Consider the following 144,179-nt stretch of genomic DNA (forward strand, 5'->3'; position numbering starts at 1 on the left):
GAAGAAAGTTATTTGTTTCTAGCCATTTTGAGACTGCAATCGAACCCAAAAATGCTTATGCTCCAGATACTCAACTAGTCTAAAGGCCAGTTTTATTGCTTCTTTAATCAGGACAACAGTTTTCAGCTGTGCTAACATAATTGAAAAATGATTTCTAATGATCAATTAGCCTTTTAAAATTATAAACTTGGATTATCTAACACAACGTGCCATTGGAACACAGGCGTGATAGTTGCTGATAATGGGCCTATGTAGATATTCCATTAAAAATCAGCCGTTTCCAGCTACAATAGTCATTTACAACATTAACAATGTCTACACGGTGTTTCTGATCAATTTTATGTGATTTCAATGGACAGAAAATATGCTTTTCTTATAAAAACAAGGACATTTGAACTGTAGTGTATGTAAGGATGATGCTTGCAGTTCTAATGTTGCAGGTATCAGGCCTGGTAGTCTTCATACTGACTTGATACTCTGATGTAATGTTTGTTTCCTCACCACCACTCATCATTCAAATAATAATTCACCAATTTTAAGAAAGATCTATATATTATTGTTACACATGCATATACCACAAATAGAAGTCCTAATTCTGTGGAGTCACGATTTCTGTATATGCTCTTCTGTATACATTTGGCACACATGACAACATTTATGTAGAATGTTCCTTACATGTTCGTTTTTTCCCCCCATTTCAGGTAAAGAAGAGGAAACGCGCAGAGCGATTTGGAAATAATTGATTCGACAATTTTTAAATTTTTTTTACATGTCATTGTATTTTTTAAACTTGTAACTCTTGTTTTACAGTGGTAAAATAACAACCTATGCTGTTTAGTAAGAACAAATATTTACAGTATGTAAAAGTTTGGACATTAAAGATCTTTTACAATTTCCCACAAGTGTCCTAATAACCCTTGAGTAAACTTGTCCTATAGCTGTTGGGAAATAAGGTAATGTAGAGTCTGGATAGACTTTCCTATCAGGGCTTAATCCTTAAGAGTTGTTTGACGCATAATAAACAAACCCCTATCAAAATCAATCTGTTTTAAACTGGAGATATCAGAATTTTTGTTTGGGCTGCGTCTCAATCCACCACATCTGCCTATGTCATCCTTCAGCATCTGCGGTAGAAAGTGGAAGATCGCAGCACTGTTTGTCAGTCCAAGGAGACATCCCAAAAATCTCGTCTTAGGAACTCCACCAGGGGAGGGATGGTGTATGTTCTCTGCTCTAGGGGAGAAGCGGCTGACGTGCCCTGGTAGGGATTTGGGTGTGACCCAGCCCCGTTGGATAATGGCTAAGAAACCTTAGCTAAACCTGGCAATAGTCCCCTGCGAACCAGGTGGTAGGGTACCACTGCTCCTGGTTTGTGACATTTCTCACTCAATGGACATGCTGTAACAAGTGTGGAGGCACTAAGGTACTGTTCAGTTGGGAATTTTTATATCAAATATCTTCAATAGTTTGCCAGTTTAGATTCCTGGCTGCACACTTATTAAGCTAACTTCATAACAAGAAATGCACAAATCATCTTGAATTAACTTAATTGTGCTACACACATTTCAGACACTTTGGGATGATTTAGACATAGCATTTCAAACATTCTATATTGACTTGGCATTGTTTTTTGGACAGAAATGCTGGTTGGCATTTGGTGGCGGGAGCCAGGTAAACAAAACCAAAGCATGGATTGGTCACTGCTTGTCCAAAGACTACTTACAGTATAAACAGTTCATAATTAGACTGTTTATAAATATGTAATATGTTTTTGGGACTTATTGGACTTCCAACAAAATGTTCTTACTACATTTCACTGTATAATTTAAAATTGAACTCTTACTTAATTGTTTTATTTTTTATTTCATCTTTATTTAACCAGGTAGGCCAGTTAAGAACAAGTTCTCATTTACAACTGCGACCTGGCCAAGATAAAGTAAAGCTGTGCAACAAAAACAACAACAGAGTTACACATAAATAAACGTACAGTCAATAACACAATAGAAAATAAAAATATCTATGTACAGTGTGTGCAAATGCAGACGAGTAGGGAGGTAAGCAATAAATAGGCCATAGAGGCGAAATAATTACAGTTTAGCATTAATACTGGAGTGATAGATGTGCAGATGATGTTCAAGTAGAGATATTGGGGTGCAAAAGAGCAAGAGAGTAAATAATAATATGGGGATGAGGTAGTTGGGTGTGCTATTTACAGATTGGCTGTGTACAGGCACAGTGATCGGTAAGCTGCTCTGACAGCTGATGCTTAAAGTTAGTGAGGGAGATGTAAGACTCCAGCTAAAGAGATTTTTGCAATTCGTTCCAGTCATTGGCAGCAGAGAACTGGAAGGAAAGGCGGCCAAAGGAAGTGTTGGCTTTGGGGATGACCAGTGCATTATACATGCTGGAGCGCTTGTTACGGGTGGATGTTGCTATGGTGACCAGTGAGCTGAGATAAGGCAGGGCTTTACCTAGCAAAGACTTCTAGATTACCTGGAGCCAGTGGGTTTGGCGACGGATATGTAGTGAGGGCCAGCCAACAAGAGCATACACGTCGCAATGGTGGGTAGGATATGGAGCTTTGGTGACAAAACAGATGGCACTGTGATAGACAACATCCAGTTTTCTGAGTAGAGTGTTGGGGGCTATTTTACTAGCATTTAAAAGCAGTTGGAGGCCACGGAAGCAGGACTGCTGTATGGCATTGAATGCTTGTTTCGATGTTTGTTAGCACAGTGTCCAAAGAACGGCCAGATGTATACAGAATGGTGTCGTCTGAGTAGAGGTGGATCAGAGAATCACCAGCAGCAAGAGCGACATCATTCATATATACAGAGAAAAGAGTTGGCCTTGATAATTTAACCCTGTGGCACCCCCATAGACTGCCAGAGGTCTGGACAACAGGCCCTCCGATTTGACACACTGAACTCTGTCTGAGAAGTAGTTAGTGAAGCAGGTGATGCAGTCATTTGAGAAGCCAAGGCTATTGAGTCTGCCGATTTAAGAATGCGGTGATTGACAGAGTCAAAAGCCTTGGCCAGGTCGATGAAGACGGCTGCACAGTACTGTCTTTTATCCATGGCGGTTATGATATTGTTTAGGACCTTGAGCGTGGCTGAGGTGCACCCATGACCAGCTTGGAAACTAGATTGCATAGTGGAGAAGGTACGGTGGGTTCGAATTGGTCGGTGATCTGTTTATTAACTTGGCTTTCGAAGATTTTAGAATGGCAGGGCAGGATGGATATAGGTCTATAACAGTTTGGGTCTAGAGTGTCTCCCCCTTTGAAGCGGAGGATAACCACGGCAGCTTTCCAATCTTTGGGGATCTCAGACGATACAAAAGAAAGGTTGAATAGGCTCGTAATAGGGGTTGCAACAATTTTGGCGGATAATTGTAGAAAGAGAGGGTCCAGATTGTCCAGCCCAGCTGATTTATAGGGATCCAGATTTTGCAGCTCTTTCAGAACATCAACTGTCTGGATTTGGGTTAAGGAGAAGTGTGTGGGGGGGGGGGGGGGGGGGGGGGGGGGGGTTGGGCAAGTTGCTGCAGGGGGTGCTGAGATGTTGGCCAGGGTAGGGGTAGCCAGGTGGAAGACATGGCCAGCCGTCGAAAAATGCTTATTGAAATGATCGATTATCGTAGATTTATCGGTGGTGACAATGTTTTCTATCCTCAGTGCAGGAGGAGGTGCTCTTATTCTCCATGGACTTTACAGAGTTCCAAAGCTTTTTAGAATTAGTGCTACAGGATGCAAATTTCTGTTAGGAAAGCTATGGCTAGCTTTTTCAAACTGACTATACAGTGGGGCAAAAAAGTATTTAGTCAGCCACCAATTGTGCAAGTTCTCCCACTTAAAAAGATGAGAGGCCTGTAATTTTCATCATAGGTACACTTCAACTATGACAGACAAAATGAGAAAACAATATCCAGAAAATCACATTGTAGGATTTTGAATGAATTTATTTGCAAATTATGGTGGAAAATAAGTATTTGGTCAATAACAAGTTTATCTCAATACTTTGTTATATACAGTGCCTTGCGAAAGTATTCGGCCCCCTTGAACTTTGCGACCTTTTGCCACATTTCAGGCTTCAAACATAAAGATATAAAACTGTATTTTTTTGTGAAGAATCAACAACAAGTGGGACACAATCATGAAGTGGAACGACATTTATTGGATATTTCAAACTTTTTTAACAAATCAAAATTGGGCGTGCAAAAATATTCAGCCCCCTTAAGTTAATACTTTGTAGCGCCACCTTTTGCTGCGATTACAACTGTAAGTCGCTTGGGGTATGTCTCTATCAGTTTTGCACATCGAGAGACTGAAATTTTTTCCCATTCCTCCTTGCAAAACAGCTCGAGGTCAGTGAGGTTGGATGGAGAGCATTTGTGAACAGCAGTTTTCAGTTCTTTCCACAGATTCTCGATTGGATTCAGGTCTGGACTTTGACTTGGCCATTCTAACACCTGGATATGTTTATTTTTGAACCATTCCATTGTAGATTTTGCTTTATGTTTTGGATCATTGTCTTGTTGGAAGACAAATCTCCGTCCCAGGCTCAGGTCTTTTGCAGACTCCATCAGGTTTTCTTCCAGAATGGTCCTGTATTTGGCTCCATCCATCTTCCCATCAATTTTAACCATCTTCCCTGTCCCTGCTGAAGAAAAGCAGGCCCAAACCATGATGCTGCCACCACCATGTTTGACAGTGGGGATGGTGTGTTCAGCTGTGTTGCTTTTACGCCAAACATAGCGTTTTGCATTGTTGCCAAAAAGTTCAATTTTGGATTCATCTGACCAGAGCACCTTCTTCCACATGTTTGGTGTGTCTCCCAGGTGGCTTGTGGCAAACTTTACACGACACTTTTTATGGATATCTTTAAGAAATGACTTTCTTCTTGCCACTCTTCCATAAAGGCCAGATTTGTGCAATATATGACTGATTGTTGTCCTATGGACAGAGTCTCCCACCTCAGCTGTAGATCTCTGCAGTTCATCCAGAGTGATCATGGGCCTCTTGGCTGCATCTCTGATCAGTCTTCTCCTTGTATGAGCTGAAAGTTTAGAGGGACGGCCAGGTCTTGGTAGATTTGCAGTGGTCTGATACTCCTTCCATTTCAATATTATCGCTTGCACAGTGCTCCTTGGGATGTTTAAAGCTTGGGAAATCTTTTTGTATCCAAATCCGGCTTTAAACTTCTTTACAACAGTATCTCGGACCTGCCTGGTGTGTTCCTTGTTCTTCATGATGCTCTCTGCGCTTTTAACGGACCTCTGAGACTATCACAGTGCAGGTGCATTTATACGGAGACTTGATTACACACAGGTGGATTGTATTTATCATCATTAGTCATTTAGGTCAACATTGGATCATTCAGAGATGCTCCCTGAACTTCTGGAGAGAGTTTGCTGCACTGAAAGTAAAGGGGCTGAATAATTTTGCACGCCCAATTCTTCAGTTTTTGATTTGTTAAAAAAGTTTGAAATATCCAATAAATGTCGTTCCACTTCATGATTGTGTCCCACTTGTTGTTGATTCTTCACAAAAACATACAGTTTTATATCTTTATGTTTGAAGCCTGAAATGTGGCAAAAGGTCGCAAAGTTCAAGGGGGCCGAATACTTTCGCAAGGCACTGTACCCTTTGTTGGCAATGACAGAGGTCAAACGTTTTCTGTAAGTCTTCACAAGGTTTTCACACACTGTTGCTGGTATTTTGGCCCATTCCTCCATGCAGATCTATTCTAGAGCAGTGATGTTTTGGGGCTGTTGCTGGGCAACACGGACTTTCAACTCCCTCCAAAGATTTTCTATGGGGTTGAGATCTGGAGACTGGCTAGGCCACTCCAGGACCTTGAAATGCTTCTTACGAAGCCACTCCTTTGTTGCCCGGGCGGTGTGTTTGGGATCATTGTCATGCTGAAAGACCCAGCCAAGTTTCATCTTCAATGCCCTTGCTGATGGAAGGAGGTTTTCACTCAAAATCGCACGATACATGGCCCCATTCATTCTTTCCTTTACACGGATCAGTCGTCCTGGTCCCTTTGCAGAAAAACAGCCCCAAAGCATGATGTTTCCACCCCCATGCTTCACAGTAGGTATGGTGTTCTTTGGATGCAACTCAGCATTCTTTGTCCTCCAAACACGACGAGTTGAGTTTTTACCAAAAAGTTATATTTTGGTTTCATCTGACCATATGACATTCTCCCAATCTTCTTCTGGATCATCCAAATGCTCTCTAGCAAACTTCAGACGGGCCTGGACATGTACTGGCTTAAGCAGGGGGACACGTCTGACACTGCAGGATTTGAGTCCCTGGTGGCGTAGTGTGTTACTGATGGTAGGCTTTGTTACTTTGGTCCCAGCTCTCTGCAGGTCATTCACTAGGTCCCCCCGTGTGGTTCTGGGATTTTTGCTCACCGTTCTTGTGATCATTTTGACCCCACAGGGTGAGATCTTGCGTGGAGCCCCAGATCGAGGGGGCTAATAATTGCTCCCACAGTTGATTTCTTCAAACCAAGCTGCTTACCTATTGCAGATTCAGTCTTCCCAGCCTGGTGCAGGTCTACAATTTTGTTTCTGGTGTCCTTTGACAGCTCTTTGGTCTTGGCCATAGTGGAGTTTGGAGTGTGACTGTTTGAGGTTGTGGACAGGTGTCTTTTATACTGATAACAAGTTCAAACAGGTGCCATTAATGCAGATAACGAGTGGAGGACAGAAGTGCCTCTTAAAGAAGAAGTTACAGGTCTGTGAGCGCCAGAAATATTGCTTGTTTGTAGGTGACCAAATACTTATTTTCCACCATAATTTGCAAATAAATTCATTAAAAATCCTACAATGTGATTTTCAGGATTTTTTTTCTCATTTTGTCTCATAGTTGAAGTGTACCTATGAGGAAAATTACAGGCCTCTCATCTTTTTAAGTGGTAGAACTTGCACAATTGGTGGCTGACTAAATACTTTTTTGCCCCACTGTATATATTGGTTCCGGACTTCCCTGAAAAGTTGCATATCGCGGTGGCTATTTGATGCTAATGCAGAATGCCACAGGATGTTTTTGTGCTGGTCAAGGGCAGTCAAGTCTGGGGTGACCCAGGGGCTATATCTGTTCTTAGTTCTACATTTTTTGAATGGGGCATGCTTATTTAAGATGGACAGGAAAGCACTTTTGAAAAGCAACCAGGCATCCTCTACTGACAGGATGAGGTCAATATCCTTCCATGATACCCGGGCCAGGTCGATTAGAAAGGCCTGCTCGCTGAAGTGTTTTAGGGAGCGTTTGATAGTGATGATGGGTGGTCGTTTGACCACGGACCCATTACGCACGCAGGCAATGAGGCAGTGATCGCTGAGATCCTGGTTGAAGACAGCAGAGGTGTATTTAGAGGGCAAGTTGGTCAGGATGACATCTAAGAGGGTGCCCATGGTTACGGATTTAGGGTTGTACCTGGTAGGTTCCTTGATAATTTGTGTGAGATTGAGGGCATCTAGCTTAGATTGTAGGACGGCCGGGGTGTTAAGCATGTCCCAGTTTAGGTCACCTAACAGTACGAAGATATATGGGGGTCGATCAATTCACATATGGTGTCCAGGGCACAGCTGGGAGTTGAAGGGGATCTATAACAAGCGGCAATGGTGAGAGACTTGTTTCTGGAAAGGTGGATTTTTAAAAGTAGAAGCTGAAATTGTTTTTGCACAGACCTGGATAGTATGACAGAACTCTGCAGGCTATCTCTGCAGTAGATTGCAACTCCGCCCCCTTTGGCAGTTCTATTTTGTCGGAAAATGTTATAGTTAGGGATGGAAATTTCAGGATTTTTGGTGGCCTTCCTAAGCCAGGATTTAGACACGGCTAGGACATCCGGGTTGGCGGAGGGTGCTAAAGTAGTGAATAAAACAAACTTAGGGAGGAGGCTTCTAATGTTAACTTGCACGAAACCAATGCTTTTAGGGTACAGAAGTCAACAAATGAGAGCGCCTGGGGAATGGGAATGATGCTGGGGGCTGCAGGGGTTAACCTCTATATCACCAGAGGAACAGAGGAGGAGTAGGATAAGACTACGCTAAAAGCTAAAAGAACTGATTCGCCAGTGCGTTCGGAACAGAGAGTAAAAGGAGCAGATTTCTGGGCGCGGAAGAATAGATTCAAGGCATAATGTACAGACAACGGAATGGTAGGATGTGAGTATAGTGGAGGAATCCTAGGCATTGAGTGATGATGAGAGGTTTTTTCTCTAGAGGCACCATTTAAGCCAGGTGAGGTCACCGCATGTGTGGGAGTTGGAACAAAAGGACTAGCTAAGCCATATTGAGCAGGGCTGGAGGCTCTACAGTGAAATAAGACAAAAATCACTAACCAAAACAGCAATAGACAAGGCATATTGACATTAGGGAGAGGCATGTGTAGCCGAGTGATCATAGGGTCTAGTGAGTAGCTAGGCGAGCTGGAGGCACGGCGATTCAGACAGCTAGCAGGCCGGGGCTAGCAGGCTAGCTGATGGGCCTCGGGGGGGACATCGCAACGGGAGAGCCTGTTGAAACCCCCTCGGATGGTTACGTTGGCAAACCAGTTGTGAAGGATCGTCGGGGCTCAGCAAATGGTCCAGCCCAGTTGGCAAAAGAGGTATTGAAGCCAAGGACTTGTCTGATGGATCTTTTCGGCTAGCCGGGAGATGGGCCTAGCTCGAAGCTAGCTGGTGTTTGCTTCGGGACAGAAACCCCCTCGGACGGTTACGTCGGCAGACTAGTCGTGATGGATCGGCGGGGCTCCATGTCGGTAGCAAAGGTTCCAGGCCAATTGGCAAAAGAGGTAATTGAAGCCCAGGAATTGTCTGATGGATCTCTTGGGCTAGCCGGGAGATGGGCCTAGCTCGAAGCTAGCTCCAGGCTTACTGGTGCTTGCTTCGGGACAGAGACGTTAGCCAGGAGTATCCACTCGGATAGCAGCTAGCTAGCTGCGATGATCCGGAGTAAAGGTTCAGAGCTTGCAGTAGGAACGCTCTGGGTTGATATCGCGCTGTGCAGACTGGGAGGAATTGACCAGGCTGAGGCTGGCAGATGTCCGAGTTAACGGTGATGACTGCTAGCAGTGGCTAACTGGCTAGTAGCTAGTTAGCTGGCTAGCCTCTGAAGGGGGTTCCAGTTCTAAAATATAAAAAATAGCAGATCCATACCACATTGGGGGAGGTGGGTTGCAGGAGAGTATGTTCAGGACGGGACAAGACAAACATAACAGACAACCGACTGCTACGCCATCTTGGATTGCTTAACTTCAGCTGAAAGTCTTCTAAACCATATGGTATAACAACAGCATTACCTACTATCACCACTACTACTTATTTTTCATGTTTAAACAATTTAACCAAAACACGTGATTATTGCCTGAGACAGTCATTTGGGAGGGAGGCAATTATCACTTGAAGTTGAAGCTTTCCTGAAATGGGTGAACAAGTGTGATTTTTCCTAAACCAACCTCCCTCTCTGAACACTGGTCCATTATTGAGCCGTACACTAAAGTGTTACTAATTACTGTGTCCAACAATCAGTCCTATTGAATGCTTCCCCCAATTTACCTTCCCTGGACCTTTGTTCACTTTATGGCTATTGCTGCAATCATACACTTCCCAAACCCTTTCTTGGGAGTTTTGTAACATTCATAAAAAATGTATTTTCCCCTCGTACATTTCAACAGGTATTTTATAGTTCAAATCAACAGATTATATAGTTAAAATCAACAGAATCAACAGAGGCTCTTGGTTCTCACCACCTTCCATAGACTTACACAGGAATTATGATGACTTCCGGAAGACATCCTCCAACCTATCAGAGCTCTTGCAGTATGAACTAACATTTTGTCCATATAATAAAAGGATCAGAGAATGAATCTAGTACTGAAAGCATAAGCTACTGCTAGTAGCTAGCACTGCAGTACATAAAGTGTGGTGAGTAGGCAATAGTTGAACAGTTTTGAGAAGCAGCAGAGCGAGAGCCAGCTATATTTAATTAATATTTTTTTTATTCATTTACCTTTCACCTCCTCAGCTAATGCAACTAATTTAGCCTACTCCACAACCTGACTCGAGCAGAGATTAATGCTGTTTATGTTAGCTAGCTGGCTAAGGCTATCCAACACGGCAACTCTTTCAAGTCAAAGTAAGCTTTCGGTTTTATACATTTATTGGCACCGGGCCCGCCGGTGTAACTGCTAAACTGCTTGCTGTACACTGTACTTCGTGATTGTACACATGGATTGGATTGTGGGTTTACTAGTTTGTTGACTATAACGTTAACATGATATGAAGGTTTGGCTTGTAGAGGTTTTTGCGACTGGTCACCGACCGCTGTTGTCTTGTGCACTGAAGTCTACAAGCGAAGGGAAAAGGTGAGAGGAGAACGTGTAGGTGCGAGAAGGAATTATACAACTAGCAAAGTGATTATGCTGTATGTGTCTGCTATGAAAGTGAACTGTGTGTGCGGGTGATCAGGGGTTTATTCATTCCACCAATTCTGTTGCAAAACATTTCTTAAATGGAAGCAAACAGAATGAAACTGGGAGAGATGTACCTGAATTTGTCCAATAGAAACTCCAATTTTAGTTGCAACTGTGGACTAATGATTAGACCCTAGATCGGCTAGATTCAGGCAAGAGTGTGCAAGGCGATATTGAATGTCTGTCTCACCTTGATTACTCCAATTTGTCTCTCGACCTGTGCACCTACATTTTTAACTTTAATTTGTAGGTTAGGTTGTAGCAACCTCGTGATGGTTATTATATAGAGCAAATTCGAGTACCATGTAGTAACCTAAACCTATTGATGTTACATTTAGCGAAGTGAATGGAATATGAATGACAGTCATCTAATATGCTGCAATAGAAATAAGGCCATGCTTATATAAAAAAATACTTCCTCCCTAATCTTGAATGGCATGAGCCGCAGCTGTAGTCCAATAGGCCAGAAATGAGTCTTGAATATGTAGCTACAGTGTGTGTGTGCATAGGTGGAAGTTTGTGATTATGGGTAGAGGAGTGTGTGAATGTTTGTTTGGTAAGGTTTCTGTTTGAGCATGTAAGGTTTATGTCATTGGTGGTGTCCGTGTTTTCTTCTCTGTGGTGGGTGGTCTGTGCATTTGCATCAGTAAAGAGCTCCGTCTTCAGTCTTATTTGTCCCTCATTGCTGCCCTAAATTAGGCTGATGAGAGGCCCTCCTATCAGGTGACATATTAATTGGGTCATACTGCATCCCATACGAAATCCAAACAATGGCCTCCCAACACTAAACCTTTCTCTTCGGGCTGGTTGCTCTCCTCCTCTCTCTCTTCCACCAATTAGACTCAGAATTAATCTGTTTCCTGTCCCCCCACCCCCATCCCAAGATTCAGGGCACCACCAGTCAGTCACTGACCTCCTAAGCTCATTTTATGTAAGCCAATACAGGCATGTGGATGAGTTAGGAGCTGGATAATGCTTTTTAATTAAGGTGTGGCAGTGGGCTAGGGTAGTGGTAGCCAGAGATAAGGAGAAATTACAACCAATCAGCTGTGAATTTCGTAAGCTAAATAAATGATTTATTGTACAAAATAAGACAAAATAACAATGGAACAGTTATTCATATGCAAAACCATTAAACTACAACATTGGGTTGAATTTGATCTACATAACGTGAACAAATGAAAGAGAAATAAAAGTGGGCAAAAACATTAGAAGCGGAGAACCTGTCCAAAACATTATAAAATGTTAACATTTGGGGATTTATTTACATAGATTTTTTCCTCTCATATTTAAATATATGAAAACACTTTCTCATACAGAGCCTTCAGAAACTATTCACACCCCTTGACTTTTTCCACATTTTGTTACAGCCTGAATTTAAAATGGATCAAATTGAGTGTCATTGGCCTACACGCAATACCCGTTTTTTTTTTTGTAGAAATTAATTACAAATGAAAAGCTGAAATGTCTTCAGTCAATAAGTATTCAACCCCTTTCATGGTATGCCTAAATAAGTTCAGGAGTAAAAAAGTCACAAGTTGCATGGGTTTTACATGATTGTTGAACGACCATCTAATTTCTGTACCCCACATACAATTATCTGTGAAGTACCTCAGTCGAACAGTAAATATCAAACACAGATTCAACCATGAAGACCAGGGAGGTTTTCCAATGCCTTGCAAAGAAGGACACCTATTGGTAGATGGCTAAAAATTTAAAAAGGCAGATATTGAATGTCCATTTCAGCATGGTGAAGTTATTAATTACACTGGGTGGTGTATCACTATACCCAGTCATTACAAAGATCCAGGCGTCCTTTCTAACTCAGTTGCCGGAGAGGAAGGAAACCGCTCAGGGATTTCACCATGATCAACAACTGTAGTTACTCCACAACACTAACCTAAAGGACAGAGTGAAAAGAAGGGAAGCCTGTACAGAATTTTTTTGAAACAATCCAAAACATGCATCCTGTTTGCAATAAGGCACTAAAGTAAAACTGCAGAAAATATGGCAAAGAAATTAACTTTGTCCTGAATAAAGTTGTGTTTGCTGAAAACAAAACACGACATTTTCAAGCATTGGCGGTGGCTGCATCATGTTATGGGTATGCTTGTAATCGGCAAAGACTAGGGAGTTTTTTTCCCCAATAGACACTGGGAGACAAATTCACCTTTCAGCAGGACAATAACTTTAAACACAAGGCCAAATATACACTGGAGTTGCTTACCAAGACAACATTGAATGTTCCTGAGTGGCTTAGTTAGTTGACTTAAATCAGCTTGAAAATCTATGGCAAGACTTGAAAATGGCTGTCAAGCAATAATCAACAAACTTGACAGAGCTTGAAGAATTTAAAAACAGAATGTGCAAATATTGTGCAATCCAGGTGTGCGAAGCGCTCACTCACAGCTGTAATTGCTGCCAAAGGTGATTCTAACATGTATTGACTCAGGGGTGTGAAATACTATGTAAATTAGATATTTCTGCTTTTCACTTTCAATAACTGCGCAAACATGTCTAAAAACCTGTTTTCACTTTGTCATTATGGTGTATTGTGTGTAGATAGGTGAGGAAAAATAGATATGATATATTTTGAATTCAGGTTCTAACAATGAAATGTGGTATAAGTCAAGCGGTGTGAATACTTTCTGAAGGCACTGTACATACCAGTATACATACACAAAGTCAAGATGCAACTTTATCCACTGCATTAACCAGAGTTAACCAATGGTCCTGGGCACAGATATTTATTATTCATTTGTCAGCACAAATTACCTTTAGTTATTTGCTTCAGTCACTCTTTTGAACTCCACTGTAAATTTCTCAATCTGGATCTGAGATCAAGGTGACCCTGTGGCTTTAGTCTATGTTTTGGGGTTTACTATTCTGGTTACATGTTTGTACATATTAACTCATAACAAAACCTAACTGTCAAATTTTTTAAGCAAGGTTTCACAATGCTAAAGTGAGGTAGACATACTTTGAAATTCATTGATTTGATCTGAATAAATATACACTTGACCAGTTGAATTGTTTCCAACCACTGCCCATACCACATTTTTTCTCCCTTTGAAATTGTTTAGCATATTCCTGCAGTTACAAAAGTTACAGCACACAACATGTCATCCTCTACTTTGGCTAACGATCCCTGGATACCTTTTCCCATTCTAATATGGGCACTCTCACTCAAAACACACAAAAGGCAAAACTTGTCTGTGTTATTAGACAGTCAACACAAAAAGTAGCTCAAATTCAAAAGGACAAAAGTCTGTCAAAGTTGATAACAAATTGATTGAAGTTGATGGAGGGGCATTTCCAGTTTAAAGCGTTCTAATGTTCATCAGTCCAGATACTTGTTACACACATGACTTATCACCCCGGGAGGGCGATGAGGCCTTTTGGCCGCTGGTCAGTCCAGGTTTCTGGGTGTAGGAAGAGCGTGAGAATATGGACAGGCCTCCGCTTCAGACAAAAAGGAAGTCAGGAAAGCGTGATGGTAACAAAAGAAGTGAGAGGCTGACTAGTTTATCCACACGGTGTATTGCCAGAAGCTTGGACAGTTCTTTTTTCAATTGTAAACGCTCGTGCTTGATTAGGTAAAATACAAACACAAACAACAACATGACTCCTCACGCTATGAACGTCCCATAGTGCAAAATTTATTGTTGGTAAGGTAGTGCCCAGAAAGGATTTTTTGTATCCCTTTTAATTATATACATATATTATTTATGTCAGAAGGCTCTTCCTTTTCCCAACAGCGTAGTGCTTTCGTTTACAACAAAGGGATATATTCACATCCAGGAAACAAGACAGACTTCAAGCTTCTTATCTACAGTCTTTCAAGCACGTCCAATATTTACTGCATATTACAGGTGGGGATGGGGGCTCTGGGATATTCAATCAAAATATGTTCTCTAAACTAGAAATGGCATTTCAGCTGTATTATCTGTATCAGTGTTTTCCTTATCCTTAGGATGCACAACCTAGCTCTTCTTCCCTTAGTAGCACAAAGGCCTATATCAATCAAGCAGTTTAGTTTCTTTCCAACACAAGGTTGTCTTCTTTGCTACAACCATCATAACATTCCCACCATAGCAACTTGGCAGAATACATTTGGTCCTCTACTCATTGGGTTTGTTTCTGTAAATTAATGTGAGAGGATAGTAGTGGGAATGGTAATTGCACAGTGTGCAGAGTGAAAATGACAAAAGTATATAAGTAGGCTATATTCATGTGGACCACATTTGTCAAGGTACTTGTGGGGTTCCCTTGTGGAATTTACTCCATACAAAATAATCTGACAATTACAGTAGTGTAAACTGGCACCCTTGCATGATTCCCATATTGTTGATTTTAAAATGCTCTTGGATTTAGTCTATTACATATAAAAGATGATCTATACAAAGATCTAACAAGCCAAAACCTGAATTTTTTTTGTGTGTTCTTAATCTAGACCACACAGTTTTAAGAGTTACTTTGACATGTCTTAGTTCATCTAAACTTTGTGCACAGGTTGATATTGGAGGTCATCTAAACTGTTATGTGAGCTTCTGCAGTAAAACATAGGGAGAAAGTGTATAACAAACCCTTTCCTGTTCACTTTAAGGTAGTGAAAACTATTTTCTTATGTTAATGTTTTACAAGATTACAGGTAAAATAAGATCAAAGTAACTGTGAAAGGGTTCTTGGATTCTCAAGAATGTCACACTGGGGTGGTAGTTACATCTACAGTCCAGTCCCTCTGTGCCAGAGTTTGCTTTTGGATCTCAACACTAAAACACTAAATCTCTAGAACATTACTATTTTCTTAAACAACATTTTGGATCATTTCATGAACTTTTAGTCTAAAAGTAGACAAGGGATTTTTTTTGTTGTAATGATGCTAAAAGTGAAAGTTGTGGGAAAATGATAATATACTGTAACTGCTTAGAAATGTCTCCCTCCATCAGCCTGGATCCACTATCCAGGACATCTCAATAAAGACACCATCTTTTCAAAGAAAAAACTAACAAAAACAGTTGTCTTATTTACCATCAATTTCTTAAGCTGCTCCACAGATATATATATATATATCTACCACTCAGCCTCACTCCTATCTTCATTTCATATTACCGTTTTACATGTTTGACTAAAATGAATAACTAAGAGAATGGAGGTCCAGTGGGATGTTTTGTGGCGGAGTGAGAGTCTGGGGAGAGGGGAGTGGGAGTCTGGGGAGAGAGAGTCTGGGGAGAGAGGGGAGTGAGAGTCTGGGGAGAGAGGGGAGTGAGAGGCTGGGGAGAGGGGAGTGAGAGTCTGGGGAGAGGGGAGTGAGAGTCTGGGGAGAGGGGAGTGAGAGTCTGGAGAGAGGGGAGTGAGAGTCTGGAGAGAGGGGAGTGAGAGTCTGGAGAGAGGGGAGAAAGGGCAGAGGAGTGAGAGTCTGGAGAGAGGGCAGAGGAGTGAGAGTCTGGAGAGAGGGCAGAGGAGTGAGAGTCTGGAGAGAGGGCAGAGGAGTGAGAGTCTGGAGAGAGGGCAGAGGAGTGAGAGTCTGGAGAGAGGGGAGAGGAGTGAGAGTCTGGAGAGAGGGGAGTGAGAGTCTGGGGAGAGGGGAGTGAGAGTCTGCTGCCAGAGGAGGTCTCAGTCAGGGTTCTGGGTGGAAATAATGCAGAGTTGGGTGTGCATGAGTATGCATGACTTCCGTTGGGCCTAAGAGCAGCCACACCTGTCTACCACCATACCAGGGATCTTGCCGTGGATGATCTGCTGCTTGTCATTGAAATAGAGCATGTTGATGGGTGACATCTTGGTGGGGGTGCAGCAGGGCCCTGCTGAGCCTCTGGGGTTGGCGTGTTGTACCAGGTGGGTGTGTGGGTACTTCTGCATGAACATGTATTCACACTGGCCCGAGCAGTAGTTGGCCTTATAGCGCTTAGGAGCAATGATCCAGTCCCAGCCGAAGGCCTCAAAGTCCACCGTCAGCGGGTAGCGGCAGCAGCGGGACTCGGTGGAGTGCTCGTCACAGTCCAGTCCCAGGTTACGTCGGGAACGTTTGGTCGTCTCGAGAACCTTAACCTCCAGGAACGGCTGCTGGAGTCAGGGGAGGGGGGAGAGGGGGGAACAGGAGTAGAATGGAGGTGATTAAAAGAGAAATCAAAACAGTGAGGCGAGTAACGCTTCTAAAAAAAATCTTGGGATACTGGGACCAATTAACATCACTGGGGAAAAAAGAAAAAAGATGCACTCTAAATACCCCTTACTAACTTTGGTTTCAAAGACAGAGTACTGAGAGGAAGATGTGAGTAGTATCGGTTGATGCAATGCTGACCTTTTAACATCAATGGAAATGCCACCATTCTATATGGTTAGCTTGAACTATGACCTCTGAGGTGATCCGCAAGTTACCATAACCTTGACCCTTATGCACTGCAAGAGCAGTGAATATTTTACTCCAGCATTGTAACGTGTACGCTGGGAGCCGGGAAGCAAGTTCAGGGAGTGACTTTAATAATAAATAAAACAAGGAACAAAACAAGAAACACGCGTACAGACATGAAACAGAACAGAAACAAAAAATCCTAGAGAAAGAACCAAAAGGGAGTGACATATGTAGGGAAGGTTTACCATCAATTTCTTAAGCTGCTCCACAGATACACCCCCTTCATAATCATCTATATACACACACATATATTTCTACCACTCAGCCTCACTCCTATCTTCATTTCATATTACCGTTTTACATGTTTGACTAAAATGAATAACTAAGAGAATGGAGGTCCAGTTTGATGTTTTGTGGTGGAGTGAGAGGGGAGTGGAGTGAGAGTCTGGGGAGAGGGGAATGAGACGGGAGGGCAGTGAGAGTCTGTAGAGAGGGGAGGGGAGTGAGAGTCTGGGGAGAGGGGAATGAGACGGGAGGGGAGTGAGAGTCTGTAGAGAGGGGAGGGGAGTGAGAGTCTGGGGAGAGGGGAGGGGAGTGAGAGTCTGGGGAGTGAGAGTCTGGGGAGAGGGGAGGGGAGTGAGAGTCTGGGGAGAGGGGAGAGGAGTGAGAGTCTGGGGAGAGGGGAGAGGAGTGAGAGTCTGGGAAGAGGGGAGGGGAGTGAGAGTCTGGGGAGAGGGGAGAGGAGTGAGAGTCTGGGGAGAGGGGAGAGGAGTGAGAGTCTGGGGAGAGGGGAGAGGAGTGAGAGTCTGGGGAGAGGGGAGAGGGGAGGGGAGTGAGTCTGGGGAGAGGGGAGGAGAATGAGAGTCTGGGGAGAGGGGAGTGAGAGGAGAGGGGAGAGGGGAGTGAGAGTCTGCTGCCAGAGGAGGTCTCAGTCAGGGTTCTGGGTGGAAATAATGCAGAGTTGGGTGTGCATGAGAATGCATGACTTCCGTTGGGCCTAAGAGCAGCCACACCTGTCTACCACCTGCCGTGGATGATCATCTTCCTCTATTCAGCCAGGTGATTGAGTCCAGGTGAGTCTGATGAGGCGCTGATGCACATAACGATGGTGACAGGTGCGTAATAATGAGCAGACTGATGACCTTGAACATCGGGAGGGGAAGTATGTGACAGTACCCCCTCCCTGACGCATGGCTCCAGCTGCAGGACGCCGACCAGAGAGATGATCCCGGGGACCTGGCGAGGTGACCTGGCGAGGCCGGCCGAGGCGCGGGGACCTGGCGAGCCAACAGAGTCTTGGGATGCCTGTCGTGCCAGCCAAGGCATGGGAGCCTGACCAGCTAGCTGAGGTGTCCTCAGTAAACACGGCAACAGACACTTGACAGGGAAACCGAGTCTTGTAAATCTGATGAACTAGCTGAGGCATGGAAGCCAGCTGAGGCATCCCTGGTTGCGGCACCCGGACCCAACGTCACCTACAGTCACAGAAAAAAAAAAACTCCCTGATGCTCCCCTTTGGTGAGGCGTTATTCTGTAATGTGTACGCTGGGAGCCGGGAAGCAAGTTCAGGGAGTGACTTTAATAATAAATAAAACAAGAAACACGAGTAGCGTACAGACATGAAACAACGGAACAGAAACAAAAACACCTTGGGAAAGAACCAAAGGGAGTGACATATATAAGGAAGGTAATCAGGCAGGTGATTGAGTCCAGGGGAGTCTGATGAGGCGCTGATGGTGACTCGCGGGCGTAATAATGAGCAGCCTGACGACCTCGAGAGTTGGAGAGGGAGTATACGTGACAAGCATGTTTATTTTACAAAATCCTCATCTCTCCACAGAAAACCCAGCTGGACTTGAGCACAGTTTTTTGTGACGCTTTCAACAGAAGAAATAAGCTTATAGGCCAGAAGGGTCAACCCACGTCAGCTTAGGGCTTTCTTTAGGGGGCAAAGGATCGGGGGGTTAACCTTGTCCTTAGATTTGTGTTTTGTTTTATTTTTGTACACAGGCCTCTGTATCTCTGATCTTTTCTTTCTTCTCCTGAAGGAAAACAGAGCTTGCTGCTGTGCAAGGATTCATTGGCCGACAGGCCAGAGTCAACCCCTGGACCGTGCTGTGCAGAACTGACCCAAGTGAAATGACCAGTGGGATACCATTTCGTAATGCTTAATGGGAACAATCATGTGGCCTATATAGTGCTGTCATACACTTGGCACTTCATATGCATTCATGACAGTGTTACGTTCCACAGCAAGGAAACCAAAAATTGTCGCTCAAACTGAAGGGGGAACTAACAAAGAGTCACTGACAACAACCAAAATGAAATAGGTGGGGTTTCTGAAATGTTTCTGAAAGTTGACTAGCAACAACAACTGGGATCTAAGACACCCACCATGAGTGTCTTTCAGAAACTTTTCTAAAACCCCACCTATTTCATTTTGGTTGTTGTCAGTGACTCTTTGTTAGTTCCCCCTTTGCCCAAGAAGATGCAAACTAAATAAAAACCCACACCAAACTTAAAGACAGGAAGCAAACCAAAAGGTGGAGCAAAACGGAACAGGGAAGATCAGATAAATAATCCTTTATCTAGAAATCAACTAGGGAGAGCCAACTAAAAGCGTTAACCCTCCGCATCTCTCAAGCCAACTGGAGCCCTGGGCCAGTTGGCCGAATAACAAGGTGATACCCACGCGCACCCCACGTGCTAATGTCCAACCTCGAAATATAAATGAAAAAACGAAAGCCTGTTATTTTTTGTTGAACAATTAAATACAAGACAAAACAGCCACTTATTTTATATATACATTTTATTTTTACAATCTTACTGCCTAAAACTCTAAAGTTGAGAAACATAGGTAAAATCACATACATTTCTATAACTCTCATCCCCTTGGAGCAAGCCCAACCAAAATGGCAAAGCGTGCAGTCAAAATAAATTATGAGCCAAGGCTATACACTGGCTGAATACAAAACGTAATGACTGCCCACCCTCGAAAGACTATCAGCAATGAAGTTGTCCTTACCACAGACATGTCTGATTTCAAGGGGAAACTCCTGCAATATCCATAGTAACTTTCCCCTCGTGATTTTTCTCAGTGGATTGGCCTCAGGAAAATGATTGGCAGCACACATGATGGTTAAGAGAAACTGGTTACCACTCTTGGCTTTGGGCGAAGGACCAACGTAGACCACCAGAACCCTGCGGAAAGGATTGTCAAAAGCAGGAATAGGGCCAATCGTCTTGCCCAGAAGTGGTGCGAGAACACCATTTCCTCATTAGAACACCATCTCTGTCAAAGTAACCCCCACAAAATTAATCAAACTCCTCCTCTGGATGTATCTCAGCAAAAAGAGAGGAGAGGGAAACTGCGTTTCTCTGTTCAGCAATCAGCTGCTTCCTAGACGTAAGTGTCAACTGTACAAACTCACTCACCTTTGGGGTTTTCAAAGGAGAGGTCAACTCAGGAGTTTTACCGAAATCAGGATCACACATAAATGTCTCAGAGAGATCAACCATGGTGGGATCGTTGACAACCTCCTCAATGCTAAACTTGCTCCCAGCAACTTTCTTAGACATAACGAGTGTAACGGCACACGCTGGGAACATGCTAGGGTACTTTCCTGATAACCCATTAGGTTCCTCTACTCTGTGTTCCTTACAAATGACAGGTTTTGGCACGACCTCAAAATGAATGAGACCCCTTCACCGGTAGGCTAGACCTCACTCCAACGGAACCAGAAATAAGATCAGACTTGAGTTCCACATTATACAAAGGACCTTCCATGCAACCAATCTCCGCGCCTTGTCCTAACACACTGTAACCAGTTGCTGAAGTATCAGACAAAGGCAAAACACCCTCCAAAATGAAGGAATGGGCTGTCACAGTATCTTCACTGGCTGCTTAACAGCATTGCCACTCGACAGAGACAGGAACACATCTGAAACAAAGGGTTTCACATCGGATCCAAAATCTTGTTAAGGAGATACACCAGTCCCAACCAGAGACTTAATGGGTTGGAGTGGGGCAGCCCTTCATTTTGGAGGGTGTTTTGTCTTTGTCTGATACTTCAGCAACTGGTTACAGTGTGTTAGGACAAATCGTGGAGATTGGTTGCATGGAAGGTCCTTTGTATAATGTGGAACTCAAATCTCATCTTATTTCTGGTTCCGTTGGAGTCAGCAAGTCACCGGGGTCTGACAACTTGGATGGAAAATTACTGAGAATAATATTGGACGATATTGCAACTCCTACTTGCCATATCTTCAATTTAAGCCTACTAGAATGTGTGCCCCCTCAGGCCAGGAAAGAAGCAAAAGTCATTCTGCTACCTAAGAATAGTAAAGCCCCTTGGCAGCAGCTAATGGAGATCCATAATAAATACAATTGTTTTTTTTTCTTTTCTCACTCATTTAGGACAATGTGTCCTTTCTCACGGAAATAATGACAAACTGGCGGATATACGAAAAACCAGTTTTCTGCCGATCATCGTGCACTGTAAAAAAGGATTGATACCTCGCTGTAGGTGATTCCTCTGGATTTTGCATAGGTATAACTACTGGGTGCTTTGTTTATCAAGGTAGTTTTATGTGCCAACACAACTCAACTGCAAGGACTGCAGCTTTCTCAAGAGATCCTTGTGCTCAAATGTAGGTAGCAACCCTTTCGTGAAGGCAATTCTTGAACTGCTCGAGAAGTATGAGTGTCTTTAAATCATCAAGGTTTTAACAGTATCAAAATCTGAACTTGGTCAAGAGAAAGTGGCGTACACTTTCTTTTCCAACAAGAACACGTTGGAGGAGCAGTGACTAAATGTCTCACGGACATTTTAGGGAAGTGGCAATCCGCTCAGAGTAAAATATACGTCCACCTCCTTTTCATTGAAAGGCGGTACAAGTCGGCTGTTCCGACCAAGATCAAACTACCGAGGGTGCAGGATGGCCTGCCTGGATTCTAAATGCTTCCAGATCTATCTCTTAGTCGAATGGCATGCTCACATTCCTGTTCCCTTTCCTTGTGCTGAAACTCATATTTCTGTTGCTCCAATCTCTTCACAGTCGCTTTCATTTTCCTTGCTCAATCTCTCAAGCCCCCATTTTGCTTTTAGTTCTACCTCTCACAGGTGCACATCTATGGGGTGTACTCTACCATCTTTAGGACATATTTCATCATCCCCCCTCTCCGGACAGATTTCCTCCTCCACCAAAGATTACAGCTTTTGAATCAGCATGTGCAACTTATGTCATAATGCTTTGCAATGACGAGCTGATTCGCCTTCGTACATTTATCTAGCATCTCCCATGTAGAGTTTTCCACAAACACTTCCAACTTAAAGTCCAAGGCTATTTTTTTATAATCTTGTGTGTTTATGCAACTTTCAAAATTATTCCACCAATCTTAACCCTTCAGGGTTACCTCTCAGTGACACTTAAATATCTGGACACAGCAGAGCTTCAGAGTAGGTGATTAGAGAGACTACCATACTCATGGGAAACAATATCCTGGACGAGCCCACATTTTGTTACTTTCCCCAGCAAGGAAATCAAAAATTGTCACTCAAACTGAAAGGGGAGCTAACAGAGTCACTAACAACCAAAACAAAACAGGTGGGGTTTTAGGAGGGGTTCAGAAAGACACTCATGGGGGTGTCCACTGAAGTTGACTAGCAACAACAACTGGGATCTAAGACACGCACCATGAGCGCCCACAAAGAAGAGGCAAACAAAATAAAAACCCACACCAAACTTAGTCAGGAAGCAAAACAAACACAGGGAAGATCAGACCCCACATAGCCTGGTTCCTCTCTAGGTTTCTTCCTAGGTTTTGGCCTTTCTAGGGAGTTTTTCCTAGCCACCGTGCTTCTACACCTGCATTGCTTGCTGTTTGGGGTTTTAGGCTGGGTTTCTGTACAGCACTTTGAGATATCAGCTGATGTACGAAGGGCTATATAAATAAATTTGATTTTGATCAGAAAAAAGGATTGTTTTTCTAGAAATCAAATAGGGAGCTCCAACTAATGGTGTTAACCCTCCACCTCTCTCAAGCCAACTGGAGCACTGGGCCTTACATATCACCTGGGACAGCACAAGTGAAACAGCTTCCGACTAACGATATGGACAAACCAGCACAGGTGTAACGCATACTGACTAACGAGGTGACACCAATCTGTGCGTCCCACGTGCTAATGTCCAACCTCTAAAAAATAAATGGATAAACCAAAGCCTGTAACAGACAGTTCATGTGTTTGTATTACTAGCATAAACTTTACATACTGTATGTAGTAATTTGGGTTTGAGATTGGCTATCAAATAAAATTGTATTGGTCGTGTAAGCATATTTTTAACATGGAATCGCAGGTGAGGCAAAATTAAAGAATGAGCAATGTCCAGAATATATACATTGAAAAAATATATAAACACAACATGTAAAGTGTTGGTCCCATGTTTCATGAGCTGAAATAAAAGTGTATTTCTCCATTTTTGTGCACAAATTTGTTTACATCCCTGAGCAGTTCTCCTTTGCCAAGATAATCCATGCCACAGGTGTGGCATCTCAAGAAGATGACTAAACCGCATGATCATTACACAGGTGCTGCAGTGTAGCTAGTGGTTAGAGCGTTGGACAAGTAACCGGAAGGTTGCAAGTTCAAATCCCCGAGCTGACAAGGTACAAATCTGTCGTTCTGCCCCTGAACAGGCAGTTAACCCACTGTTCCTAGGCCGTCATTGAAAATAAGAATTTGTTCTTAACTAACTTGCCTAGTTGAATAAATAAAAAGGTGCGGCTTGAGCTGTGGACACTAAAATGTGCAGTTTTGTCTCACAAAACAGATAAGTTTTGAAGGAGCATGCAATTGGCATGCTGAATGCAGGAATGTCCACCAGAGCTGTTGCCAGAGAATTTAATGTTAATTTCTCTACCATAAGCCGCCTCCAACGTCGTTTTAGAGAATTTGGCAGTACGTCCAACCAGCGTCACAACTGCAGACCATGTGTATGGCGTCATGTGGGCGAGCGGGTTGCTGATGTCAACGTTGTGAACAGAGGTGGGGTTATGGTATGAGCAGGCATAAGCTACGGACAACCAACTCAATTGCATTTTGTCGATGGCAATTTGAACACACAAAAGTACTGTGACGAGATCCTGAGGCCCATTGTGAGCCCCATTTCAAGGTTTCTGTGACCTGTATTCCCAGTCATGTGAAATCCATAGATTAGTGGCTAATGAAATTATTTAAATTGACTGATTTCATATGAACTATAACTCAGTAAAATCAATGAAATTGTTGCGTTTATATTTTTGTTCTGTGCATTCGGAAAGTATTCAGACCCCTTGACTTTTTCCACTTTGTTACGTTACAGCCTTATTCTAAAATAGATTCAATAAATAAAAATCCTGAGCAACCTACACACAATACCCCATAATGACAAAGTGAAAACAGGTTTAGAAATGTTAATTTATTACAAATAAAAAAAATGTAATACCTTAGTTACATAAGTATTCAGACCCTTTGCAGTAAGACTCGAAATTGATCTCAGGTGCATCCTGTTTCCATTGATCCTCCTTGAGATGTTTATACAACTTGGAGTCCACCTGTGGTAAATTCAATTGATTGGGACATGATTTAGAAAGGCACTTTTCTAAACTCAGCAAAAAAAGAAACGTCCTCTCACTGTCAACTGTGTTTATTTTATCAAACTTAACATGTGTAAATATTTGTATGAACATAAGATTCAACAACTGAGACAAACTGAACAAGTTCCACAGACATGTGGCTAACAGAAATTTAATAATGTGTCCCTGAACAAAGGGGGGGTGGGGGTCAAAATCAAAAGTCAGTGTCTGGTGTGGCCACCATCTGCATTAAGTACTGCAGTGCATCTCCTCCTCATGGACTGCACCAGATTTGCCAGTTCTTGCTGTGAGAGGTTACCCCACTCTTCCACCAAGGCACCTGCAAGTTCCCAGACATTTCTAGGGGGAATGGCCCTAGCCCTCACCTTCCGATCCAATAGGTCCCAGACGTGCTCAATGGGATTGAGATCCGGGCTCTTCGCTGGCAGAGCACTGACATTCCGGTCCTGCAGGAAATCACGCACAGAACGAGCAGTATGGCTGGTGGCATTGTCATGCTGGAGGGCATTGTCAGGATGAGCCTGCAGGAAGGGTACCACATGAGGGTGGAGGATGTCTTCCCTGTAATGCACAGCTTTGAGATTGCCTGCAATGACAACAAGCTCAGTCCAATGATGCTGTGACACACCGCCCCAGACCATGACGGACCCTGAACCTCCAAATCGATCCCGCTCCAGAGTACAGGCCTCAGTGTAACGAGCAGTCCTTCGACAATAAACGCAAATCCAACCATCACCCCTGGTGAGACAAAACCACGACTTGTCAGTGAAGAGCACTTTTTGCCAGTCCTGTCTGGTCCAGCGACGGTGGGTTTGTGCCCATAGGCGACGTTGTTGCTGGTGATGTCTGGTGAGGACCTGCCTAACAACAGGCCTAGAAGCCCTCAGTCCAGCCTCTCTCAGCCTATAGAGGACAGTCTGAGCACTGATGGAGGGATTGTGCGTTGCTCGTGTAACTCGGGCAGTTGTTGCCATCCTGTACCTGTCCCGCATGTGTGATGTTTGGATGTACCAATCCTGTTCAGGTGTTGTTACACGTGGTCTGCCACTGCGAGGATGATCAGTGTCCGTCCTGTCTCCCTGTAGCACTGTCTTAGGCGTACGGACAGTACGGACATTGCAATTTATTGCCCTGGCCACATCTGCAGTCCTCATGCCTCCTTGCAGCATGCCTAAGGCACGTTCACGAAGATGAGCAGGGACTTTGGTGTTTTTCAGAGTCAGTGGAAAGGCCTCTTTCGTGTCCTAAGTTGTCATAACTGTGACCTTAATTGCCTACCGTCTGTAAGCTGTTAGTGTCTTAATGACCGTTCCACAGGTGCATGTTCATTAATTGTTAATGGTTCATTGAACAAGCATGGGAAACACTCCATGAATATCCTTGAGTGGCCAAGTCAGAGACCGGACTTGAACCTGATCGAACATCTCTGGAGAGACCTGAAAATACCTGACAGCGCTTGAGAGGATCTGCAGAGAAGAATGGGAGAAACTCCCCACATACAGGTGTGCCAAGATTGTAGTGTTGTACCCAAGAAGACTATGCTGTATTTGCTGCCAAAGGTGCTTCAAAAAGGTACTGAGTAAAGGGTCTGAATACTTATGTAAATGTATTTCAGTTTTTTATTTGTAATAAATTAGCACACATTTCTAAACCTATTTTTGCTTTGTCATTATGGGGTATAATTTAATACATTTTAGAATAAGGCTGTAATGTAACAACTGCAAGCCAGGCCTAATCGCCCACCATCAGGGCCCGACCTCACTAATGCTCCTGTGGCTCAATGGAAGCAAGTCCCCACAGCAATGTTCTAACATCTAGTGGAAAGCCTTCCCAGAAGAGTGAAACCTGTTATAGCAGCAAACTGTACAGACAGTTTATGAATAGTAAAGCTGACTTCAGATGCATAATGCACATCAGATAATGAAAAATGTTTTGCATTGATAAAAGGATTGGGTATTATAGAGAGTAATCGTAATGGTTTTTGTAGGCACTATGCCATGGTTCGTTGAACAAAGCCTATGGGGAAATTCATGTCATTTTTGTAGGGTTATTTGATAAACGCCGAAAATAAGGTCCGTGGTAAACATGGGCTTTTTTATATGTTTTGTTCTATGAGAATCTTCAACAGCTAATGTCACTTTTTGTGAATTTTGAAGCTTTTATGTAATAAAATAAACATGCACATAAAGGCTTCATAATGCATAAAAGGTCATGTTAACTGAGTGATATCTCATAGAACAAAATGTCTAAGATTTCATAAGCCTGTTATTCGCAGACCTTTTCGGCAATAATTCCAAAACCCTATTCTTTCCCCATTAATTTTGCCAATATGAATGGCTGAACGAACCAGAGAAATAGTTTTTTTAGGACTACAAGGTGGCGAGTTCTTTAAAGACAGTTTGCAGGCTGGATTTTGCATCATTCAAGTAAACTGTTACTTTAAATTGTCATGTAAAATAACTTGTTTGCTGGCATTGGCTTGTGTTGCCCTTAACGATGCTAATGCTAAGCTATATTTGAGTAGACAATACCAAGTCTTGGATACTTTTTTATCCAAGAAAAGAGGTGAATTTGTTGTTTGTTTTAATGGTCAGAAACAACCATTGGATGGGTCAATCTAATTTTAACAAACCAAATCACTCCATCAACACACTGTGTTGTTGATGAAACGTGTTTTGCTAGCCTGAGTTATAAAACTCTAAACCGCCATTCATTTTTCACATCGTCAATGTAAAAACAAATTATATTAATTGTCTAGGCTTACCTTGGCCTGACGTTTTTAATAGCAGTGTGGTTCTCTCTCGGATAAGTTGAGAATTCCCTGTCAAGACGAGAGACATGTAGGCCCGGGTGGCTTAACTAGCCTATCTAGCCTGGAGCCTCAAATGGAGGACACTAACAAACATTTTAAAAGCTGCAGGATCTGTGTTTATTTTGCTTTATTCTGAGACAATGTGGACTGCCATGACTTACAATGTAGCAACTGTTTGCTTGCAGAGAACTACAGGGGTAAAGTTGCTACTCTCAGCAAACAAATAGCGAACCTACACAAGCTACAGGAGAATCCACACCTGCCTACCTTTCTTTTCCACCCCAGTAGCCCCTTCCCTGGAGAATGGAGCTAGTAGGATGTTCCTTGATGACTTGGTGTATGTTCCTGTTCTCGATCCTACCAATCAGCCATGGAAATATGTCACCTGCCGTGGAAGTCGAAAACAGCGTCCTCTGGCAACGGGGGCCTCCTTGGAGATGTTAAGCCCGGAGCGGACACAGACCAGAAATAGCTTCGCCGTCCTGGATCCAGAGGTTCCAGCACCTTCTTCCCTGGGTGCTTCCGATCCGAGATCGTATCCAGAGGTACCTGCGCCTTCGTCCTCTGTTCTGTTCCCCTCTCCGGTGGCTTCTACCTCGGGTTCAGATCCTCAGAGCTTTCACCCTCATCAGACCGTGAGGCTGTCCAAGACTCTGGCCAATTCACCATCCATGGTGGATACTACAGCTGGCTCGGGTCCATCTGGCCCCACCGCCCTTCGGTCCTCGAGGCGTTTTTGATACCACTTGAGGTGAAACAACGGCTGGACCTCCTCAGCCATTGCACCAGCTGTCATCATTGGCAGTTCTATGGTAAGAAACATCATGGTTCCTGGGGCAAAAATCCTGTGCTATCCTAGAGCACAAGTACAGGATATTACAAGGCTGCTTTCGACCGTTCTATGACAGATGCCGGGAGCTGATGCTGTCGTAGTCTATGTGGGGTCAAACAATATTAGGAGGACTAGCTCGGAACTGCTGAAAATTGATTTTAAAGAACTGATTCTAGCAGTGAAAGATTTTTTAAAAGCGGCCAATTATTTCAGGTCCGGTACCATCATTGGACCGTGGGTGTGAAATATTTACTGGCTACTGGCATTACACACCTGGCTAAAAGATTACGCTAGCTCTGTTGGAATCACTTTCATAGATCACTTTGACAGTTTCTGGAAACAGAAGATGCTCTACAGGAATGACGGAGTCCATCCAAATCACCTGTCCATACATTTCAAGGCTGCGTTGAGACAAATGACCCAAGCCCAGCTCAGATGATCCCTACCGTTGTCGCTAAGTTGTTGTAGTGCTGCTGGTAATGTACATTGTCCCAGGGGTGTTGGCAGACACAATGTAAGTAACTTCATTTATGTCCCTCTAACTGCCCTGAATATCTCTGTTGATCCTACAGCTATTGTATGTGCCTATAAACCAGAGTTTTACTAATACCACGGACGCGGTGTGCCCTACTAGGAAGTCCACTGTGTGCAGCTCACCCTGCACTATCAGCTCAAATATAAATAACATTGTTATGTCTACTTCTGATAAGCTTCCCAGTACAGCAATAAAAACAAGCATCCCAGAAAAATTCTAAAAATAGGCTACATCTGTTAACGTGGGCTATGAAACAAGTTCCATGAAATCAATAACTTGCTCGTAAAAGATGACATTAATATTATATTTCTGAAACTCACTTGGATAATACCTTTGATACAGTGGTAGCAATACATGGCTTTAACATCTACAGACAAGACAGAAATGCCAATGGGTGAAGTGTTGCGGTCTATATTCAGAACCACATTCCTGTATAGATTAGAGAGAATCTCATGTTAAATACTGTTGAAGTAATATGTATATACAGGTTCATCTGCCTCACCTAAAGCCCATTCTTGCTATAGACCACCAAGTGCTAACAGTTAGTATCTGGATAATGTGTGTGAAATGCTTGATATGTGATTTCAACAGAAGTACATTTTCTGGGTGATTTTAAATATTTACTGGATTTCATCACGCTGCCCACTCAAGAAAAAGCTTCAAAATGTAACCAGTGCCTGCAACCTGGTTCAGGTTATCAGTCAACCTACAAGCGTAGTTACAAACTGCACAGGAATGAAATCATCAACATGTAATCAACATCTTTACTAATGCTGCTGAAATTTGCTTTAAATCAGTATCCAAAGCCATCGGCTGTAGCAATCACAATATAGTAGCCATATCAAAGTTCCAAAGGCTGAGCCTAATATTGTCAGATCCTGATCTGTTTCACCAGTCTTTGTGATTGTCTCCACCCCCCTCCAGGTGTCACCCATCTTCCCCATTATCCCCTGTGTATTTATACCTGTGTTTTCTGTCTGTCTGTGCCAATTTGTCTTATTTGTTCAAGTCAACCAGCAGTTTGTGTTTCAGCGCCTGCTTTTTTCCCCAGTCTCTTTTCTTGCCCTCCCGGTTTTGGACCCGAGCCTGCCTGCCTGACCACTCTGCCTGCCTGCCGACAGGTACCTCTGCCCCCCTCTGGATTACCGATCTCTGCCTTACCCTGAGCCTGCCTGCTGTCCCACCTCTGGTTTTCTGACCCCTGCCTGCCTTGACCTGTCTATTGCATGCCCCTGTTTGGAACATTAAACTATTGTTGATCTGGGTCTTCCCTTCATACCTGATAAATATAGTGTATAAGAGAGAATTCAATACATTTTGTAGTGATTCCTATGTTGATGTAAAGAATATTTTCTGCTCTGTGATGTCATGAGGTGCAACCAGATGCTGCACTTGACACTTATGAAATTGCTTATTCCAGTTACTAATAAGCATGCACCCATTTAAGAAAATTACTGCAAACTGTTAAATCCCCTTGGATTTATGAGGAATTGAGAAATTGTATGGTTGAAAGGGAAGAGGCAAAAGGAATGGCAAACAAGTCTGGCTGCACAACCGATTGGGAAAACACTGCAAATTGAGAAATCGTGTGACTAAACTGACTAAAAAAAGCACCTTCAATTACATTTTGGGCAAACTCAGCTGCATCATTCATTGAATTAGATTGCTCATCCATCACACAACCCACAGATATTGCCAACTACTTTTAAAAAAATTAATTGGCAAGATTAGCAAACTTCCACTCCTGAGTGGGGCAGCACATCAGTGCTGCGGTGTCACTACAGCCTCTGGTTCCAGGAGACCCATGAAGTGGTGCACAATATTGGCCCAGCATTGTCCAGGTTAGGGGAGGGTTTGGCGGGCCGGGATTTCCATGTCTCATCGTACTCTAGCAACTCCTTGTGGCGGGCCAGGCACCTGCAAGCTAAACTCTGTCGTCAGTTGGATAGTGTATCCTCCGTCACATTGGTGCGGCTGGCTTCCGTGTCAGCTTAGGTCAAAAGTAGCGTGGCATCGCAGGGTCGTGTTTCGGAGGACGCATGGCTCTCGACCTTCGCCTCTCCCAAGTCCGTAGGGGAGTTGCAGCGATGAGAGACTAACTATCAATTGGATACCACGAAATTGAGAAAAGGTGTAAAAGTAATAAACAAATATTTGCAAACTTAGGCATGACATGCCAGCAACAAACACACACACTATACATCCAAGTATAACTGACCATATTATGAAAGACAAGCATCGTAATTTTGAATTCTGTGTGGAAGAGGTGAAGAAATTGTCTATCAACAATGACAAGCCACCGGGGTCTGACAACTTGGATGGAATATTACTGCGGATAATAGCGGACGATATTGCAACTCATTCTTGTCATATCTTCAATTTAAGCCTACTAGAAAGTGTGCCCTCAGGCTTGGAGGGAAGCAAAAGTAATTATGCTACCTAAGAATAGTAAGCCCCTATACTGGCTTAAATAGCCATCCAATCAACCAGTTACCAACCCGTAGTAAACTTTTGGGAAGGACATTCAACAAGCACAACACTTACACTGATTGGCTGAAACAAATTGATGAAAAGATTTAGACTTCAGTGCGGCTTTTGACATCAGTCTGCTGCTGAAAAAACGTATGTTATGGCTTTACACCCATCCACTATATTGTGGATAAAGAGTTACCTGTCTAACAGAACACAGGGGGTGTTATTTAATGGAAGCCTCTCCAACATAATCCAGGTAGAATCAGGAATTCCCCAGGGCAGCTGTTTAGGCCCCTTTTTTCAATCTCTAATGACATGCCACTCGCTTTGAGGAATTTTAAGTATTTGGGACAAAATATTTCCCTAAACCTCAACTAAATCTTGTAATGAATGATGTGGAAATTTAGCAAGTTGAGGTGACTAAACTGCTTGGAGTAACCCTGGATTGTAAACTGTCATGGTCAAAACATGTTAATACAACAGTAGCTAAAATGTCTGTTCACCACAGAGGGATGGTGAATTGGCTTACACTTGGCACAGAACAGGGTAGCACGGCTGGCCCTTAAATGTAAACAGGGAGCTAACATTAAGACATGCATGTCAATCTCTCATGGATCAAAGTGGAGAGATTGATTTCATCTCTACTTGTTTTGTAAGAAGTGTTGACAAGCTGAATGCACTGAGCTTTCTGTTTAAACTAACAGCACACAGCTCAGACACCTATGCGTACCCCACAAGACATGCCAGACATGTCTCTTCACAATCCCCAAGTCCAGAACAGACATACAGAGCCATGACTACATGGAACTCTATTGGCTTACAGGTAAAGGTAAAAACAGATAAAAATGGAACAGTGGGCACTGTGAAGAGACACACACTACATACATAAGCTAGCACACACGTACATTGAAATATTGTATTATACACTTTTTTTTTTGTTTTGAATTTTACCCCTTTTTCTCCCCAATTTCGTAGTATCCAATTGTAGCTACCATCTTGTCTCATCGCTACAACTCCCGTACGGGCTCGGGAGAGACGAAGGTTGAAAGTCATGCGTCCTCCGATACACAACCAACCAAGCCGCTGCTTCTTTAACACAGCGCACATCCAACCCGGAAGCCAGCCGCACCAATGCGCCGGAGGAAACACCGTGCACCTGGCCACCTTGGTTAGCGTACACTGCGCCCAGCCCGCCACAGGAGTCGCTGGTGCGCGATGAGACAAGGACACCCCTACCGACCAAGCCCTCCCTAACCCAGGCGACGCTAGGCCAATTGTGCATCGCCCCACGGACCTCCCGGTCGCGGCCGGTTACGACAGAGCCTGGGCGCGAACCCAGAGACTCTGATGGCACTTCCCTTAACCACTGCGCCACCCGGGAGGCCCGGTATTATACACTTTATGTAGTGGTGTAATAATGTTATATGATGTACTGTTATCTTTTGTTTTATGTGTGATGTAAGTGCCTTAACCTGTTAGAGCTCTAGGGGCGCTATTTCATTTTTGGATAAAAAACGTTCCCGTTTTAAGCGCAATATTTTGTCACGAAAAGATGCTCGACTATGCATATTCTTGACAGTTTTGGAAAGAAAACACTCTGAAGTTTCAGAATCTGCAAAGATTTTGTCTGTAAGTGCCCCAGAACTCATTCTACAGGCGAAACCAAGATGATGCATCACCCAGGAATTAGCAGAATTTCTGAAGCTCTGTTTTCCATTCTCTCCTTATATGGCTGTGATTGCGCAACGAATGAGCCTACACTTTCTGTCGTTCGCCCAAGGTCTTAGCAGCATTGTGACGTATTTGTAGGCATATCATTAGAAGATTGACCATAAGAGACTACATTTTCCAAGTGTCCGCCTGGTGTCCTGTGTCGAATTCGGTGCGCAATTGCCAGCTGCTTCTACTTTACCATTTGATTCAGGGGAGAAAGCATGTGTCCAAGAACGATGTATCAATGAAGAGATATGTGAAAAACACCTTGATGATTGATTCTAAACAACGTTTGCCATGTTTTCAGTCGATATTATGGAGTTAATTTGGAAAAAAGTTTGCGTTTTGAGGACTGAATTTATGGATTTTTTTTGGTAGCCAAATGTGATGTATAAAACGGAGCTATTTCTAATACACAAGGAATCTTTTTGGAAAAACTGAGCATCTGCTATCTAACTGAGAGTATCCTCATTGAAAACATCAGAAGTTCTTCAAAGGTAAATGATTTTATTTGAAGGCTTTTATGTTTTTGTTAATGTTGCGTGCTGGATGCTAACGCTAATGCTAACGCTAAATGCTAACGCGAAATGCTAACTCTAGCTAGCTACTTTTACACAAATTATTGTTTTCCTATGGTTGAGAAGCATATTTTGAAAATCTGAGATGACAGTGTTGTTTACAAAAGGCTAAGCTTGAGAGATGGCATATTTATTTCATTTCATTTGCGATTTTCATAAATAGTTAACGTTGTGTTATGCTAATGAGCTTGCTGATAGATTTACACAATCCTGGATACAGGGGTTTTTTCATAGCTAAACGTGACGCAGAAAACGGAGCGATTTGTCCTAAACAAATAATCTTTCAGGAAAAACTGAACATTTGCTATCTGAGAGTCTCCTCATTGAAAACATCTGAAGTTCTTCAAAGGTAAATGATTTTTTTGAATGCTTTTCTGTTTTTTTGTGTAAATGTTGCCAGCTGAATGCTAATGCTAAATGCTACGTTAGCCATCAATACTGTTACACAAATGCTTGTTTTGCAATGGTTGAGAAGCATATTTTGAAAATCTGAGATGACAGTGTTGTTAACAAAAGGCTAAGCTTGAGAGCTAGCATATTTATTTCATTTCATTTGCGATTTTCATGAATAGTTAACGTTGCGTTATGGTAATGAGCTTGAGTCTGTATTCACGAACCCGGATCCGGGATGGGGAGATCAGAAAGGTTAATGTTTTTGGACCCCAGCAAGAGTATCAGCTAATGGGGATCCCTAATAAACACAAACGTCAATAACTACAGTTGAAGTCGGAAGTTTACATACACTTAGGTTGGAATCATTAAAACTCGTTTTTCAACCACTCCACAAATTTCTTGTTAACAAACCATAGTTTTGGCAAATCGGTTAGGACATCAAGTAATATTTCCAACAATTGTTTATAGGCAGATTATTTCACTGTATCACAATTCCAGTGGGTCAGGAGTTTACATACACTAAATTGACTGTGCCTTTAAACAGCTTGGAAAATTTCAGAAAATGGTGTCATGGCTTTAGAAGCTTCTGATAGGCTAATTGGAGGTGTACCTGTGGATGTATTTGAAGGCCTACCTTCAAACTCAGTGCCTCTTTGCTTGACATCATGGGAAAATCAAAAGAAATCAGCCAAGACTTCAGAAAAAAATTTTTGTAGACCTCCACAAGTCTGGTTTATCCATAGGAGCAATTTCCAAACGCCTGAAGGTACCACGTTCATCTGTACAAACAATAGTACGGGAGTATAAACACCATGGGACCACGCGGCCGTCATACCACTCAGGAAGGAGACGCGTTCTGTCTCCTAGAGATAAACATACTTTGGTGTGAAAAGTGCAAATCAATCCCTGAACAGTAAAGGACCCTGTGAAGATGCTGGAGGAAACGGGTACAAATGTATCTATATCCACAGTAAAACGAGTCCTATAATTGACATACCGCTCCGTGAGGAAGAAGCCACTGCTCCAAAACCACCATAAAAAAGCCAGACTACGGTTTGCAATTGCACATGGGGACAAAGATTGTACTTTTTGGAGAAATGTCCTCTGGTCTGATGAAACACAAATAGAACTGTTTGACCATAATCACCATCGTTATGTTTGGCGGAAAAAGAGGGAGGCTTGCAAGCCGGATAACACTTTCCCAATCGTGAAGCACGGGGGTGGCAGCATCATGTTGTGGGGGGGCTTTGCTGCAGGAGGGACTGGTGCACTTTACAAAATAGATGGCATCATGAGGCAGGAAAATTATGTGGATATATTGAAGCAACATCTCAAGACATCAGTCAGAAAATTAAAGCTTGGTCGCAAATGGGTCTTCCAAATGGACAATGACCCCAAGCCTACTTCCAAAGTTGTGGCAATATGGCTTAAGGACAACAAGGTCAAGGTATTGGAGTGGCCATCACAAAGCCCTGACATCAATCCCATAGAAAATTTGTGGGCAGAACTGAAAAAGCGTGTGCGAGCAAGGAGGCCTACAAACCTGACTCAGTTGCACCAGCTCTGTTAGGAAGAATGGGCCAAAATTCACTCAACTTATTGTGGGAATCTTGTGGAAGGCTACCCAAAACAATTGACCAAAGTTAAACAATTCATAGGCAATGCTACCAAATACTAATTGAGTGCATGTAAACTTCTGACCCACTGGGAATGTGATGAAATAAATTATTCTCTACTATTATTCTGACATTTCACATTCTAAAAATAAAGTGGTGATCCTAACTGACCTAAGACAGGGAATCTTTACTATGATGAAATGTCAGGAATTGTGAAAAACTGAGTTTAAATGTATTTGGCTAAGGTGTATGTAAACTTCAACTGTATCTCAAGTGGTCTTTCCTCAATTCCTTGCATCCTATCTCCCTGCATAATTCTCAACCGTATTGGAGGAGAAGGTCCAAGGTCCCTCCCTTTGGACCTACTTCTCCAATGCATTTTGAATAGGAGGTGTGGAGAGAGGATGCCAGGAATCGAGGACAGATTAGTTGACAAAGTGTCAGTGTGTAAGGCTGCGACAGGTCTGAGGGTCCTTACCAGCCCTTCCTCCCCTGGTCTCAGCGAGGTCACTGCCAGGTCGTTGCCGCTCTCGTCGAAGGCATTGATGTCAATTCCCCAGTTGGTGTGCGGCTGCTTGAACCAGTTCTGCAGCACGTGCTTGAAGTCGATACTCTGCCAGTGGCCCACACGTGAATTGAGCTCGATCTTCAATGAGCGGATGCGGATGTGGCGGCTGCCCTGCTCCGTGACAGGCTTCAGCCTGAGGATCTGCAGGTAGACGGTGGAAGTCTGCTGCAGCGGCCGAAGGTACACCCACAGCTGAGCCTTCAGCACCTTGGTGAACATGAGTTTGGGACTGAACTTAAAGAAGCAGCAGCTGGGCTTGCCGTCCACCTGCACCAAGGGCTCCGCTGTGGGATAGAGAAAGACAGGCAGGGTTTCTACATTAATAAAGGTTTAAAACCTCTACAGGATCAGTGTCCCCCCACGGGACGGATGTGCTAACGTAGGCTAATATGATTAGCATGAGGTTGTAAGCAACAAGAACATTTCCCAGGACATAGACATATCTGATATGGACAGAAAGCTTAAATTCTTGTTAATCTAACTACAAAATGCATTGTCCAATTTACAGGAGCTATTACAGTGAAATAATACCATGCTATTGTTTGAGGAGAGTGCACAGTTATGAACTTGAAAATGTATCAATAAACCAATTAGGCACATTTGGGCAGACTTGATACAACATTTTAAATGAAATGGTTCATTGGATCAGTTTAAAACTTTGCACATACACTGCTGCCATCTAGTGGCCAAAACCAAAATTATGCCTAACCTGGAATAATACATTGTGACCGTTCTCTTGCATTTTTTTCAAATTGTATCTGCCTCCAGAAAAAAGCTTCTCCCAAGTGGGTGTGACACCTACTCCTGTTGCCTGCTGCACTGCTGCTTGGATTCCACCTGGCGATCTGATCACCGCCTGCCTTGGCTTGTCTGGTACAGATGCCACACTCCCCCCCCCCCCCCCCCCTTCCCGCCTACTGATCAGAATTTTAGGTAGGCTAATTAACTTTAAGCTTATTATGTGAGCTTACTCAGAAATGCTTGAATTAACTAGTATAGGCCTACTATTTATTTTAATCGCATACTTTTATAGCCTACTGGACTCAGAGAGCTACTCTCTCAAGTTATCTTGTTGGGGCGAGTGACTCTTTGAACTTACAATGGCTAGCCCCAAGTCGTTATATTTTTTCTTGTTTTATGCTATTTGCCTCATGACTCTTGCGTGCCTTGTTGACTATGAACGTGCTGGTTTACGCAACCGTGGGACAGACTGTTTGGTCCCATCCTCGGGACTATTGACTCTATTGGTTACACGGACTCTTGCCCTCCCATCCCATTCTAGCCACCTCCTGCCGGCTTTGTATTCATGTTACCTGATGAAATTGCTGTACAATATTATCTTGTTTCCATCTAATGCACATTCAAATGTCATTAAAAAACACTGCAGTGCTCTCCTTGTCCTCTGCCGTGGCCTGATTGCATTACTGCTGATGATATCTTCAAATGTACATATACACTCTGGCCCCAATTATGACTTGTCCTCTGATATCTGTTTCACAGATTTCTGCTCTCGTAAAAGCCTGGGTTTTCTGCACGTTAACACAAGAAGCTTATTACCTAAAATGTATCAATTGAAAGTGTGGGTCCACAGCTCCAATCCAGATGTGTTGGTCATTAATGAGACGTGGTTAAGAAGAGTGTTTTGAACACTGATGTTAACCTTTCTGGTTATAACCTTTTTCGGCAAGCGCGATCATCCAAAAGTGGTGGAGTGGCAAACTTTACCAAGGAACACTTTCAGTGCTCGGTGGTCTCTGCCAAGTCTGTCCCCAAACAATTTGATTTGCTGGTTTTAAGCACTAAACTTTCAAATAGCTTTTTGTTGGCTGGGTGTTATCATCCACCATCATCACTGGCCTGTACCCTAAATTCTCTCCTGGCCCCTTACACGAAGTCTGAATTTGTCCCGCTAGGTGACCTAAACTGGGACATGCTTAAACCCCCTGACCAAGTCCTAAAGCAATGGGACTCCCTAAAATTCTCAGATTATTACCAATCCCACAAGGTACGACTCCAAACACCCAGAAAAGGATACTCTCCTTGACGTTATCCTCACAAATAATCCTGATAGGTATCTGTCTGGTGTTTTCTGTAATGACCTTAGTGATCACTGTTTTACAGCCTGTATTCGTAATGGCTGCTCAGTGAAATGACTTGTCTTGATTTGTCATAGGCGCTTGTTAAAAAACTTTAATGAGCAAGCCTTACTTCATGACCTGGTTTAGAATTGGTATAGAAGCTTGATCCCCTCTGTCGAAGACGCTTGGACCTTCTTTTTTGCTATTTTCAGTGGTATTGTTAACAAACACGCCCCCATAAAGAAAATTTAAATTAAAAACAGGTTCAGCCCCTGGTTCGACTGTGATTTGGCAGTTACTCCACCTCAAGAATTCTATTTGGCGAAAGGCTCAGCACACGCATACTCAGGCTGACTGGCTCTCGTTCAGGCAAATGAGAAATAAGTGCACTCAGGCTATCCGGAAGGCCAAAGTTAGTTACTTAAAGACATGGAGAATAAACCATCTTCCTCACAGCTGCCCATGTCCCTTAATGTTGATGATGTGGTTGTTACTAACAAGGAGCACATGGCTGAGCTCTTTAATCACCACATCTTTAAGTCAGGATTCCTATTTGACTCAGCCATGCCTCATTGCCCATCCAACATTTCCTCATCTCCCACCCCTTCTAATGCGACTGACTACCTCTTTTTCCCCTGCCCCGCTACAAAGCTTCTCTCTGCAGGCATTCACTTAGTCGGAGGTGCTAAAGGAGCTCCTTAAACCTAACCCCCCCAAAAACATCTGGGTCAGATGGTTTAGATCCTTTCTTCTTTAAGTTTGCTGCCCCTATCATCCCCAAGCCTGTCTCTCCTCTCTGGGGAGGTTCCCACTGCTTGGAAGGCAGCCTCAGTGTGTCATTTGTCAATAATCAACTGACTGGCTTTCTTGATGTCTATACTATTCTCTCTGGTATGCAATCTGGTTTTCGCTCCTCAGGTTATGGATGTGTCACTGAAACCTTAAAGCTCCTAAATTATGTCACCATTGCTTTTGATTCTAAGCAGTGTTGTGCTCTATTTTTATTGATTTGGCCAAAGCTTTTTATATGGAAGACCATTCCATTCTTGTGGGCTGGCTAAGGAGTATTGGTGTCTCTGAGGGGTGCAATGTATAAAGTAAGAACATCTGCTGTCTCAGCCACTGCCTGTCATCAAGGGAGTACCCCAAGGCTCAATCCTAGGACCCACTCTTCTCAATTTACATCAACAACATAGCTCAGACAGTAGGAAGCTCTCTCATCCATTTATATGCAGATGATACAGTCTTATACTCACCTGGCCCCTCACCGGATTTTGTGTTAAACGCTCTACAACAAAGGTATGGGTTCTCTCGAGCGGCTAGATGCTCTTTACCATTTGGCCATTCGATTTGCCACCAATGCTCCTTATAGGACACATCACTGCACTCTATACCGTCGCAAGACCCACTGGTTGATGCTTATTTATAAAAGCCTCTTAGTTAGGCCTCACTCCCCCTATCTGAGATACTTACTACAGCCCTCATCCTCCACATACAACACACATTCTGTTAAAGGTTAAAGGTCCCCATAGTACACACATCCCTGGGTCACTCCTCTTTTCAGTTTGCTGCAGCTAGCAACTGGAACTAGCTGCAAAAAAACACTCGAACTGGACAGTTCTCTCTTCATTCAAAGACTCAATCATGTTCACTTACTGACAGTTGTGGCTGCTTCGCTTGATGTCTCTACCTTTGTCTTTGTGCTGTTGTCTGTGCCCAATAATGTTTGCACCATGTTTTGTGCTGCTACCATGTTGTGCTGTTAGCATGGCAGCAACACATGACATGTTGTTGTCTTAGGTCTCTCTTTATGTAGTGTTGTGGTGTCTCTCTTGTCGTGATGTGTTTTATGTCCTATTCGTTTTTTTATTTTTAATCCCAGGCCCAGTAGGAGGCTTTTTACCTTTTGGTAGGCCATCATTGCCAATAAGAATTTGTTCTTAACTGACTTGCCTAGTTAAATAAGGGTTAAACCTTTTTTTGTGTATGTTGTCAATATCTTTCATACTTTAAGATGAGAAAAAACAACTTCAAAGAAACATTTGAGAGACTACAAAATGTAGTAAATGTTACAGCTAACTAAGAGGACTGGTCAAACGAAGCCTCTAAATCTAATGAGTGGATTTGCCAGACGTCATAATGAAGATATCAGATATCATTGTGGAGCACGGGAGATATTATCGCATTGCTTTATACCTATCCAATCCTTTCAGTTCTACACGGTGCCTAGGGAGAAGTGGCTAGGGTCGATTTAACAATTTGCAACTGACTTATATCACCTAATGATATAAGCTCTCCACTCTCCAAATCCAAGAGGTGCCATTGGTTTACATCAGTAAATGTCTGATGCAGCATGGAGATCCCGCCTAATGTGGGGTTCACAGGTCAAAACCGATCTCTGCACAGCTGCCACCAAAATCACAGGCAGGAGGAGTGAGGGGGAGTTAGAAGAGGCAGGAAAACAGCTGACTCTCATCGAAGCAGCACTAACCATAAAATGGTTACTAGATCCCCTGAGCAAACTCATGATGGAGCCATCAGTTTGAAATAATTCGCCGTTTTGGAGCCACTACCAGTCTAGATTAACTAACATTTGTGGAGATTTTAATGGGCTCTGTAGAACTGAGCTGTATGATAAAGTAATTTCAGGACATTACATACTCTCTGTAACACCCAAATGACAAGTTATGGTTACTGTTGCAGTCTCAGAAGCAAAAAAAAAAAAACATTTGAAAGAAAAGAGAGAAGCTTTTAAACCATTGGATATCCATTGACTATTCATATCTTAGTACTTGGCCTTCATTCAGAGTATTTCACTGATGTAGGCTACCACTTATGTGACTGGCTGTGGCTGTGTACAACATATGTCATTCGCATTCTGACTCATTTGCATAGACTGCCCATCAAGAATAATGACATGCACCCAATGCCTATTTCAATGTAAAGCATTCTGTCTATCATGAATTAGGTGAAAATGTATGCTGTCAAGATTTATTAGCAGATAGTCTTGTTATTAACAACACCGGGGCGGTAGCCTAGTGGTTAGAGCGTTGGACTAGTAACCGAAAGGTTGCAACTTCATATCCCCGAGCTGACACGGTACACATTTTTTCCTATTTTCAATGGTGGCCTAGGAACAGTGGGTTAACTGCCTTCTTCAGGGTCAGAACAGATTTGTACCTTGTCAGCTCGGGATAATCGATCTTGCAACCTTTCGGTTATTAGTCCAGCGCTCTAACCACTAGGGTACCTGCCGTCCATAAATGGAAGCACGTTGTTTTTAAAGGAGGCATGCATATTTTAAAAAATGCATTTATTCTGTTGACATATTTATTTCAATGCATTGAAGGGCCCCTTCCTAAATCCAGTACTTACATTTAAATGGAGCCAAATATTATCAATGAGGTACTATACATTCAACATTGACAGCAACTTTCCACTGAATTCACCAGTTGGTAGACTGCTAGTAGTTTGGTTTTGAAGCAGACAGCCGAGAGTGTTAATGATCTAGACTGAGCTGAATGGAGGCTTGTGTTCCCGCTCATTGTTCTCTGCTGAGAAGTGTGTTGCTGCCTCATTTTAAACAGAAAGCGCAGGGACCTGTCAATCATTGTTAAATCGGAGGTTGCTCAGGCAACCTGCAAAGGCTTCCTGGGTCAAAAGGTCATTTTGGCACCTCGGCCTAGTTAAGAAATGGGATCAGGGGTCAAAACCGTCAGCCTTTTACATCCCGGGGTGCTGGGGAGGGGCAGTCCTAATAGCCAAATTGAGTTTGAAGGTCAAGGTCGACCCTATGGCGATGGTAATATATGTTTTTCTCCACAACAGTCCTTTCACCTATTCACACCCATTTGATATTTCAAAGATATACAACTCAGCTTACTCAGCCGCAATTTGTTTTTGTTGTGTTTGGGGCAGGGTTTTAGCAGCCAATGGTGATTTGTTTACCAAAGTGTTGTAATTGATTTAGCCGGCATGCATAGAGGGATATGAATTCAATGAGGTAAAGATAAAACCATATCCATTAGAAGAGTCCAGAGGAACATTGAATGAGTGCCAAGGTCCTTCAGCCTGTATTATGAGGGCCAGTCATTAGTGAGTGTAAATTAAACAGTGTCTCACGCTGGACAAACAATATGTCAATGTTCCTTTTGGTAGGTTGCTGGGGTCACAGCAATTAACGTGTTGTTGTGTTTGCTCATCAGCACCAAACCGGGAATGAATGATTCTGCAGTTTTCCCCGGGTTTACTTGAGATTACTATTTGTTGTTGTTTTTCTGCTGCATAGTGAATGATGAAACTATGACAATGCCTTTCCGCACTTTCTTTTATCCACATGAACAACTAACCAACAGCTGAATTGAAAGACTCACTTGAAGCAACCAGTTTGAGATGCTTTGGCAAATCACTTTCTCTAATGTGTTGCCTGCAATAAGACCTACAGTTTCCTACGTAATCTGAGATGCAGGTTTCTGCTGGTCATGCTAAATTGAGTGCCATATAACAGGAAGTTATTAAACACACATGCACAACATATGAGCTACATCATGCTAAACAATGAGAGCATCGATGGGTAATATCAATTTGTGCCTTCATAGAGAGTGAATGGGAATAAAATGGAGGGGAACTCAGTGAAACGTGCATACCTGCAGCCTAATTATGCCATATATCTTGGCAGAACTTTCCACCCATATTAAATGAGGGAGGCTTGTAAAGATCACTCAAAACCAAGGGGATTTTAAGCCATGACCTGAAATAGCTCAATCCCCGCTGCCAGGAAATATTACTGATGAAAAGAGTTTAGTATTTTCCTGCCCGTGGGGTGTAGTAACATTTATGTGTCTTCATTTCCTGTAACCATTTCTTTATAACAGAAGACCCCTCCCCAATCCCCCAGTACCTTTACCCCTTTATCCAAACCTGGGGGCACAAGCGCAGGTTTTGCATACAGCACCACCTACTGGTGCAATGACAACCCCTCTCTCATCAGAGTCCCTCCTACCTACCTCATCTCAGAAACACAATTAAATTGCTGACTGAGATATCAACCTTCACCTACTTCTGGTTACAAAGACAACCAAGAAGGATGCATACATGTGAGTGTGAGCAGTGTTTTTCCTATTGGACATGTGCCTGTTTTGTTCTTCTCTCCCGTTTCCACTACTGCAGTGTGGAGTACTGCTCTGCTTCATTACTGTCGCAGCTTATTTCCCTACGGTGTGATGGGAGCATATGTAGCACATGAGTTTTAACTGCCAAGGCACAGCAGGTCTGCAGGTGGGACTACTGAACATCTGGCCCACTCCCTGGGTACATGTTTTCCAATGCCAGCTCGAGGCGCCCTATGTGTTCATGTAAGGGAACACTTATAAAGTGTAAGGGTTTATTCACCATTGTCATCTGTTCATTCAAATACCTCTGAGGCCATTTCAAAGCATGCCATGTTTTAATGGTTGGCAGTAATACTACCAGGTGGTGCTGCGTGAATATGGCAAGGGAAGAATGAACGTGATGACCACACACAGTATATATGTTTTACACAGTGAAGAGTGTAGGCTATATTATTCACACCATATGCTGTGTTGCAAAACACAACAACACATCAGAACATTTCACCATATGAGCTGACCTCAGAGAGAGTGTCCCCGAACCAGACACAAAACAACTAGGCTGACATTAGATTGAAAGATGGCAAACAGACAATCCCATTGCTTTGTTATGCACAGTTCACAATGGAGCCTTCTGCTTGGTCTGATAGGAGGCACATTGAGAATGTAAATTAAGTTGATGGAATATTTGATGGAGACACCACATCCAACCTCTCCAGTCCTATTTGTATGAAGGCACTCTGGGCTGTGTGAGAGTGTGTCCATGTCCACACGTGCAGTAAAAAAGGAACAGCATGCCAATCAGGTTCAATAGATAGACTGCCAAAAAAATTGTGAAAAAATAAAGAAAAACGGTCATCCATTGTGAATGTCCGAAACGATAGAGCATAATGGCATAAACCAAGATGGGGATTGCATTTGCATATATATATCTGTATTTTCTTTTCTTAATGGGAAATGCAAATGTGCCATTTTGTGGAGAGTGTGCGTTTGGGAGCCCTGGCGTTAGATAAATGTGACTCTAGGGTATCCCTGCGCACCTCAGCAAATTAATCATTGTGACACGTTCACGACCCTTCTAATAAGACAGAGGCCACAGTGCACCCCCTCAACCATCCCAGCCTCACTCCCTCTTTGTCTCTCAGCCTGTCCCAAAGGGGGAGGAGAGTGGTGGTGGGGGGGGGGGGGTGAAGTTGGACCCCTCATTCAGACCCCCTCCCCTGGGACAACGGCAGGCACAAGACTCCTATTAGGACTGAGCACAGGAGCCCCCCAGGAGCAACAAAAGACACCTCCTAATACTCCCTGTTCCAACCCAGTGAGGGCACACACACACACACACACACAGGGGCCCCAAACAGACTCTCTCCTCAAGAAAGCGATAGGAGTCTTACAATAATAATATAACCCTTACACAGAAAATAACTGAACCATAGAAATGCATGTAGAACTGCAGGAGGGAGAAAGAGAGAGAGAAAGCAGTGAGCTGAAATAAGCCGGACAGCTGGACAGCAGGAAACAACCAGGGTTGTGTGTGCGTGCGTGCGCATGTGTGTTCTGATATATTCTGACTGAGAAGGGATATTATGATCAATTCTGCAAAGCAAATGATTACAAAGAAAAATAGCTTGGGTTTTTACTGCCAAATCCTTTAACACCATTTCAGCTACATTATGTCTCCTGACAGAAGCGTGGTGTCCTGAATGACATCTTTTTAATCTCTCCTACATTATACCCTGCATTATGTCCTCATGGCATCCTCTATGGTGTTAGTAAGATTAGCTGTTGAATGTAACCCATAAACTCCTGCATGGGAGATTCTCACCTAAGTGAATCACACCAGTAGTGTCACTAATTAAATTAACGCTTTGAGCCCACAGGCAATCTGCGTCATATACAGACAGCATCATACTTAGAATTAGAAAGTATTCTAAACCAAAATCCATAATTCATTCAATTTTGTTCATTTAGCAGACGCTCTTATCCAGAGTGACTTACAGGAGCAATTAGGGTTAAGTGCCTTGCTCAAGGGCACGTCGACAGATTTTTCACCTAGTCAGCTCTGGGAGTTGAACCAGCAACCTTTTGATAACTGACCCAATGCTCTTAAACTAGACTACCTGCCACCCTACTGCATGAGATGATATATCAGTTAAAGTCCCTTAGTGAATGCATGAGGTGAGCTAAGTCAGTGTACAACACAAACAACACAGAGAAGGACTGATGACATAGACAAAGCTTTGCTTTAGTGTGTGTCCTTTGACCCCTTTGCTCTCTCCCCATATCCCTCTATCAATCCCTCTCCCCGTCCCTCTCTCCTGCACCCAAATGGGCTGAGGGGGTGCAGAGGCCAGAGGGACCCACAAAGGGCAAGATGTTTTGATGCACTCCCTCCTTGCCCCGTCTTTGGGTGATGATGTGAGTTTGGCCTCTCTGTTTGCCTCCCTGAAGCACACTCAAAGCCCAAAGCCTCGGCCAAGGATTTTCACTGTGGACAAAGTCAGTGTGACCAGGCCTTGTCAGCCAGAGTGACATTCCCCCCTCCTTTGAATCCCTTTTCTGTCCATACTATTCACTCGACAATGTCCGTACAATGTGGGAGTATCCGTTATCCCATTTCAAATCTGTCACAGCTCTTTTTTTTCCTCTACCAGCACTGTACATTAATAGAATCAAACTTGGCTCCAGGCCTAAAGAACATTTTGACGTTTGGACAATGTGCTGCTTAAATATAATGAACTTCCTGAGTTGATCTCGGCTCTTGGCATACTGAAACTGATGTGCAGGCAGCCATAGGCGATGGATGAATACAGTAACTCTCAGGCCACTTAGAAGGGCTCTAATTAACATTTAATTTAAATATTCATCAGCTGTGGCGCCGGCGATCCACTAAATGCGCACCGTCCAAACCTCTTTCAGGCACATCGGAATCGTGGTGGGATCCGACGTTGTGTCCACGCTGTATTTCCTCTGATCAGAGACTCCTTCATTTAGGATTAATGGGCTCCTCCATAAACGTCTCCGCAGCACAGCCCGACTCGCTAGTCAGTCATTTCCCCTCAATGCTCTCCATTTTATATTTTCTCTCCTCCTCTCCTTTCTTCCCTCGTGTCCCTCCTGTACACCGTGCTTAATTACTGGTGGGAAGTAATTATTTCCTTTATTAGTGAGACATAACATCTGTTTCAGGTCTTTTTAAGTGTACCTATAAAAGCCCCTTCGTGATTTTGTCCCTTAAGAATAGGACTAGGCTGCTTGTTGCTCCCTGTGGACCCCCTCCCCATCACTCCTCCATCACTGCATACCCACGCACTATGGGGCACATACAGCGCAGCAAGCTGGATGCTAGCTCCCTGAATCCCTTTTAACAGGCACTCAGCAGCATTCCAGCTCACTACACACACACGGCAGGAGGAATTTATGCATTTATTGGTCCATAATTGTGACAATGATCCAGGATCTCATAAAAATGTCCCTTTTTATACTGCTATGCACATCCAACCCTTAATGTATAGTTGATATTGGTGCAATGTACTGTAACATGTTATCTGCTGAGGTAAGGAAGGTGTATTATACATGTGATTCCTGAATGTATAGTGTGTGCGTGTGTGTGTGTGTGCACGGGACCCACATTTTAAGATAAGTCTCCCAGAGAAAGGGTGGGCACTAGTTGGTGTGGTGGGGACATGGGAGCGTGGGAATACAGAATGAAAGGTGGAGGGAGTGAGATTCCTGAAAGTGCTGGTGAAATTTCGCCCCTCGTATTAAGACTTTGGCCCTTTGTAATTTTATTAGCCATATAATTGACAGCGTGTTGTGCTATTTCAACAGGCCTAGAAATTTTTATTTTCTTCTTAAACAAACCAGTAATGACCAGGCATCCCAACAAGTCATCACCAAAGTTTCTTTCCCTTCTGTGGCTCCGTCAGTGGCATGTCTTTCCCTTCTGTGGCTCCCTCAGTGGTATGTCTTTCCCTTCTGTGGCTCCGTCAGTGGTATGTCCATCCCTTCTGTGGCTCCCTCAGTGGTATGTCTTTCCCTTCTGTGGCTCCCTCAGTGGTATGTCCATCCCTTCTGTGGCTCCCTCAGTGGTATGTCTTTCCCTTCTGTGGCTCCCTCAGTGGTATGTCTTTCCCTTCTGTGGCTCCCTCAGTGGTATGTCTTTCCCTTCTGTGGCTCCCTCAGTGGTATGTCTTTCCCTTCTGTGGCTCCCTCAGTGGTATGTCTTTCCCTTCTGTGGCTCCCTCAGTGGTATGTCTTTCCCTTCTGTGGCTCCCTCAGTGGTATGTCTTTCCCTTCTGTGGCTCCCTCAGTGGTATGTCTTTCCCTTCTGTGGCTCCCTCAGTGGTATGTCTTTCCCTTCTGTGGCTCCGTCAGTGGACGGGAACAGGTGTCACCATCAAATATAGCCTTCCATGGAATGGATAAAAACCTCACATACTCATCGACTTCCCGCAATCACTGGCCAGTAGGCTGAAGGCAGTCCAGCTTCTGCTGGCCTGTTCTTTTAGCGCTCTGCCTCTTAATGTTTATGGTTCCTGTACCTTCAGGAAATGACCCTTTTATAGGGTCAACACTATAAAAGACTTGGGTTTTTGGTGGGAGTGGTTGGTGTGTGTGTGTGTGCATGGGGGTGGGGGGTAAATGCTGTGTAAGCTACTACCAGGTTCCTTTGCTGCCAAAGAAAGAGGCCCGGTGAGGTTAATTGGCTTCTCGTCCAATATATCACATAGCTGTGAACTCTGATCCTTTTTGTCAAAAGGGAGACAGTTGTCCAGTGTGTGTGTGTGTGTGTGTGGGGGCATACGTTTACCTGCATGTGCCCACACGTGTGTAGACCAGATTACCTATTTTCTTATGTTGTTTCTCCATTGTTAATACTCACTGAATAGAAGTATAAAACACAACAATTTCAAAGATTTTACTGAGTTACAGTTCATATTAATTTATTTTATTGAACCTTTATTTAACTAGGCAAGTCAGTTAAGAACAAATTCTTATTTACAATAACAGCCTACCCCGGCCAAACCAGGACGATGCTGGGCCAAATGTGCGCCGCCCTATGGGACTCCCAATCACAGCCTGATGTGATGCAGCCTGGATTTGAACCAGGGACTGCAGTGACACCTACTGCACTGAGATGCAGTGTTTTAGATCGCTGCGCTACTCAGGAGCCCATATAAAGAAATCAGTCAATTTAAATAAATTCATTAGACCCTAATCTATGGATTTCACATGACTGGGAATACAGATATACATCTGCTGGTCACAGATACCTTTAAAAAAAGGTAGGGGCATGGATCAGAAAACCAACCAGTATCTGGTGTGACCACCATTTGCCTCATGCAGCGTGGCACGTCTCCTTCACATAGAGTTGATCAGGTCGTTTATTGTGACCTGTGGAATGTTGTCCCACTCCTCCTCAATGGCTGTGTGAAGTTGCTGGAAGTTCATAGGAACTGGAACATGCTATCCTACATGTTGATCCAGAGTATCCCAAACATGCTCAATGATCATGCTGAAACATGAGAAGGTGGATGAATAGCACAACAATGGGCCTCAGGAGCTTGTCACGGTATCTCTGCGCATTCAAATTGCCACCCATAAAATGCAATTGTGTTCGTTGTCCATAGCTTATGCCTGCACATATCCCACCATCACCATGGGGCACTCTGTTCACATCAGTAAACTCGCACATACGATGCCATACAAGCTGTACAGTTGAAACCAGGATTACATCGTGAAGAGCACACTTCTCCAGCGTGCCAGTGGCCATCGAAGGTGAGCATTTGCCCACTGAAGTCGGTTATGACACTGAACTGGTCAAGACCCAGGCGAGGACAACGAGCACCCAGATGACCTTCCCTGAGATTGTTTATGCAGAAATTCTTCGGTTGTGCAAACCAACAGTTTCAGCAGCTGTCGGGTGGCTGGTCTCAGATGATCCTGCAGGTGAAGAAGCCGAATGTGGCGGTCCTGGGCTGGCGTGGTTACACGTGGTCTGCGGTTGTGAGGCTGGTTGGACGCACTTCCAAATTCTCTAAAATGACATTGGAAGTGGCTTATGATAGAACAATTAGCATGAAATTCTCTGGCAACAGCTCTGGTGGACATTCCTGCAGTCAGCATGCCAATTGCACGCTCCCTCAACTTGGGACATCTGTGGCATTGTGTTGTGTGACAAAACTGCACATTTTAGAGTGGCCTTTTATTGTCCACAGCACAAGGTGCACCTCTGTAATGATCATGTGGTTTAATCAGCTTCTTGATACGCCACACCTGTCAGGTGGATGTATCATCTTGGCAAAGGAGAAATGCTCACTAACAGGGATGTAAACAAATTTGTGCAATCTTCTGTTTCAGCTCATGAAACCAACACTTTACATGTTGCGTTTATATTTTTGTTCAGTGTACAAAAATAGAAAGAACTTAACATTACTAATACGGCAACTGAAAATGCAAGTGTCAAATGAGAGAGAGCGAGAGAAGTTCTGCACTCTGCTGGATCCCCTGTCAAAAAGCTCTGATGAAACTTGTGTCATGGCACTGAGGATGACTGATAAAGCAATAACTCCATTCAAATGTTTGATGCACAGATGCTAATGAAAAGAATGAAGAGGATTGTTCATCATATCCACACATATACTCTCTACACGTGCACACACACACGCTCTTTCCATAACAGACTGACCAGGTGAAAGCTATGATCCCTTATTGATGTCACCTGTTAAATCAACTTCAGTCAGTGTAGATGGATGGGAGGAGACAAGTTAAATAAGGATTTTTAAGCCATGAGACATGGGTTGTGCAGACCGAGTGTACAAAACATTAGGAACACCTTCCTAATATTGAGTTGGACCTCCTTTTGCCCTCAGAAGTGCCTCAATTCGTCGGGGCCTGGACTCTACAAGATGTCGAAAGCAATCCACAGGGATGCTGCCCCATGTTGACTTCAATGCTTCCCACAATTGGCTGAATGTCCTTTGGGTAGTGAACCATTCTTGATACACACAGGAAAGTGTTGAGCATGAAAAACCCAGAAGCATTGCAGTTCATGACACCTGACACCTGCGCCTGGCACCTACTACCATACCCCGTTCAAAGTGACGGTTTAAAACTCAAACGGTTTGCTCTGTGGTTGTGAACCCTGCTTAAGACTAGCGCTAGAATTGCAACTTAAACAGATGTTGGACTTAAGTATTCAAATTGCAATAAGATGGGCCAATTACTAAAACAATTCAGAGACGGGGAATGACAAATTATCAACAAACATTTTCCAAATGTACACAGTTTTAGAGAGACAGAGAGATCTGGTCTCAATGTCATGGACAGGCAACAAATGAGGGCCTATTGGGGTCAAACCTTTCCCCTCCTTGGCCCAGGCAGACCATGCACCAACACACACACACATAGCCTGTTTTTACAGGACTCAGCTAAAGTACAAAATCAGACAGCTTTCTGTGTATCAAACAAACATATACAAACAGTTTCAAATCCTTTGCACTGTGATTTGCAATTTTGTAATATAAATGAACCACATAGGACCAATGCAGCTTCTATGTGTGCAGCTTCGCTCCACGTACATGGGTAGTGCACTGCATCGATATTCTTTCCAACACACGGTATGCGGAGGGAATGCTACAGTACGTTACAGTGCCGCACTGGGATATAAATAGCTTTTCCATTAAATTTCATAGTGTAATTAGCGACCAGAAAGCATGGACCCTCTCAACCCCCACTGCGGCACCCACGTACCTTGAGCGAATACTAAGAAGCAACTCTGGCACCGGTCCAGTTCAGCATGTACTGTGTGAACCTACACGGCCCATCAAAGGCAGTGTGCACGCCCATGTGAGGGTGATTGGGTTCGAGGTGCGCAGGGAATAGCGTTTGAAGTCCTCCCTGGCTTTATCTGAGACGGAAAAGGGGCTTTTCATCTTGTGGGATTGCTGAAGCGCCACAGGCAAGAGAGATGCAGTCCTTCTCCTCTCAATGTGAACACCAGAGGAGAGTGATGATGGAGGGAGTTCAGAGGGAGAGGTAAAGAGATGAGGAATAAAGAGAGAAGAGAGCGAAGTGAGAAATGAGAAAGGATAAAATGCAGAGTGGGAGGAAGAGGAAAAACCGAGGAGAAAAAAAGAGGGGGAAAGATGCTAATGTAGCCCCATGGCATCCTGCTAACTGTGCAGAGCAGAGCAGCACAGTGCATGTTTCTTGCACCAGTGTCAGTGAGTGCACTCCCATTCATTCAAAACAAAGCAGCAGCTCCCACGCCTGACATTTTAATAGAGATATCTTATGGACCTATCAATAACCATGGCCCACAACTGTCTAAAAAACAAGCCATTGAGAAACTGAAACATGGGGTTTACATCCATCCCGCTCAAAGCCCATTCCCCAGCAAAACAAAAGCCTCTGCTAAATGCCCAGTCCCATCATATCATATCTCTCCTCTAACGGACAGGAGCAGCTGTGTCATGTCCGGCCCGAGGAAGAGTGCAGAGACAGGTTCAAAACGTCCATATACAAAAAGAGAACAACCCTGGATAGAAAATACTGGAAGGGAGGCACCACAGCTATCTAACCCTCAAACACAAGATACAATGTTACGCAGGTTCGGTGATGAGAAGAGGGGGAAAAAACCTTGGCAGTTTGTCTCACTAACAACAAACAGCTGCCGTGCTTCTACACCTGCATTGCTTGCTGTTTGGGGTTTTAGGCTGGGTTTCTGTACAGCACTTTGCGATATCAGCTGATGTACGAAGGGCTATATAAATAAATTTGATTTGATTTGATTTGATACATGCAGAATGATGGGGAAAACAACTATGTTGTCAACTGGTTGAGACAGCTGGACATACTAATCCTGGAGGAGAGCCTACATTGACCATTCTACATCACATTATTGACCTCAAAAACCTGAGCCATGACAATCACATAAAATAATCACATAAGTCATATCATTATATTGATAAATGCTTCTATCCTACAACTTTGATGCTCTGCATGAGGATCAGTCTATGTAAATGGTAATGCATAGGATTTGATAAAGGCTTAAAATGTGATACCGCTCTACAATTGTGCATGTTTCCTCCACATCTTCATTTTCTAACATAAACTATAGACACTACTTGTTAAAAAAACAAATATTGCCCTTGATCATAGGAATCATTTTCCACAATGGTGAACTGCCTGAAAGCATGCAACAGCAGTCAAGATCTCATGCCTGGCAAGAACATCTATGCATCCCTCAGAGGACCAAACCAAAGGCTGAACTTGCTTAGAGGGTTGTCAATAGCAACTGACACTGAGATATTCATTACCATGGGCCACAGTTGTTTTGGTAGCAGATATTCAAGAATAGGTCATTCATCACAAAGTAGGCATATGTGCATAACGAGGATCATTCATGAACGATCAGCTACCATCACAAGGAGTTTTGATGAGTAAAATTGGCGATTAATTGGAGGGGACAGTCTTAACCCTAACGGATAAGGGCGATTCAAAGTAATTTATTGACGTTTAAACCACTGCTTATTTGGAGAACGAAAATCTGACAATAATAGGCCACAGAATAATCATCTCACATGCGTTTGGCACCAAGCAGCAGTTAAACTGGTGAAGTTCATTACGAAAAGAACGGGCACGACGTGGGCTGTATGACAATTGACGGAGAGGTTAGTTAAGGCAACACAAACATATCTTTGGCTGCGTCGACACAGGCAGCCTAATTCTGATATTTTTCCACTAATTGGTATTTTGACCAATCACATCAGATAGTTCAGAGCTGATCTGATTGGTAAAAAGGCCAATTAGTGAAAAAAAATAGCAGAATTTAGCTGCCTGTGTAAACGCATCCTTTGTTCCCCCTTGGAAAAAAACGGATTATTTGCACGGCTTTTCGTCCGCCTTGTGCGGAATACATTACGTGTGTAAATGTTGTTGAACCCTAGCAATTCGCAGCGAAAAGGTCACACACTCCCCTCGACCCCAACTGTTTCTCTGGCTTTGTGTTCTCACAGGGAAAAACGAGCTGTGCCTATAAACCTCGCATTTAAAAAGACAAGTGCGGTCTAGGGGGATTGCTGCATGCGGGACACAATGGCAGCTTTTTGGACACACTTTTTCTCACTGCGATGAACAGCAGGGAATCCGATGGAGCCCTCATATAAAGGACCGATAGAGAACAGCTGCTGTGGCTCTATAATTTTAGGGAATGTTGTTAGGGTTTGTTCAGTAGGCTAGAGGCCTACCTTCCTGTCCACATTGAACGTGATATTTAATACTTATTTAATAGGGGCATATTAGGCCTTAACGGTCCCTCTGCTATGTAAACCATATAGGCCTATTAGGATTGCCTATACTTTGGCCATACAAATGCAGGATATGTAAATGGTTCATGTGCATAGGCTCGGTGCAATGCATCTGCCTACCAAATGTTACATTATCATTATTGATTTATGCACTCCAAACGCTTAATAAGTCAAATCACAAAACATGACAAATTTCAAATAGAAGTCACCGAATTGTCAGAAAACATAAACGACGATTTTAAAATAGTTATTTATACGAACATGATACAGAGTTACTTAAAAGTATACCACAAGAAGTATGGCCCTGAAATAATACGAAAAGTAAGAACATATGCTATCATTTCGGGTAGGCTATACTTCCGCGGTCTATGTTCATAGGCACAACGTAGGCTAAAGCCGCGTACGAGCTGTCAGTGCAGGCTATCACAGCTGTAGCCTAGAAGTCCATCCTCCAACAAATCACCCTCTTCATGCACATAAGACTAGAGAGAATGAGCAAGAGAGTTGCATTCATGCATCATATTAATAACAATAATAATAATGGCTTGACTTACTCAAAGTGAATTACTCTGGTTCTGTCATATAGTGATGAGGCCCTTTATTGACTTGAGTGATTTATCAAATTCACACTTAATCCATTGGGATATTTTGACAGCCGTAACAAACAGCTGACACCGCATCATTTGTCCTATTTAAACGGTTCTGTGGGTGGATTGTCATATTTTACTTGAGTAAAAAGATGGTCATAAAATCATCAGCAGTATGTTCAGAAGTCCAAAGTGCCGATATTATCAGGATATCCTCTGTCCACGCATGTCAATAACCATAACAATCACCACACATTTGACAGCGACTTGCTTCTCACTCTCAGTATTGGTTTACAAACTAATTAATCATTTTCAGCAGCTATGGGGCAAAGTTGCATTACTCACGCTCCGAGGCCATAGTGATGACGGACTCTGTAGTGGCGTGATATTCGTCCTCCTCCATAAACTCATCCTGGGAGGACGCGTCTCCCTGGAAGTCGTGATGGTCCAGAAGCTGCTGGAGCGGGGGCGCCTTTGGGAGCAGCTGGTTCACCACCTCCCGACTAATGTTAGGAGCCTGCTTGAGCCGCAGCTTGCTCAGGATCTGAGATTTGATGGTTTCCAGCCTCAGGACTTTACTTTGCTCTCTCCAAACGCATGCTGAACATTCGTGAGCGCCTGCCTCCTCATCAAGGAGCGACAGCCCGGCGTCCGTGGGCATCTCGCTCGTTGGTGGTAGAAAAAGGTTAGGTTCGTCACTCCCAGACAGTCCCAGACAAACATAAACCATCAAACACAGAAAAAAGTTATACCTCGGCATGATGATGACTGGTGAGGCTATAGAACTTTCTGCTCGCGCTATCCCCTCCCCTGAAATGTTGCTTGTCTTAACCTGTGTTTCCTTACCTTGCAAAGGTACCAATGATATGCAACTACTCAAATAGTCGCCTCTTAAAACGGTTGTATTGTAAGACAGCAGTAAACGTAGGAAGGTGCGTCCGTCCTAGTGGGTTTTCTCAGTATTTTACTTTAGCCTATCTATCGATTTTAAGCATAACCCGTTTTTATGCTATGGTTGTTGTTTTGGTTGCCATATCTGATAACAATTAAGTCCATATGTGCGAATGAGAAGATGTGTCATTGAAAAGTGTGCAAGCACGTCCTAAAATAGCTCTTTATATATCTCTGCTCCTCCGTGTCGTAATCTATCTCCATTGGCTAAGATTGCAACAAAAGGCTTTTAGGTCTGTCACCAAGTCAAGAGAGAGAGGGAGCAAGAGGGAGGGCACAAGGGAGAATGCAGAATGGACTGGAGTGTAGTTTGTCCAGTTTGCATTTTATTACTATATTCAGACAAGGTTTCGAACCTGCAAGAGGCCATTTCAAGTCATTACATATCATTAGTGATATGGAGCTTACATTTATTTTTTATTTTGATGGTGTTGTTGATAAGCAGTGAATGGACATTTCCACAAGGAATTATCCTCCCCTTTCTCTTCTCTCACTTCTAATATGCCCCTATTTTATATTATGCGTAAAAGGAGTCAGATGTATGCATAAAAGGATCAATGGAATCTGTCCTGCACCCATAGAATTGTGAAACCTTCAAAATTGACTGATGAGTGACAGGTGACATTGGCAGGGGTGGACATTTCGGGCAAATGCCAGATGGGCTGGTCCATGTTTAACCCAGTGTTCCTGTGTAACTAGGGTATTTTGCACAAAATTATCATTATCTGGCAAAAAATGGGGTCCTCAAGAAAAAAAAATGTTCCGGTGTGGGGGCCTTGAGGGGAAAAAATGGGCTAGTGTGGGGGCCTGGGCCAGTGTGGGCTGGTGTGTTAGAAATGCCAGGGCTAATTTCTGGTCCCAGTCCGCCCCTGGGCATTGGAATTTAAGAAGCATTCATTTGACAATAGTGACACTCATTTTGTGTTAGAATCCCTGGACTTTTAACACAATGATTTTCACATCCAGATGTACAATTGTAGCAGCAACAACATGCAAGGCAATGCATAATTTATAATTTAGACTGTCAAACATACAGGCACTTATGATAAAACAGTGGAATATTTCAACAAAAGAAAACAATGGAGCAAATGCATCCCATAACATTTTCAATTGCACCTAAAAAGTTGACATTATGGGAGTAATGACATCAAGGGAGCAATATTCCATTAGTGCTTTTGTTATTGAGATAACTGGAAATATCTGTGGTTTTAACAAAATGGTAAAGTAATGTGGGTCTGGCTATTAGTGATCTATCACAGACTTTTGTTGTAGCCTAAAAATTATGATTTGCTGTCAAGCCTTACCATATCCAATAAGACAATCTATGATTACTTGAACCATTATGTGCATGGTCAGTACAATAGGAACAACTGTTAGATTTAAATACAGGATCTCAATTTGAGTGAAAAATGCCTGTTGTCAATGTTTTGGTCTTTCTAAAGAATATTCCAAACTAGCAATGGCGCTAATCAACCAAACCACATCAATCAATAAGTCAATCAATCTATATACTTTATGCATCATTGTTTTTAAATGAATCCCTTTCATTATTTCTAAAGTCCTAATTTTGTCAATAAACATTAAAGTTATATTGTTACTCAATCCTGGAATACACAACTGATAGTTATCACTTTAGTGAGGGCTCTATGTGAAGCCACACAATTGAACGCAGGCTAACTTCAATTCACTTGTAAATTAAGTGCATTACCTCTGCCTGCCATAAAGAACCCCCAGCTATTACATGCTAAATTCTCTGAATCAATGTAATGACTCTTAATTAAGTTTGTAATTATCTCTGGCTAATTCCTAATGGTAAGTATTGCAACCACTTATGGTAATGACTTGTTCATCAGTTGAGTCGTCAAGCATGTAGTGTAGTGCAGAACTAGCTTACTACTGTCACCTACTGGTTGAATATACAGCTGCAGTTGAAGGTTCAGTTGAACAAGGTATATTCACAACTTAGTAAGATTCCATATGCAAACGTATCCTTGGTAGAGCATATTCACCATAAGTCTTCTGTAGAATTTTGGATTTCTGACACTTTAAAGAATTCTACACAATAGGTAGAATTCTACATGTAATGGGGCCTAGTGGCACTTGTTTTAATGAATCCTAAATTAACCAACAAGTAATTGATAGATTACTACAGTAATTTTACCATGTACATTCTTATTAAATACATGGCCATTTCAATATCATGAATATGAATATGAATAATATCATAAAGTGCTATCCAATTATTTTCCTCAAAACGGTCTCTGGTATTTATTGGTTTGCATGTGAAAGTAGTAAAGGAGTCTGTAGGCCACTGTATTTCAGACTTCCACAACAATTGTCACAGGTGAACTACACTGAGTGTACAAAATATAAAGAATGCCTGCTCTTTCCATGACATAGACTGGCACCTACTACCATACCTTGTTCAAAGGCACTTAAAATATTTTGTCTTGCCCATTCACCCTCTGAATGGCACACATACACAATCCATGTATTGAGGCTTGAATCCACTTCAATCAGTGTAGATGAAAGGGAGGAGATAGGTTAATGAAGGATTTTTAAGCATAGAGACATGAATTGTGTATGTGCGTCATTCAGAGGGTGAATGGGCAAGACAAAATATTTGAAGTGCCTTTGAACATGGTAGTAGGTGCCAGGTGCACCAGCTTGTGTCAAGAACTTCAATGCTGCTGGGTTTGCTCAACAGTTTCCTGTGTGTATCAAGAATGGTCCACCACCCAGACAACTTGACACAACTGTGGGAAGCATTGGAGTCAACATGGGCCAGCATGGGCCAATGTTACATAAACACATTTACTTAAAGAACAGTGCAGAGTTAAAGTTTGGTACAAGCATTTCCATCAAAAAGGATCCATGAGCACCAACATGTGAAGTTCATAGGAGTATATAAAATTTGGTGTCAAATGAAAGTGAACAGTCTATATTTTTGGGAAATGAAGACATAGATACATTTTTCAACCATTTTCCATCTTAAAAAGTAAGCGTAACTAAAGGCTTTGATTTGTGGATAAACAGATTGAAAAGGGGTCTTAGATAACATCTACCATAAAAACTCTTAAAAAGGTATCAGAAATGCATCAAAACACAATAATGTTGACGTAAAGACCCCTACCAACTAATCTCAACACTAATATTTAGTTTTGGAGAAATTGTTTACCTTCTGTAAGTTTAAGAAATATTGCTTTAGTTTGTGATTTTACTGATATCAAATTGATTTATGAATTATTAAGTGATTAAAGCTCGTAATTATGTTACCAAATTGGTAACGGAATTACCAAAATATCTGTAAGGGAATTACTGCAAGTGAATTGGCTACAAAGGGAAATCATAATAGTCACAGACTACAGTTGGGTCACCTGCTATGGCAATCCAGAGAATGCCAGACTAATCTAAGTTTAATGACACAATTTCCCCATGAAGGACCTCCGCACCACCTTCCTGTTCAAGTGAGCACAAAAATATATTGCATGCTTCTGCATAAATGATGTAATATGCCAGGGAGACATGTATACTGTAGCTAAGAAAGTAATACTAAGTGTATGCTGTGTATTAAGCTGTTAGTAGTCTATGTGCCAACCCTAATCATTTGGTCCTGTTTCCCCTCCAAATTTTGCCTACTGTTTTGCTGCCAGACAAGGCTCCGCTGATAGCCAGGTGTAGCAGTGGTAAGGTGTTGGGATTGCTGTTGGGACAGCATTATGTAGGCCCTAACAGTGTGTGGGCACCGTTTGTCACCGTTATAGTGCAATTAATGTATTGTTTAGTGTTGTGTAGTGGCTTTGCTGGCATGCATCTAAAATGTTTTTTTTTTTTTTTGCCTCATCAAGATTTACATGCTTAAGTCGCCACTGATCGATGCACGTTTAGATGCAGTATTCGGCTGTTTTGGCGCCTTCTTCTTCTTCTTCTTTGGTATGATGGAGGTCCGCAAACAAATGTTATAGGTGCATGCCGCCACATACTGTATTGTGAAAAAATTGCCCAACAACTAACACTACACCCATTAAAACCTCATCACTATTCCACTACTTTGGCCCTGTCTGATCCTGCACCAGGCCAGCAGCCTGGGAGGACGGGACACTATCGTTCAAAACACCTTCTCTGCAGCTGTCACCACAACATCTATCCTCTGTGATTTACATTCCATTCCTGCGGTACAGTTGAGATCCATGGCCATAAATGCCAAAAAACAAACCGTATTCCTGTTATTCCAATCACTCTCTATTGACCACGGCCTACTCACAGGGATCTTCTTAGAATCCCTCACCCTGGACCCATCTTCCTCTACTACTCTATTCACTGCTCTGATTCTGGCAACCTCAATCTGCCTTACTCTCACTGGACACCTCTGATCCTCAGCATCATGGGTACCCCTTCAGTTTACACACCACTTTTTCTACCGATACTACACATTCATTTTTCTCATGTCCTCCTGCACACTTCTCACATCTACAAATCTCCCTCCTACACACTGCTGCCACATGACCATAAACTTGACACCTAAAACACTGTAATATGTTCGGTTAAAAAGCTTTCATGGGATAACTGACACATCTTAACTTGACTTTATCTGGTAAAAACTCTGCATCAAAACTCGACCGTATCTTCTCTGTTTCACCACGCTCTCCACCGGGTCTGCACCTCACCAAACGGCGGGCGTCGCAGACACCGGGAATCTTCAACTTCAGTTGACCCTCCTCAACACTTAACGGCACTCCAGTTATCACTCCTTTCAACAGGGCCCTGCTCCAGAGAGGAAGGCAAGTCACAGTTCTTGTCCCCAGTCACATGGTGCGGAGTGGACACTCCCTCTGGATGACAGAAACACAAAAAAACAACACGATTCCACCTCGAGTCACTTTCACCTACCCAACATTTCCCAACCTCTTCTCCACCCAACCTGACACCACATATGGATCAGCCAGAAGGCAAGCATCCATTCTCTCCAAAAAATCTCACTCCCACTGGGCAAAGAACATCTTTGTCACCATCAGGACAAGGCTCAAACTCTGCGTTCTTCACCACACCTGCCACCGCAGTGAATTCATCCTCACTCTCGTCATGTTCAATTTCCTTATGCAGCATATTTACTCTTAACATGTTCCACCTCCGTCTTGGCACTCCCCCACCATTGTAAAACCTTGGGCTCCCGAGTGGTGCAGCGGTCTAAGGCAGTGCTAGAGGTGTCACTACAGACCCTGGTTCAATTCCAGGCTGTATCACAACCGGCTGTGGGAGTGCCATAGGGCGGTGCACAATTGTCCCAGTGTTGTTAGGGTCTGGTCATTGTAAATAAGAATTTGTTCTTAACTGACTTGCCTAGTTAAATAAAACATTTGGAAGCTATAGAAATTAATTTACTAATGTCTACATTTGTTTTTGCCATGTTTATTATATTACAGACACCTTAATGCATACTTATAAATTATATTATGTGAGCTAAACATTAAACAAATATGAAACATTTTCCTTCAAGTATAATTTTACTGTCTCCACTACAACAACAAAAATACTTGCATACATGTAATTTTGTCATTGAAACATTCAAATGAAATACTGTAGAATTCCATTCATTTCTATGGAAGACTGCTTTTCCGAAGAGTGCCAATACAGCCGACCATTGGTTTCATAGCCTCAATGTCCCAAACATGCCGTGGGGAATAGCAATCCAAGGTTTATGTACGTCATTGGGAGGCAACCCAGAGAAGAAAAAAAACATTCCGCTCACATTACAGTTAGTCCTCCGCCCACAACCTGGGCGTCAGTTCATTCTGTCGCGATCCCTTCATCCGCACAAAACAAAACATTACTCGTTGACTACAGTACTCATGTCATCTAGTTCTAATAAAATTATTTATATTTTTTGTGTATCGTAGGTTACTATAAAAATGCATTCCGGGACTTTGGAAAGAATGGGGTCGCCGATAAAAAGGACGCTTTCTCGGGGAGTGAGTGAGGACGAGTCACTTCGCAACATTATCAAAGAGGTGGGCGTCGAGCAATCACGTCGTTAATGTATATTGCGACATTTACAAGAGTCATGCAGTCTATTATCTGTAGGCTATTATCTACTTTTATAGAGTCTAATTTGACATTACTAGGCTACAGTCGAGAAGATTCATCCTCGAGCGTTACAGTAAGCCACTACATATGTTTTATATTTTTAATATGTTTACTTTGTTTTTACTGTTGTGTAGCCTACTCATTTTCATTTAGACTCACCCCAATGTTACTGTAGCATGCGGTTTTACATTGTTTCAAGTTCACTGACGGAAAACGTTAACATTGTTACAATGACTTCCTTTCGAGCAGTGTTACATTGTAGCCAGCCTACCCACAACTGAATTGCCTTCAAATGACTTTACGTTTAGCTAGTTACTTAAAACACCAGAGAAAAATGGCTTCTAATCTCTGACTAACCTTAGTGTCTCCCGTTAGGGCACAAGTAAAACAGAATGGCTACTTCGTTACAGTGTGCATAGAATATGGATGAGACATTGACATTGCATGACTAATGTAGTTAGAATTCAGTCATCAGTGGTTCATCGTAAGTTAATTTAAAAAAATCATTGGTAGAGTACAGTAAACTTACAGTCCATGAGAACTGGACCTAAGAGGTTTGCCAAATTGTGTTGATATGTAGCCTAAGGGTAGGCCTAAATCCATTTTTAATTCAATTTAAACAACTTTCCATACATGTCTGTCCATGGAAGTGGTTAGAAAGTCCCTTTTTGGACATGACTGTCAAAACATTCACGAAATAAATGTGCTCAAAGTTGACCCATTTTGCATACCCCTCCATACCATAGTCATCCATGTCTTCATCACTGGAAAAGATAAATGGTTGAGTTTGATATAAATGTTTTCAAACTGTGTTATTATTTATTGAAAAAATGAATTTTAAACCTTTAATGTCAATTAACTAAACTGATTTCTGATTGTTTTCATATTCACATATGTTGTAGCTTAGACCCTATTTCACATAATTTGAGTTTGTTGTGCCGTCCATTGGTTGAGACACATGCTCTTGAATACAGGGTGGGTGACATTTCAATCATAGAAATATAATTTATAGAATGGGTCTATCCCTTCAGACCACTGCAATTTAGCTAGTACACAATTGGAATTCAATTAAGATTGTAACTTTTAATTATTACCACAAAATTGACCGCCAGTCCAGCTTCTGTTGAATGTTAACTTAAATGGTAATGTCTATTCTATTATTTATATTTCTATGATTGCATTAGGTTTCCTATGGAGGATTGCCAGTATGATTTAAAACAAATATTCCCAGTAAAGTCAACGTTCTCATCTTTGCGGTACCATTTGAACGTTTACATTTAAATTGTATTTATTATGAATCCCCATTAGCTGCTGCCAAAGCTGCAGCTGCTCTTCCTGGGGTCCAGCAAAATTAAGGCAGTTTATACTATTTTAAAAACATTACAATACATTCACAGATTTCACAACACACTGTGTGCCCTCAGGCCCCTACTCCACCACTACCACATATCTACAGTACTAAATCCATGTCTATGTATGTTATCGTGTCTGTGCCTATGTTTGTGTTGCTTCACAGTCCCTGCTGTTCCATAAGGTGTTTCTTGTATCTGTTTTTTTTCAAACTAATTTTACTGCTTGCATCAGTTACATGATGTGGAATAGAGTTCCATGTAGTCATGGCTCTGACCACACGACTGAACAGTCGTCAAGGTGCGATCAGCCTGACTAACCGGTGTCGGTATGTAGCCTCGCTACTTTTATAGCCTCGTTACTGTATATAGCCTGTCTTTTTACTGTTTTATAACTTTACCTATTGCTCACCTAATACCTTTTTTTGCGCTATTGTATTCAACACACGTGGCAACTTGGATTTGAATTATATGAAAAAAATAACTTTACACGTTTTTTTGATAATTGAGTTTAAGGTAAACATTTTTAAAAAGAAGACAATTTTCAGCCGTTTATCTTTTCCAGTGATGAAGACATGGATGTCTCATAGTATGGTGGGGTATGCAAAATGGGTCAACTTTAAGCATCTTTATCTCTTGAATGTTTGGCATTCAGGTCCAAAAAGTCATTTTCTGAGCACTTCTACAATGGGCAAATATGTATTGAACTCTTCAACTCAAAAGGGGTGCTGTCAACCTGATTTGAATTCAAATGGTTTTACCCATAGGCTATTATGCAATAACCCACTCATTTGATTGCGCTTCATTCATGAATCTCTGTAAAACAATTATCCGGCCTCATTATCAAGCCTTTCTCCGAAATGCTAATATTCAGTAACAGTAGGTAGGCCACTCATTAGATTGACCATCACGGAAGACTTCATACCTTAGCAAGTGATAATTCCACATCAATCAGTGTAGATGACGGGGAGGAGACAGGTTAAAGAATGATTTTTAAGCCTTGAGACAGATTGTGTACAGTATGTGTGCCATTGAGGTTGAATGGATAAGACAAAATATTTAAGTGCCTTTGAACGGGGTATGGCAGTAGGTGCCAGGAGCACCGGTTTGTGTCAATCACTGCAACGCTGCTGGGTTTTTCATGCTCAAGTTTTCCATGTTATTCAATAAGGGTCCACCAACCAAAGGACATCCAGCCAACTTGTCACAACTGTGGGAAGCATTCGAGTCCACATGGGCCAGCATCAAGGTTTCCGTTAGGAAAATACGGCACCGGGCAACGTGACTGGACAGATTTTAATTTGCCAGACATTTGAGAAATTTGCCAGATAGCCATATGCATAACGCATTAGGGCGTCCACCCACTGTGCTCAAAATCACATTTAGATTATTGTAATTCATTTTAACATAATATAATTTAGTCTGTAAAGTTGAACGTTCTTGTACCAAAATTAAAAGTCTTATTGAAAACGTTACCCGTTACGACGTCATCCCTGCTATAAATGATATATTTGAATAATATAATTTGCGAGAATTAACCTAATTTTGCTAACCTGCTACGTTAAGGTTAGCTAAAATGCACAAAAAAAAAACGGGGTCCCTTCTAGCCATGACCGGGCTGGCCTGCCCCTCTCCCCCTTCCCCCTGCGATTCCGCACCAAAGCAGTGGAAAGAGGACACTCTTTGGTGGCAACAAAATAAATAAATTATAGAACTGATGTTGGACAATCAAATTCGATTGGTAAATTAACAAAATTCAGCTGGTTCATTGAGAGCTTATTTTACAATGCTCCTGTGAAACGAGGCCCGCGCAGTGCATTTATGAAAGCACGTGCCTCATGTCATGTGTGATGTACATAACTTATTGATAACAACTCTGTCCTACTATAGGCAGTTGGCTGCCTAGTGATTGGTAACTGTCCGATGTAAATAGTTGGCAATGCAGTTTCATTTCCAAGTGCTACTGAAGAAGCTCAACTGAAATACACATCATTACTCTACTCTAGTCTATCAATCCATTCCATATCTAGATACTATACATGACACATGGGCGGCATTTTAGTGATCTAGCAAGCTGCTTGGACCATGCGAGATGAACACAATTTGCCTCTAATTTACTTCCGTCTGCGGCGGACCTTGGTCTGCTCAAAGTGAGCTGTCAGGAATTCAAAACTGTCCAACTCCTTGGAGCAGCTTGTTATGCGCATCAGCCTTGTCACTTTGTCCTCGATGCTAACCAGACCGGACACGTCGCAAAATAAATTTAGAAATCCACCCACACTGCTCGCACGCTCCAACGACCGTTTGCGTTGCCAAGGGCTAAAATAGAAGTCATTCCTATTTCTGAGCAGATTGCGCTGCAAGTTCTGCCTCTCCCATCTCCTCATTGGTTTATAGAAGCAGGTACCCATGTGCCATCTCCTCATTGGTTATACCCACGTGGGTGAATGAAATATGAAATGTTTTGCTGGTTGTCGTGGTAAAAGTGTAGATGCCAATCACCATATCAATTCAAAGATGAAAAAGCCTGGAAGGAGAGATGACTAGAAACGAGTCGGTTGGCCATTTTATGTGTGGATTAATTGTCGGAGTAGAAGACCTTGTGCATTCCATGTAAACGAACAACTCAATGTTTATATCCCAGGATAAATTAGCTAGCAACAGCAAGCTAACTAGCTAAATTGCCATATGTTTAATGCTTTTCGACCTGTCCCCAAATTGTCATAGGTTCAGAGTTTGTTTTGATATTTTAACCTGCGTGTCGTGATCGTGTTTGGTGTAGGGGGACAAAATAAATGTATGCACAATGGCGCACGCGCGCAGCCGGTTTGGGTTCCGTGTTATGAGGATCTCGTGTCTTTTGCGTGAGTAAAAATAAACACACACCCGACACTCATTTTCAAGCAGCTTGATAATTTATTAGCCTATGAAGTATATTTGCCTTTGAAGTTGGCACACATTGACTTGTATTTCCAGCAATGAATAAAAACATGATTTTGCCGATTGGCCGGAAATAGTTTTATTTATTGGCTTTTAATTTTTTATCGGCCAAAAGCCATCGTTTTTCGACACCTTGTAGAGTCAATGCCCCGATGAATTGAGGCTGTTCTGAGGGCAAAAGGGGGTGCAACTCAATATTAGGAAACTTTTCCTAATGTTTGGTACACTCTGTGTGTACCAGCTGACTATGGGATGTGGGAACAATGTAAAAAGTATGCAAACAGTTATTCCCACATGCTTTGTAGACATTATTATGGCTCTGTCTGATGTCTTTTGTTATTTTGTTAGACGGAGTGTTCGGCCAGGCGTCTGACACGCAGTGAGAGCAGAGGGGGGACCCTCAACAGGAGAAGTGGGAGTCAGGTATAATAAGAGCAATGGATGAAGCTACTGGTATATTTAGAATGTGTCCCAAATGGCACCATATTCCCCACAGGGCAACCCTACACTATTGATCTGACATTTAAACATGATTACCTCTGATTCTATCTGTGCTATGAACCATACTAAGAGTATGCTAGAACTTCTTATTATATTACTTGCTTGAGTGTTGTTGACCTTTCTCTTTGTCTTGTTCCCGCCAGCAGTCTGAGGATCAGGAACTAATGATGGAACTCCCTGAGATGGTGATTATCTGCGCAAGCTTTTTTTTTTTTTTTTTCCAGAATAACTTTTCTCATATTTGAGCAGAATAACCAGTTCTACTGGATGTCAACCTTCTCACTGCCTGTGCTGCATATTCAGAGGGTGCATACTCTTTATGAAACTCATACAAAATAACCCAGGAAGAAAGAATTTAGCTCCAGTGCAATTATGGGTTGTCATGCCAGCATCTTGTTGCTTTATAAAGAACCTGGTATGACTCAAATAAGGACCATAGACAAGCAATAGCTATCAAACAAATTACATCTCCATGAAGCAATATCCAACAGTTGAATATCAAATTACATGTTAATTAAACCAGTATTGTTGTTCGTGTGACTAGATGAAGCTGCCCACTGCCATGCCTGTGTTTGTTGGGAGCGTGATGACTAATTGGATCTTCCCACGGATATGCCTGTGTTTGTCAGCTTGATCTGCAGGCGAGCTACGACGACGTGTTGCGAGAGCTCCGTGGGCTGGAGCTGCAGCGGGAGACTGTGTTGTTCCAGGTGGACGTTCTGCACGATGCCCTAGAGGGGGCCGAGGAGATGCTGGCCGAGGCTCAGAGAGAGGCCAGCCATGCCACCATGGTACATCCAGTCATACACACTTGCAATGACTGAGATATGTGGTTGTATGACCGACCTTAGTGAAATGCACTGACTGTAAGTCACTCTGAATAAGAGTGTCTACTAAATAAACAGAATCTAATGAACATGTAAAAAGATCCTGGAGGAGCAAAACAATGCTTATAGTAGGAATGTGTTATTTCCTGTGACCCAATTGTGGTTCTCCTACTGTTGAATCACTGCTCTAAAACAATTGACAACCCTCAGCTGCATTGAGTCATAAATGGATGTGTCTTTCTGTATTTGTAGGAGTTGGCGCAAGAGAGAGAAGCCAAGAGGAAGTTGGAGGACATGGTCAGCTCTCTGATGCAGGAGGTGGAGAGGCTAAAAGAGGTAATGAAGTATGAGGAGGAGGAGCTTACATAATCATACAGCGAGAGGCACAAGTACAGCAGGATTCCTGGTTTTGGACATATCCACGGCAGGTAGCCTAGCAGTTAAGTGTTGGGTCAATAACCTAAATGTCGCTGGATCTAATCCCTGAGCTGACTCGGTGAAACAATATTATGTCCTCTTGCGCAACCCTAATTGCTCTGGATAAGAGTGTCTGATAAATTACTAAAATGTAAAAATAAAGAGTGACTAATAGCTTGTAGCTTCATGCCAGCTCTGGTTTATTACGTATCTCTTTCCTTTGTCAGGGGAGTGTTCTCTCTTTCTCTCGGCTCTGTGCTTTGCTGAACTTGACAGAATGAAGTGTTTCCACTGCTGGGTAATTTCAGCCTGGGGGACAACCTCTCACCATACACGTTATTCTCAGTGTGTTTTGTGTACATTAGCTTTCCTAAAATAGGGCATGTAAATGATTGATAGATATTTGTTCTGTCCCAAAGGATATGTTTGATAAAGGTGTTATGCTTGCTACATGTTGACTAATGTCATGTGGAGTACATTTTGTGTTCTAATGAGAACAGCACATTTCACTCGGTTACATTTATATTACATTATAACATTTACATTTTAGTAATTTAGCAGACGCTCTTATCCAGAGCAACTTAGTTTGTGCATTCATCTTAAAACGGCTAAGTGGGACAACCACATCACAGGCATAGTAAATACACTTTCCCTCAGAATAGCTATCAGCAAAGTCAGAGCTATCTGGTTATCTGTTACTGAGGCTTGTGGCAGGTTAGAAGGGAGTTGTCTGTTTGCAATTAAATGGGATAATCTACCTCAAACCTACGAAAGTCCAGAGAGGGCATATGGAAGAAAAATGTATTCCCTTGCTATGTCGAGCACAATTTATTTATCTCATGGTCACTACATAACAAAAGTTGTTTTGTTGACCATGAGATGATTGTCTCATGGTCATGACATTTAGGGCTCCCAAGTGGCACAGTGGTCTAAGGCACTGCATCGGTGTCACTGGTTCGATTCCAGGCTGTATCATAGGGTGGTGCACAATTGGCCCAGCATCGTTAGGGTTTGGCCAGGATAGGCCTTCATTGTAAATAAGAATTTGTTCTTAACTGACTTGCCTAGGTAAATAAAGGTTAAAATAAAACAAAGTTGTTTTGTCTAGGTCAACTATATAAATAGGAATGTACTTACTAAAGAGATTGACAGTATGGTTGAGGCGGCAGAGCTCATGGTGGATCAGATCATACGTTTTTATTGATTGCCACTGATGGATGGTACATTTCATGCTTTCATTTGTGTTTGGAGCTCATTATCAGTTTATAAATTAGAATGTTAGCAAGCTAAATGTCCATTACCTAGTGCTAAGAGTTTGTGGGGGATTTAAGCCCTGAATGATGCCTGACAAGCAACTTGATCTCTCAGGCTGTATGCCACCCCCAGGACCACAGCCAATCGCATGCAAGCAACAACGCAGCTAACTTGGCTGGCTAGGTAGGTAGTCTTGCTAGCTAGCTAGTTGTCTTTGCTGGTTGTTAGTTTGCATAACTGATATGTGTATAATTGCAAGGGACACTTCATGTTTTATGGATAAAATAAAAATGTACAGAGTTCCTGACAGGCTGATCAGATTCAATAGCAGCATCAGAGGCTGATGTCGGAATGCTCTATATATTGATAAACGTCACATTGTATTTACCCCTCCCAAAAAGGAAATGCTAATTAGAGGCTTATGTGGCTATCATACAGAACTACAAATGCCCGTCTCAAGCTTCACGTCATTTACCATGGCCATGATGATCTGGACGAGACTGACAAATCGAGGCAAAAGTAAGTTTATCTTGAGATTCTATCCAATGTTAGCTAAATATGGTAATTTATCATTTGTGTAAATTTGTTTAAACGAAGAAGTCTGAACTGTATTGGGCAAGTAAAAAATGAACACACACCTGATAAATGCATGAGAAGTTCATAACTAGTTAAGGTTTCATAAACCAACAGTTTAGCTTGCTACTGAACTAGCTAGCTAACTTAGTTTCACCATATAACATTCTAGATCATGTTTGTTTGTGTCTGTGGGTAATACTTTACTTGCAGCTATCCTAGGCTAGCAGTATTATTTTGGTCTGGCTTTTTAGAGGTTTCAGAGATGGACTGATTAGCATCCTAATCATTAGCAAGTGTATGTACTTTACTGCGAGGAAAATTTGACCTGTTTGCTGTTTCCCCTCTAGACAGCATATCATTAGTATAGCTAGTAGGGAAGGTTATGTAACTTTATTTAGTCCTACCAACTATGGTAGGTTTTAAATGAATCGTTTTTTTTCAAGTGTGTGTGTGTATGTACTTTTTACCCCTTTTTCTCCCCAATTTCATAATATCCAATTGGTAGTTAGTCTTGTCCCATCGCTGCAACTCCCGTACGGACTCGGGAGAGGCGAAGGTTGAGAGCCATGCATCCTCGAAACACGATCCCGCCAAACCGCACTACTTCTTGACACACTGCCCGCGTAACTTGGAAGCCAGCCGCACCAATGTGTCTGATGAAACACCGTACAGCTGGCAACCAAAGTCAGCGTCCACTGCGCCCGGCCGCCACAAGGAGTCGCTAGAGCAAGATGGAACAAGGACATCCCAACCGGCCAAACCCTCTTCTAACCCGGACGATGCTGGGCCAATTGTGCGCTGCCTCATCGGTCTCCCTGTCACGGCCTGGTGCGACACAGCTCGGGATCGAACATGGATCTGTAGTGACGCCTCTAGCACTGTTACACCGCTGCTCCACTCTAGAGGCCCCTAAGTATAATTATTAACCTTATTTGCACCTTCTGTATTCCAGAATCAATAGGTCTTATCACCTCTCAACTAGGCAAGCTGTTTCGACCTGCTTTGGTCTGTTTCAGTCATTGCAGCAAGTCCTGAAGAGCAGGAGTGTGTGTGTGTGTGTGAAGGGTTTAGTTCCAACCCGGCCCTAACACCTGACTTAAATGATCAACATGACGAATCACAGCGATAGGCTATGATTTGTAATCGGGCATGAGCTGGGCTGGAACAAAAACTTACACACCCTCTTAAGTCATTATTCAGTACGGGTACAATCGGGAGGGGGGGTTCAATTTCCCGGTATTGATATATAACGCACACTCCACTCTCAAGTCAACTTGTTGACTAATGCCAACGCGGCGGCTGCTAAGAAGGTAGCAACTGCGGCCCAGAAGACTACAGTCAAGGCAGCACTGGTCCACACCTGCCCTGTCTATCGGGAAAGTAGTATTGGCTGGTACTGTATGTGCCTTTAGGTTCCTCTCCATGTGTAGGCTGTTGTGTGGTACAGTCTTTCATATGTGTAGTAGTGTGGCATCACATTGCTTAGTTTATAATTTGTGTCGACTTTGAATTCAATCTAAACCACAGATTAACTTCCTCCATTTTGTCTTTCACCTTTTTATAGACGCAGACCTGAAGACATTCAAGCAGCACTTTGAGAACAAGCATCCCAAGTCTCCAAAGGTCCCAGTACTGGTTGATGTGCAGGCCTAAGTGACCACACACTCAAATGGACCTACAGCTGGGATAAGATTCTTCCATCATTCACACACAGTAGACATAGTATAAACCATGTTGTCAACAGTGTTGTCCTCAATGCTTAAATTGTATTGTGTATGGCTCAATTGGTGGAAATGCTGTGATCACTCATTGTCTTTAATTGTGATTCACAGACACAAATTGACTACGATTTGAAATCTGCAACTGAGACAGAATGATGTCGAGGGACCCGCTGAGACCCCATGTGTAACTGGACCTGGACCGGATATTTGTGGCGACAACCTATAAGTGATGCAGAAGCACACCAGCACCCAATTTTATGTTTATTCCATGGCCAACCATCCCTCTAGCAACCCCTTATTCCACACTGCCTTTTATGCCCCATGGTCCCTCAACTTTGGACACTTTGGAACTCTCCATCTCATCTACCTTCATCCATTTTCCCTATGCTGCTTCCTTCACTCCTCCTGATTTGATAACATCTAGACTCAGTAACACGTTTAAAAGTGTTGTGTACTGTTTTTGCCAGCTTTTTTTTACTCTGGTGATGCTGTCTTCCTGCTTATTCTGAGGTTCATCTTGAATGCAGTGGTAAATGTGCTGCTCACAATTGATAGCCGCAACATTGACTTGTTAAATTGACAAGAAAGCTGTTGATATAGTTGCGTTTCGGCATGTCTTCCTTGTTTGGAGTGTGCTTCTCATTCTGCTGGAGTTGACCTAGTATTTATATTAAACCTGCCTTATTAAACATGCATTCAGTTGGTTCTCCGTTTGTAACTCACCCACCAAAAATCACTATGCTGTTTTACATTTTTTATTTTTGCTGATCTAATTTCTAAAATATAAAATCAGAAGAATCTGTGTGCTCTCTAGTAGAAGAGCACCATATTAACTATTATTACTATGTCCCAGGTTTTTGGCATTGATTAATATAATTACATCAAGTCAGATGTTTATATGTTATGTTTACAAGGCATTGTTTGCTATTTTGATTTCTATAAAACAATGTGATTGCTGGAGTTCGGGTGATTGATGGAGGACTAGGTGCGTTCTTGTCAAATAAATATGCTTATTCATTCATGATTGTGGATATATTCTGCAATTAGTTAATCTGTCTTTGAATCTGCAACAGAAGATGTCAACAAGTTCTGAATTGCTTTAATATAGCAGTGCATTCTGACATCATACATATAAATAGGTTTCACCACATTCATCTAGTTGGCAGAAATTATAAGGTATTAAATATATCCCTTCACTGTCTGTAGGAGAAGAGCATCTGGTAAAGTAAGGGTATGTTGCTAATATCAACTAGCCTGGTATTCATGGCACATCGTAAATATCTGGCTGCTACTAAGATAGTATTTTGTACAAGACACCACCAGATGCATAAATAAGCCACATATTAGTTAAAATATGGAAATGAAATGTTAAATATATCATGTTTTGGATCAAGGTAGCTATAGCTAGCTAGCTAGCTAGCTGACAGCAAAGGTGTCAGCTAGAGATTAAATTAGGAGCTTTAAAAAAAAAATATTTCACCTTCATTTAACCAGGTAAGCTAGTTGAGAACAAGTTCTCATTTACAACTGCGACCTGGCCAAGATAAAGCAAAGCAGTGTTACACATGGAATAAACAAGCGTACAGTCAATAACACAATAGAAAAAAAGTCTATATACAGTGTGTGCAAATGGCGTGAAGAGGTAAGGCAATAAATAGGCCATAGTAGGGAAGTAATTACAGTTTAGCAAATGAACACAGGAGTGATGAGCAGATGATGTGCAAGTAGAAATACTGGTGTGCAAAAGGGCAGAAAAGTAAATAAAAACAATATGGGGATGAGGTAGGTAGTTGGGTGGACTATTTACAGATAGGCTATGTACAGCTGCAGCGATCGTTTAGCTGCTCAGATAACTGATGTTTAAAGTTAGTGAGGGAAATATAAGTCACCAGCTTCAGCGATTTTTGCAATTTGTTCCAGTCATTGGCAGCAGAGAACTGGAAGGAAAGGCGGCCAAAGCAGGTGTTGACTTCGGGGACGACCAGTGAGATATATCTGCTGGAGCTCGTGCTACGGGTGGGTGTTGTTATCGTGACCGGTGAGCTGAGATAAGGCGGAGCTTTACCTAGCATAGACTTATAGATGCCCTGGAGCCAGTGGGTCTGGCGACTGGAGCATACAGGTCGCAGTGGTGGGTGGTATAAGGGGCTTTGGTAACAAAACGAATGGCACTGTGATAGACTGCATTCAGTGAGTGAAGGAGGCTTTGTTGCGAAATAGGAAGCCGATTCTAGATTTAATTTTGGATTGGAGATGTTTAAAATGAGTATGGAAGGAGAGTTTACAGTCTAGCCAGACACCTAGATAGTTGTAGTTGTCCACATATTCTAAGTCAGAACCGTCCAGAGTAGTGATACTAGTCGGGCGGGCAGTTGCGGGCAGCGAACGGTTGAAAAGCATGCATTTGGTTTTACTAGCGTTTAAGATCAGTTGGAGGCCACGGAAGGAGAGTTGTATGGCTTTGAAGCTCGTTTGGAGGTTAGTTAACGCAGTGTCCAAAGAAGGGCCAGATGTATACAGAATGGTGTTGTCTGGGTAGCAAGAGCGACATCGTTGATATATAAAGAGAAAAGAGTCGGCCCTAGAATTGAACCCTGTGTTACCCCCATAGAGACTGCCAGAGGTCCGGACAACAGGCCCTCCGATTTGACACACTGAACTCTGAGAAGTAGTTGGTGAACCAGGCGAGGCAGTAATTTGAGAAACCAAGGCTGTCAAGTCTGCCGATAAGGATATGGTGATTGACAGAGTCGAAAGCCTTGGCAAGGTCGATGGCGGTTATGATATCGTTTAGTACCTTGAGCATGGCTGAGGTGCACCGTGATCAGCTCGGAAACCGGATTGTACAGCGGAGAAGGTACGGAGGGATTCGAAATGGTCAGTGATCTGTTTATTAACCGATAGGGATATCCTTGTCTCATCGCGCACCAGCGACTCCTGTGGCGGGCCGGGCGCAGTGCATGCTAACCAAGGTCGCCAGGTGCACGGTGTTTCCTCCGACACATTGGTGCGGCTGGCTTCCTGGTTGGATGTGCGCTGTGTTAAGAAGCAGTGCGGCTTGGTTGGGTTGTGTTTTGGAGGACGCATGACATTCGACCTTCGTCTCTCCCAAGCCCGTAAGGGAATTGTAGCGATGAGACAAGATAGTAGCTACTAGCAATTGGATACCACGAAAAAGGGGGTAAAAAAGGAAGCCAGGATGGATATAGGTCTCTAACAGTTTGGGTCTAGAGTGTCTGACCGCGGCAGCTTTCCAATCTTTAGGGATCTCAGACGATACGAGAGGTTGACCAGACTGGTAATAGGGGTTGCTACAATGGCGGCGGATAATTTTAGAAAGAGAGGGCCCAGATTGTCTAGCCCAGCTGATTTGTACTGGTCCAGGTTTTGCAGCTCTTTCAGAACATCAGCTGTCTGGATTTGGGTGAAGGAGAAGCGGGGAGGCTTGGGCAAGTAGCTGCGGGGGGTGTGGGGCTGTTGGTTGGGGTAGCCAGGAGGGAAGCATGGCCAGCTGTAGAGAAATGCTTATTGAAATTCTCGATTATCGTGGATTTATCAGTGGTGACAGTGTTACCTAGCCTCAGTGCATTGGGCAGCTGGGAGGAGGTGTTCTTATTCTCTATGGACTTTACAGTGTCCCAAAACTTTTTGGAGTTAGAGCTACAGGATGCAGATTTCTGTTTGAAAAAGCTAGCCTTTGCTTTCCTGACTGACTGCGTGTATTGGTTCTTGATTCCCCTGAAAAGTTGCATATCGCGGGGACTATTTGATATTAGTGCAGTCTGCCACAGGATGTTTTTTGTGCTGGTCGAGGGCAGTCAGGTCTGGAGTGAACCGAGGGCTATATCTGTTCTTTGTTCTACATTTTTTGAAAGGGGCTTGCTTATTTAAGATGGTGAGGAAATTCCTTTTAAAGAACAACCATGCCAACAACACATTTTTTCTTAAGGACCTATATCCCACAGTATGGCATGAAGCCAAATAGTCCTACATTAGATAGCTTGATCCTTGTCAAACCCCATTCAAAAGGGTCGGTCTCTAGACTGTATGATGTGCTACAGGCCCACATAGAGGTATCCACAGACACCATTAAAATGGCTTGGGAACAAGAACTTGGGTCAGAAATCTCAGATGAGGACTGGATAGAAGCTCTCAGGAATATAAACCACAGTTTGCCACAGAATGCCAGACACAACCTTGTACAGTTTAAGGTGATACACAGGTTACATTACTCAAAAGTGAAACTGCATAAAATATTCCCCGGACACCTCACGTTGACCCACTTATTCTGGACATGTCCCAAGTTACATGTTTACTGGGCTCTCATTTTTGATTACTTATCTAGAGCCTTTGATAGAGTTCTAGCCCCAGACCCATTGACAGCTCTGTTTGGTACAGTTGATGGGAATAACCACGAAGGGAAAGCTGTCTCTCTTTGTACTCTATTAGCCAAAAGGATCATATTGCAATTTTGGAAACTGGAGACTGTACCTACCTTTGAAATGTGGTTACGGGATTTAGGGAATGTAATACATATGGAAAAGATTCGATACAATACCTCCAATAGAAGTTCAATGTTTTACAAAATATGGCAGCCGATACTGGATAAATGGTCTAGTCCAGCTTCATAACTGGGTTGTCGATCTGCTGCTCCTCTGTGCTGCACTCCACTCAATATTTATTTTTGGCTTAACTACACTGCTTGTAATGACTATATGCTGTCTTCTTATACATGTACCACCTAATAGGATTTTGTGTATGTGTACAGTGCCTTGCGAAAGTATTCGGCCCCCTTGAACTTTGCGACCTTTTGCCACATTTCAGGCTTCAAACATAAAGATATAAAACTGTATTTTTTTGTGAAGAATCAACAACAAGTGGGACACAATCATGAAGTGGAACGACATTTATTGGATATTTCAAACTTTTTTAACAAATCAAAAACTGAAAAATTGGGCGTGCAAAATTATTCAGCCCCTTTACTTTCAGTGCAGCAAACTCTCTCCAGAAGTTCAGTGAGGATCTCTGAATGATCCAATGTTGACCTAAATGACTAATGATGATAAATACAATCCACCTGTGTGTAATCAAGTCTCCGTATAAATGCACCTACACTGTGATAGTCTCAGAGGTCCGTCAAAAGCGCAGAGAGCATCATGAAGAACAAGGAACACACCAGGCAGGTCCGAGATACTGTTGTGAAGAAGTTTAAAGCCGGATTTGGATACAAAAAGATTTCCCAAGCTTTAAACATCCCAAGGAGCACTGTGCAAGCGATAATATTGAAATGGAAGGAGTATCAGACCACTGCAAATCTACCAAGACCTGGCCGTCCCTCTAAACTTTCAGCTCATACAAGGAGAAGACTGATCAGAGATGCAGCCAAGAGGCCCATGATCACTCTGGATGAACTGCAGAGATCTACAGCTGAGGTGGGAGACTTTGTCCATAGGACAACAATCAGTCGTATATTGCACAAATCTGGCCGTTATGGAAGAGTGGCAAGAAGAAAGCCATTTCTTAAAGATATCCATAAAAAGTGTCGTTTAAAGTTTGCCACAAGCCACAGTTTGCCACACACCGAACATGTGGAAGAAGGCGCTCTGGTCAGATGAAACCCAAATTGAACTTTTTGGCAACAATGCAAAACGTTATGTTTGGCGTAAAAGCAAAACAGCTGAACACACCATCCCCACTGTCAAACATGGTGGTGGCAGCATCATGGTTTGGGCCTGCTTTTCTTCAGCAGGGACAGGGAAGATGGTTAAAATTGATGGGAAGATGGATGGAGCCAAATACAGGACCATTCTGGAAGAAAACGTGATGGAGTCTGCAAAAGACCTGAGACTGGGACGGAGATTTGTCTTCCAACAAGACAATGATCCAAAACATAAAGCAAAATTTACAATGGAATGGTTCAAAAATAAACATATCCAGGTGTTAGAATGGCCAAGTCAAAGTCCAGACCTGAATCCAATCGAGAATCTGTGGAAAGAACTGAAAACTGCTGTTCACAAATGCTCTCCATCCAACCTCACTGAGCTCGAGCTGTTTTGCAAGGAGGAATGGGAAAAAATTTCAGTCTCTCGATATGCAAAACTGATAGAGACATACCCCATGCAACTTACAGCTGTAATCGCAGCAAAAGGTGGCGCTACAAAGTATTAACTTAAGGGGGCTGAATAATTTTGCACGCCCAATTTTTCAGTTTTTGATTTGTTAAAAAAGTTTGAAATATCCAATAAATGTCGTTCCACTTCATGATTGTGTCCGACTTGTTGTTGATTCTTCACAAAAAAATACAGTTTTATATCTTTATGTTTGAAGCCTGAAATGTGGCAAAAGGTCGCAAAGTTCAAGGGGGCCGAATACTTTCGCAAGGCACTGTAAGTTAAGTTTTGTTTTGTCCTCTAAATTGGCCATCCCATTCAACAGTACAATGAATGTCATTGTTAGTATTGCTGTCTTTTTCATTTGATTTTTTATTGTAAAATAATAAACATATTATATATTTTTTTTTTAAAGAACGACCAGGCATCCTCAACTGACAAGATGAGGTCAATATCCTTCCAGGATTCCCGGGCCAGGTCGATTAGAAAGGCCTGTTTTAGGGAGCGTTTGACAGTGATGAGGGGTGGTCGTTTGACCACGGACCCATAGCAGATGCAGGCAATGAGGCAGTGATCGCTGAGATCCTGATTGAAAACAGCAGAGGGCAAGTTGGTCAGGATAATATCTATGAGGGTGCCCATGTTTACGGATTTAGGGTTGTACCTGGTGGGTTCCTTGATAATTTGTGTGAGATTGAGGGCATCTAGATTAGATTGTAGGAATTCCGGGGTGTTAAGCATATCCCAGTTTAGGTCACCTAGCAGAACGAACTCTGAAGATAGATGGGGTGCTTGCAAGGATTTGTAGTCTTGCATGATGTCTACTTTGATAATTACCATTTTCTAATCTGCGTTAATAGAGATGAATATATTTATAAAAGTTACGTTGTTCGAGTGTAAATCTCTATGAAAACATCATGGCAGGGAAAGCCTACATGAAACACAGACCTTGTTTCAAGTGGTTCTGAATTCCCCTATGGAAAAAACGATTGGAACCATTCCTGTGTATTATGACACATCCACTGTGGAGCTCCATAGAGCTAACCCCCTGGATCAGGAATGCATCTGCCTATAAAGCACTTTGACAGCTAATCTGCCTGCAAGGAGCCTTGCCTATAAAATGGCCTGCAAGGCAGCATCCTGATTTATCAGAAATTGAATCTGATAAGCCTGTCAGGAATGGAGGTCACTCACTTCAAATTGTTATATCCACAAAACATGAAGTGTCCTTTAATTATACACATATCAGTTATGCAACGCAGCTAACAACCAGCATTGATAACGAGATCGCTTGCTTGCCAGCTAGCTAACAAGACTACCTAGCTCACGAGACTAGCCCAGTTAGCTGCATTGATTCTTGCGTGAGATTGGCTGTAGTCTTGCGGGAGCAACACAGCCTGGGAGACCGCACTGCCTGTCAGGCATTGTTTAGGGATTAAATGCCCCACAAGCGCATTTGTGATCAACGCAGCCACAGGGTCTCTTAACAAATTAATGGATGATCCGTGGTGCTTAGATTTTCTTGAAATCTTGACGAAACTTTTATGTAGTGATCATGAGATAAATAAATTGTAATCTCGACATAACAGATTTCCATATAAACCACATTGTTATGATTAATAATGTTAAACAGTGTTAAATAACCGTAAGAAACTGTCAACTGCGTATATTTTCAGCAAACTTAACGTGTAAATGTTTGCATGAACATAGGATTCAACAACTGAGACACAAACTGAACAAGTTCCACAGACATGTGACTAACAGAAATGGAAAAATGTGTCCCTGAACAAAGGGGGGGGTCAAAAATAACAGTCGGTACAGTCGGTAGGTATCTGGTGTGGCCACCGGCTACATTAAGTACTGCAGTGCATCTCCTCCTCATGAACTGCACCAGATTTGCCAGTTCTTGCTGTGAGATGTTACCCCACTCTTCCACCAAGGCACCTGCAAGTTCTGACATTTCTAGGGGGAATGGCCCTAGCCCTCACCCTCTGATCCAACAGGTCCCAGACGTGCTCAATGGGATTGAGATCCGGGCTCTTCGCTGGCCATGGCAGAACACTGACATTCCTGTCCTGCAGGAAATCACGCACAGAACGAGCAGTATGGCTGGTGGCATTGTCAGGATGAGCCTGCAGGAAGGATACCACATGAGGGAGGATGATGTCTTCCCTGTAACACACAGCGTTGAGATTGCCTGCAATGACAACAAGCTTAGTTCGATGATGCTGTGACACACTGCCCCAGACCATGACGGACCCTCCAATTCCAGATCGATCCTGCTCCAGAGTACAGGCCTCGGTGTAATGCTCATTCCTTCAACAATAAACGCGAATCCGAACATCACCCCTGGTGAGACAAAACCGCGACTCGTCAGCGAGAGCACTTTTTGCCAGTCCTGTCTGGTCCAGCGACGGTGGGTTTGTGCCCATAGGTGACGTTATTGCCGGTGATGTCTGGTGGGGACCTGCCTTACAACAGGCCTACAAGCCCTCAGTCCAGCCTCTCTCAGCCTATTGTGGACAGTCTGAGCAGTGATGGAGGGATTGTGCGTTCCTGGTGTAACTCGGGCAGTTGTTGTTGCCATCCTGTACCTGTCCCGCAGGTGTGATGTTCACATGGTCTGCCACTGCGAGGACGATCAGCTGTCCGCCCTGTCTCCCTGTAGCGCTGTCTTAGGCGTCTCACAGTACGGACATTGCAATTTATTGCCCTGGCCACATCCGCAGTCCTCATGCCTCCTTGCAGCATGCCTAAGGCATGTTCACGCAGATGAGCAGGGATCCTGGGCATCTTTCTTTTTGTGTTTTTCAGAGTCAGTAGAAAGGCCTCTTTAGTGTCCTAAGTTTTCATAACTGTGACCTTAATTGCCTACCATCTGTAAGCTGTTAGTGTCTTGTTTCAAGGACAAATGTACATGTATTTTTGTTGTTGTAGTGGTGACAGTAACATTAGAACTTTGGACATTTTATTGTACTTTAAGGAATTTATACTTTAAGGAAAAAATATACTTTGTTTAGCTCACATAATACAATTTAAAAGTATGCATTAAGTTGTCTGTAATAGAAAAAATGTGGCAAAAACCAAATATTTCTTACTATGGTGGTGGGGGGGAGGTCAAAATGGAGGCACGCTGGCTTTAGAAAAACTCTGTCATCTAGTTTATATATAAATCATTGGTAGCAACATGTGAATGTTATTGTGGAAATCTGTTGCAGCTCAAGTCAACTACAAAACCCACAATAATTAGGTAGTTAGCTAGCAAATGTATCTACACACAATAATACCAAAGTCAATATTAGCATGTGAATTAGCTGGCTAACTGCACTATCAATTTAGGAATCTTATCTCACAGAGTCAAGCTTGCAGTTCCTCTCTGCCCAGAGCGAGTGCAGAGCATGTTGCTTTTCGGTTACTGTCCCAACGATCTTACCGCTAGGCTATCTGCCACCCTTATAGAACTTTTCTACATGATTTCCTGATTTCATAGATGGAAGTAAAATTTTACCCACTGATAGAACATAGGTTTTCACCAAATTGACAGGACTTTCATGATTTTTATTTCTGGGGGTGGATTATCCCTTTAAAGCCCTAAGAAGTGCTAAACAATGTATTCTAGCTGGCAGTCTATATCCTCCTCACTTTAAGAAATCTCAGTAGATTTTCAAACAAATAAATATTTGCAGAGACTGTGGTCGTAATAATTTGGTCATCTGATCATCAGCATGGTCTTGTGGTTGGGCAAGTCCAATGTGACCCAAGGCTGTGTGTGTGTGTGTGTCTTGTCAAATGGCATTGGCCTTGTAGCCAGAACGCACTCTGCTCTGCAGTAGGATGGCTTGCCCACAGCCCACTTACTGACAGATATGCAGATGCTGTCTGTTTCCTTTTGTAATCGGGAAATGGTAATGTCACAATTGGCCTGGCTACTTTCCCAGCCCATGCCTCAAACCTACGTTGAAGAAATACAGGTGAAGACAACGGGATTCTAATATCCCATAACTTTGCAACAATGGGACTAACTATGCTAGTTAACAACAGCGCTAGTAGTTAGCAACTGCACTGGTCCGAGATTAATGATGAAGTTGTCTTAACCTGTATATTTTCGACTTAGCCTCAAACCATGCAAATAGAGCTATGAATATATTGATAGTATAGCACGAAATGTACTACAGGCTATAAAATGTATTTCACAGAGATTTGGACTCATTCGTAATAGTAACAGCCAAGACTGTGTAAGTCATTATAATATGACTGTTCTTGTTGAATTTGGTTTTCATATCACCCACTTCTAGCCTGGAGTGTCCTGTTGACATTTGCATCTAGTTTTACAGTATGAAAATCTTAGGTCTGTGAGCTTCAAGATGTAACACCTGCCTGTTTCCCTGCTGTAATGAGGTCTGTACAGGGTTTGCGTCCCTAATGGCGACCTATATAGTGCACTATGTGAAAATGGTTAATATAGATGTTATATCATCCTGTTCCACAGGAGAGGAAGACCATTCCAGAAGTACCAGTGTACACACTCGTCAAGGAGCAGGAGATGGAGGAGGAGATGGCTAGACAACAAGCACAAGAGAATAAAAAAAATAAAATAGCACAGGAACAAGTCAGTGACACACCAGGGGATGAGGACAATTCTACCAAAGATGCGCCTCTCTCTATTATCCAATTGGACAGTGAGAGCCCCGGGCCCAACAACAAACTAACATTGGAGACCAGCGCTGGAGGGCTGCTCGCCGCCTCCTTCAAAAAGGAGAGGGAGGAGCTGCCCTCTGACAGTCCAAACCGGCCCCTTCCTCTCCACGTCGCCCGGCTGTGGTCCTCTGTGGACTCTGAGGACATAGAAGAAGGGGCAGAGGACAGCTTCACCAAGTTCACTAAGATGGTCAACAAGACCTTGGGACCGTTGATGCTGGGTAGCCAGACCCCAGGGAACAGTCAGGAGGAGAACAGGCGTGACATCTTTCCACATAGGAACAACGACACCGACAGCATCAGCGCCTATGAGGATGCCTGCGCTGACACGCCCGAGCTGGATGAGGGAGACGGGCCAAGGCTGCCCCATGATGAAGGATCCCCGGTGGATGATGATGAGGGAGAGCCGTCGAATGGCAACGATCCCAAGAACCCCAAAAACACCAATGATTCTTGCATTCTGTCGTAAGAGCTGCAGAACTGTTGTGGTACGAAAGGTCAAATGTGATCTCACTCTGTCTGCCCTCTTGATAATATAATATATGCAATTTAGCTTTTATTCAAAGCAACTTAGTCATGCGTGCATACCTTTTTTTACATCTTGAAAAAGGGTTAAAAAAAAAAATATATATATATATATATATATATATATATATTTTTTTTTTTAAATGTGCCTTTTATTTATACAGGTTTTTCTCTTTGAGATAACATCCCTTTTCCAAGAGAGACCTGGTCCAATAGCAGCAAGGGGGAACAACGTTTCAGACAAAACAAAACTGTAAACACACATACAGTACAACAAAAACATTTTACATTTACAAAAACACGAAGGTCTTGACTAAAAACAGCTGGCCTAAAGACAATTACACTCTTCTATGATATATACATCAATGAAGTGTTTATAAAAGGGTAATGTCAACATTGGGAGTTGTCTTAGCGCAATCCGGCACGGTGGAATTCCAGTAATGTCTACAGACGTCTCTTTAGTCAATCTTTCTTGCTCGGCATGACTTGCAAGGTCGCACTTAAGTGTTTAGTTTTCCTGCCGTTTGGCACAAAAGGTAAATTATCTCCCTCTGTTTATTAGTGACTGATGATCACTTAAGACTGTTTGCGTACACTGAACTATCAGATATGTTTCAGGACACACCACAGACCTCTAGCATTCTAAACAGTCAAATGATGTGATTTATAGATCACATACTGATAGTGCTGATCGATTAACAAAAATGTTTAAGGTTCAATTATTTAAATTCCATTTAATTCTGTTTTTTTTCCTATGAGATCAATGCACAGTTTCTCTAGAGATAAATCCGATCAAGCTGAACTGTGCGATGTAGTAGGGAGTTGTAGTTTCCAACAGGCCAATATACTACTTAGTTTTGCGCAGAACGTGTGATTGAGAGTGATAGAGCAGTTGTTTCGTGAGGTATCTCTATCTGAAAATACATGATCTAAGCGATTGATAGTTTGTATTCAGCAGTCATAAAAATATGCCTTATTTACTTTGAAGAACTACTAAAATAGTGATTTTGTCAGACTGCATATACAGCAGCTCTATAGAGATGAGATGATGACATGGAATTAAATACTAATCATCTTGTAAAATACACAACTGAAATATTTTATGAAAGTCATGTGAATAAATGATGGTTAATAAGTGATAAGCAGTAATGGGCAGTCACTACCATCATGGGACTTTATTCATAGTTTTTTTCTGTGTTGCAGAATTCAACACACACAGTGCATTTAATGTCTAAAGAAATGATCTAAACCAAAATCGAAAACCGTGATTATTTTTTAAATAATTGAACCAAAACCAAACCGACCTCAAAAAGCACTAATTGCTCAGCTCTACATACTTTAGAGTTGTAAGACGAATATAGCTGTTTTTGTGCTCTTATGAGATCAGATGCTGGCAAGATTGTAATCACAATAGCAGGCAGCCAAGGAGCTAGCTACTATACTACAGGGAATGTTTTTAGGGAATTTATGGGTGTTAAACCATCATTTTCTCACGTCAACAGTTATTTCATCTAAGAAGTACTTGGTGCCTTTCCTGCCTCACCTTAAGGCATTTTATAAATATGAAAGCTGAACTTGAAAGATTGAATATGAATTTACTGAATCTAATCTAGCTTTAGTTATTATCAGACATCCATCATTTGAAGTTAGTATGATACTAGCATGATTGACAAAGGGAACAATCCATTTAATTGTAAAACTGTAATGATTCCTGATAATATTTTTTACTGACACATACAGTAACAGTACTGTATGCTACTCAGTGCTTTAAGGTCATGCTTGCATGGTTGCAGTGAAACTACTGAATTGGGAGAAACTTGTTATCTTTTTGTATCTGACATTGCTGGACAATATATCCTTTGTTTTTATAATTTTTCTACCCCTAACCATTAACACAAGACCTGATGATAATCTTTTGACTTGGAGTTGCTACCTATACATTTTCTTATGACCCAAAATTAATCCCAAATGGCACCCTGTTCTCTTTGTAGTGTCTTATAAAGGGAATATGGTGCCATTTGGGACACATACTTTATCAACATTTCTGTCCATATTTGAAGCTAGCGAGGTCAAATGGAATTGATCTGTTTTCCAATCCTCACCTTTTGAAATTGGCTAAGTTTCCATGGCTACCTAGAAGTCTTTTTTTACTGCTGTGTAATATGAATGTGAACTTGGGTGCAAATCTTACACTGCCTTCAACACTAGGTTTTGTGTATTGTTGGGGCTTTGTGTGTATCTCAAGTCAGAATGTAGCTCTTAGTGGAAGGGATGTGAAATTAGGAATAAGATTTAATTATGTTACTTTCTAACTTTGATACTTGTGATTTACATGTTTACTACTTCTATTCTGTTTCTGTTGCCTGAATTTCTGTTTCTGCTGGAGATATACTGAACAAAAATATAATTGCAACATGCAACAATTTCAAAGATTTTCCTGAGTTACAGTTCATATAAGGAAATCAGTCAATTGAAATACATTCATTAAGCCCTAATTTATGGATTTCACATGACTGTGCAAGGGTGCAGCCATGGGTGGGCCTAGGCCAAACTACTTGTCAGCCAGGCCCACCCACTGGGGAGCCAGGCCCAGCCAATCAGAAGGAGTTTTTCCCCATAAAAGGGCTTTATTACAGACAGAAATACTCCGTAGCTGATGTGGAGGTCCTGGTCATACCTGTGGTATGCGGTTGTGAGGCCTGTTGGATGTACTACCAAATTCTCTAAAACAACATTAGAGGCAGCTTATGGTAGAGAAATGTAAATTATATTCTCTGGCAACAGCTCTGGTGGACACTGATGCAGTCAGCATGCCAATTGCACCCTCCCCCAAAACTTGAGACATATGTGGCATTGTGTTGTGTGATAAAACTGCACATTTTAGAGTGGCCTTTTATTATCCCCAGCACAAGATGCACCTGTGTGTAATGATCATGCTGTTTAATCAGCGTATTGATATGCCACACCTGTCAAGTGGATGGATTATCTTGGCAAAGGAGAAATGCTCACTAACTGGGATATAAAGAAATTAGTGAGAAATAAGCTTTTTGTCCGTATGGAACATTTCTGTCATTTTTTTAACATTTAATCTCATGAAACATGGAACCAACACTTTTCATGCTGTGTTTATATTATTGTTCAATATGTACTTAAGGTTTCTAAACAACCAATACAGTACCTGTTATGTTGATGAACGGTTGTGTCTTATAACTCTATTGTAACTTGATGTCACAATTTATCTTGAGGAACATTTAAGTATTTTCTGAAAAACTACTGATGTACAGTTGAAGTCGGAAGTTTACATAGACCTTCGCCAAATACGTTTAAACTCAGTTTTTCACAATTCCTGAGATTTAATCCTCGTAAAAATTATGTGTCTTAGGTCAGTTAGGACCACCACTTTATTTTTAGAATGTGAAATGCCAGAATAATAGTAGAGAATTATTTATTTCAGCTTTTAATTCTTTCATCATATTCCCAGTGGGTCAAAAGTTTACATACACTCAATTAGTATTTGGTAGCATTGCCTATAAATTGTTTAACTTGGGTCAAACGTTCCGGGTAGCCTTCCACAACCTTCCTACAATAAGTTGGGTGAATTTTGCCCCATTCCTCTTGACAGAGCTGGTGTAACTGAGTCAGGTTTGTAGGCCTCCTTGCTCCCACACACTTTTTCAGTTCTGCCCACAAAATTTCTATAGGATTGAGGTCAGGACTTTGTGATGGCCACTCCAATACCTTGACTTTGTTGTCTTTAAGCCATTTTGCCACAACTTTGGAAGTATGCTTGGGGTCACTGTCCATTTGGAAGACCCATTTGCGACCAAGCTTTCACTTCCTGACTGTTGTCTCGAGATGTTGCTTCAATATATCCACATAATTTTCCTGCCTCATGATGCCATCTATTTTGTGAAGTGCACCAGTCCCTCCTGCAGCAAAGCACCCTCACAACATGATTCTGCCACCCCCGTGCTTCACGGTTGGAATGGTGTTCTGCAAGCCTCCGCCTTTTTCCTCCAAACATAACGATGGTCATTATGGCCAAACAGTTCTATTTTTGTTTCATCAGACCAGAGGACATCTCTCCAAAAAGTGTGATCTTTGTCCCCATGTGCAGTTGCAAACCGTAGTCTGGCTTTTTTATGGCAGTTTTGGAGTAGTGGCTTCTTCCTTGCTGAGCGGCCTTTCAGGTTATGTTGATATAGGACTCGTTTTACTGTGGATATAGATACTTTTGTACCGGTTTCCTCCAGCATCTTCACAAGGTCCTTTGCTGTTGTTCTGGGATTGATTTGCACATTTCGCCCCAAAGTACGTTCATCTCAAGGAGACAGAACGCGTCTGCTTCCTGAGCGGTGTGACGGCTGCGTGGTCCCATGGTGTTTATACCTGCGTACTATTGTTTGTACAGATGAATGTGGTACCTTCAGGCATTTGGACATTTCTCCCAAGGATGAACCAGACTTGTGGAGGTCTATAATATATTTTTCTGAGGTTTTGGCTGATTTCTTTTGATTTTCCCATAATGTCAAGCAAAGAGGCACTGAGTTTGAAGGTAGGCCTTGAAATACATCCACAGGTACACCTCCAATTGACTCAAATGATGTCAATTAGCCTATCAAAAGCTTCTAAAGCCATTACATCATTTTCTGGCATTTTTAAGCTGTTTAAAGGCACAGTCAACTTAGTGTCTGTAAACTTCTGACCCACTGGAATTGTGATACAGTGAAGTATAAGTGAAATAATCTGTCTGTAAACAATTGCTGGAAAAATGACTTGTGTCATGCACAAAGTAGATGTTCTAACCGACTTGCCAAAACTATAGAAATTTGTGGAGTGGTTGAAAAACTAGTTTTAATGACTCCAACCTAAGTGTATGTAAACTTCCGACTTCAACTGTATCTTTTTATTTTTTTAAATTAATTTTTACCCCCCGTTTTTCTCCCCAATTCCGTGGTATCCAATTGTTAGTAGTTACTGTCTTGTCTCATCGCTACAACTCCCGTACGGGCTCGGGAGAGACATGTGTGCTCCGAAACACAACCCAACCAAGCCGCACTGCTTCTTAACACAGCGCGCCTTCAACCCGGAAGCCAGCTGCACCATTCTGTCGGAGGAAACACCGTGCACCTAGCGACCTGTTCAGCGTGCACTGCGCCCGGCCCACCACAGGAGTCGCTAGTGCGCGATGAGACAAGGATATCCCTACCGGCCAAACCCTCCCTAACCCGGATGACGCTAGGCCAATTGTGCGTCGCCCCATGGAGCTCAGAAAAGATACAGTGGAAGGCCTCCCGGGTGGCGCAGTGGTCTAAGGCACTGCATCGCAGTGCTAGCTGTATCTTTAATACAAAATTATTTCTATACTTAGCACAAATTGTGTGATACATTAGCAGAAGCATGCTGCAGTAGGTTTGCACAACTAGTCTTGTGGTTTGCACTTGCAAACAGGATTTACTGCTAACCACTATTTAGCCGAGATCGAATCCCTAAGCTGACAAGGTAAAAATCTGTCGTTCTGCCTTTGAACAAGGCAGTTAACTAACTCACTGTTCCTAGGCTGTCATTGAAATTAAGAATTTGTTCTTAACTGACTTGCCTAGTTAAATAAAGGTTAAATAAAAATAAATAATCATGTGACATGCTCTAAAATGGCACAAATAAATGTTTCACAAAAAATACGCTATATTCCTTCCTGAGAGGTAATGCTTATGCTTTATCATCATGTTTTCGCCAAATAGTTATCTAATAAGAAATTGTATGTATTTTTAGAATGAATTTGATTATTTTAAAGAAGAAATAGAGAAATGTACAGGTGTATAAAATATTTCATCTTACAACATGTTATCTTATCACATCAATTATGTATTATCAAACTGCACATGAATAGACCAACAAACAATTAAAGATTAAAAAAGAAAGGCACTTATTTGTAAACATTTTAAAACAAGACATTGAGACTGCGATATAGGATATGCATACATGGGCAATGCACACTGTTATAAAAAGCTTGATAATACAAGACTTGAAATGAGATCCAGTGGGCATATAGTGCCTTTTATGATGCTATATTGGAACACCATTAGGCAAATATATACTTTGTGTTTATAAAACAATACACAGCCAGGGAATTCTATGAAACTATAACACAGTAATATTTGCAGTGAGCAATGCGTCTGTGGTAATTAAAACAGGACAGAAACAAAAGAGACAAATCGGATAAAGGACATTGATTTTGTCAAACCACAAGAAATGATCTTCTCATTGTCTTAGTTCCACTGTTTTTATCACCATCTCTATGCAATTGGCCAATAATTTTGTTCAACCATCACCGGTGAACAGTCTGTAACATTAGGGTTACCTGTACTGTACATGGTTCTATACATTCTATTTCTAACTACAACATAGAAAACGTTCCTATAGTACAGGCCAGCTGAGTACACCTTTAGTATTGCACATTTATTAGTAAAGGATATTTTTTTTTACATTTGATGTCACTTCCTCTTTTAGGGACTACATGAGAGGCTCAGGAACTGTACAGCAGAGCTGATAATATAAATGTCCAACTAAGATTGAGAGGCAAATGAACATGGATTAAAGCTATTTGATATGCAGTCATAGGAGGGACTGCTGGGAGCTTTGACCATGTGTTCTCAGAAATGATCTGTGCTTTGTGCAAACAGACGTTTGGCCTCCACCTCTGTTTTAATCGCTTTGGCCTAGTGTGACCGCACCGCCTGAAAGACCAATGTGATGTCACTTCCTGTTTGTGTCCTCAGATTGGCAGCATTTGCCAAGAACTTCATAACCCCACACCACGTGTTCATTTGGCCTTAGTTTCTAGTACTGGGATAACTGCTGAGTGTAAACATCGAGGTGGGACAACGCAGTCTGTATTTCAACATAATTAAATTTATTTTCATAATATCAAATAAACCCACGAAAATTTGGAAAGGTACAGACCATACAGTAAGTGTATTTTATCTGGCTGTCCAGTAGTGCCGAGTTGACAAAAACATGTTGGGAAGTGATAACTTTAATAGAAGTTCATCTTATTGTAGTGTGTGTTTTTCTCCCATTGATCTACATACACTGAGTATACAAAACATTAAGAACACCTGCTCTTTCCATGACATAGCTTGAACAGTTGGGTGGGTGCAACTCAATATTAGGAAGGAGTTCCTAATGTTTTGTACACTCAGTGTATTTGTCCCTTATCATTCCTTTAACTCATTTGCATGCTACACTTCTCTCTTTTACGCTCCTTTCTTTTGTCTGGAAAATCTCTTTAAACTTCCCTCCTCCCTCAGATGTGAGCTTGCTTCTCTTCTCCCCCATCCTTCCTCAGTTTCCACAGCACTGGGCAGGGCTGGTCTGGGTAGGCTGTCTGAGGTCCACTGGAGGTCCTCCTCGAACCCCAGCACTGCCAGCTACTCCACCCAGTGGCTCACTCTTGGGCAGTTTCTTGGCTAGAAAAAAGAGAGACAACAAATCATGGTACTGTATACCACTTAGAACAATTATAGTATGTGTTGCTTATAGTTGAGATGGCAATGGTATACACAAGGAGACCGCTGCTCATATTTGGGTGTACAGCGAGGTTTTATCACCCTCTTGTGGATACAGAGGGACATTATCCCTTAGATGTGTCAAGGTAAGGAGTAAACTATCCATAGCAAAAACAAATGCTCTGTTAGGAATTGTGTTATGATTCATTTTGATTGATAACAAGTACATAACATTAAATATGGAAGCCCTCGAGAAAGAAAGTCAGTGACATCTCCATTAGCCCATTTCAACACTATGAATTTGGATGATGGCGTGTCAGATGTGACTCACCTATGGCCAGGAAGAGGTTGTTGACATTCATGGCTGTCTTGGCAGAGGTCTCCATGAAGAGAAGACTGTTGTCAGCAGCATAACCCTGACCATCCTGAAAAAACACAACAGACATACAGACCTGCTACACACACACACACATCACTGCACAAGCATTTGGCCATTATCTCACTATCTTGGGTGTGAGGTATACACACAGGAGCCTACCGTATACTCCACCGCTCTGTTAGCAGACCAATCGGCTTTGTTGCCCGCTAAGGCTATCACCATGTTTGTACTGGCCTGTTTCTGGAGCTCGCTCACCCAGGCTTTGGCTCGTACAAAGGTCTCCTATCCAGAGCAGAAAATAAAGATCAGATATGGCCAGAAGGAACAGGGAAGATATACTAGCCTGAAATGCATGTCCTTCTCAAACAGCTGGCTCAAACCTGTGCCCAAGTGGTATAGTGTAAATGTAGGATATTGCGAAATTTCTGGAGATAATAATTAACTGACGCTAATTAACTGACCAACAAGCATTGTTGGTGGAAGACTTCACTACATATGAGTGGAAAAAGTGAGAGGATGAGATAGGAGTCATTGTGCAGAAAGGAGAAGGGCTGGACAGGAGGATTGTGAGAGGGGATGAGAGCGAGAGCGAGATAAAGGGGGAGATGGAGCATTTGATAAAGGAGAGGGATATGTTATCATCTAAGATGTACATACTGTGTTGGTAATGTCATAGACCACTATGGCTGCCTGAGCTCCTCTGTAGTACATAGGTGCCAGGCTGTGGTAGCGTTCCTGACCAGCCGTGTCCCAGATCTCAAACTTCACCATGGCACTGTCCACACTCACCATCTGAGTCAAAAAGGCCGCTGAGAGAAGAGAACATGGGAGATGCTTTAGCCTACAAAATAGTAGTGAGAGGAGTTAACGGATACGTAGATTGAGGAAAAAGAAAACCTTGTGGGTCAGATAGAAAAGAACGATAGAGGAAAAGTGTGCAAAATGTGAACAAGTCTGTGGAAAATGTTATCATATGGACAAACAGAAAGGAGGAGGTCCGATGACCAGATGTAAAAGTCTGAAAAAAATGACCTGAAGAAGAAGCCATATTGGTCTACAGAGGAGAGTATTCTGGTGTATAGTTGGTACTCTACCCCCAATGGTGCTCTCCCCGAAGTCCTGGTACTGGCCTTTGACAAACTGCAGCAGCAGGCTGGACTTCCCCACTGATGTCTCCCCCAGTAGAACCAATTTAAACTGGCTCACCTTACTGGACTGGGGCTGGCCACTGGGTCGGGATGGGCGCCCTGCCATCGGGGCTGTGTATCCGTGAGGGGGTTGTTGGGGAAATTGAGGGTGGGGGGTGTTGAGAGTGGGGGGCAGAAGGAAAAGGAGGTTCAAGTGACAGCTGGAGAGAGGAGCAGTGTGCGGCGGGGGGGTACCGCTCTCAAGGACAATGGAACACGTCTGCCAGATGAAAAATGGAAATCTATAAGACAAAAAATACAAAAAAACAACAGATGTATCCCAGAATCTGGACTTTTATCATAATGGCAACCAGTCACACAATCACCCGTGAAACACATATTAAATCAAAATATATCTACACTCTAGTTGGCATGCTGCTGTAATCAGTTTTAATCTAGAGAATAGCCACTAGTACTTAGGAAGCATTAAAAGTCTGGGCTACTTACTAAAACTTGATTTATAAAACCATCTCTTATTTGTTAGCCTACAACTGAACAATGAGGTAAAATAAAATAATTCAATAGCATCAATAATTACGTGGCAAATGTAGCAGACAATAACTTTCAAAACAGACTTTCTCTCCTCATATTTTTCTGCAACACTGAGTTAACCATTAGGCGTATAGGGACCCCCGCCTGCCCTCGCCTCAAAGACTAATCTACGTTGACTATAGGCCACACTTCGGCCGCGGAGTCCAGGTTGGCTAACCCGCAACAATGTGACATGTTACTTACTATTCCCTACTAGGAATAGGCCTACAGATGATTGATTGACATAAAGCCTATATGCTATACATATTTAATAACCATTTAATAAGTTATCAACCCCTATCCCACTTCTTCAGTCCACTCATTAGCGATAAACCCCATTCCTGTCCCTAGGTCATATAGCGCAAGTCAACACGACCCCGTCCGTAAGGAATCTGTCGACAGCGCCCCAAAGTGGTCACATCAGAGCGTCGTTCCACACAAAATAACTTCAGATTTTGTTTGTTTTAAATTGCATTGCGACTATACCTGGCAAATGTTGCTGTTTATCCTTTGTCTTTTTAGTTGAGATACAGTCTGCGTTGTCCCATCTCGTAATTCCGGTGTTTTGGGGCGGTAACAGATTGACAGCTTTTTACCCAATTGTCTACTGGTAAAAGTCTATCCTTCCTCCACAGAAACTTTCGGGGAAGAGATGTAAACTATTGAGTGCAAAGTAGTCTCGTCCTCCAGAGTAGTGTTCTGAAATGAAACCCCCAGTACAAAACTCCTATGGTCGAGGTAGTGAAGGTTTTGTTGGGCAAAAATGATAAAATGCTCTACAATAGAATAGATCTGAGCAGAATATAATAAAATATCTATCAACTCTTATTCGCATCATAAACGTTTGTCCTTTGAAACAGTTCTCAAAATGCCATCACTTAATAGTGAACGAAAATGCTAGAACAGAATAGGACTACCTCTGAGCATAATAAAATAGAAGAGCTACGCAAAATAGAGCTGAGCAAAGAATAGAATAGGCTAGATATGAGCAAAATAGAGCTGAGGAGAAAAAAATATATGATATAATTGCTTCTTTTTGTCTTTTGACATCAGTTGAAACTAAAAATGTAAGTCCTTAATTTGTTTGTTATGGTGTGGTAAGACAGTTGTAATAAACTCATAAAGGTATTAAAAGGGCAATATGCGTTTAACAAATTACAAAGTGGACACCTCACCACTGTTCTGGTAAACAGCTGCCGGCTGGGACTGGAGAAATGTAACCACTCTCAAATCATGGGCAGAGCTATGGATAAAAGGGCAGACCATCCATGATATCAAAATGATAGTTTTAACCATGTTTTGATTCTCTACAGGGTTGGTTTACACTTACATTGTTTTCAAACAAATTAACAAGTTTATAGTTTGGGTTCTGATGGGCTATGAGGCATCTTGAAATTATATTCTTTAAGAATCAATGGGTACACTACTGGTCAAACGTTTTAGAAACACCTACTCATTCAAGGGATTTTCTTTATTTGTACTATTTTCTACATTGTAGAATAATAGTGAAGGCATCAAAACTATTAAATAACACATGGAATCATGTAGTAACCAAAAAAGTGTTAAACAAATCTAAATATATTTCACCCTTTGCCTTGATGACAGCTTTGCACACTCTTAGCATTTTCTCAACCAGCTACACCTGGAATGCTTTTCCAACAGTCTTGAAGGAATTCCCACATATGCTGAGCACTTGTTAGCTGCTCTTCCTTCACTTTGCGGTCCAACTCATCCCAAACCATGTCAATTTGGTTGAGGTCGGGGGACTGTGGAGGCCAGGTCATTTGATGCAGCACTCCATCACTCTCATTCTTGGTAAAATAGCCCTTACACAGCCTGGACGTGTGTTGGGTCATTGTCCTGTTGAAAAACAAATGATAGTCCCACTAAGCCCAAACCAGATTGGATGGCATATCGCTGCAGAATGCTGTGGTAGCCATGCTGGTTATGTGTGCCTTGAATTCAAAATAAATCACAGACAGTGTCAGGAGCAAGCACCCCCACACGATAACATCTCCTCCTCCATGCTTTACAGTGGGAAATACAGATGCAGAGATCATCCGTTCACCCACACCGTGTCTCACAAAGACACCAAAAATCTCAAATTTGGACTCGATACCAAAGGACAAATTTCCACCGATCTAATGTCCATTGCTCATGTTTCTTGGCCCAAGCAAGTCTCTTCTTCTTATTGGTGTCCTTTACTAGTGTTTTCTTGCAGCAATTTGACCATGAAGGCCTGATTCAGACAGTCTCCTCTGAACAGTTGATGTTGAGATGTCTGTTGACTCTAATGAACTTATCCTCTGCAGCAGAAATAACTCTGGGTCTTCCATTCCTGTGGCGGTCCTCATGAGAGCCAGTTTCATCATAGAGCTTGATGGTTTTTACGACTGCACTTGAAGAAACTTGAAATGTTCCATACTGACTGACCTTCATGCCTTAAAGTAATGATGTACTGTAATTTCTCTTTGCTTATTTCAGCTGTTCTTGCCATAATATGGACTTGGTCTTTTACCAAATACGGCTATCTTCTGTAAACAAAACCATTTTTGGTTTTGTTTAACTGGCCACTGTCATTTAACTTTGGTATTTAACTTCAGATGCCTACCTAGCATATTTGTAAATTAATATGTACAATGATGTCAGGACAGTGTAATGCACTGTAGTAGCACAATGTCATAATTTCCTGAAGTCAGGTATTTTTAGGCCTCAGACAGGGGTAAGTATTGACCCTGTCGCTCTGAGAGGAAGCCAGAATACAGTGTATCTGTTTCCTGTTTACGGAACCTTGGGACATCTGTCCTACTTATGGAAATCACCATAATAAACATCAACCACTACTCACATTGGATACTGTGAAAGACTGCTACTGTGTCCATCACAGCCTTACTGTGTTGCAAACCTTGGTACTGATAATATTTGAAATAATAACAAATATTTTAGCTGTGCTTCATTTGATCTTGCCTGTTGCAATGGAACAATAGAAAAGTCTTAAAGGTAAAAACCCTGCTCACCTGGCACTCCAGGCAGGCTCAAAGCTTTTAAAAGATTTCAAATAATATTTGAACTGAGGTCTGCTGTGATGTTGGTGTGTCTCTTTTACGTCACATGAGGTCTCCTTAACAAAAACGGCTCAGGACTGTACCATTTAGACTCAGGACATATTGCATGCATGCTGGACCTGTTGTTAACAATTGTTGTGAAAGTAAGCGGTATCTAGGAAGTTGATGTACTTCCCTTGTTTTTATTCCCTTGAGGTTGATTAGACACATATGCTGGGTAGTGTTTATTAGTGGTTATTCTGGAGATGAAAGGATGCAGGATGGGAATAAGTCTGTCCTGTTATTGTATGGGGAAAATGCCATTAGGAACTAACTAGCCCAGTGGAGGCTGCTGAGGGGAGGACGGCTCATAATAATGGCTGGAATGGAGTCAATGGAGTGATATCAACCACATGGTCTTTGATGTGTTTGATGCCATTCCATTGTCTCCATTCCAGACAATATTATGAGCCGTCCTCCCCTCAGCAGCCTCCACTGGACTAGCCATAATAAAAACCTTATCCTACCTCTTATATCTCCTCCATTTCTAACTCTCTCAACTCAGCAACTCTCTCAAAGCAGATGTAGCAAACTCCCTTGAGGCTTGAGTAGGTTCATAATGTACATGATATACAATTGTGCATCTACATCAAATCAAATTTTATTTGTCACATGCGCCGAATACAACAGGTGTAGGTAGACCTTACAGTGAAATGCTTACTTACGAGCCCCTAACCAACAACGAGGTTTAAAAAAATACGGATAAGAATAAGAAATAAAAGTAACAAGTAATTTAGAGCAGCATTAAAATAACAATAGCGAGACTATATAAAGGGGGGTACCAGTACAGAGTCAGTGTGCAGGGACACCGGTTAGTTGAGGTAGTATGTAGGTAGAGTTATTAAAGTGACTATGCATAGATGATAACAGAAAGTAGCAGCGATGTAAAAGAAGGGGGGGCAATGCAAATAGTCTGGGTAGCCATTTGATTAGATGTTCAGGAGTCTTGTGGCTTGGGGGTAGAAGCTGTTTCGAAGCCTCTTGGACCTAGACTTGGTGCTTCGACACCACTTGAGAGAGAACAGTCTATGACGAGGGTGGCTGGAGTCTTTGACTATTTTTAGGGCCTTCCTCTGACACCGCCTGGTATAGAGGTCCTGGATGGCAGGAAGCTTGGCCCCAGTGATGTACTGGGCCGTTCACACTACCTTCTGTAGTGCCTTGCGGCTGTGCTTCCCTTTGTAGTCTCTAATGGTTTGCAAGCCCTGCCACATCCGACGTACGTCAGAGCCAGTGTAGTACGATTCGATTTTTGTCCTGTATTGATGCTTTTCCAGTTTGATGATTCGTTGGAGGGCATAGCGGCATTTCTTATAAGCTTCCGGGTTAGAGTCCTGCTCCTTGAAAGTGGTAGCTTTTAATCTATGGCTTCTGGTTAGGGTTTGTACATACTGTCACTGTGGGGACGACGTCATCGAGGCACTTATTGATGAAGCCAATGACTGATGTGGTGTACTCCTTAATGCCATCAGAGGAATTACGGAACATATTCCAGTCTGTGCTAGCAAAACAGTTCTGTAGCTTAGCATCTGCTTCATCTGAGCACTTTTTTATCGATCTAGTCACTGGTGCTTCCTGCTTTAATTTTTGCTTGTAAGCAGGAATCAGGAGGATAGAATTATGGTCAGATTTGCCAAATGGAGGGCGAGGGCGAGGGAGAGCTTTTTATGCGTCTCTGTGTGTGGAGTAAAGGTGGTCCAGAATTTTTTCTCTGTTTGCACATTTAACATGCTGATAGAAATTTGGTAAAATGGATTTAAGTTTCCCTGCATTAAAGTCCCCGGCTACTAGGAGCGCCACCTCTGGGTGAGCATTTTCTTGTTTGATTATGGTGGAATACAGCTCATTCAGTGCTGCCTTAGTGCCAGGCTCTGACTGTGGTGGTATGTAGGTACAGTGCCTTGCGAAAGTATTCGGCCCCCTTGAACTTTGCGACCTTTTGCCACATTTCATGCTTCAAACATAAAGATATAAAACTGTATTTTTTTGTGAAGAATCAACAACAAGTGGGACACAATCATGAAGTGGAACGACATTTATTGGATATTTCAAACTTTTTTAACAAATCAAAAACTGAAAAATTGGGCGTGCAAAATTATTCAGCCCCCTTAAGTTAATACTTTGTAGCGCCACCTTTTGCTGCGATTACAGCTGTAAGTCGCTTGGGGTATGTCTCTATCAGTTTTGCACATCGAGAGACTGAAATGTTTTCCCATTCCTCCTTGCAAAACAGCTCGAGCTCAGTGAGGTTGGATGGAGAGCATTTGTGAACAGCAGTTTTCAGTTCTTTCCACAGATTCTCGATTGGATTCAGGTCTGGACTTTGACTTGGCGATTCTAACACCTGTATATGTTTATTTTTGAACCATTCCATTGTAGATTTTGCTTTATGTTATGTCTTGTTGGAAGACAAATCTCCGTCCCAGTCTCAGGTCTTTTGCAGACTCCATCAGGTTTTCTTCCAGAATGGTCCTGTATTTGGCTCCATCCATCTTCCCATCAATTTTAACCATCTTCCCTGTCCCTGCTGAAGAAAAGCAGGCCCAAACCATGATGCTGCCACCACCATGTTTGACAGTTGGGATGGTGTGTTCAGCTGTTTTGCTTTTACGCCATACATAGCGTTTTGCATTGTTGCCAAAAAGTTCAATTTTGGTTTCATCTGACCAGAGCACCTTCTTCCACATGTTTGGTGTGTCTCCCAGGTGGCTTGTGGCAAACTTTAAATGACACTTTTTATGGATATCTTTAAGAAATGGCTTTCTTCTTGCCACTCTTCCATAAAGGCCAGATTTGTGCAATATACGACTGTTGTCCTATGGACAGTCTCCCACCTCAGCTGTAGATCTCTGCAGTTCATCCAGAGTGATCATGGGCCTCTTGGCTGCATCTCTGATCAGTCTTCTCCTTGTATGAGCTGAAAGTTTAGAGGGACGGCCAGGTCTTGGTAGATTTGCAGTGGTCTGATACTCCTTCCATTTCAATATTATCGCTTGCACAGTGCTCCTTGGGATGTTTAAAGCTTGGGAAATCTTTTTGTATCCAAATCCGGCTTTAAACTTCTTCACAACAGTATCTCGGACCTGCCTGGTGTGTTCCTTGTTCTTCATGATGCTCTCTGCGCTTTTGACGGACCTCTGAGACTATCACAGTGCAGGTGCATTTATACGGAGACCTGATTACACACAGGTGGATTGTATTTATCATCATTAGTAATTTAGGTCAACATTGGATCATTCAGAGATCCTCACTGAACTTCTGGAGAGAGTTTGCTGCACTGAAAGTAAAGGGGCTGAATAATTTTGCACGCCCAATTTTTCAGTTTTTGATTTGTTAATAAAGTTTGAAATATCCAATAAATGTCGTTCCACTTCATGATTGTGTCCCACTTGTTGTTGATTCTTCACAAAAAAAATACAGTTTTATATCTTTATGTTTGAAGCCTGAAATGTGGCAAAAGGTCGCAAAGTTCAAGGGGGCCGAATACTTTCGCAAGGCACTGTATGTAAACAGCTACGAAAAATGCAGATGAAAACTCTCTAGGTAGGTAGTGTGGTCTACAGCTTGTCATGGGACACTCTACCTCAGGCGAGCAATAGCTTGAGACTTCCTTAGATATCGTGCACCCGCTGTTATTTACGAAAATACATAGTCCGCCACCCCTTGTCTTAATTGACGCCGCTGTTCTATCCTGCCGGTACAGCGTATAACCAGCCAGCTGTATGTTGATAGTGTCATCGTTCAGCCACAACTCTTTGATTCATAAGATATTACGGTTTTTAATGTCCCGTTGGTAGTTTAATCTTCCGCTTAGGTCATCGATATTATTCTCCAAAGATTGCAGGTTTGGTAGCAGAATGGAAGGAAGTGGGGGTTTATTCGATTGCCTATGAATTCTTAGAAGGCAGCCCGCACTTCGACCCCATTATCGCTGCCTCCCCTTCGCGCAAATCATGGGGATCTGGGCCTGTTCCCGAGAAAGCAGTATATCCTTCGCATCATGCTCGTCAGACTCGTGAAAGGAAAAAAAGGATTCTGCCAGTCCGTGGTTAGTAATCGCAGTCCTGATGTCTAGAAGTTATTTCCGGTTATAAGAGTCGGAAGCAGCAACATTATGTACAAAATAAGTTTAAAAAAAATAAGTTACAAACAACGCAAATAAACAAACAAAAAAAAACACAATCGGTTGGGGGCACGTAAAACGTCTGCCTTCCTCTCCAGTGCCATTTTAGTTCTATATGTGCACAGGGTCAAATGATCAAACCACAGACTTCTATTTGTCAAAAGTACACCAACGTTAAAAAATTTGGGGTCACTCAGAAATGTCCTTGTTTTTGAAAGAAAAGCACATTTTCTGTCTATTAAAATAACATAAAATTGATCAAAAATACAGTGTAGATATTGTTAATGTTGTAAATGACAATTGTTGCTGGAAACGGCTGATTTTTTATGGAGCATCTACATAGGCGTGCAGAGGCCCATTATCAGCAACCATCACTCCTGTGTTCCAATGGCACATTGTGTTAGCTAATCCAAGTTTATCATTTTAAAACGGCTCATTGATCATTAAAAACTATTTTGGAATTATGTTAGCATAGCTAGTAGTACCCGCAAAACACCAGTCTCAACGTCAACAGTGAAGAGGTGACTCCGGGATGCTGGCCTTCTAGGCAGAGTACCTCTGTCCAGTGTCTCTTCTTTTGCCCATCTTAATCTTTTCTTTTTATTGGCCAGTCTGAGATATGGCTTTTTCTTTGCAACTCTGCCTAGAAGGCCAACATACCGGAGTCGGTTTTCTAATGATCAATTAGCCTTTTAAAATGATGAACTTGGATTAGCTAACACAACATGCCATTGGAACACAGGTGTGATGGTTGCTGATAATGGGCCGCTGTACGCCTATGTAGATATTCCATTTAAAAAAGCAAAAATCTGCTGTTTCCAGCTACAATAGTCATTTACAAAAGTAACAATGTCTACACTGTATTTCTGATCAATTTGCTGTCATTTTAATGGACTTTTAAAAAAAAAAAATTAAATGAGGACATTTCTGAGTGACCCAAAACTTTTGAACGGTGGTGTATGTCTGGAGGTTAGACACAGGAAATTACCTGGTAAAACAGATAATTACATAGTGAGAAATAAATCACAATGACTGGAGCACAGGACTTTCTTAGCATTTACCCCACTTGGATATCATCTCAAAGGGGACAAAATAGTATAGTATAGGCTAGTATGCTTTATAGTAGGCTGTAATAGAGTGTACATATAGTATAGGATAGTAGGCATGAATTTAGTATAACAACATAATATTGCCACGGGATGTACTGTAATTATTATTATTTTTAAATTGACTAAGATGGTTAGTTTTGGTTAGTTTTCAAAATATGATAAGGACCACACGGACATTGGCTGCCCCAATGAGAGCGCGGGGACTCGGAGGCGAGAGCAATATAAAGCCATGACATCACATTTCCTGACTACGGCTTCCAAATGCGAAAAGATCTCGGAGAGTGACTTTTTTCAAGCTTGCTCCGTCCGAGGAAAATAATGAATGCAGCTTATTTTTTAAGCAATACGGATTCTCTCTTGACTTAAATATGTATTTTAAGACGTGCCCTATTTAACGTTGGTGCTGCATTACTGTCCGTGTCTCTCCCTATGCACCATTTTTCTAGGTAAGTGAATGTTATTTTCACCACCGTGTACCGATGTGCTGTTTAGAAAAAATACTTGCGAGTACGGTCGTGGGACAAACCTTAGACTGGGTATTTAATGTATTGAACGTTGCAAACAATGGTGTGCAAACAGGTTTGTAGTAGGCTATCGATACTCCCATGTACTTGGCGGTGCCTGTCGTACGCGGTGGCTATATGTAAACACAATGAACTGTTAATATCATATCAATATCATCAACTGTTCATGTCGCTGCATTAATTTAAACGTGAGCATGAAACCGGTTAGTCAGCGAACACGAATTATCGCGCCCAGACGGTCATCACGATATTATCCCAAATTAAAATCTTGCTATGCATTGGACATCACCTAAGACTTGTTTCAATAACAAAAGGCCTATTAGATACCTAAACATGTAGCATTTGCTATAGCCTAAGTGCACGTAAGTGCCAATATTGATAGGATACTGGCTGTCATTAGTAATAAGTCGTTTGCTGTTTTTTTTTCTTTCTTTTTGGGACATAATACAAACGTGATCATTTTCTGAGGCTACATAACATGAAGGACTACATGGGTGGCTGTTAGCCTAGTTGTTAGAGCGTTGGGCCAGTAACCGAAATGTTGCTAGAAATCGAATCCGGAGCTGACAAGGTAAACATCTGTCGTTCTGCCCCTGAACAAGGCAGTTAAGCCTCGTCATTAGTAATAAGTCGTTTGCAGTATCCTATCTAGGCTGTCATTGTAAATTAGAATTTGTTCTTAACTGACTTGCCTAAGTTAAATAAATAAAAATATATAGGGCACAACATCTGCTCAAACTATCAGCCTTGATGCTCTCTACAGTTAGAAAATGCGGCATGCCTTAGAGTACTAAGTGTATCTGCCTTTACTTACACAGCTACATTCTTACACTGGCAAATTTAATTACGTTCTTTGTTATGAAGAAATGGTCTTCACACAGTTCGCAACGAGCCAGGAGGCCCAAACTGCTGCATATTCCCTGACTCTGCTTGCACAGAACGCAAGAGAAGTGACACAATTACCCTAGTTAAAATAAATGTAATGTTAACAGGCAATATTAACTAAATATGCAGGTTTAAAAATATATACTTGTGTATTGATTTTAAGAAAGGCATTGATGTTTATGGTTAGGTACATATTGCTTTTTTTCGCAAATCACCCGTTTGGCGAAGTAGGCTGTGATTCAATGACAAATTAACAGACACCGCATTGATTATATGCAACGCAGGACAAGCTAGATAAACTAGTAATATCATCAACCATGTGTAGTTAACTAGTGATTATGTTAAGATAAGTTTAATGCTAGCTAGCACCTTACCATGGCACCTTGCTGCACTTGCATAACAGGCCTGCCACGCAGTCTCCTCGTAGAGTGCAATGTAATCGGACATAATTGGTGTCCAAAAATGCAGATTACTGATTTTTATGAACACTTGAAATCTGCCCTAATTAATCGGCCATGCCGATTTTAAATCTGTCGACCTCTATTCTATGGGCACTGGCAGGCTGGAGAAGTGTGCTCTTGACGGATGAAGGCCGTTTTCAACTGCACCAGGCAGACGGCGTAGTGTGGGCGAGCGGTTTTCTGATGTCAACATTGTGAACAAAGTGCCCATGTTGGGGGTATGGGCAGGCATAAGCTATGGTCAATGAACACAATTGCATTTTATCAATGGCAATTTGAATGCACAGATGCTGTGATGAGCTCCTGAAGCCCATTATTGTGCCATTCATCCGCCACCGTTCCCTCATGTTTCAGGTAAAGCACGGCCCCATGTCGCAAGGATCTGTACACAATTCCTGAAAGCTGAAAATGGCCCAGTTCTTCCAAGGCCTGCATACTCACCGGAAATGTCACCCATTGAGCATGATTAGGAACCTCTTGATCGACGTGTACAAAAGCATGTTCCAGTTCTCGCCAATATCCAGCAACTTCGCGCAGACATTGAGTGGGACAACATTCCACAAGCCACAATCAACAGTCTGCTCAACTCTATGCAAAGGACTCTGATCAACTCTATGCGATGTGTTACGCTGTATGAGGCAAATGGTGGTCACACCAGATACTGGCTGGTTTTCTGATCCACACCCCTAACTTACAAAAAAAAAGATGTGCATCTGTTGGTCACAGATATCTGTATTCCCAGTCATGTGAAATCCATAGATTAGGGCCTAGTTAATTTATTTAAATTGACTGATTTCCTTATCTGAAATGCAATTCAGTAAAAACTTTGGAATTGTTGCGTTTATATTTTTGTTCAGTATAAAGGTTCTATCTAGAACCAAAAAGGGTTCTTTGGTTGTCCCCATAGGATAACCCTTTGAATAACCCCTTTTTGGTTCCAGGTAGATCCTTTTGGGTTACACCTGACAGGTGTGGCATATCAAGAAGCTGATTTAAAACCTGTTGTGACTAGGGGGTAGTATTTTCATTTTTGGAAACATAAGGTTCCCAAAGTAAACAGGATATTTTGTCAGGACAAGATGCTAGAATATGCATATAATTGACAGCTTAGGATATAAAACACTCTAAAGTTTCCAAAACTGTAAACATATTTTCTGTGAGTATAACAGAACTGATATTGCAGGTGAAAGTATGAGAGAAATCCAATCCGGAAGTGACTCATGTTTTGAAAGCTCTGTGTTCCGATGCGTCCTTATTGAGCAGTGAATGGGCTATCAACCAGATTACTTTTTCTACGTATTCCCCAAGGTGTCTACAGCATTTACGCCTTTATGTTGAAGAATACCCGTAAGCGGCTACATTGTGTAAGTGGTCACCTGATGGCTCTGAGTGATTCTCGCGTAAAATACAGAGGTAGCCATTTTTCCTTTCGCTCCTACTGAAAAACCAATTGTTCCGGTGGATATATTATCGAATAGATATTTGAAAAACATCTTGAGGATTGATTATAAACAACGTTTGCCATGTTTCTGTCGCTATTATGGAGCTAGTTTCGGCGTTGTCGTGACCGCAATTTCCAGTTGATTTCTCAGCCAAACGTGAGGAACAAACGGAGCTATTTCGCCTACAAAAATATTATTTTTGGAAAAAAGGAACATTTGCTATCTAACTGGGAGTCTCGTGAGTGAAAACATCCGAAGCTCATCAAAGGTAAACGATTTAAATTGATTGCTTTTCTGATTTTCGTGACCAAGTTACCTGCTGCTAGCTGGACATAATGCTATGCTAGGCTATCAATAAACTTCCACAAATGCTTGTCTTGCTTTGGCTGTAAAGCATATTTTGAACATCTGAGATGACAGGGTGATTAACAAAAGGCGAAACTGTGTTTCAATATATTTCACTTGTGATTTTCATGAATAGGAATATTTTCTAGTAATATTTATGTCCGTTGCGTTATGCTAATTAGTGTCAGTCGATGATTACGCTCCCGGATCCGGGATGGGTAGTATCAAGAGGTTTTAAACGTGATCATTACACAGGTGCACCTTGTGCTGGGGACAATAAAAGGTCACTAAAATGTGCAGTTTTGTCACAACACAATTCCATATGTCTCATTTCTACAGAGGGAATCCAAAAGAGTTCTACCTGGAACCAAAAAGAGTTCATTGCGACAGCTGCAGAACCCTTTTTTCTAAGAGGGTCATTTCCATGTAAAAGGACACATGATCACCAACATTTTGAAGATCATACATATGTATAATCTTAATTTGGACTAGTTTGCTACATCAGGAAAATAATTCTGCAGCAACAGGAAATGGCAATTATGTACACTAGGGATGTACGATACCGGTAAGCATATCAGAATCAACCGATATTTGCTAAAAATGCCAACATCGGCCCAATGTCTAGTTTTACACTAATGTGCAAAACCGATGTCAAAGCTGACGTGCATACCTATATAACGTAGGTAGATGACATGTCACAAAAAAACATTGTGCTACATGTGCAACACAGCATTCTTAACCTAGCCCACAATGTCTGCTGTGTGGAACGAGCAGTCAACAAGTCGAGCAGTCATTTGAAAGAGTAAGAACATTTCAGCAAGACAACTGAAAGGCGAAATCCTTTAACGCCAAGATAATGGAATGCATTGCCCTTGACAATCACCTGTTCTTTGTCGTGGATGATGACTTTCGCCGACTGGTCAAGCACCTCGAGCCCCGGTACACACTACCAAGTAGGTGCTATTTTTCAGATGCTGCCCTACTGGAGTTACACAGTATTGTTGAAATGCACCTCCATGATCTACTTGCTATGGGCGTCACTGCTATTAGCTTCACAACTGACATTTGGACCAGCGATATCAGCCCTATGAGCATGCTGAGTCTGACAGCACAGTGGGTCAATGAGGATTTCGTACTGAGGAAAACCGTATTGCTCAAGAATGTGCTGGTTTTCATACCGCTGCTGCCATTTCAATGGCATTTAAAAACATGTTTGAAACATGAACACACTAGCTAGCTCCATTCAAACTGACTCGAGAAATAAGCTCATCAACTGTGCCCGCAGCAGACATGATACCCTCTGTTATGGCATTGAAACACCTGCTCAACAAAACTGGCGACACCGACCGTTGGGTTTACTATTCCAAGTTCTCTACTAAACTGTGAACAAGGAATTTGGTAGCATTCTCTCTGAGCCTCTTTACTGTGTCGCCACTATGCTCGACGCTAGGTACAATGACCACTACTTTCGATACAGACAAACAGTGTTTACGTGAAATGTTAGACACAACTGGACATGATGGAAACGGACACAGCGACAGTGCGCACTGAGGAAGAGCGGCCACGGACCGCCAGAGCTGAAACTTCACTGCTTGACATGTATGATGAAATCCTGGTTGAGAATGAAGTGACTGAACAACGAAACAGCACCGCAAGTACGTGGAAAAATAGGGATTGATTATGTCTTACTGGTAATGGGGACATGCGTAAATGTCAAACTTTTTGGTGTGTTTCAACTATTTAACTGTACTAGAATGCTTAATTCCTAATTTTGAAATTTCGTTTTTTGGTATCGATAGCTTTTATTTATTTCTAGGCGCAAATGCCAAGTAATTTCAGTGCATCCCTAATGTATTCTGAACAACAATCTAACACAACGCCACAGATGTCTCAAGTTGGCCCCAAGGTGCATGCAATTGGCATGCTGACTGCAGGAATGTCCACAACAGCTGTTGCCAGAGAATTTAATGTTAATTTCTCTCCCATAAGCCGCCTCCAACGTCGTTTAAGACAATTTGCCAGTACTTCAAACCGGCCTCACAACTGCAGGCCAAGTGGATGGCGTCTTGTGGGCGAGTGGTTTGATGATGTCAACATTGTGAACAGAGTACCCAATGGTGGCGGTGGGATTATGGTATGGGCTGGTATAATCTACGGACAATGAACACAATCACATTTTATTGACGGCAACTTTTTTTTCAATGAGTCTTACACGAAGAATATACTGTTGGACCTGGGTCAAGCCTACCAGATGGGCTAAATGCCTTTTTTTATGCTTGCTTCGAGCAACACTGAAGCATGCATGAGAGCACCAGCTGTTCCAGACTGTGATCACGCTCTCTGTAGCCGACATTCACAAGGCCGTGGGGCCAGACGGATTACCAGGACGTGTACTCAAAGCATGCTTGGACCAACTGGCAAGTGTCTTCACTGACATTTTAAAAATCTCCCTGACAGTCTGTAATGCAAACATGTTTCAAGCAGACACCTATAGTCCCTGTGCCCAAGAACACAAAGATAACCTTCCTAAATGACTACCACCCCGTAGCACTGATGAAGTGCTTTGAAACGGTGGTCATGGTTCATCAACACCATTACCCGGAAACCCTAGACCCACTCCAATTCACATTCCCGCCCCAACAGAATGCTGGTAATTGACTACAGCTCAGCGTTCAACACCATTGTGCCCACTAAGCTCATCACTAAGCTAAGAGCCCTGGGACTAAACACCTCCCTCTGCAACTGGATCCTGGACTTCCTGACAGGCCACCCTCCAGGTGGTAAGGGTAGGCAACACATCTGCCACACTGATCCTCAACACGGGGGCCCCTCGGGGTGCGTGCTTAGTCCCCTCCTGTACTTCCTGTTAACCCATGACTGCGTGGCCAAGCACGACTCCAACACATTAAGTTTGCTGACGACACAATGGTGGTAGGTCTGATCACTGACAATGATGAGAGAGCCTATAGGGAGGAGGTCAGAGACCTTGCAGTGTGGTGCCAGGACCGCAACCTGTCCCTCAACGTGAGCAAGACAGAGGAGCTGATCATGGACTACAGGAAAAGGAGTGCCAAATACACCCCCCCCCCCCCCCCCCCCTCCCATTCTCATCGACAGGGCTGTAGTGGAGTGGGTCGAGAGCTTCAAGTTCCTTGGTGTCCACGTCACCAACAAACTATCATGGTACAAACACACCAAGGCAGTCGAAGAGGGCACGACAATGCCTATTCCCCCTCAGGAGACTGAAAAGATTTGGCATGGGTCCCCAGATCCTCAAAAAGAGGGTAGTGCGTGTGGCCCAGTACATCACTGGGGCCAAGCTTCCTGCCATCCAGGACCTCTATACTAGGTGGTGTTGGAGGAAAGCCTAAATAATTGTCAGACTCCAGTCACCCAAGTCATAGACTGTTCTCTCTGCTACCGCATAGCAAGCGGTACTGGCGTACCAAGTCCAAAGTCTCCTTAACAGTTTCTACCCCCAAGCCATAAGACTGCTGAACAATTAACAAATGGCCACCCGGACTATTTGTATTGACTATGCATAGTCACTTTACCCCTACCTACAGTGCCTTGTGAAAGTATTCGGCCCCCTTGAACTTTGCGACCTTTTGCCACATTTCAGGCTTCAAACATAAACTGTATTTTTTTGTGAAGAATCAACAACAAGTGGGACACAATCATGAAGTGGAACGACATTTATTGGATATTTCAAACATTTTTAACAAATCAGAAACTGAGAAATTGGGCGTGCAAAATTATTCAGCCCCCTTAAGTTAATACTTTGTAGCGCCACCTTTTGCTGCGATTACAGCTGTAAGTCGCTTGGGGTATGTCTCTATCAGTTTTGCACATCGAGAGACTGACATTTTTTCCCATTCCTCCTTGCAAAACAGCTCGAGCTCAGTGAGGTTGGATGGAGAGCATTTGTGAACAGCAGTTCAGTTCTTTCCACAGATTCTCGATTGGATTCAGGTCTGGACTTTGACTTGGCCATTCTAACACCTGGATATGTTTATTTTTGAACCATTCCATTGTAGATTTTGCTTTATGTTTTGGATCAATGTCTTGTTGGAAGACAAATCTCCGTCCCAGTCTCAGGTCTTTTGCAGACTCCATCAGGTTTTCTTCCAGAATGGTCCTGTATTTGGCTCCATCCATCTTCCCATCAATTTTAACCATCTTCCCTGTCCCTGCTGAAGAAAAGCAGGCCCAAACCATGATGCTGCCACCACCATGTTTGACAGTGGGGATGGTGAGTTCAGGGTGATGAGCTGTGTTGCTTTTACGCCAAACATAACATTTTGCATTGTTGCCAAAAAGTTCAATTTTGGTTTCATCTGACCAGAGCACCTTCTTCCACATGTTTGGTGTGTCTCCCAGGTGGCTTGTGGCAAACTTCAAACAACACTTTTTATGGATATCTTTAAGAAATGGCTTTCTTCTTGCCACTCTTCCATAAAGGCCAGATTTGTGCAATATACGACTGATTGTTGTCCTATGGACAGAGTCTCCCACCTCAGCTGTAGATCTCTGCAGTTCCTCCAGAGTGATCATGGGCCTCTTGGCTGCATCTCTGATCAGTCTTCTCCTTGTATGAGCTGAAAGTTTAGAGGGACGGCCAGGTCTTGGTAGATTTGCAGTGGTCTGATACTCCTTCCATTTCAATATTATCGCTTGCACAGTGCTCCTTGGGATGTTTAAAGCTTGGGAAATCTTTTTGTATCCAAATCCGGCTTTAAACTTCTTCGCAACAGTATCTCGGACCTGCCTGGTGTGTTCCTTGTTCTTCATGATGCTCTCTGCGCTTTTGACGGACCTCTGAGACTATCACAGTGTAGGTGCATTTATACGGAGACTTGATTACACACAGGTGGATTGTATTTATCATCATTAGTCATTTAGGTCAACATTGGATCATTCAGAGATCCTCACTGAACTTCTGGAGAGAGTTTGCTGCACTGAAAGTAAAGGGGCTGAATAATTTTGCACTTCCAATTTTTCAGTTTTTGATTTGTTAAACAAGTTTGAAATATCCAATAAATGTCGTTCCACTTCATGATTGTGTCCCACTTGTTGTTGATTCTTCTCAAAAAAATAGTTTTATATCTTTATGTTTGAAGCCTGAAATGTGGCAAAAGGTTGCAAAGTTCAAGGGGGCCGAATACTTTCGCAAGGCACTGTACATGTATCGATTACCTCGTGTAACCTGTACCCCTGCACATTGGCTCGGTACTGGTACCCCCTGTATATACAGTGCATTTGGGAAGTATTCATACCCCTTCACCTTTTCCCTACAGCTTTATTCTAAAATGGATTTAAAAAAATAATTCTCAATATGGGGTATTCTGTGTAATGAGAAAGTGAAAACAGAATTTGTAGAAAGTTTTGCAAATGTATTAAAATAAAAAAAACTGTCACATTTTAGTTAAGTAGTCAGACCCTTTGCTATGAGACTCAATTGAGTTCAGGTGCATCCTGTTTCCATTGTTTCTCCAACTTGATTTGAGTCCACCAAGACACACACCTGTCTAAGGCCCCACAGTTTGCAGTGCATGTCACAGCAACAAAAAAACAGGCCTTGAGGTCGAAGAAATTGTCTGTAGAGCTCTGAGACAGGATTGTGTAGAGGCACAGATCTAGAGAAGGATACCAAACAATTTCTGCAGCATAGGTCCCCAAGAACAGAGTGGCCTATCATTCTTAAATGGAAGAAGTTTGGAATCACCAATACTGTTGCTAGAGCTCGCCACCCGGCCAAACCGAGCAATCGGGAGAGAAGGGCCTTGGTCATTGAGGTGACCAAGAACCTGATGGTCAGTCTGCAGTGCTCCTATGTGGAGATGGTTGTCCTTATGGAAGGTTATCCCATGTCTGCAGCACTCCACCAATGAGGCCTTTATGGTAGTGCCACTCTTCAGTAAAAGGCACATGACCGCCGTCTTGGAGTTTGCCAAAAGGCACCTAAAGAATCTCAGACCATGAGTAACAAGATTCTCAGGTCTGATGAAACCAAGACTGAATTCTTTGGCCTGAATGCCAAGCGTCACGTCAGGATGAAATCTGGCACCATACATACAGTGAAGTGTGGTGGCGGCATCATGCTGTGGGGATGTTTTTCAGGGATTGGGAGACTAGTCAGGATCGAGGGAAAGATGAATGGCGCAAAGTACACAGATCCTTGATGAAAACCTGCTCCATAGTGCTCAGGACCTCAGACTGGGGTGAAGGTTCACCTTCCAACAGGACAACAACCCACAGCCAAGACAACGCAGGAGTGGCTTCGGGACAAGTCTCTGTCCTTGAGTGGCCCAGCCAGAGCCCAATCGAACATCTCTGGAGAGACCTGAAAATAGCTGTGCAGTGATGCTTCCCATCCAACCTGACAGCGCTTCAGGGGATCTGCAGAGAAAATTGGGAGGAATTCCCCAAATACAGGTGTACCAAGCTTGCAGCGTCATACCCAAGAAGACTTCAGGAGGCAATCGCTGCCAAAGGTGCTTCAACAAAGTACTGAGTAAAGGGTCTGAGTACTTGTGTAAATTTGATATTTCAGATTCCCATGACGCATGTGCACAACCACGTGCACGAGCTTGGCAAGTATACAGCATGCACACAATGTAAATGCATGTACGTGAGATCAGCTACCAGCTTCTTGACAAGTTGGATTAAAAATATTTTCCTGTGGATATTGTTGTACTTGGTACAGTAAGTACAAATGTAATTGTATTCAACATTCCAGCTTGTAGAAGACTCTTTCCACTTTACATTTAATTGGATTGGTGTAGTCCTTTCTCTATTTGATCAAAAGCGGAGTAACTCAATTGGTGATCTTGTGCTTGCATACATTATACCTATATTGATTATAAGAAGTTCATAAATGTATTTACTTTGATATTTGTGCTGCTGATTAACTAAGTTATACTTTTTTTCTGAGTTGGCATGCAACTACATTTCATAGACACTTTTAGATTCGCTAAGAGTGATTTACATCTTGGTTTCATTAGTTCAACGAGAGGGCGTAGAGCGGAATTACAGATGTCCATCTCTAAAGCCAAAAGTAATCCTTCTAGTCATGTAGTTACAGTAACTCAACCAGGGTTTCCGTTAGCTGGTAATAGCTGGCTTTTGTCAGATTAAAATAGAAAAGCCGATTTTAAAATAAAATTTGGTGCCAGCCAATTGTCCAGGAGAAGAAAAAAAATCCCATTGCGAAATAATGCCTTTTAGCCTATTAATTGATGGGAATACCAGTCGATGGAAATACTTTGTCATGTAGTGTATGTGGACACCTGCTCGTCGAACATCTCATTCCAAAATCATGACCATTAATATGGAGGTGGTCCGTCCTTTGCTGCTATAACAGGCCTCCACTCTTCTGGGAAGGTTTTCCACTAGATGTTGGAACATTGCTGTGGGGACTTACTTCCATTTAGCAACAAGAATTTGTGAGGTCGAGCACTGATGTTGGGTGATTAGGCCTGGCTTGCAGTCTGCGTTCCAATTCTTCCCAAAGGTGTTCGACGGGGTTGAGGTCAGGGCTCTGTGTAGGCAAGTCAAGTTCTTCCACACCGATCTCGACAAACCATTTTTGTATGGACCTCGCTTTGTGCACAGGGGCATTGTCATGTTGAAACGGGAAAGAGCCTTCCCCAAACTGTTGCCACAAAGTTGGAAGCACATAATTGATTAGAATGTAATTGTATGCTGTAGCGTTAAGATTTCCCTTCACTGGAACTAAAGTGCCTGAACCATGAAACAGCCTCAGACCATTATTCTAATGGCAGCGAGCTTGACACCACTCCAGCCAACGCTTTCATAATTCTCCTAACGAACAGTTCTTGTGCTGACATTGCTTCTAGAGGCAGTTTGGAACTCGGTAGTGAGTTGCAACCGAGGGCAGATTATTTTTTACCCCCTATGCACTTCAGCGGTCCTGTTCTGAGCTTGTGTGGTGTACCACTTCGCAGCTGAGCCGTTGTTGCTCCGACGTTTCTACTTCACAACACTTGCAGTTGACCGGTGCAGCTCTAGCAGGGCAGACATTTGATGAACTGACTTGTTGGAAAGGTGGGATCTTATGACTGTGCCACGTTGAAAGTCACTGAGCTCTTCAGTAAAGCTGTTCCCTGCCAATGTTTGTCTATGGAGATTGCATGGCGGTGTGCTCAATTTTATACACCCATCAGCAACAGGTGTGACAAATAGTTGATTCCACATACTTTTGTGTGTGTATATACACTGCTCAAAAAAATAAAGGGAACACTTAAACAACACAATGTAACTCCAAGTCAATCACACTTCTGTGAAATCAATGTGTCCACTTAGGAAGCAACACTGATCAACAATACATTTCACATGCTGTTGTGCAAATGGAATAGACAACAGATGGAAATTCTAGGCAATTTGCAAGACACCCCCAATAAAGGAGTGATTCTGCAGGTGGGGACCACAGACCACTTCTCAGTTCCTATGCTTCCTGGCTGATGTTTTGGTCACTTTCGAATGCTGGCAGTGCTTTCACTCTAGTGGTAGCATGAGACGGAGTCTACAACCCACACAAGGGGCTCAGGTAGTGCAGCTCATCCAGGATGGCACATCAATGCGAGCTGTGGCAAGAAGGTTTGGCACTACCAGGAGACAGGCCAGTACATCAGGAGACATGGAGGAGGCCGTAGGAGGGTAACAACCCAGCAGCAGGACCGCTACCTCCGCCTTTGTGCAAGGAGGAGCACTGCCAGAGCTCTGCAAAATGACCTCCAGCAAGGCCACAAATGTGCATGTGTCTGCTCAAACGGTCAGAAACAGACTCCATGAGTGTGGTATGAGGGCCCGACGTCCACAGGTGGGTTGTGCTTACAGCCCAACACCGTGCAGGATGTTTTTCATTTGCCAGAGAACACCAAGATTGGCAAATTCGCCACTGGTGCCCTGTGCTCTTCACAGAGGAAAGCAGGTTCACACTGAGCACATGTGACAGTCTGGAGACGCCGTGGAGAACATTCTGCTGCCTGCAACATCCTCCAGCATGACCGGTTTGGCGGTGGGTCAGTCATGGTGTGGGGTGGCATTTCTTTGGGGGGCCGCACAGCCCTCCATGTGCTCGCCAGAGGTAGCCTGACTGCCATTAGGTACCGAGATGAGATCCTCAGACCCCTTGAGACCATATGCTGGTGCGGTTGGCCCTGGATTCCTCCGAATGAAAGACAATGCTAGACCTCATGTGGCTGGAGTGTGTCAGCAGTTCCTGCAAGAGGAAGGCATTGATGCTATGGACTGGCCCGCCCGTTCCCCAGACCTGAATCCAATTGAGCACATCTGGGACATCATGTCTCGCTCCATCCACCAACTCCACGTTGCACCACAGACTGTCCAGGAGTTGGCGGATGCTTTAGTCCAGGTCTGGGAGGAGATCCCTCAGGAGACCATCCGCTACCTCATCAGGAGCATGCCCAGGTGTTGTAGGGAGGTCATACAGGCACGTGGAGGCCACACGCACTACTGAGCCTCATTTTGACTTGTTTTAAGGACATTACATCAAAGTTGGATCAGCCTGTAGTGTGGTTTTCCACTTTAATTTTGAGTGTGACTCCAAATCCAGACCTCCATGGGTTGATACATTTTTGTGTGATTTGTCAGCACATTAAACTATGTAATGAAAAAAGTATTCAATAAGAATATTTCATTCATTCAGATCTAGGATGTGTTATTTTAGTGTTCCCTTTATTTTTTTGAGAAATCTAGACTGACTGACTGACTATGGTTGTTCTCATACAAACAGACCCTCACTCACAATGACTAGCTAACGTGTACTTTACCCATTTCATTACATCTTTATATATTGCAAATAAAATGTAAAAACAATCACAAATGTTTTATATAAATTTCAAACAACGACATTGGCATGAGAGCAACTTGCCAGTCCAAAACAATGTCCTCTCCATTCAAAAAAATATGCCTCAGTTTCAGTCTCCAAAATGGAGTCTTCAAAAAATTCACGATGAATTTCCTCAATTGTTTCTACATTTGTATATCTAGTCCTAGAATTAGCTTTCCTTGACTTATTCGCCATGATGTTGGATAAATAAACAGCTGAAGATGCAAGTCACTGAAATACTGCTGTGCGTAATAAGCTCTGCTCCTTCACGGTTGAATTGGCAATGGTGAAAGAGCGGTCCTTACGCCAGCGTTCAATGGAAAGGTTTGTCTTACAACAAAGAATCAGGGGATATTGCCGTTTACCTCTGCTCATTGGCGATCTACCCAGCTAGATTTCAAGACGACCAGTGGTCATTGGGTTAAAATACAGTCAATCAACGAGACCGTGGTCATTTAATTGGTGCACAATGGGCTCGTCACTTGTTGTCTTCCAATTGGTTTATCCGGGTCAATACGTCCTGCAAAATGACCCATCAGGTTTGGTTGTGTTACAAACAAACAAACAGTTGATTGCAAGGAAACCAAACATGACTGGATAAAGTCAGGGAAAGTCTGTCTATTTTATGTTGGATGTTATGTTGGAAATTGAATGACACAAAATTCAACGAGATAAGCATTCACAATGTTTTGTGTTAGGCTATAAAAAATGGATTTAACCGAACAAATTACCATTGTGTAACAATGAGCCTTGGGATTGCAACCAGAGCAAGATCTTCAAAGGTAAACTATTTATTTCAATGCAATCTGTGATTTTGTTACGCAAGTGCTGGTTGAATAAGTAGTTTGATATGGGGGTCTGTGCTCAGATAGTATTCGGAGTGTGTATTCTTTCGCAATAAATACTTTTTTAAATCTGACAATGCAGTTGGATTGGCAAGATTCTAGTCTTTCGAACCATGTGAGACACTTGTACTTTCATGAATGTTTAATATGACTTTATGTAGCGATCACCGTATGTTGTCGAATTTAATCCCGCTAACGGGTTCGGTGCGCAGAGGTTAAACCTGTCAGATTTCAAAAATGCTTTACGGCGAAAGCATATTTTACAATTATTTGAGAACATAGCCCAGCAGACAAATCATTACAAACAGTAACCAGCCCAAGTAGAAGAGTTACACAAGTCAGAAATCGAGAGAAAATTAATCACTTACCTTTTGATCTTCATATGTTTGCACTCAAGACATTTGTTCAATAAAGTCTCTTTTTATATCCGAATTTTTTATTTTTTTTAAAAGGTCAACAAGAAAGGCTCTCTGTCGTGCTCATGAAAAAGCTCTGACATGGCAGGGTTCACTCATTCAGGCTGCTCTTACTTACTCATTTTTCAGAATACAAGCCTGAAACAATTTCTAAAGACTGACATCTAGTGGAAGGCATAAGAGCTGCAATTTGAGTCCTAAGTCAATGGATACTGTAATGGCATTGAATAGAAAACTACACACCAATCCTTCTTCCTGAATGGATTTTTCTCAGGTTTTGCCAAATCATCAATTCTGTTATATTCAGACATTATTTTAACAGTTTTGGAAACTTTTTAGTGTTTTCTATACATCTACTAATTATATGCATATCCTATCTTCTGGGCCTGAGTAGAAGGCAGCTTAATTTGGGCATGCTTTTCATCCAAATTTCCAAATGCTGCCCCCTACCCTAGAGAAGGTTATTTAAAATAAGTGTAAATTCAGTATTGTTGTAATTGTCATTATTATAAATAAAACAAATCGGCCGTATTTTATTTTTATATCAGTATCGGCTTTTTTTGTCCTCCAATCATCGGCATTGAAAAATCATAATCGGCCGACCTATAACCTGGACTGTACGATCTGACACACTTTCTCTTTGGAGGAGATCACCATCTTATTGTCCATCTTAATTGCTGGAATTTTTTATTTAACTAAGCTAGTCGGTTAACAAATACTTATTTGCAATGACGGCCTAGGAACAGTGGATTAACTGCCTTGTTCAGGGGCAGAACGAATGTTAGAAGTGTTACGCATTTTTAGTTGTCTTGCTAGTAGCCTGCCTGTCTTCTCACCTCCATTAACTGGTTCAAAGTCTAAACAGTGCATTTTCTGCCTTTTTTTTGGTTATACATTTCTTGCAACAAAAATTTCAATTTGCAGTCAGTTTGAAATGTGATATCTGTGAAATGTCTTGCCAAATCCCTTTCCAAACCATATATCTCGGTTTCTATTTTTTTTTTACTGCTTTCAGCCCCTTCTCTCTTCTTTTTGGATGCATGTGCCATTATTTCCTTCTATCTGCTTTAGAGGTTTCCTGTACTGTGGAAATATTTTTGTGGGTGATGGCCCCTCATCAGTCAAACGCTCCCTAAAACACTTCAGCGAGCAGGCCTTTCTAATCGACCTGGTCCGGGTATCCTGGAAGGATATTGATCTGAAAGGTGTATGTTTCTCGCGTTGTGGTGCGAGTCATCCGGGATCATAATGTTGATTCCTAGACATTTTTGTGTCTAGTATTTTGTTGCATTATGATGCGTTAATGCTTATTGGAATGAGCTTTGGTTGGTATTCACGGCATATTCTTAAGTGTTTGGTATAGTGCCTTAGATACATATCAGTGGTTTTGGTTGTCCGGTGACGTCATTAAACAAGTGTGTTGCCTGGTAGTGTTGTTGGGGCTTACTGGTATTTGTATTTTGGGAGAAAACTGAGTTAATGTTAAACTCTGTAGGTGTGTTAGCATCTATTGTGACAGCTTTTTAAATTTGTAATGTTTGGTTGGCCCAGTATTGGTTGCCTTTGTTTGGTACTGCGGTGGATAGTTGGTTGTGTGCTGTGTTGGAGAGCGTACATTGGTTAGTTTCCAGGCCCCTGCCCAGGCTGGAAACTCTTGCTCTACTCCCTGTTGGGACATCGGTCTGAGGTGAATACAATCTGCTGTGTACCTCAGTGGGAGATTTGGGTAGGGTAGTGCCATTTGCTACCCGGAGCTATATCCTTTCTTTTTCCCCTGTTAGGCTTTGCGATGTGTTTCACTTTGGAATACGTTGGGCATGGTTGTTATTTTTGTGTGGTGTCCGTGGACTGAGCAGTTGTTTCGGTGGCACATCTGTGGCTTGGGGGTAATCTGCCAGCGTGCTGTTTTTCCCCCATGCCAGCAGGCTACAGTGCGTACTTACCGATCGCAAATCCGCACCAAGACTAAGGTTGAGTTATATGGCGCTTCCCCAAATCCTACAATATCTCATCTCTCTTCTGTGGTGCCCAGTGTGATTGGCATTTCTCTTGTTGTGGTCTGGTGTGCTCAGCAGAGGGGAAGAGCGAGATTTGTGTTTGTATTTACTTGTGACTATGGCGTTTAATGTGTAGACAAGTTCATTCGCTTTCCATCAGAGGAACTGTTAGAATTATGTACTAAACAACAGCTGTTGAAGATCACTGATCACTACCAGGTTGAAATTAGTGACAAATGTCCCCAAAAAACATTTTGGCCTTTATCAACCAAGGAAAGGAAAGGAAAGCTCTCAGGGGAAAGTTTGCTCTGGGAACGTGACCCAGATTTACCTAGGGGTCGCTTCTCTGTCGTGCCCCGCACTCATTTGATATTGTTGGAAACTTACGGTTGTTGCCAAAATTTAATGAGAAGGACCCTGAGATGTTCTTTTCGTTGGGAGCTTGTTGCTGACGCGCTCTCCCGTGCTCCCTGTTCCTGAATGTCTGTGACTGACCTTTTGTTTGGTATTGTTCTGTCGCTTCTGTCTGTTCCCTTCTAGTCTCATTTTCTTCTTTCCTCTTAAAGGTTGCTTTCTGTGTGCAAAGGTTGCTGAGGTCTGGGGAGGACAAGGTTGGCTGGGGCAAGTGGAAGTGTGAACACGTACCCCTCATGGATTTGGGATGCCGGCTGGGCCATTTGGGACGCCGGCTGCGTTATTGAGGCAGTATTTTGTTTGTGTGATTTGTGTGGTGTTCCAGGGTCCTTGTTGGTCCCTGGGTTTTATGGGGTGGAGTGTGACGACCCTTCCACTCTGTCTGTCAAATTCTCTCTTTGCTCTTGTTTTCCTAAATTAGGATGTCGGTGGACGGAGCTGGGAGGGTCATCAGTGAAATGGGACATGCCTGTCCCGGGATAAATACACCTTTTCCCCATTCATTGAGGAGACTCTCTCCATGCAGACACACTGTTTGATTTTGGTTGTGGCATTTTTGTGGCCGGTTTGTTTGCGTGATTTGGCATCTTTCAACACTCCTCGTTATCACATCTATACATGCAACCACGCACACTACTGATTACTGACTACACACACCATTGTTTATTTGTACCTAGGTTACCTCCGTTTAATAAATATATATTTTTGTTATTCCTTATCTCCACGTTGTCTCCCTTTTTTGTTATGGGCTTCGAGATAGTTTGTGACAATATCATTATGTAACTCTAATCTAGCATGATCTGTGAGGGCAATAGGCCCAGTCCTGCAATCAATCACATTATTAACCATGCAATTAGATATCAATAAATCTATTCTGGAGTGTGTCTTATAACACTGGGAGAAAAGGTATTCTCTATCATGCGGATGGACTAATGTCCTTATGTCTGTAATATCTTCTGTTAGCAAATGTATTGCAAGTCTATACTTAGGTGTGGAGACTTCAACCAAGTGATTGACAATATGATTGATGTAAGTACATTTACAGGTAACTCCAAGGATGATCTGCCACTCCATATTTCCTAGTATAATGTTGACCTCATGGAAAGAAATTGGGGTCCTCCTTGTTGGAGCATACATGTTGCATAATACTACCGTAATCCCATTTTATAAGAGCCTCAATGCAGATCAGCCTGCCAAACTCAGTGTTGCTTCAACTTTACAAAATTAACAATTTTTCTCCCCATTTTGTTTGGAATTAGAAGAGCTATGATAAACTTCTGCAACACAGCCTCTCCTAAATTTCAGTGCCCCTATCTGTTAAATATGATTCTTGTATAAACACAATATTCGCCTTTTATTTTAAATGTCAATCTTTTTCCTCTTCACTTGGTTACCACAACCATTTTATATTCCAAGAGCGTTTACATAACCATTAGCCATATTTGCGCTGAGTAGTTATAGCCTGTGAAGTGGCCCATTTAACACGTGACAACTCTAATGAACGTCATATAACACTTCACTCTATATATACACACTCGAGCAGTACAATAAAACCGTGTAAATAAACATAGAAAACCAATCCCAAAATAAATCTCACCTGGGAACGTAACGTTGCTTCTCAATGATTCAATCATCACAATTCAATTTCGAATTTGTGCCTGTCATAAAATTATTCTGCACACACAAGATTAGTCCACCGCCAGCCTCACTCTCCTCTTTCAGATTAACTGATCTCACCGTATTTCTCCTACTTCTGTACTCATTCTTTGACACGATTCCACAATATATCCAGCTTTTTCTCATGATTCTCATTACCCTTCTCCAGATTGTAGATGGCATCCTCGACTGTCAAAATCCGTCCTTCTGCCCCATTCATCCTCTTGTATCGCATCAACTTTTTCCTTTAGCTTGGTAGTTGTTTTTATCGTGGAGACATGGGATGCAACATCCAACAAAATTGTGTTCATCTGTCCCATTTTTCTCAAATAGATCCTACAGATTTCTCTGGGTTTCTGTATTTATCCATGTCTTGGTGGGGGGGATTCGGGAGGAATTGCTGTTTGCTAGTCCGTGGCTTTCTGTGAATACCGTGTGTTAGGCAGAAAGTTTAGCGTGTGTTGACGTTCCAATAACACCACTTTAGCGAGATATTTCAAAATGTAAATTCTTTATATTAAACTGTACTTCAGGTCAATATTATAGATAAAGTGTATGCCGTTGAATTTCAGTATTTACATGTGGGTATTGGGAGCTCTCTAACATGCTGCTTTCTTTTTCGGCTGTCCCACGTGACTCGTGTTCTAATTATTGAATCCAAGGGTTGTTCTTATTTAGGGTTGGCTCTGTAATTGTATAACCGTGTAGCCTTACCGCCGATTATGGATGAAGGCCGTGATTAAAATAACCGTCATAATCCAATATATTTACTTAAATTATATTTTTATCAATATAACCAATAACAGTAGTGTAAATGAACTAACAATTGTTTTTGTACCTTAATCCATAAAACTGTCTCCATCTCCTCCCTCCAATGTCCTTAAAAACGTGCTCACTTTTTTTAACATTGACGTAGGGAGTCAGGAAGCAGGTGCAGTTAGTGAGTGTTTTTAATATTAACAAACAATGCCTGACAAGGAAACAACCAATACTCCCCTTTTATCCAGCACGCCATTGTATTCAACCCTCAGGTAGTAATCAGGAAGTGATGATCTCCAGGTGTGACTGAGGTGCAGGCATGTGTAATGGGTTGTGAGGATTGGTGGTAAGTAGACCGGCAAAGTCTCGTGCCGGAGAGCGGGAGTAGACATGAGTTTTGTTGATGCTGTAACATGATCTTTATCTTTACTACCTTTTAGCTGACAAAACTCCACAGTGAAGGACGTTTCTGATGAACTCGACCAATGGAGTGGAGCAGAGACCAGGCTTTGGAATTCAGCCCTGACTACATCGATTTTGCCCAAAATCATTTATTTTTATTATGAAAAGCTAACCTTGTACCTATGTTTGTCCTCTGTAGTTACATGCCTTTCTTTGGTTGCTGAAATCCATACTTTTTCAAATAACGTTATTCAAATACTGTACAACCACTGACTGTTTCCTTGTTGTGATTCAATTGGCACATGCATTTGCGCTGATTTGCCATCTTAGAGCAACATTAATGAGTAAACATTCGGTGGTTGTATTTGATTAACATTTATTGATAAAGTATGGATTTCAGCAAACAAAGGTACAAGGTTAGCGTTTCATAATATTGTTTTTTGAAAGTATTGATCTTGGCCGAATTGATGTAGTCTGAGCTGAATTCCACAACCCCTCATCTCTCCTCTACTCCGTTGGAATTAATTAGAAACTTACTTCACGTGGAGTTCAGTCAGCTATACTACCTTATGCATAGTGCTCTGGCTATACATTTTTTGGTTTGTAAAGATGCAAAAACAATGCTAAAAGCCACCATATCTACTGAATGAACTACCAAATGTCATTATTGGTGTGTGGACATCTATAAATCAATGTGAATCCGAGAGTGATGTGATGAAAACCGAAGTTGAAATCCATGCTAGGCTAGCAAGCGTAATATGTGTGCAACCATGACCACTGCTTGATTACTTTTTTACTGTGGTTGCTAGGGTTTGTTGCTATATTTAGCAAGCTTTCAGACCCCTCCAGCGACTTATTGGTAAGAGGTTAGCGATTCGGCTACTTTTCAGGCTACCTTTTGAGGAGTTTTGACACTGAGGATTTCTATCATTTTTATAGCATTTAGGCAGAGAAGCGAGAGGGGGTGAATGCTACGTCGAGGACCGCCGTTGTGGCCTCTTACTAACATCCCGATCTTGCGAAGCAGAATATAAACTAGTGAGAACAGGATGCTTCATATGAGGCTCTCGCAGTTGTACATCAGTAAGCGTCGTCATCTATCGACAAATCGAGGAGCCAATGGCGATTCTCACTGAAATAGTTCGCAACACTGGCTATAAATGGTGAAGGTGGACATTTGCCTGACAAATAATTCCATGACCGTCACAGCCCTATTTTGATTAACACACAAGCATAAATACTCTATATATACTGAGTTGAGATGCACCCCCTTTCTTGCCCTCATAACAGCCTCAATTTGTCAATGCATGGATTCTACAAGGTGTCAAAAGCATTTCACAGGGATGCTGGCCCATGTTGACTCCAATGCTTCCCACAGTTGTGTCAAGTTGGCTGGACGTCCTTTGGGTGGTGCACCATTCTTGATCCACACTGCAAACTGTTGCGTGTGAGAAACCCAGCAGTGTTGCACTTCTTTACACACTTTTAAACCTGTGCCCCTGGCACCCTATTCAAAGGCACTTACATATTTTGTCTTGCCCATTCACCCTCTGCACGGCACACATACACAAGCCATGTCTCAAGGCTTAAAAATCCTTCTTTAAACCCGGTCTCTTCGCCTTCATCTACACTGATTGATTGAAGTGGCTCAATAAAGGATAATATATTTCACCTGTATTCACATGGTCAGTCTGTCATGGAAAGAGCAGCTGTTCCTAATGTTTTTTACATTCAGTGTATATTCTGAACTTTCACATGCCCATCACAGCTGGTTCTCCGTAGAGTGAAATTGGTTTCCATATTCTCTCCTCCTCTCCCTGATCTGCAACTCTTTTCTAATCCTGCTAAAATCCCAAATCCTGCTTAAGGGATCTGCCCCAGCCCTCGATGACAGCAGAAACAGCCCTCCCTGCTGCGTGTTCAATGGCCTGGGTGGGATGGATGGAGTGAGTGGACTTTTGTTGTTGTTCAAGAGGTTTATTCAAACCAATGCTTGATTTTCTTCTCATACTGAAGGCACGCGATAATGTCGACCTGTAGACTGTGTTTTTAAAGGGTTCTCTCAGTGTATGAATATGTATTCCAGATATTCCAAATTTATAGGGTGTCCCCCAAATGGCACCCTATTCCCCACATAGTGCACTACTTTTAAACAACTCTGATCTCAAGTAGTGCACTATGTAGGGACCAGGGTGCCATTTGGGATGCCCTCTCCGTTGACATGGTGGTCGCAATAATGAGGTCAGCTGAACTGATCAGAGTGTTGAGAGAAATGTTCCCCATAGGCTAGCTGCAAACAGATTGAACTTTGAGCCTCCTATGCTAGCTTGAGAAAATCCTCGCCAAAATGGAATGTCATCACCCTATGCATCCTATGCATGTGGGATAGCAGAGCTTGATTTAACCACAGTGGGCGTTATCATTCAAAACATTGGTTACAGATTTTGTAAGTAAGTTGCCATAAAGAATGGGGTCTTATTAAAAGTTCCAAGTGCACTGCATGTCTGTCTGCCAGGGCACTTTTGCACACTGAATCCTCTCTCTCTTGTCAGGATTTGTAGTCATCCTCATCCTCATTATCCAGCAGCCATGTTGAATGAGCCATTCCATGAAACATCTGCTCGGCACATTTCCCTGAGAACACGTTTGAATGCGTGTTCTCAGTGACTATGGCCTGTTGGATTTCATATGAAATATCCAACAGCACATCCACTGGCTTCATCCATTTGATCTCACATGTGGAAGCTGCATTATTGGAGGGTGGCAAGGCAATGGAGTTGTGCTCTGCTTTGTCCCCAGATAGAGGTTTCCTGTTGTCAACTAGCAGGAAGGTGATATGAAAGACCCAAAGCCTCTGATTACAACACTGTTTGCCTCCTAAATGGTACAATATTCCCTACATAGATCCATATGGGTCCTGGTCAAAAGTAGTGGACTACAGTGCCTTGCGAAAGTATTCGGCCCCCTTGAACTTTGCGACCTTTTGCCAAATTTCAGGCTTCAAACATAAAGCTATAAAACTGTATTTTTTTGTGAAGAATCAACAACAAGTGGGACACAATCATGAAGTGGAACGACATTTATTGGATATTTCAAACGTTTTTAACAAATCAAAAACTGAAAAATTGGGCGTGCAAAATTATTCAGCCCCCTTAAGTTAATACTTTGTAGCGCCACCTTTTGCTGCGATTACAGCTGTAAGTCGCTTGGGGTATGTCTCTATCGGTTTTGCACATCGAGAGACTGAAATTTTTTCCCATTCCTCCTTGCAAAACAGCTCGAGCTCAGTGAGGTTGGATGGAGAGCATTTGTGAACAGCAGTTTTCAGTTCTTTCCACAGATTCTCGATTGGATTCAGGTCTGGACTTTGACTTGGCCATTCTAACACCTGGATATGTTTATTTTTGAACCATTCCATTGTAGATTTTGCTTTATGTTTTGGATCATTGTCTTGTTGGAAGACAAATCTCCGTCCCTGAAGCCTGAAATGTGGCAAAAGGTTGCAAAGTTCAAGGGGGCCGAATACTTTCGCAAGGCACTGTGTATATATAGAGAATAGGGAGCCATTTGGGATGTAATTCAAGTCTCTCTGCCCAGCTCCATCACATGCCAGGTTACACATAACTACTGTATAGTATATTTCAAAGGCTCTCTGCCCAGCTCTATCACATCAGATTACACATAACTAATGTATATTTCATTCTTTCTCTGCTCTTTTATTATTAGTGTGTCTTTCTCACCCTGGAGCTGCTGTGCTGTTACATAAGGCTGTGTGAAACGCAAAGGGACCAGGGTTATTTATAGACGGGGTTTGTTCTTGATGTGTAGAAGGCACTGTGTCTGTCTGTGTTGACACATTTTAGCACATCATCCTTTGATATTCATCATCACTAGGTGTGCAGTAGATGTGGTCATAAAGAGCCTTTTGATCCGTTTTGTTTCTCTATGCGAGGAGCCTGTTTGCCTCCCAATATGGCACCTTATTGCTTATATAGGACACTGCTTTTGACCAGAGCCCTATAGGCCCCATTTAAAAGTAGTCCACTACATAGGGAATAGGGTGCCATTTGGGACGCATTCCCTGTTTGTTAGGCTGCGAGAGAGAGAGATAGCCACCCTTGGCCTTGATGACAGCTTTGCAAACTCTTGGCATTCTCTCAACCAGCTTCGTGAGGTAGTCACCTGGAATGCATGTCAATTAACAGGTGTGCCTTGATAAAAGTTAGTTTGTGGAATTCCTTTCCTTAATGCGTTTGAGCCAATCAGTTGTTGTGACAAGGTAGGTGTAGTATACTGAAGACAGCCCTCTTTGGTAAAAGACCAAGTCCGTATTATGGCAAGAACAGCTGAAATAAGCAAAGAGGAATGACAGTCCATCATTACTTTAAGACATGAAGGTCAGTCAATCCTGAACATTTCAAGACCTGTGTGAATCAGGCCTTCATGGTCGAATTGTTGCAAAGAAACCACTAAAGGACACCAATAAGATGAGACTTACTTGGGCCAAGAAACATGGTCAATGGACATTCAACTGGTGGCAATCTGACCTTTGGTCTGGTTAATCCACATGTGAGATTTTTGGTTCCAACCGCCGTGTCTTTGTGAGACGCAGAGTAGGTGAATGGACGATCTCTGCATGTGTGGTTCCCACCGTGAAGCATGTAGGTGTGGGGGTGCTTTGCTGGTGACACTGATTTTATTTAGAATTCAAGGCACACAAACAGCATGGCTACCACAGCATTCTGCAGCAATACTCCATCCCATCCGGTTTGCGCTTAGTCCCACTCATTTGTTTTTCAACAGGACAGTGACCCAAAACACACCTCCAGGCTGTGTAAGGGCTATTTGACCAAAGAGAGCGATGGAGTGCTGCATTAGATGACCTGGCCTCCAGTCACCTGACCTCAACCAAATTGGTTTGGGATGAGTTGGACGGCAGAGTGACGGAAAAGCAGCCAACAAGTGCTCAGCATACAGTGGGGCAAAAAAGTATTTAGTCAGCCACCAATTGTGCAAGTTCTCCCACTTAAAAAGATGAGAGGCCTGTAATTTTCATCATAGGTACACTTCAACTATGACAGACAAAATGAGAAAAAAATCCAGAAAATCACATTGTAGGATTTTTAATGAATTTATTTGCAAATTATGGTGGAAAATAAGTATTTGGTCAATAACAAAAGTTTATCTCAATACTTTATTATATACCCTTTGTTGGCAATGACAGAGGTGAAGACATTTGACAAGGTTTTCACACACTGTTGCTAGTATTTTGGCCCATTCCTCCATGCAGATCTCCTCTAGAGCAGTGATATTTTGGGGCTGTTGCTGGGCAACACGGACTTTCAACTCCCTCCAAAGATTTTCTATGGGGTTGAGATCTGCTGACTGGCTAGGCCACTCCAGGACCTTGAAATGCTTCTTACGAAGCCACTCCTTCGTTGCCCGGGCGGTGTGTTTGAGATCATTGTCATGCTGAAAGACCCAGCCACGTTTCATCTTCAATGCCCTTGCTGATGGAAGGAGGTTTTCACTCAAAATCTCACGATACATGGCCCCATTCATTCTTTCCTTTACACGGATCAGTCGTCCTGGTCCCTTTGCAGAAAAACAGCCCCAAAGCATGATTCCACCCCCATGCTTCACAGTAGGTATGGTGTTCTTTTGATGCAACTCAGCATTCTTTGTCCTCCAAACACGACAAATTGAGTTTTTACCAAAAAGTTATATTTTGGTTTCATCTGACTATATGACATTCTCCCAATATTCTTCTGGATCATCCAAATGCTCTCTAGCAAACTTCAGACGGGCCTGGACATGTACTGGCTTAAGCAGGGGGACACGTCTGGCACTGCAGGATTTGAGTCCCTGGCGGCGTAGTGTGTTACTGATGGTAGGCTTTGTTACTTTGGTCCCAGCTCTCTGCAGGTCATTCACTAGGTCCCCCCCGTGTGGTTCTGGGATTTTTGCTCACCGTTCTTGGGATAATTTTGACCCCACGGGGTGAGATCTTGCGTGGAGCCCCAGATCGAGGGAGATTATCAGTGGTCTTGTATGTCTTCCATTTCCTAATATTTACTCCCACAGTTGATTTCTTCAAACCAAGCTGCTTACCTATTGCAGATTCAGTCTTCCCAGCCTGGTGCAGGTCTACAATTTTGTTTCTGGTGTCCTTTGACAGCTCTTTGGTCTTGGCCATAGTGGAGTTTGGAGTGTGACTGTTTGAGGTTGTGGACAGGTGTATTTTATACTGATAACAAGTTCAAACAGGTGCCATTAATACAGGTAACGAGTGGAGGACAGGGGAGGCTCCTAACCTGTTGCGACGAGCAAACCCGTATCCGGGAGCGTAATCATAGCCTCAAACGCTATGTATATAGTCAGCCACCAATTGTGCAAGTTCTCCCACTTAAAAAGATGAAGCCTGTAATTTTCAAATGAAATTAAATAAATATATTCAAACACAAGCTTAGCCTTTTATCATTTACCTTTGAAGAACTTCAGATGCTTTCACTCAGGAGACTCCCAGTTAGATAGCAAATGTTCCTTTTTTCCAAAAATATTATTTTTGTAGGCGAAATAGCTCCTGTTTGTTCATCATGCTTGGCTGAGAAATCGACCCTAAAATGCTACAACTATAACGCCAAACTTTTTTCAAAATTTGCTCCATAATATCGACAAACACGGCAACAGCATCCATCCTCAAGGCAGTTGAGGCAGTTGGTTTCTCATAAGAAGCGATTGGAAAAATGGCTACCTCAGTATTTTACGCTTTAGTCAGATGAAACCAAAATATAACTTTTTGGTAAAAACTCAATTTGTCGTGTTTGGAGGACAAAGAATGCTGAGTTGCATCAAAAGAACACCATACCTACTGTGAAGCATGGGGGTGGAATCATGCTTTGGGGCTGTTTTTCTGCAAAGGGTAAAAATAATTTTGCACGCCCAATTTCTCAGTTTTTGATTTGTTAAAAAAGTTTGAAATATCCAATTATTGTCGTTCCACTTCATGATTGTGTCCCACTTGTTGTTGATTCTTCACAAAAAAATACAGTTTTATATCTTTATGTTTGAAGCCTGAAATGTGGCAAAAGGTCGCAAAGTTCAAGGGGGCCGAATACTTTCGCAAGGCACTGTACTTTTTTGCCCCACTGTATGTATGTAATGTCTGTGGCAGAATGAAAAGGGAAGGGTCGTCTGTCAGAGCTCAGTGGTCTGGTAATCAAGGCCAAAGCATTCCCATAAGAAGATAACAGCCTCTGGTTTCTACCCCGCCTACCCCACCGTTAATACCAGTGTCTCTTTGCGAAAGGGGGTTACTGTGCTTTTAAAACAGGCCTGCTAATCCAGCCCACAAGCATTCACATAGTATAGATTATTACTTGCAGATGTGAAGAAAGCACTGTTTCTCCCTCCCTCCTCCACCCCTCCCCCTCTCCTGCCTCAATCATCCTGGTCAACAGTGTACAAGCGAAGGGAATGTTTTTGTATAGGTGTGTGCCATGACCTAATGGGTGGAAGGGTGGGGTGGGAGAGCAGTGCATTATGGGGAGTTCTCAGATATACACTCATTTCTGGGAGAAAATCCCTTCTTTCTTTGGTTCTATATTTGGTGGCATATACAAACGATAAATCATTGGTAGTTGTATAAACCACATTTAGAACTCGTTAAGATCACCTCTGATATCACAGTACAAGTCTTCAACTGACAAAAAGTAGCCGTTTTGGCATATTTGCACATTTTGCGGCATGAATAAGAAAAAAAGCTTAAACATTGGGAAAGCAGGTACAGTAAAAGCAGAAATGCCCTTTTCAATACATTTCCTAAGGCATCAACTGAGTGATGGAATTTGATTGTTACAGGAAAGGGGGACAGTTTGCTGACCAAACACATGTTATATAAACAGATATTGGAAAATGTAAGATTGTATATTAGTAGTCTAAAACCTTGTGACTCAAATAGAGTTTTAGGCTATTGCGGTTAGGAACAATAGCTGTGTTACACTAAGGCAAGCACTTTTTGGGATGTGTGACCGACCGTTGAGCCCCACAGTATTTTAGGCCTGATATATGACCGCTTGCTCAGAAACAAGCGATTTGATCTAGTTGACTTGGTGCACGCACATATTGCCTGCTCCACTACAGCTTTTAATGCGAGTTGCAGGATTGTGACTTACCTTCACGTGTATACTTTCACACACTTCACAGCCTGTGGGCTAAAAACTGCAGAAACCACATGACATGACCCCACCTTTCTGTCATATGACCTTTTGATGCCTAGATGGATATGACAGAATGTGTGTATCAAACAGGACAGGGTTTTGAAACCTTTGGACAGGTAGTGTGTGTGTGTGTGTGTGTGTGTGTGTGTGTGTGTGTGAGCTTGAGCAGCAGTGTGAGCATCAGTGTGTGCGTGTCGTGTGTATGTTTCGCTGGGGGCTAGCTCAACCAGATTACAGGGCATTGAAGCACACTCAATGCCAAGTTGCAAAGTCTTCCATGCAGATGTAACCAGCTGTCTGTCCCTCTGTCAAGGTACTTCTCCCTCACTCTTTCTTGGACCTTACCCTGACTCATTCACTCCTTCACTCTTTCTTGGGCCCTACCCTGACTCTGTCACTCCTTTCCCCTTTGACTCTCTGACCATCTCTTTCTTGAATGCATAAATGTGTGTGTACAAAACAGTAAGAACACCTGCTCTTCCCATGACATAGACCGAACAGGGGAATCCAGGGGAAAGCTCTGATCCCTTATTGATGCCACATGTTAAATCTACTTCAACCAGTGTCGATTAAGGGGAGGAGACAGGTTAAAGAAGGATTTTTAAGCCTTGAAACAATTGAGACATGGATTGTATATGTGTGTCATTCAAAGGGTGAATGGGCAATACAAAATATTTAAGTGCCTTTTGAAATAGGTATTGTAGTAGGTGCCAGGCGCACCGGTTTGTGTCAAGAACTGCAGCGCTGCTGGGTTTTCACGCTCAATTGTTTTCCGTGTGTATCTAGAATGGTCCACCACCCAACTCAAAATTAGGAAGGTGTTCCTAATGTGTGGTATACTCAATGTATATGGAGTGCATGTAATGTATTACATTTGGTCATAATCAGAACGCAGATGCTCTAATTTAATGTAGGTGACAGTCAAAAAATACAATACAAAAAGTTGTATTAGCCTTGGGAGAGTGGCAGAAACTGTCAGGAAAGCATTGCTTAATTAAAATACCAAATGGTAAAGAGTGGGGATCAGTGACAACTTGACAAGTCTCTGGTGTTGCTGCAGGAATATAGGTCATAGAAGAAAGATGCTTGGGTACTTGATCATGCATTCATTGCCTACAGGGAAGAGTTGCGTTGGTGGCAGTGGGATGGAGATAGAGGCAGAGCGAGAGAGACTCACATTGGTTTACCAGATGGAGAAACTGGTGCTTGATAGCGACTGTTCACAATCATGTTTTGTATTTTTTACAACGGTAGAGAAGCAATCAAAACAGTTTATTATTAATATCATCTCTTTTGCCAGTTACACAGCCGACAGCGCGTCTGAAGTTCCACAACTGGTTTGCACGGTGATATTTCTTCAGGGTGTGGATTCTCACAGGAAATGTGTGGAGTGAGGCAAAGCAATGTTCAAGAGCTTAATGAAGTCTTTGGGCTAAATGGAAAACCAGACGTGGAGGGTGTGAAGGTTGCTAACTGGGACCACGTCTTTTTTTGGTCTCTTCCTCTCAGGGTTTTCTTGGACACAGTGGCGCCACAGCCACTGTGTCCCACTGTGTCCAACAGCCACCACAGCCAGCTAGCTCCTGGTGTCTCGAAGTTGGGTTCCCAGTCAAAGGTCTTGACTTGTCATCACCAAAGTGATGCTTTTGGTCCTTTTTTTGTTTTTAAATTATGCGCTTTTGATCAGAGACGGACGACGGTGTCACCTTTGGTTGATTGATGAGGAGTGAAGGCAGAAGACCCATTAGCTACTGGTAGAGATACATGAGCTTTGTGTTTGAAAGGTAAACATTGGATGTTGTTGTGGTTTCCTCCCCCGCAATAGTCTAAATCTAGCAGGCTCACACTCAGTTGACGTGAGTGTGTCAGGCTGAGGCGAAGTGTACTGGTCATGTCTTCCGATAAGCTGACTGACGGTATACGTAACTGTTGTATTGCATTGACTTTCCTTAAACAGGAACTGTATAGAAGATATTGATTAGCTGAGCAGTATGTGGTGTGGAATTAAATCATCTGAACTAATAATGCTCCAGGCTATGTCACTTCTTTGACTAAGAAAGCAGAAAGGAAAATTAATATTCAGAGATAAACATTCAAAACAGAGGTTTGAAAATTTAAAGATGGCATTTCCACATCCTTGTGCAATGGTTCTTGGCATTGATGGTAATTTATTTATATAGACATTCCTATTCAACTGTAATCAGAGCCTGGGGCATCGGCAACTTCCGTACCAAGAAATTATTGTCAGCGTTGAATATGCTACATTTATATCAATTCTGCTGCCAGCAGGCTGCCTACTGCCTCCCTTTATGGGAAATGCGCATTCTTCATAAATAGGCCGTAGTGACTCATCTATCTCTCTTTGTCAACAGGATTCACACCCTCCATCTTCTCTCATCCCTGGTGATTCAACGCGTTATGATGTGATACTGGAACATCAGTGAGCCAGTGTCTGGGAGAGTGGGGTAGAGCATGGGATTGGCCCCCGGAGACAGGAACCACACTCTTATTCCTGAGGCTCCGAGGTCTCTGGCCCCTTAGGGCACACAATAGAGAGCGAGCAGCTCTGAGGTGAGTGGGCTAAATGATGTGTGTCACTGCTATCTGAAATTAACTGTTAATAACAAGTGTATTACTGGGGGATAACCTTATTGACGTTGCTTTTAGTGTAGCTGTCGCGATGTTGCACACATGCTCCTATTGGTTAATGTCAACATTCACTTAGCAGTGCATGTCATTGCTCCCTATAGAGAAAGGGGTCAATATGAGGACAAGTTATTTGTTCAAATGGCATAGTGATTTGATCAAATCCTTTGTTTGTTGAAATTGGGGTTTAGAAAGTGTGCAGTAGGAGCATTTTCCAGCTAATATTGAGAAGGAGCTTTTCCTAGCTAGCTTATGTTGACCATTAGAATTAGCTAGCCTGACGTCTGTGCCGTAACCTTAAGTGTGTCCAGCTAATGACTTTCCATTTGTGCCGATTTCAACAGTGGGCCATGCCTGAGAGTTGAGTGTCACAATGCTATAAAATAAGATGGATTAGACCCTCTAAGCTCGTGTTGATCTGGGAGATTTACTGGCCACTGAGCCCCTCAGTGTCTCCATTGAGGCTGGCCTGCACAGGAGAGTGAATGGAGTCTGTCCAGGGTTCCAGGGTCAGTCTGTTGCACGGGAAGAAGAGTGGGGGGCAAAGCAAGGGGCTTCTCTGGACACACAAAGCCAAGATTAAGTGAAGGATAGAGCTTGGGAGTGGAGAAGGGAACGAAACAGGAGTAATAGAGAGACCATCTGTTGATTTAATTATTTTCCATTTCAGATTCACCTTGATTTAATTATTCAAGTATTCTTCAAAAGTATGCAGTTTTTTGCTCCCTCTGTCTTTTATTTGCTCTTTTCTTTCTCTTCTCTGGTCTTTAAGGAGTATATTATTGCTCTGTGCGGGTTTACTCTCTCCCATGTTAATTAATGGACACTATTGATGCCAAACGGCACTATTCTGCTGCGGTTGTAAATGAGATTATTTAAATGCATGTGAGGAGGCTAATGTCTGGTTGGGGAAATGCTGTTTCATCAGCAAGACGGTCTATTTCTGCCGTCGTGGTAAAATTACTTTTTAATTTCCCTTTGATTTCATATGCATCTCTGTGCAGGCTTCTGATCCACTAGGCTGTCCATTTGTCTGTGGTTCATTACTATATTTTCAATCCATTCTTGGATATCATGTTGAGTTCTTGTTTTTTATTCAAGAGGTTTTACTGTATCACCAAATTATTTTAACACTGTTTTTGTCGCAGTTTTGAGTCTACTATCCATCTTCCCTAACAGCAGTAACGGGTGTAAAGGGATATTTTGAGAAATGTCTGTTGTGTTATAGCGCCAACATTTCTGACCAGGTACACAAACAGAGCTGGCACTTGCAGCCGCACACGCCCGCTAACAACTGCTAGCCCCCCAGGATGGCACACATTCCAATGGAGAGAGAGAAGGGGTGGATGACTAATGTTTCTTTACACCATGGTGACTTGATTTTTTTAAATTCAAATCTGGGAAATAGTTAACACATTTTCACAGGCCACAAAAATCAAGGAATGTCCCTGGAAATCAGGGACATTTGGTCACCCTATTCACCATCTTCAAAGTCAGCGAGATTAGGAAAAGATAAATGTAGGCTAGGTGACCGAATGTGATATGAATTCAATACGCTTTGTCTTGACTACTGCACTTTTTGTCAAGTTGGTTTCTGTAGACATCGGTTAGATCTAGTTCAGTCTGTTGGTAGTCTAATATAAGTTCTCTAACCCTAGGCAAAGATACGCTCAAAATATTACCATAAAAGACGAATGAAGGAAAAACTTCTTGTTATCAGACCTCCGTGACATTGTTATTATTTTCACATCCATATCCCATTAGAGGGTGTCTACTGTATGTGAAACTGTGCCGTGATTCTCCATAATGGCTGTCCCTGTGGGACACACTCTGAGCCCCTGGAGGTTCCCTGTAGCACATGCTACTCCTATTGTGTGGGTGTTCATGAGGATTAACGTCCTATGACAAGTGATCTCACATTCCTCAACTCTCTGGGGACAAGTGTATGTAATGTGTATGCATCTTTGTTTGTGTATACTATACACTATGAGGGGGGAGTTGAGGGGTTTGTGGTGTGTGTGTGTCTATGTATGCACGTTCGGTAGTGTGTGTATGAGGGTGTCTGTCTCTTGCTCTATATCTATCTATCTATCGTCAACTGTTTATTTTAAGCAAACTTAACATGTGGAAATATTTGTATGAACATAAGATTCAACAACTGAGACATAAACTGAACAAGTTCTACAGACGTGACAGAAATTGAATAATGTGTATAATAATGTGTCCCTGAACAAAGGGGGGGTCAAAATCAAAAGTAACAGTTTAATTTAAATTAATAATCAAACACTGTTCACATTGCTTTCCAAGTGGTGTTAAACTGAACTTTATTCTGTTTTATTTGGTGTGGCCCCCGGCTGCATTAAGTACTGCAGTGCATCTCCTCCTCATGGACTGCACCAGATTTGCCAATTCTTCTTTGCGAGTTCTAAATTGTGCCTTCCTGTATTATGCTAAAATGTTTATTCTATTTTGCTGAGACATTTACTTTGTTCCTGGTCTGTTTTATTATCTCTTATTGTTGCATTGTCGAGAAGAAACCTGCAAGTAAGCATTTCGTTGGATGGCGTATACTATGTGTATCCTGTACATATGACTAATAAAAAAAACTTGAAAGTGTGTGTGGACACACGCAACGCATACACACAGTATGTACAGTGCTCCCCTTCCAGCTTCCCCCTTCCCTTTGATGTGTGGGGTGTTAATGGAGCCCCTCATATTTTAATTAATGAATTTATTCATACTCCCTCCCTAGGCAGGGATTTGAGTGCCCCTCTCACCTCCCTCTCTTTCTCAAAATAACCAAACAGGAATCCAACTGACTGAATTGGACAAAATTAAACAGCATGGTCCTGGCTGGTTTGGGTGCCTAATTGATACAGATATAATTGCCACAAAAGCAAGAGATTTTTAATAAAGCACGTCTTCAAAACAGGCAGCGTGAAGGACACCCAAAATGTCCCTCTCTGGGGGTGGTCCTCAAAATGTGTTTGTTTAAGAGTCTAATGCAAAACCTTTTGGCATGTATCCACTATCATTCTCTCTTGAAATGACCTAATACTTTCCTAAATAAGAGGAATTCTGAAAATCTTATTCTGGATGGTTGACTCTGTGTAAGAACATCTGCTAAGTGAATAAATGTATGAAAAATAGCTACACAGGGGCATGTAGTCATGTACATGAAATTGTCTAACCCAGGTAGTCAGGCATTTCCCAGGGCAGCTGTCTTGGCCCCTTTTTACTTTTTTTCAATCTTTAGTAATCATCTGCCTTTGGCACGGAGTAAAACCTGTGTGTTTATGTATGCTGATGATTCAACACTAAACATGCCAGCTACCATAGCAAGTGAAATCACTGCAACACTTAACAAAGAGCTGCAGTAAGTTTTAGAATGGGTGGCAAGAAATAAGTTAGTCCTAAATATTTCAAAAACCTAAAGCATTGGACAAATCATTCACTAAACCTCAACTAAATATTGTAATGAATGTGGAATTTTAGCAAGTTGTGAAGACTAAACTGCTTGGTGTAACCTGGGATTGTAAACTTTTATGGTCAAAACATATTGATGCAACGGTAGCTAAAATGGGGAGAGGTCTGTCTGTAACAAAACACTGCTCTTCTTGACATCGCTATCAACAAACCAAGTCCTACAGGCCCTAGTTTTTTTCACACCTGGACTACTGCCTAGTCCTGGTCAAATGGAACAAAGAAGAACAGAGGCATATTAGTTGGCCCAGAACAGCACAGCTGGCCCTTAAGCTAACATATTAGATTGACTGCATCGCTACCCGTCTTTGTAAGAGGTATTGAAAGCACTGAGCTGTCTGTTCAAACGCCTAGCACACAGCTCAGACACCCATGCATACTCCTCAGCAGAGATCTCTTCACAGTTCCCAAGTCCAGAACAGACGATGGGAAATGCACAGTACTACATAGAGCCACGACTACATGGAACTCTCTTCCACATCAAGTATCTCATGCAAGCAGTAAAGTCAGATTTAAATACAGATCTAACTACACCTTATTGAACAGAATTGACTGTGAAGAGACGCACATGCGCACACGAGCATAAGCACACACAATCTATAGCATGCACTCTACACACACCTACATTGTAATGTTGTTATATTGCTGTATAATGGATTTTACTGTAGATATATTGTACAGTAGTGTGTAATGTGTTGTGTGATGTACTGTGTTATTTTTTATATAATCTCCTTAATCTTGTTTGGACCCCAGGATGAGTTGCTGCTGCCTTGGCAGCGAGAGCATGGTTAAATGAATGCTTTTATTGATTAATAAGCTATTAGGTTTCACAAACGTGAACTTTTGCAACTCTGGAGGAGTAGTGTCGCTGATGGTTAGGGGGTTTGAATGAACAAGACCCAAGATCGGTGGTTTCTCCTAATGGAGTGTTCAGGTAGATGTACATACAGTACCCGTCAAAAGTTTGGACAAATGTTGTATTATACCTACTCATTCAAGGGTTTTTCTTTAATTGGACTATTTTCTACATTGTATAATAATAGTGGAGACATCAAAACTATGAAATAACACAACACCAATTATTCAACGTAGCCACCCTTTGCTTTGACAGCTTTGCACACTCTTGGCGTTCTCTCAACCAGCTTCATGAGGTAGTCACCTGAAATGCATTTCGATTAACAGGTGTCTCTTGTTAAAAGTTCATTTGTGGAATTTCTTTCCTTCTTAATGCGTTTGAGCCAATCAGTTGTGTTGTGACAAGTTAGGGGTGGAATGCAGAACATAACCCTATTTGGTAAAAGACCAAGTCCATATTATAGCAAGAACAGAACAAATAAGCAAAGAGAAATGACAGTCCGTCAATACTTTACGACCTAGTCAGTCAATCTGAAAAATTAAGAACTTGAGGTTTTTTCAAGTGCAGTAGCAAAAACCATCAAGGGCTATGATGAAACTGGCTCTCGTGAGGACCGCCACAGGAAAGGAAGATCCAGAGTTACCTCTGCTGTAGAGGATAAGTTCATTAGAGTTAACTGCTCCTCAGATTGCAGCCCAAATAAATGCTTCAGTGTTCAAGTAACAGATACATCTCAACATCAACTGTTCAGAGGAGACTGCGTGAATCAAGCCTTCATCATTGAATTGCTGCAAAGAAACCATTATTAAAGGACCCCTTGGCTTGGGCCAAGAAACACACGCAATGGACATTAGACCGGTGGAAATCGATCCTTTAGTCTGATAAATCCAAATTTGAGATTTTTGGTTCCCACCACCGTGTCTTTGTGAGATGCAGAGTAGGTTGATCTCCGCATTTGCGGTTCCCATCGTGAAGCATGGAGGAGGTGGTGTGGGGGTGCTTTGCTGGTGACACTGTCTGTGATTTATTTAGAATTCAAGGCACACTTAACCAGCATGGCTACCACAGCATTCTGTAGTGCCATCCCATCTGGTTTGCGCTTAGTGGGGCTATCACCCAACACACCTCCAGGCTCTGTAAGGGCTATTTGACCAAGAAGGAGAGTGATGGATGGCTGCATCAGATGACCTGGCCTCCACAATCACTCGACCTCAACCCAATTGAGATAGTTTGGAATGAGTCGGACCGCAGAGTGAAGGAAAAGCAGCCAACAAGTGCTCAGCATATGTGGGAACTCCTTCAAGACTGTTGGAAAAGCATTCCTCATGAAGCTGGTTGAGAGAATGCCAAGTGTACAAAGCTGTCATCAAGGCAAAGGGTGGCTACTTTGAAGAATCTGAAATATAAAATATATTTAGATTTGTTTAAAACTTTTGGTAAATACACGATTCCATGTGTTATTTCATAGTTTTGATGTCTTCACTATTATTCTACATTGTAGAAAATAGTACAAATAAAGAAAAAACCTTGAATGAGTAGGTATAATACAATACAACATTTGACCTGTAGTTTATTTAGATTTTGATCTAAAAAGGACAACTTTTTAAATGTTTTACCAATTTATTTATCTTTTGTTGATTAAAAAAAAGGGTATTCACTGAGGATATTCCTCCTCTGAGGAGCGGCCAATGATGTACATCTACCGGATGTGCAACAACTAAGTACTGTCTCTGTGTGAATTAGAGTTAGTGAAAATCTAGCTTTAGGCTATTCAGCTTGAAACACCCTGTCCTGTTCCTCTGTGAGATGCAGGAAGAGCGCCAATGTATAATTCAGATGGTAGATCTCTAATTGAGAGGGGAGCTGTAAACCCTCATTGATTTTGTCACCAGTGTCTGTGTCCTTGTTGGTCCCTGGAGGGTCTTCATTACACCAGGGCAGACAAGGCTGAACAGGGAGACTAACTGTGGGTGTTCACATTGAAATACTTGTCTTGTAAGGTACACTATATATTCAAAAGTATGTGGACACCCCTTAAAATGAGTGGATTCAGCCATTTCAGCCACATCCGTTGCTGACAGGTGTATAAAATTGAGCACACAGCCATGCAATCTCCATAGAAACAATGGCAGTAGAATGGCCTTACTGAAGAGCTCAGTGACTTTCAAGTGGCATTCCAACAAGTCAGTTTGTCAAATTTCTGCCCTGCTAGAGCTGTCCCAGTCAACTGTAAGTGCTGTTATTGTGAAGTGGAAACATCTAGGAGCAACACATGCTCACAGAACGGGACCGCCGAGTGTCCTCGGTTGCAACACTCACTAGCGAGTTCTAAACTGCCTCTGGAAGCAACGTCACCACAACAACTTTGCTGGGAGTTCATGGAATGGGGTTCAATGGCTGAGCAGCCACACACAAGCCTAAGATCACCATGTACAATGCCAAGTGTCGGCTGGAGTGGTGTAAAGCTCACCGCCATTGAACACTGGAGCAGTGGAAATGCATTCTCTGGAGTGATGAATCACGCTTCACCATCTGGCAGAGGGGAGTCACTGTCTTGTCTTATTTATCAGATGACTGGCTTGATAACCCCCCCCCCCCCCCCCCCCCCCCCCCCCCCCAGGGATGATGTGCCGGATGGGAATCCCACCCCCTTGACTGGGAGACCGACACAATCGGTAACCCCCCCCCCCAGCAAAGAAACAGTTCTCCGGTCAGTAGTAGTAGTAAAGGGATGAAAAAGGGAGCTATACTGTAGTACCAGAGAAGTGTAACGATTACACTTTGCAGTTTTATCACACAAATGCACACACGTTTAGTGCTATACAAACATTATGATGAAACAAAATTTGCAGACGGATGTGTTTTTTTCCAGTAACGTAATGAAGCAGTTGTGTGTTATTGTTACTGATGTTCATTCTAAGAACTGATGAGTGATGAATTTGCTGATATAGGCAGAAATATATTTAATTATCGATTTCGATGATGAATACCTCGTACGTGGTAAGCTATAGAAATGCCATCGACGGCGGCTGGTTAATGTGGCTGAACGCTTCAGTAATGATAGTGTTCGCATGGGCTTGTCTGACTCATGGGTTGTGTCTGAACAAGTGTATGGGTAATAGAGCTTATACAGCCAACTTCAGTGACTAGCGTAAGACCCAGAGCCACACTGAATGCATCCCATATATAGTGCAATACTGTTAACCTTGTCAAATGTAGTGCACTATAAAGAGAATAGGGTGGTATTTGACACGTAGCCTGTATGTTTTAGAGCCACACAGTGTTTATTTGCCGCTCAGGCTAAGAACCCTTTAGCTTTACATGGCTAAATGTGTCTTTTCCATTAAGAGGCTATTCACTAGGGGCATCCAGAGTGGCACAGCGGTCTAAGGCACTGCATCTCAGGTCCTACTTCAGTCTAATCTTCAGCTGATTTATCACCTTATTTACATAAAAGGCACATCTCAATAGGTGGTCCTCAAATGATAGTGTGAAGTTTGCACGTGTCTGAAAAACAAGATTTTTCTTTAAACATATTTTTTTGTGTACATTAATGTATTTATATATCAGATATTGTTTTCTGCCAGGAAAAGTTCAAAAATAGCTGGGGTGTGTCTGTCTCTCTGCGGTGTGTCTACTGTCTACTCTAACTGTCAACCATTTGCCCTGGGGTAGTGAGACGAACCACAATGTACAGTCGACAGTGAGGACCTTTGAGCATTATGACAATGCTAGTCACAGGCCAACCATATACAGTAGGGGAGACAGAACATGCACTGTTTCAACTCTTCAAGAACACATTAACCTTTTTGAGTTTATAAACGTATTCTAGGCTGCTTCTTTTAACTACAGCGCACACAATGTAAAACATTCCCCATCTGACCACACTATCACCCTCTTCCTCTCCCCCAGAGTGCTCTCTCTCACCCTGAGAGGTGCTTTAGTCATGGGAGGAGGTTATGTACAGAATACCACACACCAAGAATGTTGTGCAGGGGGCACGACAATGCCTTTTCCCAAAAAGATTTGTCATCGGTCTCCAGATTCTCAAAAAGTTCTACAGCTGCACCATCGAGAGCATCCTTAACGGTTGCGTCACCGCCTGATATGGCAACTGCTCCGACTGTAAAGCACTACAGAGGATAGTGCGTATGACCCAGTACATCACTGGGGCCAAGCTTCCTGCCATCCAGGACCTATATAAAAATACCAGGCGGTATCAGAGAAAGTCCAAAAAGTTGTCAAAGACTCCAGTCATCCATGTCATAGACTGATCTCTCTGCTACCACACTTACGGCAAGGGGTACCAGAGCGCCACGTCTAGGTCCAAAAGGCTCCTTAATTAACAGCATTGTCCCCAAGCCATATGACTGCTGAACAATTAATCAAATGCATTGACCCTAGTCTTTGTTTTTACACTGCTGCTACTCGTTGTTTATTATCTATGCATAGTCACTTTACTCCTACCTCCATGTACAAATGACCTCGACTAACCTGTATCCACACACATTTACTCAGTACCGGTACCCCCTCAGTACACGGAAATGTGTCTCTACAACAGAACATGTCTCTACACCAGTCTAATTCCATCTCTGCCTCATTATTTTTTATATTTGTATAATTTTTTACTGCATTGTTGGTTAAGGGCTTGTAAGTAAGCATTTCACGGTAAGGTACCTGTTGTATTCGGCGCATGTGACAAATACAATTTGATTGATCTTTTCCACCACAGGGAAGGAGATGGATAGAGGGTAGTCTAAGAACAGCCATGCTCGAAGACATTACTTTCCCTCCCCTTTCTAATCCCGACATGCCCCATAGACTGTAAATCAATGCAAAGATTCCAACCCAACCCTGCTGTCTGACAACAGGGCCAAAATAGGGTCACAGTAGAATAAATTGTCATTTAAAAGAAATGTAATATCTTTATATGGGCGTGTATGGGGGTGGTTTGTCCGTGTGGTATGACCGTTTATGTGAAAGGTAGATTCCAAACATTGAGTGCTGTAGTAGAGTTGAAAATTCCCTATTTGACATAGTTCCTAGGGAGGAAGGGCAGTCATGTGGTTGTGACAGCAGCAGGGTGGGCCCAGGATTCAGGACCACATAGCATCAATGAATAACCAGCATTCCAGATATGTAATTAGGCAATAGTGGTGGGGGGTTTGGTAGGCATGTTCCATGTTTAGGGTCTGGTGGTGATGTGTGTGTTCTCTTTCAGGCACTGACAGGCTGACAGTGTGTGGCTGTGACAGACACACACACGTACACACTAAGGTAAAGATGGTGACAGGTTGTAGCCTACAGCCTGCCACCATTTTTACCTTAAGTGTGTAGTAGTGTGTAGTAGCCACCTGTCTTGGTGGGGAGGAAATGTGTCTCTACACCAGTCTAATTCCATCTCTGCACCCTCAGCGTATGGTCCATGGAAAAACATTCTGCGGCCGGTAGCTTATTCACCTTTCACCCCTCATCTATTTTAAACTGTTATTAGATTTCGCAGCCGTATTTTAATAGATCTAAGGTTAAAGTAGCCCGGAGCTTGCTCAATAGATGAAAGACAGTTTAATCTACAATTGTAGAGTTTAGAAAACCTCCACTCTGTGGCCCTCTCCCTCAGTTTATAAATCCTCTTATTCCTCACAGATTAAAAACAGAAATGTTACATTATCGATTCACATTTAGGAGCGCTCCACTTCCGCATTCAAGTCATTGTGCGTGACTTTTATTAGACTGCAGCCTCTCTTTTTCAGGGACTGGAAATGCTCTTAACTGGCAGCCCCTGTCCCGCTCAACTCAAAATGTGTGGATGGAGCCGGGCGGATGTACACTACACTCCCCTCCCCAGGCTTTGTCTCTCGTTGGCTGTCCCTCGCTTCATATCCGTCGCCAAACCCACTGGCTCCAGGTCATCTATAAGTCGTTGCTAGGTAAAGCCCCACCTTGTCTCAGCTCACTGGTCACCTTAGCAGCACCCACCCGCAGTACGCACTCCAGCAGGTATATTTCACTGGTCACCCACAAAGCCAATTCCTCCTTCAGCCGCCTTTCCCTACAGTTCTCTGCTGCCAATGACTGGAACAAACTGCAAAAATGACTGAAGCTGGAGATTCATATCCCCCTTACTAACTTTAAGCACCAGCTGTCAGAGTAGCTCACAGATCACTGCACCTGTACATAACCAATCTGTAAATATCCCACCCAACTACCTCATCACCATATTGTTATTTATTTAGCTCCTTTGCACCCCAGTACCGCTACTTGCACACTCATCTTCTGGACATTTTATCACTCCATTGTTTAATTTGCCATACTGTAATTATTTAGCCACTATGGCCCATTTATTGCCTTACCTCCCTTATCCTACCTCATTTGCACACACTATATATAGACTTTCTCTATTGTATTATTGACTGTATGTTTGTTTATTCCATGTGTAACTGCCAGGTCGCAGTTGTAAATGAGAACTTGTTCTCAACTAGCCTACCTGGTTAAATAAAGGTAAAATACAATTGTCAATAGCTAACCCCCTTTTCTTTCTTTGACTTCCCCCGTCCCTACCTGCTCCCTCCCTCCCTGCTCCCCCCCAGCCAGCCAGCAGTTAGAGTTAATTCTGGGCTCAAGGAGAGAAAGAGGAACAGCACACAGGGGCTTGTCCACAACTGTTGTAGTTGGCAGGGTTTGTCTGAGTGGAGGAGGGCCTCTCCTCTCTCGCTCTCTCTTTCTCTCTCTCTCGCATGCTCTTATGTGCTTTAGCGCTGGTTAGTGTTCTCTCACGACTAGGTCTCTGGAACAATGGCAGTCGCTTCTGCAGACACGTACAATAGGTCAACATTGCTACTGCTGCACTAGGATGGCCCTGACGTCTCAGCACTGAGCCTCAGTTAGAGAGATCTAGAAACAACACACGTCCCCTCCTCCTGCTCCTCCTCTCTGGGTGAGAACGGAGGGAGAGAGGCTGTCACTGCAGCACGAGGCTGGCCCAGCTGACACTGTGACTGGAGCAGTGGCTGCCTGGCAGAGGCATTCTGTGCTGTGGATATTATCTCATTCCTGTACGTAGGGTTTATTCCATATTGATCCCAGTCATTCCCCAGTGGAGGAACAGGAGCTCTGGAACGTCTAGTGACCTATGAGGTGATGATGGGGGAAGAGGGGCGATGAACTGGAAGAAAGGAGGGAGATACTAACGTGCAATTTTGTGTGTGAGTATTTTATAGTGTATTTTCAGAAGAGGATGGCATTGTGTACTTCTGTGTTGATGTGCATTTGTGTATGTGTTTATTAGATTGCTGTATACAATTTATTTTCTAGAACACACAAAAACGTTTCCCTGTACTCGTATACATGAGTGCTTTTATTTGCTTTGTTGTTTTTTCTCTCTGTGTGCATCTTATTTTGTCAGCGGGCTGCAAATCCGTGGGTTGGCAGGTTTTTGCCTGGGTTTTGTGGCGGGTGGGGATCTGAATCTCTGTACATGATGAGGGGGAGCAGGATGGTCGGCAGAACAGCTGGGCTGCTGTGGAGAGGGGCAGGCATGAGGGGTCACTCATTGGCATGGATCAGCTACTAGCCCCTAATACTCAATTTGGCGTAGTCATAACCAGACACCCTTGGGGACTAATCCATCTTTGGGTCGGTGGAAAGGGGGCACTGCAGGCTACATTTGATATTGCTGCTCTACTTAGTCAGCAGTGTGATATTATACTGTGTGTAAGTAGTGTTCACAAAGCTTCAAGCAACTGTTTATAGAGTAGAGTTGGCTTGGGCATGCTTAGTGTACACTACAGGCACATGGTACATTATAAGTACAGGTCTATCACTGTACTTAGAGAAAATATGGGCAAAACAGTGAAAAAAACGAGGGTCCTATTCCAATTATCATCACTATAAAGCATTGACTAGAGTCAGATTAACCTGCAGTTTGTGGTGAAACAGTGTCCTTCTCTAGCATTCTGTTTGTTTTACATGGTCAAGCTTTATCATATTTCCATATTAATATTTAACTTTGGTTAAACAAACGATCCAGTGATTTTTAAGTGTTGTGGGTGCCTCCATACTGCTTAATTAACTGTCATAAGCACTGGGGAAGTGGTACTCTGGTGTATTGACACAAGGCTTAGCAATGAGGGTATTGTTGTGTGTGTGTTTGTGTGCATATTGTTAGTATGTGCCTCAGTGTTTTGAACATCTGGATTTTCCTCTGTCCTCACTAGGTATTGAGTGTGCTGATTTTTACTAGTATTGCTTGCTGTTTTCACATACTGAGAGAGGTTCACATTTAAAAACAGAGATTTTAATGGACAAACTCTGGTCTCTTCAAAGTGACCAGGAAGAGACATGGAGTTCTTGTTAACGTGTTTGTGTGAGAGCCAGTCCACAGTATTTGATCTTGTTTCAGGAGTCCTCTAAGCATGCGTTATTCCTGCCAGTTGGCTGGCCAGTATTGGTATATATGCCATGCATTTGGATGTGGTCAAAGAGCTAGACATCTTGCTCATTGACTTTGATGACAAGTCTGTGACTTTGAGTGTTGTCAGCAGAGTTTGATTCATGCCAACTAACTTTGTCATGTGCCTCAACGAACGTCCAACCAACCTTCACAGAGACCGAAGGGCTCAAAATAAAGTGAAAACCTAACACCATGATGAGAATGGTGAATTTACAAGACTCTCACAGCCTCTAAAATGTCCTGTATTTTAATGTCTCTTCTAGGACACAGTGAGTCCTCCACTAAAATGCAGACAGATGCTGTTTCTGTTGATAACCTCATACTTCAAACTGGCTTTATCTGTCTCCTTAATGACCGGCTGGGATTTTATAGCTCTTCAGCAGCACCAGCCTAAGTTCTGTTCTATTCCACTACGCTCTGTCTGGTGACTTTGCTGACTACTGCAATGTCACAGCACTGAGTCAGTCAGAGACTGTAACTCTCAGAAGAGATCAAACTCTTAAGAGTTTGAGGTAAAG

The 144,179-nt window shown here is 42.5% G+C and overlaps 5 protein-coding genes across 18 annotated transcripts in view; 3 read left to right on the top strand and 2 right to left on the bottom strand.

Moving 5' to 3' along the window:
• LOC110528232 (SAP domain-containing ribonucleoprotein) overlaps positions 1–1,042 on the top strand; it is a 66,563-nt gene extending 65,521 nt beyond the window's left edge. For both annotated transcript variants that reach the window (XM_021610108.2, XM_021610107.2), the window contains exon 11: positions 702–1,042. In XM_021610108.2, coding sequence (XP_021465783.1) covers positions 702–743 — 42 coding nt within the window. In that variant the 3' untranslated portion in view covers positions 744–1,042. The remainder of the gene's footprint in view (positions 1–701) is intronic.
• A 14,969-nt stretch (positions 1,043–16,011) lies between these two features.
• On the bottom strand, positions 16,012–55,258 carry LOC110528233 (growth/differentiation factor 11-like). Of its 2 annotated transcripts, none has more exons than XM_021610110.2 (3): positions 54,437–55,258; positions 35,916–36,289; positions 16,012–16,558 (listed from the first exon to the last, which is right to left on the bottom strand). In XM_021610110.2, exons 1-3 carry the CDS (start codon positions 54,849–54,851, stop codon positions 16,181–16,183), a joined length of 1,167 nt encoding a protein of 388 aa, XP_021465785.1. In that variant the 5' UTR covers positions 54,852–55,258; the 3' UTR covers positions 16,012–16,180. The 2 variants fall into 2 exon arrangements, with proteins under 2 accessions (XP_021465785.1, XP_021465784.1); XM_021610109.2 differs by having other exon boundaries at positions 16,012–16,561.
• A 5,536-nt stretch (positions 55,259–60,794) lies between these two features.
• Positions 60,795–82,147, top strand: LOC110528234 (unconventional myosin-XVIIIa). 5 transcript variants are annotated; one of them, XM_036983822.1, is made up of 7 exons: positions 60,795–61,050; positions 61,165–61,199; positions 65,764–65,838; positions 66,060–66,101; positions 66,546–66,707; positions 66,996–67,079; positions 81,311–82,145. In XM_036983822.1, the coding sequence occupies exons 4-7, from the start codon at positions 66,081–66,083 to the stop codon at positions 81,986–81,988; spliced, it is 945 nt and encodes a 314-aa protein (XP_036839717.1). In that variant the 5' UTR covers positions 60,795–61,050; positions 61,165–61,199; positions 65,764–65,838; positions 66,060–66,080; the 3' UTR covers positions 81,989–82,145. The 5 variants fall into 5 exon arrangements, with proteins under 5 accessions (XP_036839717.1, XP_021465790.2, XP_021465788.2 ...); XM_021610115.2 differs by lacking the exon at positions 61,165–61,199 and having other exon boundaries at positions 66,063–66,101; XM_021610113.2 differs by lacking the exon at positions 61,165–61,199 and having other exon boundaries at positions 81,311–82,141.
• A 5,744-nt stretch (positions 82,148–87,891) lies between these two features.
• LOC110528235 (ras-related protein Rab-5B) lies at positions 87,892–92,289 on the bottom strand. 3 transcript variants are annotated; one of them, XM_021610116.2, is made up of 6 exons: positions 92,136–92,289; positions 91,026–91,360; positions 90,589–90,740; positions 90,091–90,213; positions 89,884–89,977; positions 87,892–89,513 (listed from the first exon to the last, which is right to left on the bottom strand). In XM_021610116.2, the coding sequence occupies exons 2-6, from the start codon at positions 91,183–91,185 to the stop codon at positions 89,389–89,391; spliced, it is 654 nt and encodes a 217-aa protein (XP_021465791.1). In that variant the 5' UTR covers positions 91,186–91,360; positions 92,136–92,289; the 3' UTR covers positions 87,892–89,388. The 3 variants fall into 3 exon arrangements, with proteins under 3 accessions (XP_021465791.1, XP_036839718.1, XP_021465792.1); XM_036983823.1 differs by having other exon boundaries at positions 91,026–91,190; positions 92,136–92,231; XM_021610117.2 differs by lacking the exon at positions 92,136–92,289 and adding an exon at positions 91,657–91,782.
• Positions 92,290–100,229: 7,940 nt separating this feature from the next.
• LOC110528236 (nck-associated protein 5-like) overlaps positions 100,230–144,179 on the top strand; it is a 103,745-nt gene continuing 59,795 nt past the window's right edge. For 4 of the 6 annotated variants that reach the window (XM_021610118.2, XM_021610122.2, XM_021610121.2 and 1 more), the window contains exons 1-2: positions 100,230–100,431; positions 130,597–130,795. The gene's annotated coding sequence lies outside the window, so the exon portion shown is untranslated. Of the gene's footprint in view, positions 100,432–130,596; positions 130,796–142,172; positions 142,415–144,179 lie in introns of those variants that run through there. The other 2 variants (XM_036983825.1, XM_021610119.2) reach the window with 2 other exon arrangements.

The sequence above is a fragment of the Oncorhynchus mykiss genome, chromosome 7, assembly GCF_013265735.2.
Source record: "Oncorhynchus mykiss isolate Arlee chromosome 7, USDA_OmykA_1.1, whole genome shotgun sequence".
Lineage (NCBI taxonomy): Eukaryota > Metazoa > Chordata > Actinopteri > Salmoniformes > Salmonidae > Oncorhynchus > Oncorhynchus mykiss.

Bases quoted from the DNA above. Each gene is read 5' to 3' on its own strand.
- LOC110528234 (XM_021610111.2), top strand. From the start codon at position 61,077: ATGTATATTGCGACATTTACAAGAGTCATGCAGTCTATTATCTGTAGG. The intron at 66,708-66,995 runs GTACATCCAGTC...CTGTATTTGTAG, and splicing joins AGGCCAGCCATGCCACCATG to GAGTTGGCGCAAGAGAGAGA. The intron at 67,080-81,310 runs GTAATGAAGTAT...CCTGTTCCACAG, and splicing joins AGGTGGAGAGGCTAAAAGAG to GAGAGGAAGACCATTCCAGA.
- LOC110528233 (XM_021610109.2), bottom strand. From the start codon at position 54,851: ATGCCGAGGTATAACTTTTTTCTGTGTTTGATGGTTTATGTTTGTCTG. The intron at 36,290-54,436 runs GTGAGTAATGCA...TCTATCCCACAG, and splicing joins CATCACTATGGCCTCGGAGC to CGGAGCCCTTGGTGCAGGTG. The intron at 16,562-35,915 runs GTAAGGACCCTC...CCCTGACTCCAG, and splicing joins GACCAGGGGAGGAAGGGCTG to CAGCCGTTCCTGGAGGTTAA.
- LOC110528235 (XM_021610116.2), bottom strand. From the start codon at position 91,185: ATGGCAGGGCGCCCATCCCGACCCAGTGGCCAGCCCCAGTCCAGTAAG. The intron at 90,741-91,025 runs GTAGAGTACCAA...CTCTTCTCTCAG, and splicing joins CGGGGAGAGCACCATTGGGG to CGGCCTTTTTGACTCAGATG. The intron at 89,514-89,883 runs GTGAGTCACATC...TCTTTTTTCTAG, and splicing joins CAACCTCTTCCTGGCCATAG to CCAAGAAACTGCCCAAGAGT.